This window comes from Arctopsyche grandis, chromosome 5 (assembly GCF_051622035.1).
Source record: "Arctopsyche grandis isolate Sample6627 chromosome 5, ASM5162203v2, whole genome shotgun sequence".
In the NCBI taxonomy this organism is placed as follows: Eukaryota; Metazoa; Arthropoda; class Insecta; order Trichoptera; family Hydropsychidae; genus Arctopsyche; species Arctopsyche grandis.
In genome coordinates, this window is record NC_135359.1 from 25848371 (window position 1) to 25992549 (window position 144179).

The following is a 144179-nucleotide window of genomic DNA, read 5'->3' on the forward strand; positions in this document are numbered from 1 at the left end:
GTTTTAATTTGCATCTACTTGTACGTATTTTTTATTGCTTTAACTATTATATGTAAATATGCATAAATTTAAATCTCACTGAAAGCGTAAGACAGCAGTAATAAACTTTTTCGTATTCGCGTGTCAAAATATGTAAATTTCGAATTTAAAAAGGTGTCGCATGTTCATTCATAGATTCCAAATTCAATGGAATTTGATATTTACTAATCTTGATTGATGGCTTGATTAATGATTGATGGCTAGACACATTTGTTTTACTAATCCTATATTTAATAGCCATCCATAAATTTTCAATTGAACTCAAATCGTAGACAACAATCATATGTAAAAGACCCGATTGTTAAAAACCACACACCTAAAAGGACAATATTTTTATTGCCCAAAAATCGTAAAATCACAAGTGCTCTGGTTTCCGAGACCGCAACGGTATATATGTATCACAGTGAAATTATATTTATGTAAGTGAAAATTTATTTTCACTGTCTTTTCATTGTTATCATAACTAGTTACATTTTCAGGGTTGGTTTTATTCATTTAAGATTAGATTGTTAGGGTTGGTATTATTTAAGGGTTAGGATAGGTTAGGTTAAGTAAGGGTTGGCCCTATTCATTTAAGATTGGGTTGTTAGGGTTAAATTTATAGAGTTAAACGTTGTAAATTCATTGATTGATACATTTTCACTGCTTGAATTGGTGAATATATTTTCACTAGTGCAAATATATTTTCACTTGAAATATGCTTTCACTGTAACATATATATCATGTACAGTGTTCATATGTGATAGTAAGAAATATTATCAAACATTGGAAATTTAAAGCAAGAAAATCAACAAAAAGGATCAATATGAAGGGGAATATTGTTAAAAGAATAACAAGATCTATTTACATATATACATATTAAATAAAGGAATTACAGGAAAAGTTGTAAGAACAGGGATTAATGTGTAATAAATCATGGAGGGATCTGATTGGACATTGGAATGGTATCTTACTTAATAAATAAGGACTATCAATTATAATATATAATTCAAAATCTTAAACAAAAAACAGAATTCATAATTATTTCCCTAGATTGTAGGAACAAAACAATCATTGTGAAGAAATCTGGAATTGCGTAAGAATAGATTTTATTTATTTATGCGGTCTAAATTTTTTATATATAACACACTCGTATATAACGCATAAACCCGATAGAAATGACTCCAAACAGTACTAGCAAGGCACCAGGATTCAAAGCGCTTGGATAGTTAAAAAATGAGACCAAAATTCCTATATACCTGTTTATAATTAAATCAATATGAATACGAGAAGATAATTTATTATCAAGTAAAACGCCAAAGTCCTTCATAGGATCAACCCTGATTAATTGATTTGTAATCAATATAAGAATTTTTCAAGGGCTGTAGAAACTTTCCAACAAATGAATACTTTTCCATGCTCTCCTTATTCACTCAATGTATAAACGCTTATGACTTGAAAAATATTTTGAATCGATTTTTTTTAAAGACAAACAATTGCTTTGATAGTGATATCAAAGTTTGCGCGAAACTTAAGTGTCATCCTCACTCCCACCTCTCCCATATTTTCTAACCCCTTGAGAACTATTTTACAAACCTAATCTCTTTCTTATCTAGTGTGTCTTGAAAATTTGCATATGAAAGACTTTCTATCCCTATGTAAAACACACTATAAAATTTATTCATTTAAAATACTTCTAAAGTATTTTTTTTGTGCTTTTCAATTTTAAAAATTATTTTGAAATAGTATAGATCGATATTTCTATTTAACTTGAAATAGGCACTTTCCATATTATAAAAAAATAATAATAATAAAATGAACCAATTATTCAGCTCTGGGAAAACGTTTGTTTTCATGCTCAACTAAAAAAAACGTAATTTTGGTTTAATGAGATTTATTATTATATTATATATGGGTAAATGCAACGAAACATATTCAATACACAAATTTGTATGTTAAATAAAAATGGTATATATTATTAATAATTCCAAATGTGAGTGAAATTGTAATAGCCAAATAATTATTTTGTCATTAGCTAACATTTGGATACTAAATACATAGGTAAACCGTTTTCCCATTAAGTGCTTAAGAATGATTTAACATAATTTTACATGTTAAATAACCTAATTTTACTATTTGTATAGCGAAGTTCATTACGCGTGAATTAATTATTTCGCATACGTATGTACATACATACTGTGTAAATTTTCTATCACATATTGCGCTTATATACAATCAGTAAATTATTTTTAATATTTTATCTAGTCATTAAATTTATTCACTATGAATCAATTAGATCTATTGTATAATATTATAATATAATGACAACACAACGTAAATGGTCCGCATGCCAAAACTTCCGCCGCACAACTCTATTGGACTTGTCGATAAAGCTACGAAAGACTACGACAAAATTTATTACACGCGAGATAAATTTGATTTATTGAACAAAAGATAAATTTAATTCTAGATTAGCAATAAATAGTCTGTAATTCGATGAAAACGTATCATCTTTCCAACTCTACTATACATATAGGACGTGACCGAACAGGAAATTTACGATAAGACCAGAAACACTTCGACCAAATTTATCCTTCATCTCTCGTTCGACCCAATGCGTTAAAAGGGCCGAGGTTTTGACAATCGATTTCACAATAATAGATAAAAAAAAATCTCGCCCTCTATTTTCTCACGCACACACACACTTACAAGACACGCGCGCTCTCACTGAAATTAAGGTTGTATAGAGGTGACGAATTGTGTGAAAAGTTAAATAAAACCGAGCTGAAGGTCGCCTTTGACATTTTTAAAATTGCTCTCTAACCGGTATTAATTTGAGCTCGTATCAAAGTTTGGATACATTCGCTGTATCCTAACGAGCGTTTGCTAAATCGGAATGTTTCATTCGTCGGACATTAGGGGTGGTGTGTAGGGGCTGTTTTGTCGGGTGAGTTAAACGCGTGTGCCCGGTTCACGCATCATCAGTCGCCGTAACGACTGTGGCATTTAAAACGGTGGCTCGCGTTGCAAATAAATTCTGAATGGCTCCCCTAATGGTGGCACATCAATTTGAAAACAACGCTTTTGTCCACGGTCGAGTGAGCGCTTTTCTTAAGCCGACTGCACACCAAACACGCAGACTACACTTGACAACACGTGAATCCAAAAATCAGTGGAAAATTTATTGATTGCAACTTAATATAAATATAATAATGAAATTTATTTAATTTCGCAATCAACATACATACAATTGTTAAAACCATAAAAATGTAAATAAAATAATATCACAGTCGAATTTTCACAGTATCACAACACTTCGTATAGAGATAAACTAAAAAAGATTATTTATTTATTTATTTAACATACTTGGGGGAGGCAACAAAGCCAATAGAACCAAGAGAACAAAGCCAATAGAACCAAGAAGACTTATATGTACATACATTTTATATAAATCAAATGAGAAAAAATAAATAAAACTAAAATAAGAGGAAAAATAAATAACAAAATACAGAATACTCTCAGTTATCCGGACGCGGATTATCCGTGCTTGAAAAATATTAGTTATTTTTTTTTTTCTTATACGATTATGAGGGGTCTACGTGACGAGCCGGAATGTTAAATTACAGAAAACACAAATATCGGAAGGCAAAGATCGAAAATCGAAAGATCTTAAGTCGAAAGATAAAAAAAAAGGTGCATGGTAAACGGTACATACTCACTTAATTTGCGTGAGCAGGATACAACAGGAACAAGAGGAACAAGCTTTTCCTCCCGTATTAATGTGCGCGCGAAAAAATCGATTTTTTTTTTGTTTCATATTTTCAAATTTTAAACCTTTAAGAAAATGTCCTTAAGAGGATTTTTCAAAATTAAAATTATTTTCGGAGACATAGCTGTTTTAGATACGTGGCATCCAACCGGCGCGTAACGTTACCCGAAACTTTAAACGCGTTTTTCTCGAAACTACATACCTTTTCCAACGAGTTTGACATGATATCTCAAGTTCTAATGTACCAGTTAACTTAAAATTTGGTGTGCTTCTTTTTTATATATCCTTCTATGGCTCGTACCAGAATTATGTAAAAATTTTGTTGTTTAATATTTAAAAAAAATTCAAAACTTTGAAAAAAAAAGGCCAGATAATGACTTTTTTTTTCAAACAGTTGCCATTTCGCGAAAAATTTTTTTTAGTTTTTTCCGTGGCTCGGACCACAGCGACACTCTTATTAATTAAGAATCTATTTTTTTTTTTCGAATGACTAGAAGGGTTGGAATCATGTCAAGATGGAGGCACCCTTTTTTTTACCTCCCCCACTTTACCAGCCTGTAATTTTTTCAATTTTTAATGTTTTTTTTTTTCATATTTGTGATACATTATTGAAATATTAATAAACATATAATTAAAAAATGCGTACCAAAATTGTTTTATTGAATTTTAAAAAACGCCCAAAATTTGTCTCTCTAGACTAGAATACCCCCTTAAAGCACCCTAACCTGTATATCATTCGTATATGAATGCTCTCCAATAATACAATAAAAAATAATATAACATTGATAGGAATTTGAAAGAGTAGACACTTCATCTCATCATAAATTAATTCTTAAACCAATCGTTAATAAGAAGAAGCGCTCGCAATCGAATAAGGAAATTTTATACAACCTAAGACTTTTTGAAGAGTATTAAGATGAAGAATCAAGACACTCGACAATACATATATGATACTCGACAATACATATAATCCATATTTAATTTTGTTTCAAAGAACATGAACACTCGCCCTTACATGTCGCTCCAAAGCGACGAGTGCACTTAAACATATACAATTAAATCAATATACATACATAAGCATTTTTTATACACTGTGAATTCATACAAACATCCTCAGTGAGATATGGAGAAATTTTTGTAAAATTTTATAATCAAATTGGCGAACCTCAAGACGTTGAATAACTTGAAATTAGCAGGAGAGATAGGAAACGAGATGCAAATTTTACATACAACCGTTTCAATGAAAATCAATTATATATATATATATATATATATATATATATATATATATATATATATATATATATATATATATATATATATATATATATATATATATATACATATATATATATATATATGAGTTCGGTCTTTCGTGTCATGCGGGGAAGACGTGCTTCTGCGTTCTTCCCGCTATTACTCGCTTAAACCCGGCTATTGCACGAAATTTAATCTAAAAATTTAACCATCTAATCACTTATTTTACTAATTGCATCCTAGTATAATTTAAGTGTAAAAATAAACAGACGATCGGCCGTTAATAGCGTTTTTAATATCAGTGATTGCGAAAAATATTGTGTTAATTTTGTGTCAGTTACAAAAGCGTATACGAACGAGATACATCTCCCTACCTGAATACAAAAAAAATAAGGGTCCCTGCTCGCCAGTCAAAATTCGGTCCCACAGAAGCAATAAATCTTCCACATAATTGCTTTCAGACAAAAATTTTTAACGAACTTTACTTAATAGAATAATAGCAAACAGAAACGGTGTTTCCAACTGTCTAATAGTTCTTTTTCATATTTAATTTATATTAAAGTAATTCGTGTAATTTTATATTCTTTACTAAATTTATTATTAAAATATTAAATTGCAAACCGCACTCACATATATAAATCCGTTGTCTCCAAAGAGGCGTCTCACGATAAAGATCTGTAAAAAAGTAGTATAACAATTGCTAATCTATTATTATCATAACTAACTACTTTCACTTACAAAGTAACCCTGTTAAATGGCATGTAATAACTCATAAGTGATCCAAGTGATACCTAGGATGACTATCTGTCAAAGCTGACCACAGAGAAGAGTCTATGGCGGTAAGAACTCACTCCTTGAATGGAAATCTCTCTCAAGTACCGCCTTTTTCTCAACACATCTTGGATAAATGCGAGAAAAATAATATCCAAACCTCCAACAAGGTAAGAGTGACGATGGATGATAGCTTAGCTAATAGAAACCTGTATTTAGCCACGTACAATGTAAGAACGTTATCGAGTGAAGGAAGTGTGCTTGCATTAGAGAATGAATTAGAAAATATCAAATGGGATATAATAGGACTTAGTGAAGTAAGACGAAAACAGCAAAACCAAATAATCCTAAAAAGTGGTAACTGTCTCTACTGGAGAGGGCTACCAAATGGTAGAATAGGAGGAGTAGGGTTTCTTATCAATAAGAGAATAGAAAGAAATATTATAGAAATAAGCGACATATCGGAACGTATATGCTATATAGTATTAAGAATCTCGAGCAGGTACACTTGTCAAATCTTCCAAGTGTACGCCCCCACATCTAGCCACCCAGACGAGGAAATAGAAGACTTCTACGAAAAAATACAGGACGCATACGATAATAGCCGTCACCACTTTAAAATAATCATGGGCGACTTCAACGCAAAAATAGGACAAAAGGCAAATACTGAAAGAGCAGTAGGCAATTTTGGTACCGGCCAAAGAAACGACAGAGGCGATCGCCTCATAGAATTCGCAGAACACAACAGGCTCTTTATCACTAATTCATTTTTCAGGAAAAACACCAACAATAAGTGGACTTGGGAGAGTCCTAAAGGAGACAGAAACGAGATCGATTTCATCCTAACAAATGCCCTGCACTCCGTTAAAGACGTTAGTGTTTTAAGTAAAGTAGATATAGGTAGCGATCACAGATTAGTCCGTGCCAAGATGGCCATTAATATAAATTGCGAACGTAGGAAATTAATAAAAGGATGCAGTAACTCTCCAGATTTCGCTCAACTAAGGTCTAGGAAAAAGGAATTCGAACTCGAACTTGGAAATCGATACGGGAAATTAAACCCAGAAGCAGACATCGAGGAATTGAACACTGTAATTAGTTCGGTTCTAACCTCAACAGGTAAGAAATTAGGTGGATTCAGGAAACAGATTAAATTAAGCAAAATTTCAGCGGAAACAAAAAACCTAATTAAGCATAAAAGGAATTTAGATAGGGATAATAATAAGCAAGAATACAATCTAGTAAATAAGGAAATTAAAAAGAGAATAGTCAGGGATGTCAGGGATTTTAACAGCAAGCTAATAGAAAATACCATTAAGAATAACCGTAGCCTGAAAAAGTGCAAACAGGATCTTTTCTTAGGCAAAAACCAAATGATCGCAATCAGATCAGAGAGCGGAGTAATAATTAGGAATAGAGAAGAAATCATAGACAGAGTTTACACGTTCTATGCAAAACTATACGAGAACGACAACGGCCAATTCCCCGCTCTGGAATCGACACACGGCCAAAGGGTTCCTGCAGTATTGCCTAGCGAAGTAGAGGCCGCGCTAAAAACTGCAAAGAACGGTAAATCCCCAGGGGAAGATAATATTCCCATTGACTTACTAAAATGTGGCGGCCCCCCCCTAATTAATATCTTAGCTAGGCTTTTCAGCAAATGCATCCAGAACCAAGCTATACCAGAAGGATGGAATAACGCAACTATCATTTTAATACACAAAAAAGGCGACAAAAGCGATATCAAGAACTACCGACCCATTAGTCTACTTTCAGCGGTCTACAAGCTCTTCACGAAGGTTATTACAGAAAGGCTGAAGAATATCCTCGACGAGAACCAACCTATAGAGCAGGCAGGGTTTAGGGCAAATTTCAGCACAATGGACCACCTCCAAGTAGTTGGCGAACTAATCGAGCGCGCCAACGAATATCAACGGCCATTGTGCCTAGGTTTCGTCGATTATGAGAAAGCCTTCGATACAGTTAGTCATAATGCAGTACTTAACGCTCTAAAAACACAGGGAGTGCCGGAACCCTATGTGGGACTGTTAGCTGCAATATATAAGAATGCCACAGCTTCGGTTAAAATTTTTTCAGGTACAGATAGATTTAGCAAAGGAAAAGGAGTAAGACAAGGAGATACAATCTCGCCCAAGTTATTCAATGCGGTGCTTGAGGGAGTTTTCAGGAAATTGGATTGGGATACAGCCGGAGTAAGCATCAATGGTCGCTTTTTGAGTCACCTTCGGTTCGCAGACGATATAGTTTTAGTAGCTCGTGATTCAGCTGACCTACTTATCAGACTAACACAGCTGGACAGGGAAAGTAGAAAAGTAGGATTAAAAATTAACGTAGATAAGACTAAACTAATGTTCAATAGTTATTGCATGCCTGATAGCATCCCCTTAGATGATAAACCAGTAGAAGTAGTAAATAATTATTTATATTTAGGTCAAATAATTGACATGTCTGGTAGTAAAAATGAAGAGATAAAGAGACGTATGAAATTAGGGTGGAGTGCATTTGGACGGATGAATGCTGTTTTTAAATCAAAAATGCCACTCTGCCTGAAGAAAAGGATCTTTGATCAATGCGTTTTGCCAGTGATGACGTATGGATGTGAAACTTGGACACTGAACGCCAAGATGCAAAATAAAATCCAATGCACTCAAAGAAGTATGGAACGCTGTATGCTTGGCATAACGAGGAAAGACAGGAAGCGGAACACGTGGGTGAGAAATATGACAAGGGTAGTGGACATAGTGGATAGAGTGAAGAGATTGAAATGGCAATGGGCGGGTCACGTAGCTAGGAGGATGGACGAAAGGTGGACAAAAGAAGTGCTTGAATGGTACCCGAGAGAAGGCAAAAGAGTAAAAGGAAGACCGCAAGGAAGATGGGTGAACGAAATTAGGAAAATGTGCGGAATGAGATGGATGAGTGTTGCGCAAAACAGAGACGAGTGGAAGCGTGTTGGAGAGGCCTTCATCCAGCAGTGGATGGCGAATGGCTGTAAATGATGATGATGATGATATATATATATATATATATATATATATATATATATATATATATATATATATATATATATATATATATATATAATTGATTTTCATTATATATATAAATATATATATATATATATATATATATATATATATATATATATATATATATATATATATATATATATATATATATATAAATATATATATATATATATATATATATATATAAATATAAATATATATATATATATATATATATATATATATATATATATATATATATATATATATTTATATATATACATATATATATATATATATATATATATGTATATATATATATATATATACAAACTTATGTTTGAAGATCTTATAAAGATTTTGAATTTATAGCGTTTATCAGAATAATTCCGATTGACAGGATTGTATAGAATTTAATAACAATGTACATTTTTAATACAAACAAATAAATATAGAGCCCAAATTCGACAGGTGTTCAATTCATCAATTGTCATCGTAATATTTAAAGTCTTATAAAAAAGAAGTCTGTATTTTTTCAATTTTAAATTGAATTTTAAACATCCGCTCTCTTGCAATATCCGATTTTGTGATAATATTGATATTATCTTTTTTTTTGCTTTTTTTCAATATGTACGCAATGTGAAAATATTATAAATGTAAAATGTCAAAGTCTGAAATAAAATAAAAAAGTCTGAAATTTTCATATAAACGTATGCAAATAAAAATACTCGATTAAAATTACAAACATATAATTTTATAACGTATACGAAAATAACCATTTTTTGTATCAAGAACTGTATATATAAAGTGTTTCGTTCAATTTTTTGCAGAAAACTCGTGTCTTTCGAAGCGTATATCAAAGAGGATCGAAATGTAAAGAGACGTCTAATGCAAAACGTCTGAATATGACCCCATTTCGTGTTTCAAATTACTAGTTTTTTTTTGTTTGACGTGACTCATATGTATATATCTTAAATGAAAATATTCGGAAAAACGTTCTGTTTTTCCACTCCGCGTTATTTTATTCATAACATTCTGCAACTGCAATAAAGATATTCGAGTTTTGTACATATGCTCCGCGTGGACTATCTTTATTAGCCAACGCTCATAGATTTTATTGTATTCTGATCATGGACGAGATTCTCGTACGAGCATTTCCGATCGGATTGGGCGTATCTCGTTGGTTTCGGCATAATAAACCCAAAACGTATCGTCTAGATTCGCTCGAATATCCGTCCAAAGTTGCTTTTATGATTTGGGCTTGCCTTTTCAAATTACATTGTATAAAAATATCCGAGCAAATTAAACCATGAGCGTATATGTGTACAATATATTTACAATTAATTCATTTTCGGTGTATTTTATTTTGACTGTTGAGTTTTATGAACGATATCGAAATACGCGAGCCGTCTTTTGCGTGTGTATATAAATTTAATTTAATGTACCGGCATAAGCGTGGAAGTTATATCGCCGTATGAATTATGTTTTCGCGTCAAAGAATTGCGCTAAAAACGAAATTTCCCTAAAATTATTATTAAAAAAAACCGGGTGCAGGAGAATATTCAAGTTTCAAGGCTGGCCTGCGTAAGATTTATGCGTGTTTGAAAGAAAACGTTTTTGAAGATCCGGCTGCCGGTGGAAAACTGCGGAAAGCAATGTGGCTTGGAGCGGAAGAGATTTGTGGTCGATGAAATAACGCAGACCAAATGTGGGCCAACGGCGCACTAACGCCCTCTAGGTCACAACAACTCACCAATAAATGGAATTGACGGAATGTCTTCAGAAGAGAAGAAAAACTCAACTTCTCCGCACTGTCTCATTCAATAAAGACTCGAAGTGGATACGTCACGAAATTGAACTCTCGATAAAAGAGTTTGCTTCAAATAGAACGAAATCAAAGTATCGATTTTCATTACGGATTTTATGTAAATACAAATATTAAATTGAAAATTAAAAAAAATGGTGATTTGATAACGTTTACATGTCGTTATATGTTTGTACGTTAGATAACAATATCGACTTATCCTCGTTTATGCTTTCCCGTAGAGCTTTCGTCGTCGTATTACATTTAATTTATCGGTCTCCGTGACGAGCCAGAATGTTAAATTACAGAAAACACAAATATCGGAAGGCAAAGATTGAAAATCGAAAGATTTTAAGTCGAAAGATCAAAATAAAAGGGTGCATGGTAAACGGTACATACTCACTTAATTTGCGCGAGCAGTCTACAACAGGAACAATAGGAACAGGCTTTTCCTCCCACATGTGCGCGCGCAGAATACGGGAGGAAAAACCTGTTCCTCTTGTTCCTGTTGTACCCTGCTCGCGCAAATTAAGTGAGTATGTACGTGAGTATGTACCGTTTACCATGCTCCCTTTTTTTGATCTTTCGACTTAAGATCTTTCGATTTTCGATCTTTGCCTTCCGATATTTGTGTTTTCTGTAATTTAACATTCTGGCTCGTCACGTAGACCCTTAATTTATATTTAGTCGTTTGTTATAGGGTGCGATTCAACTCTATGTATTAAGATACAAAGTATTGCGAAAAATACTTTGTATCTTAAAAAAAATGTTTGTGCATTAAACAATCTCGTATTTTGCATTGGATGCAATATTTTGGCATTATAAAGTGACCGTTAAAAAATATGAAACGATCGTTCGAAAAAATAGATTTTAGCATTAGAATAGATACAAAAAGTGGCAACGTTGCAGTCTTCCGCTGTTAACAACTGTCATCTGTCAAAAGTTTTTTTCTAGCTGAACCCGGCATGCAATGCCACAATAACGCATGCAATTCCCGTTTCCGTTCCCGTTTTTGGGCGATTTTAAATAAATTTTAAACAGATTTTGATAAAACCATTCAACGTCTCTTTAAAACCCTGTCATCATAAACCAACTGGTAACGTGGTTACCAACGAACACATTTCCTTGACTACACAATGGTGCTTCAAACTTTCGCGTTGGTAAAATCGTAATTACGAATATTATTATTATGAGGTTTTTTCCCGTTTTTTTTTCACAGTAAGTTTCTCAGACATGCATACAACAAATCCTGAAAGTTCCATCGTAATCGGTTGAGTGGTTTAGGAGCCTTTACGATACAGACAGACAAACAGACATTCATTTTTATTATATATTATATATAGTTAACGTATGAATATGATGATGATGTCAGGTAGTAGAGTAAAATCCAAGTTCGTAGGTGTCAAAGGTCGCAAGCCGAAGAGTAAAAAAGAAGGAATCCAATAGAAAGAAGCGTTGGTCGTTGTCAGTTCGTATTCAAAGTATTCGCGACGTTGCCGATACAGTTCATCTATCATTTGAACACACATTTCATCCGCTTTTTAAGTAGTAGATATTTTTTTCAATGATGAAAGCAAAGTTTCTTATGCAATCTGTAACCGTTATTTAGAAATGCACACAATTTTTTGTAATGTAAAGAAACTTTTTTTAATGTACATTTTTACTTTATCTATGTACTTAGTAACAATAGATGAAATTTTGTGATCATGCGAAAATTCTAACTCGAGATTTTGACTGATTCGAACTCAGAATCGATCACTGATCACGTTTTCATGATCTAGAAAAAATGTGTGTGTGTGTGTGTGTGTCTGTGTGTGTGTCTGCATGTGTGTCTGTGTGTCTGTGTGTGTGTGTGTATTTTGGGGATATTTTTAACACCGTTAGTCCTATCGAAATGAAACTTAGTATCGGTTAATGAAATTCTTATCGACACGTCGTAATTTTTTTTCAAATTTTTAAGTTGACCGGAAATGGTACCTCCCCTTATAGGTGTTCTCTTTTTTTTAAGTTATTGAATTCAATTATCTCCCAAACCATTAACTGAATTTTTTTTAAATATGATAGAAATAATAATTTTTATAACCTTATATTTTTTAAATATTTTTTTTTTAAATGCACATTTATTTTATAAAATGGATGTTTAAATTATCCCCTTTGTTATATGTATGTACATAACAGCAGTATGGTTCAGTGATTGCGTTTATGTTTAGCACCAAGAGATTATTGGGTGCGATCCCGGCCTAATCTTTAATACTGCTGGTAAGACTTGGGTATTTGTGATTCTAAGTCGATCGTTTCTTAGCAGAGTTTGCCAATTTTATCTGATCATTTTTGAAACGGTTCCCCAACATTGGCAAAAAAATCATTCTACCTGCTGTTACAAATCTTCTGTATTTAATGTACATACATATGTTTGTACAATTTGAAGATCCGGCTGCCGGTGGAAAACTGCGGAAAGCAATGTGGCTTGGAGCGGAAGAGATTTGTGGTCGATGAAATAACGCAGACCAAATGTGGGCCAACGGCGCACTAACGCCCTCTAGGTCACAACAACTCACCAATAAATGGAATTGACGGAATGTCTTCAGAAGAGAAGAAAAACTCAACTTCTCCGCACTGTCTCATTCAATAAAGACTCGAAGTGGATACGTCACGAAATTGAACTCTCGATAAAAGAGTTTGCTTCAAATAGAACGAAATCAAAGTATCGATTTTCATTACGGATTTTATGTAAATACAAATATTAAATTGAAAATTAAAAAAAATGGTGATTTGATAACGTTTACATGTCGTTATATGTTTGTACGTTAGATAACAATATCGACTTATCCTCGTTTATGCTTTCCCGTAGAGCTTTCGTCGTCGTATTACATTTAATTTATCGGTCTCCGTGACGAGCCAGAATGTTAAATTACAGAAAACACAAATATCGGAAGGCAAAGATTGAAAATCGAAAGATTTTAAGTCGAAAGATCAAAATAAAAGGGTGCATGGTAAACGGTACATACTCACTTAATTTGCGCGAGCAGTCTACAACAGGAACAATAGGAACAGGCTTTTCCTCCCACATGTGCGCGCGCAGAATACGGGAGGAAAAACCTGTTCCTCTTGTTCCTGTTGTACCCTGCTCGCGCAAATTAAGTGAGTATGTACGTGAGTATGTACCGTTTACCATGCTCCCTTTTTTTGATCTTTCGACTTAAGATCTTTCGATTTTCGATCTTTGCCTTCCGATATTTGTGTTTTCTGTAATTTAACATTCTGGCTCGTCACGTAGACCCTTAATTTATATTTAGTCGTTTGTTATAGGGTGCGATTCAACTCTATGTATTAAGATACAAAGTATTGCGAAAAATACTTTGTATCTTAAAAAAAATGTTTGTGCATTAAACAATCTCGTATTTTGCATTGGATGCAATATTTTGGCATTATAAAGTGACCGTTAAAAAATATGAAACGATCGTTCGAAAAAATAGATTTTAGCATTAGAATAGATACAAAAAGTGGCAACGTTGCAGTCTTCCGCTGTTAACAACTGTCATCTGTCAAAAGTTTTTTTCTAGCTGAACCCGGCATGCAATGCCACAATAACGCATGCAATTCCCGTTTCCGTTCCCGTTTTTGGGCGATTTTAAATAAATTTTAAACAGATTTTGATAAAACCATTCAACGTCTCTTTAAAACCCTGTCATCATAAACCAACTGGTAACGTGGTTACCAACGAACACATTTCCTTGACTACACAATGGTGCTTCAAACTTTCGCGTTGGTAAAATCGTAATTACGAATATTATTATTATGAGGTTTTTTCCCGTTTTTTTTTCACAGTAAGTTTCTCAGACATGCATACAACAAATCCTGAAAGTTCCATCGTAATCGGTTGAGTGGTTTAGGAGCCTTTACGATACAGACAGACAAACAGACATTCATTTTTATTATATATTATATATAGTTAACGTATGAATATGATGATGATGTCAGGTAGTAGAGTAAAATCCAAGTTCGTAGGTGTCAAAGGTCGCAAGCCGAAGAGTAAAAAAGAAGGAATCCAATAGAAAGAAGCGTTGGTCGTTGTCAGTTCGTATTCAAAGTATTCGCGACGTTGCCGATACAGTTCATCTATCATTTGAACACACATTTCATCCGCTTTTTAAGTAGTAGATATTTTTTTCAATGATGAAAGCAAAGTTTCTTATGCAATCTGTAACCGTTATTTAGAAATGCACACAATTTTTTGTAATGTAAAGAAACTTTTTTTAATGTACATTTTTACTTTATCTATGTACTTAGTAACAATAGATGAAATTTTGTGATCATGCGAAAATTCTAACTCGAGATTTTGACTGATTCGAACTCAGAATCGATCACTGATCACGTTTTCATGATCTAGAAAAAATGTGTGTGTGTGTGTGTGTGTCTGTGTGTGTGTCTGCATGTGTGTCTGTGTGTCTGTGTGTGTGTGTGTATTTTGGGGATATTTTTAACACCGTTAGTCCTATCGAAATGAAACTTAGTATCGGTTAATGAAATTCTTATCGACACGTCGTAATTTTTTTTCAAATTTTTAAGTTGACCGGAAATGGTACCTCCCCTTATAGGTGTTCTCTTTTTTTTAAGTTATTGAATTCAATTATCTCCCAAACCATTAACTGAATTTTTTTTAAATATGATAGAAATAATAATTTTTATAACCTTATATTTTTTAAATATTTTTTTTTTAAATGCACATTTATTTTATAAAATGGATGTTTAAATTATCCCCTTTGTTATATGTATGTACATAACAGCAGTATGGTTCAGTGATTGCGTTTATGTTTAGCACCAAGAGATTATTGGGTGCGATCCCGGCCTAATCTTTAATACTGCTGGTAAGACTTGGGTATTTGTGATTCTAAGTCGATCGTTTCTTAGCAGAGTTTGCCAATTTTATCTGATCATTTTTGAAACGGTTCCCCAACATTGGCAAAAAAATCATTCTACCTGCTGTTACAAATCTTCTGTATTTAATGTACATACATATGTTTGTACAATTTGTAAAAAAATATGTAGAAGTCTTAATCCATAGACGTCTCAATGGACTAAATAATTAATTAATTAGTTAATTGTTAATTTGGTGTTCTTCAGCTTCTGGAAATACAGTGATTTAAGTAATAAAAATGCTGCATTGTTTATAATTAATTGTCTAGGAAGGCCCAATGGGGTCTTCCTGTCAAGCCTTCCTGGTATATATGTATGTATATACGTAAAATAAAATAAAATATACATACATATGTATGTAATGCTAGCTTTACAATACCATGCCTATTCGCAAATGAAATAAACCGCACTTAAAACGACCACCGCATTCGCAAGAAACTGGTTTCGCGGTTGAACTCCTTTTAAATTTAGTAGTTTGTGGTCAAACGAACAATGGCAATATGTGAAAACAATATAAATAAATTTATATTTATTTCCCAACACTGGTTTCATACTGTTGTGCTTATTATTGACCCTTTTTAAATTCTGTTTAGATACATTCTCTTACTTTATATTTTTATATGTATACATATATTAGATATCTCACAAAATACGAAACGTAAATTTACATATATAAAAGAAGATAGCTTTTTAATATAAATTCTAAGACAAGAAGACGTATTTACACCGCTTTTTGATTAAACCATTCAAACGAATTAAACCTCACTAGTTTAAATACGTGTTACTGTGAATTCCATTTTCAATATACTTGAACTTGAAATTATAGTCGTAGTACGCTGTGAAAAACATCAAATTCAATTTCATTTAAGATACTCTTTTACGTCTGACCTTGAAGGTCGAATGTAAAAATACATATGTACATACAAATAGAAAGTTCTCGCAGGAAATTTAAAATAAAATAAAAAAAATATCCATGTATATTTTTTAGGGAACTTCGTAGTCAAAATATCAACCCGCTCGTAAAAAATAAAAGAAGGCGTGTTAAATGTGTTGAATGCAATAAAACCACTTTTGGCCAATGGTAACCACAGTCTGGCCCACTTTTTGATATCACAGATAAAAAATACATATAATAAATATATCCTATTAATATTTTGATTCATAACAAAATCCGTGCATTAAAATTGAAACAAGTATGAACTCCACAATGGTAATCTCATTTCATAGTATTTTATTTATTTATCGTCACGCATTTTCAATAAGTAATTCGAATTATTTGCAATCGTCATTATGTATAACTAGTGAATAGCCCGATGAAATATCATCGCATGGGTATAAAATTATTATAGACCCGTATAAAACTAAAAAAAAAATCTGGAACCGGAACCGTTATTTTCGTAGACTCTCATAGATAGTTTTCAATTCTTTATTTGTAATAATTTTCAATTCTTAAAGTTAACGTTAACAAAATGTAATATTTTCCGATTATACACAAACGGTCATTGACCTCGTAACGTTGAATATTATTATTACACATAACAAATAACGTGCATATACATATGATGTGTATGAGGATATGGCATGCGACGCGAGGTCGTGAGCACCAATGCGTTTGGATCGGATGGTCCGAGGTTCGATTCCCGGCGCCCGCGGTGAATGAAATCAATTTTTTTCTCGAATATCGTCAAAATATAAATAATTTAAATTAAATTATAATTATAATTTAATTGAAAATAAATACATAAAAAAATGGTTCAAAACCTCGCAAATTTTTTTTTTTTTTTGGTGCCATCTTATCGATTCCCGATAAATCATCACCAGCGATATCGTTGCTCTTCAGATCATGTACGGGCACTACGGAATCATCACTCCGTCCCCAAAATTGTGAATTGGGCTTCTGAATCTCTCACAGTCAGAACCCCAATTCGTAAGGCTTTTATCGCTTTAAACGCCTCTGCTGGTGAGTTGTGTCCAATCGCTGCAACGCTTCTATGTTAGGGTGACGGTGCAGTCTCAACTCGTGCCTCCCGGCACATTCTCGGATGACTTCTTTTACTTTTTTGAATTTAAGGTCCTTGTGAATCTCTTCATTTGTGACGAAGCGATATGCAACGGTGATAATCCTCAAAAACTGGTTTTGACATCTTTGCATTTTTTCGATATTGGATGGCTTACTGCATCCCCACAGTTGTACATATGCCATATGTCCATATTGGCTTCACGATTGCCTGGTATATCAGTTTTTTGCATTGTAGGTCTAATTTGGAGTGTCTTGCTATTAGCCAATGCATTTCTCTTTGTTTCATTCGAATCTGTTCTATTTTTTTTTTAATGTGATGCCTCCACGTAAGCTTTGAGTCAAGATGCAGTCCTAAATATTTGGCTGACAAAGCTTGTGGAACTTGGATTCCGTTTATGAAAGTCTGAGTGCTGACACTATTTCGTCGCAGTGCAAATGTTACCAGCATTGATTTTAGCTCGTTGAGTTTAATTTTCCAGTCCTTGGTCCATTTGCTGATCTTGTCCAGTGCACGCTGCAGGCGTTCAAATGCTTCCTCCTGCGACTCGCTCGATGACATAATGACTGTGTCATGTGCAAATGTTCCAATGAATGTCTCTTCGCTTGTCGGGATGACAGCAGTGTATATCAGGTACAGTATAGGCCCTATTACGCTTCCCTGTGATACTCCTGAAGAGGCTGTGAAAAAGTGAGAGAATGCCTCCTCATGAGCAACTCTGAGTTTGCGTCCGGAAGTATGATTCCAGTAATTTGACATAATTTCCAGGTAATGACTTGCTGATTTTGTGGATAAGTCCTTCGTGCCATACCCTGTCGAAGGCCTGTGAGACATACGTATTTTTATATGGCGAGAAGGAATATTTCAATTAATGTTTAAAAAAAAAGGCGAAATGGAAAATTAGATTTGGCGTGATGTCCGAGACCATTAGCTCAATAAGACCCATATTATCAGGCTTTTTGGGGTGATCGGTTCGAGTCACGACAAAGTCGTCTCGTCGAAAAATGAATTAATCGATTTTTATCGATTCGTTCATTATGTTCGGCGAGAGTTAGGACACAAACACACACACACACAGACACACACACAGATTACCGTCTTTATATATATACTAGTGTTAGACCCGTTGATTTCAACGAGTGGTTTCGAAAAGGAATTGAAACTCGAATAAAAATAAAGATAAAGATATTGAATCGACTGGTTTCGGAAAGAAATTGATGCACGAATTACGAATGACAAATTACGAAGTGATTACGAATTACGAATTCATTTTGTGTATCGCCGACGCCTCCGGCAACCCGTGGCCTTCGCCCCCGGCGCTTCCGTCGCTGCGGGGCCTTCGGCCCCAGCGCCGCCGACGCCTCCGGCGCCCCCAATGCTTTTGGCACCCCGGGGGCTTCGCCCCCAGCGCCCCCGATGCCTCCGGCACCCCGGGGGCTTCGCCCCCAGCGCCGCCAAAGCCTTCGGCACCCCGGGGCCTTCGCCCCCAGCGCCGCCGACGCCTCCGGCGCCCCCAGCGCCCCCAATGCCTTCGGCAACCCGGGGGCTTCGCCCCCAGCGCCCCCGATGCCTTCTGCACCCCGGGGACTGAAAAAACTGGGAAACTGAAAAACTGAAAAAATGAAAAAAATGAAAAAACTGAAAAAATGAAAAAACTGAAAAAATGAAAAAAATGAAAAAACTGAAAAAATGAAAAAAAAGAAAAAACTGAAAAAATGAAAAAACTGAAAAAACTGAAAAAATGAAAAAAATGAAAAAAACTGAAAATCTGAAAAAAATGAAAAAAACTGAAAATCTGAAAAAAATGAAAAGACTGAAAAAATGAAAAAAATGAAAAAAATGAAAAAACTGAAAAAATGAAAAATGTGAAAAAAAAAAAAATTTGTTCCCCATAATGGTTGATTCATCATGTTCGGCGAGAGTTAGGACACACCCACACACACACACACAGATTACCGTCTTTATATATATGATGATGTCGAATTCCTTGATTTCAATGATAGTATTTACTTTAATTCTTAGGTTGGGTTGGGTTTGGTGAGGTTAGCACGTTTTGTGTATATTTTTGCAATGTCGAAATCTTTGATTTCGGTGATCGGTAGGTTAGGTAAATCTAACAATCTCGAATACTTTGATTTAAGTGATGGTTGGGTTAGGTTGGGTTTCGTTTGATGAGGTTACCGAGTATTCTGAAAAACGAACAATCTCGAATTCTTTGATTTCGGTGATGGTTAGGTTAGGTTGGGTTAGGTTTGGTGAGCTTAGCACGTTTTGTGTATATTTTTGCAATGTCGAATTCTTTAAATTCAAAGATAGTTCGGTTAGGTTGGGTTGGGTTTGGTGGGGTAACCGAGTTTTGCGCAAATCTTACAATCTCGAATTTTTTGATTTCAGTGATGGTTAGGTTAGGTTGGGTTAGGTTTGGTAAGGTTATCGAGTTTTGTGAATAACTAACAATCTCGAATTCTTTGATTTCGGTCATGGTTAGGTTAAGTTGGGGTTCGTTTGTTGAGGTTAGCGAGTTTTGTGAATAACGGACAATCTCGAATTCTTTCATTTCGGTGATGGTAAGGTTAGGTTGGGTTAGGTTTGGTGAAGTTACCGAGTTTTGGGTAAATCTTACAATGTCGAATTCTTTGATTTCAGTGATGGTTGGGTTAGACTGGGTTAGGTTGCTAACGATATCAAGTTTTGTGAATAACGTACAAACTCGAATTCTATGATTTCGGTGATGGTTAGGTTAGGTTGGGTTAAGTTTGGTGAGGTGACCGAGTTTTGTGTAAATCTTACAATCTCGAATTCTTTGATTTCGGTGATGGTTAGGTTAGGTTGGGTTAGGTTAGGTGGGGTTAGGTTTGGTGAGGTTATCGAGTTTTGTTAATTACTAACAATCTCGAATTCTTTGATTTCGGTCATGGTAAGGTTAGGTTGGATTAGGTTTTGTGAGGTTAGCGAGTTTTTTGTATATATTTGCTATGTCGAATTCTTTGATTTCGGTGATAGTAAGGTTAGGTTGGGTTAGGTTTGGTGAGGTTAGCACGTTTTGTGAATAATTTTGCAATGTCGAATTCTTGGATTTCGGTGATGGTAAGGTTAGGTTGGGTTAGCTTTGGTGAGGTAAGCGAGTTTTTTAAATATATTTGCAATGTTGAAATCTTTGATTTCGGTGATCGGTAGGTTAGGTTGGGTGAGGTTTGGTGAGGTTACCGAGTTTTGTGCAAATCTAACAATCTCGAATTCTTTGCTTTCAGTGATGGTTGGGTTAGGTTGGGTTAGGTTTGATAAAGTTATCGAGTTTTGTGAATAACTTACAATCTCGAATTCTTTGTTTTCGGTCATAGTAAGGTTAAGTTGGGTTTCGTTTATTGCGGTTAGCGAGTTTTGTAAAATAACGTACAATTTCTAATTCTTTGATTTCGGTGATGTTAGGTTAGGTTGGGTTAGGTTTGGTGAGGTTACGGAGTTTTGGGTTAATCTAACAATCTCGAATTCTTTGATTTCAGTGATGGTTGGGTTAGGTTGGGTTTCGTTTGGTGAAGTTAGCAAGATTTTCTATATTTTTGCTATGTCGAATTCTTTGATTTCAATGATAGTTCGTTAAGGTTAAGTTAGGTTTGGGTATGTAAGCGAGTTTTTTGTATATTTTTGCAATGTCGAATTCTCTAATTTTGGTGATAGTTAGGTAAGGTTGGGTTAGGTTTGGTGAGATAAGCACGTTTTGTGTATATTTTTGCAATGTCGAATTCTTGTATTTCGGTGATGGTTAGGTTAGGTTGGGTAAAGTTAGGTGGGGTAAGGTTTGGTGAGGTTATCGAGTTTTGTGAATAACTTACAATCTCGATTTCTTTGATTTCGGTCATGGTTAGGTTAAGTTGGGTTTCGTTTGTTGAGGTTACCGAGTATTGTGAAAAACGTACTATCCTGAATTCTTTGATTTCGGTGATGGTAAGGTTAGGTTGGGTTAGGTTTGGTGAGTTTAGCACGTTTTTTGTATATTTTTGCAATGTCGAATTCTTGGATTTTGGTGATGGTTAGGTTAGGTGGTGTTAAGTTTGGTGAGGTTATCGAGTTTTGTGAATAACTTACAATCTCGAATTTTTTGATTTCGGTCATGGTAAGGTTAAGTTGGGTTTCGTTTTTAGAGTTTAGCGAGATTTGTGAAAAACGTACAATCTCGAATTCTTTGATTTCGGTGATGGTAAGGTTAGGTTGGGTTAGGTTTCGTGAGGTAAGCGAATTTTTTGAATAACTAACATTGTCGAATTCTTTGATTTTGGTAATGGTAAGGTAAGGTTGGATTAGGTTTTGTGAGGTAAGCGAGTTTTTTGTATACATTTGCTATGTCGAATTCTTTGATTTCGGTGATAGTTAGGTTAGGTTGGGTTAGGTTTGGTGAGGTTAGCACGTTTTGTGAATATTTTTGCAATGTCGAATTCTTGGATATCGGTGATGGTCAGGTTAGGTTGGGTTAGCTTTGGTGAGGTAAGCGAGTTTTTTGTATATTTTTGCAATTTCGAAATCTTTGATTTCGATGATAGTTAGGTTAGGTTGGGTTAGGTTTGGTGAGGTAAGCACGTTTTGTGAATATTTTTGCAATGTCGAATTCTTGGATTTCGGTGATGGTTAGGTTAGGTTGGGTTAGCTTTGGTGAGGTAAGCGAGTTTTTTGTATATTTTTGCAATGTCGAAATCTTTGATTTCGGTGATGGTTAGGTTAGGTTGTGTTAGGTTTGGTGAGGTTGTCGAGTTTTGTGTAAATCTTACAATCTCGAATTCTTTGATTTCGGTGTTGGTTAGGTTAGGTTGGTTTAGGTTTCGTGAGATAAGCGAGTTTTGTGATTAACTTACAATGTCGAATTCTTTGATTTCGGTGATGGTAAGGTTAGGTTGGGTTAGCTTTAGTGAGGTAAGCGAGTTTTTTGTATATATTTGCTATGTCGAACTCTTTGATTTCGGTGATCGGTAGGTTTAGTTGGGTGAGGTTTGGTGAGGTTACCGAGTTTTGTGCAAATCTAACAATCTCGAATTCTTTGTTTTCAGTGATGGTTGGGTTAGGTTTGGTAAAGTTATCGAGTTTTGTGAATAACTTAATATCTCGAATTCTTTGTTTTCGGTCATAGTTAGGTTAAGTTGGGTTTCGTTTATTGCGGTTAGCGAGTTTTGTAAAATACCGTACAATCTCAAATTCTTTGATTTCGGTGATGTTAGGTTAGGTTGGGTTAGGTTTGGTGATGTAACGGAGTTTTGGGTTATTCTAACAATCTCGAATTCTTTGATTTCAGTGATGGTTGGGTTAGGTTTGGTAAGGTTAGCCCGTTTTGTGTATTTTTTTGCAATGTCGAATTTTAGGATTTCGGTGATGGTTAGGTTAGGTTGGGTTAGGTTTGGTGAGGTTGCCGAGTTTTGTGTAAATCTTACAATGTCGAATTCTTTGATTTCGGTGATGGTAAGGTTAGGTTGGGTTAGCTTTAGTGAGGTAAGCGAGTTTTTTGTATATATTTGCTATGTCGAACTCTTTGATTTCGGTGATCGGTAGGTTTAGTTGGGTGAGGTTTGGTGAGGTTACCGAGTTTTGTGCAAATCTAACAATCTCGAATTCTTTGTTTTCAGTGATGGTTGGGTTAGGTTTGGTAAAGTTATCGAGTTTTGTGAATAACTTAATATCTCGAATTCTTTGTTTTCGGTCATAGTTAGGTTAAGTTGGGTTTCGTTTATTGCGGTTAGCGAGTTTTGTAAAATACCGTACAATCTCAAATTCTTTGATTTCGGTGATGTTAGGTTAGGTTGGGTTAGGTTTGGTGATGTAACGGAGTTTTGGGTTATTCTAACAATCTCGAATTCTTTGATTTCAGTGATGGTTGGGTTAGGTTTGGTAAGGTTAGCCCGTTTTGTGTATTTTTTTGCAATGTCGAATTTTAGGATTTAGGTGATGGTTAGGTTAGGTTGGGTTAGGTTTGGTGAGGTTGCCGAGTTTTTTGTAAATCTTACAATCTCGAATTCTTTGATTTCGGTGTTGGTTAGGTTAGGTTGGTTTAGGTTTCGTGAGATAAGCGAGTTTTGTGATTAACTAACAATGTCGAATTCTTTGATTTTGGTGATAGTTCGGTTAGGTTGGGTTAGGTTTGGTGGGGTTACCGAGTTTTGCGCAAGTCTTACAATCTCGAATTTTTTGATTTCAGTGAGGGTTATGTAAGGTTTGGTAAGGTTATCGATTTTAGTGAATAACTTACAATCTCGAATTCTTTGATTTCGGTCATGGTTAGGTTAAGTTGGTTTTCGTTTGTTGAGGTTAGCGAGTTTTGTGAATAACGGACAATCTCGAATTCTTTGATTTCGGTGATGTTTGGGTTAGGTTGGATTATTAAGTTTAAGTAGTTTAGCGAGTTTTTTGTATATTTTTGCTATGTCGAAATCTTTGATTTCAATGATAGTTAGGTTAGGTTGGGTTAGGTTTGGTGAGGTGAGCACGTTTTGTGTATATTTTTGCAATGTCGAATTCTTGGATTTCGGTGATGGTTGGGTTAGGTTGGGTTAGGTTTGGTGAGGTAAGCGAGTTTTTTGTATATTTTTGCAATGTTGAAATCTTTGATTTCGGTGATCGGTAGGTTAGGTTGGGTGAGGTTTGGTGAGGTTATCGAGTTTTGTTAATATTTAACAATGTCGAATTTTTTTATTTCGGTGATGGGAAGGTTAGGTTGGGTTAGGTTTGGTGAGGAAAGCGTGTTTTTTGTATATTTTTGCAATGTCGAATTCTTTGATTTCAATGATAGTTAGGTTAGGTTGGGTTTGTTTTGATGAGGTTAGCGATTTTTTTTGTATATTTTTGCAATGTCGAAATCTTTGTTTTCGGAGATGGGAAGGTTAGGTTGGGTTAGGTTTGGTGAGGTAAGCGAGCTTTTTGTATATTTTTGCAACGTCGAATTCTTTGATTTTGGTGATAGTTAGGTTTGGTTGGGTTGGGTTTGGTGAGTTGAGCACGTTTTGTGTATATTTTGGCAATGTCGAATTCTTAGATTTCGGTGATGGTTAGGTTAGGTTGGGTTAGGTTTGGTGAGGTAAGCACGTTTTGTGAATATTTTTGCAATGTCGAATTCTTGGATTTCGGTGATGGTTAGGTTAGGTTGGGTTAGCTTTGGTGAGGTAAGCGAGTTTTTTGTATATTTTTGCAATGTCGAAATCTTTGATTTCGGTGATGGTTAGGTTAGGTTGTGTTAGGTTTGGTGAGGTTGTCGAGTTTTGTGTAAATCTTACAATCTCGAATTCTTTGATTTCGGTGTTGGTTAGGTTAGGTTGGTTTAGGTTTCGTGAGATAAGCGAGTTTTGTGATTAACTTACAATGTCGAATTCTTTGATTTCGGTGATGGTAAGGTTAGGTTGGGTTAGCTTTAGTGAGGTAAGCGAGTTTTTTGTATATATTTGCTATGTCGAACTCTTTGATTTCGGTGATCGGTAGGTTTAGTTGGGTGAGGTTTGGTGAGGTTACCGAGTTTTGTGCAAATCTAACAATCTCGAATTCTTTGTTTTCAGTGATGGTTGGGTTAGGTTTGGTAAAGTTATCGAGTTTTGTGAATAACTTAATATCTCGAATTCTTTGTTTTCGGTCATAGTTAGGTTAAGTTGGGTTTCGTTTATTGCGGTTAGCGAGTTTTGTAAAATACCGTACAATCTCAAATTCTTTGATTTCGGTGATGTTAGGTTAGGTTGGGTTAGGTTTGGTGATGTAACGGAGTTTTGGGTTATTCTAACAATCTCGAATTCTTTGATTTCAGTGATGGTTGGGTTAGGTTTGGTAAGGTTAGCCCGTTTTGTGTATTTTTTTGCAATGTCGAATTTTAGGATTTCGGTGATGGTTAGGTTAGGTTGGGTTAGGTTTGGTGAGGTTGCCGAGTTTTGTGTAAATCTTACAATGTCGAATTCTTTGATTTCGGTGATGGTAAGGTTAGGTTGGGTTAGCTTTAGTGAGGTAAGCGAGTTTTTTGTATATATTTGCTATGTCGAACTCTTTGATTTCGGTGATCGGTAGGTTTAGTTGGGTGAGGTTTGGTGAGGTTACCGAGTTTTGTGCAAATCTAACAATCTCGAATTCTTTGTTTTCAGTGATGGTTGGGTTAGGTTTGGTAAAGTTATCGAGTTTTGTGAATAACTTAATATCTCGAATTCTTTGTTTTCGGTCATAGTTAGGTTAAGTTGGGTTTCGTTTATTGCGGTTAGCGAGTTTTGTAAAATACCGTACAATCTCAAATTCTTTGATTTCGGTGATGTTAGGTTAGGTTGGGTTAGGTTTGGTGATGTAACGGAGTTTTGGGTTATTCTAACAATCTCGAATTCTTTGATTTCAGTGATGGTTGGGTTAGGTTTGGTAAGGTTAGCCCGTTTTGTGTATTTTTTTGCAATGTCGAATTTTAGGATTTCGGTGATGGTTAGGTTAGGTTGGGTTAGGTTTGGTGAGGTTGCCGAGTTTTGTGTAAATCTTACAATGTCGAATTCTTTGATTTCGGTGATGGTAAGGTTAGGTTGGGTTAGCTTTAGTGAGGTAAGCGAGTTTTTTGTATATATTTGCTATGTCGAACTCTTTGATTTCGGTGATCGGTAGGTTTAGTTGGGTGAGGTTTGGTGAGGTTACCGAGTTTTGTGCAAATCTAACAATCTCGAATTCTTTGTTTTCAGTGATGGTTGGGTTAGGTTTGGTAAAGTTATCGAGTTTTGTGAATAACTTAATATCTCGAATTCTTTGTTTTCGGTCATAGTTAGGTTAAGTTGGGTTTCGTTTATTGCGGTTAGCGAGTTTTGTAAAATACCGTACAATCTCAAATTCTTTGATTTCGGTGATGTTAGGTTAGGTTGGGTTAGGTTTGGTGATGTAACGGAGTTTTGGGTTATTCTAACAATCTCGAATTCTTTGATTTCAGTGATGGTTGGGTTAGGTTTGGTAAGGTTAGCCCGTTTTGTGTATTTTTTTGCAATGTCGAATTTTAGGATTTAGGTGATGGTTAGGTTAGGTTGGGTTAGGTTTGGTGAGGTTGCCGAGTTTTTTGTAAATCTTACAATCTCGAATTCTTTGATTTCGGTGTTGGTTAGGTTAGGTTGGTTTAGGTTTCGTGAGATAAGCGAGTTTTGTGATTAACTAACAATGTCGAATTCTTTGATTTTGGTGATAGTTCGGTTAGGTTGGGTTAGGTTTGGTGGGGTTACCGAGTTTTGCGCAAGTCTTACAATCTCGAATTTTTTGATTTCAGTGAGGGTTATGTAAGGTTTGGTAAGGTTATCGATTTTAGTGAATAACTTACAATCTCGAATTCTTTGATTTCGGTCATGGTTAGGTTAAGTTGGTTTTCGTTTGTTGAGGTTAGCGAGTTTTGTGAATAACGGACAATCTCGAATTCTTTGATTTCGGTGATGGTTAGGTTAGCTTGGGTTAGTTTTGGTGAGATTACCGAGTTTTGGGTAAACCTTTCATCTCGAATTCTTTGATTTCAGTGATGGTTGGGTAAGGTTGGGTTAGGTTTGCTTAGGCTATCGAGTTTTGTGAATAACGTACAATCTCGAATTCTTTGATTTCGGTGATGTTTGGGTTAGGTTGGATTATTAAGTTTAAGTAGTTTAGCGAGTTTTTTGTATATTTTTGCTATGTCGAAATCTTTGATTTCAATGATAGTTAGGTTAGGTTGGGTTAGGTTTGGTGAGGTGAGCACGTTTTGTGTATATTTTTGCAATGTCGAATTCTTGGATTTCGGTGATGGTTGGGTTAGGTTGGGTTAGGTTTGGTGAGGTAAGCGAGTTTTTTGTATATTTTTGCAATGTTGAAATCTTTGATTTCGGTGATCGGTAGGTTAGGTTGGGTGAGGTTTGGTGAGGTTATCGAGTTTTGTTAATATTTAACAATGTCGAATTTTTTTATTTCGGTGATGGGAAGGTTAGGTTGGGTTAGGTTTGGTGAGGAAAGCGTGTTTTTTGTATATTTTTGCAATGTCGAATTCTTTGATTTCAATGATAGTTAGGTTAGGTTGGGTTTGTTTTGATGAGGTTAGCGATTTTTTTTGTATATTTTTGCAATGTCGAAATCTTTGTTTTCGGAGATGGGAAGGTTAGGTTGGGTTAGGTTTGGTGAGGTAAGCGAGCTTTTTGTATATTTTTGCAATGTCGAATTCTTAGATTTCGGTGATGGTTAGGTTAGGTTGGGTTAGGTTTGGTGAGGTAAGCACGTTTTGTGAATATTTTTGCAATGTCGAATTCTTGGATTTCGGTGATGGTTAGGTTAGGTTGGGTTAGCTTTGGTGAGGTAAGCGAGTTTTTTGTATATTTTTGCAATGTCGAAATCTTTGATTTCGGTGATGGTTAGGTTAGGTTGTGTTAGGTTTGGTGAGGTTGTCGAGTTTTGTGTAAATCTTACAATCTCGAATTCTTTGATTTCGGTGTTGGTTAGGTTAGGTTGGTTTAGGTTTCGTGAGATAAGCGAGTTTTGTGATTAACTTACAATGTCGAATTCTTTGATTTCGGTGATGGTAAGGTTAGGTTGGGTTAGCTTTAGTGAGGTAAGCGAGTTTTTTGTATATATTTGCTATGTCGAACTCTTTGATTTCGGTGATCGGTAGGTTTAGTTGGGTGAGGTTTGGTGAGGTTACCGAGTTTTGTGCAAATCTAACAATCTCGAATTCTTTGTTTTCAGTGATGGTTGGGTTAGGTTTGGTAAAGTTATCGAGTTTTGTGAATAACTTAATATCTCGAATTCTTTGTTTTCGGTCATAGTTAGGTTAAGTTGGGTTTCGTTTATTGCGGTTAGCGAGTTTTGTAAAATACCGTACAATCTCAAATTCTTTGATTTCGGTGATGTTAGGTTAGGTTGGGTTAGGTTTGGTGATGTAACGGAGTTTTGGGTTATTCTAACAATCTCGAATTCTTTGATTTCAGTGATGGTTGGGTTAGGTTTGGTAAGGTTAGCCCGTTTTGTGTATTTTTTTGCAATGTCGAATTTTAGGATTTAGGTGATGGTTAGGTTAGGTTGGGTTAGGTTTGGTGAGGTTGCCGAGTTTTTTGTAAATCTTACAATCTCGAATTCTTTGATTTCGGTGTTGGTTAGGTTAGGTTGGTTTAGGTTTCGTGAGATAAGCGAGTTTTGTGATTAACTAACAATGTCGAATTCTTTGATTTTGGTGATAGTTCGGTTAGGTTGGGTTAGGTTTGGTGGGGTTACCGAGTTTTGCGCAAGTCTTACAATCTCGAATTTTTTGATTTCAGTGAGGGTTATGTAAGGTTTGGTAAGGTTATCGATTTTAGTGAATAACTTACAATCTCGAATTCTTTGATTTCGGTCATGGTTAGGTTAAGTTGGTTTTCGTTTGTTGAGGTTAGCGAGTTTTGTGAATAACGGACAATCTCGAATTCTTTGATTTCGGTGATGGTAAGGTTAGGTTGGGTTAGGTTTGGTGAGGTTACCGAGTTTTGTGTAAATCTTACAATCTCGAATTCTTTGATTTCGGTGATGGTTAGGTTAGCTTGGGTTAGTTTTGGTGAGATTACCGAGTTTTGGGTAAACCTTTCATCTCGAATTCTTTGATTTCAGTGATGGTTGGGTAAGGTTGGGTTAGGTTTGCTAAGGCTATCGAGTTTTGTGAATAACGTACAATCTCGAATTCTTTGATTTCGGTGATGTTTGGGTTAGGTTGGATTATTAAGTTTAAGTAGTTTAGCGAGTTTTTTGTATATTTTTGCTATGTCGAAATCTTTGATTTCAATGATAGTTAGGTTAGGTTGGGTTAGGTTTGGTGAGGTGAGCACGTTTTGTGTATATTTTTGCAATGTCGAATTCTTGGATTTCGGTGATGGTTGGGTAAGGTTGGGTTAGGTTTGGTGAGGTAAGCGAGTTTTTTGTATATTTTTGCAATGTTGAAATCTTTGATTTCGGTGATCGGTAGGTTAGGTTGGGTGAGGTTATCGAGTTTTGTTAATATTTAACAATGTCGAATTTTTTTATTTCGGTGATGGGAAGGTTAGGTTGGGTTAGGTTTGGTGAGGAAAGCGTGTTTTTTGTATATTTTTGCAATGTCGAATTCTTTGATTTCAATGATAGTTAGGTTAGGTTGGGTTTGTTTTGATGAGGTTAGCGATTTTTTTTGTATATTTTTGCAATGTCGAAATCTTTGTTTTCGGAGATGGGAAGGTTAGGTTGGGTTAGGTTTGGTGAGGTAAGCGAGCTTTTTGTATATTTTTGCAACGTCGAATTCTTTGATTTTGGTGATAGTTAGGTTTGGTTGGGTTGGGTTTGGTGAGTTGAGCACGTTTTGTGTATATTTTGGCAATGTCGAATTCTTAGATTTCGGTGATGGTTAGGTTAGGTTGGGTTTGGTTTGGTGAGGTAAGCACGTTTTGTGTATATTTTTTCAATGTCGAATTCTTGGATTTCGGTGATGGTTGGGTTAGGTTGAATAAGGTTTGGTGAGATAAGCGAGTTTTTTGTATATTTTTGCAATGTCGAAATCATTGATTTCGGTGATCGGAAGATAAGGTTGGGTGAGGTTTGGAGAGGTTACCGAGTATTGTGTAATCTAAGAATCTCGAATTCTTTGATTTCAGTGATGGTAAGGTTAGGTTGGGTTAGTTTTGGTGAGGTGAGCACGTTTTGTGTATATTTTTACAATGTCGAATTCTTGGATTTCGGTGATGGTTGGGTAAGGTTGGGTTAGGTTTGGTGAGGTTAGCGAGTTTTATGAATAACCGAAAATCTCGAATTCTTTGATTTCGGTGATGTTTGGGTTAGGTTGGATTATTAGGTTTGGGTAGTTTAGCGAGTTTTTTGTATATTTTTGCTTTGTCGAATTCTTTGATTTCAATGAGAGTAAGGTTAGGTTGGGTTAGGTTTGGTGAGGTAAGGGAGTTTTTTGTATATTTTTGCAATGTCGAATTCTTTGATTTCAATGATAGTTAGGTTAGGTTGAGTTTGTTTTGATGAGGTTAGCGATTTTTTTTGTATATTTTTGCAATGTCGAAATCTTTGATTTCGGAGATAGGAAGGTTAGGTTTGGTGTGGTAAGCGAGTTTTTTGTATATTTTTGCAACGTCGAATTCTTTGATTTTGGTGATGGTTAGGTTAGGTTGGGTTGGGTTTGGTGAGGTGAGCACGTTTTGTGTATATTTTTGCAATGTCGAATTCTTGGATTTCGGTGATGGTTAGGTTAGGTTGGGTTAGAATTGTCGAGGTAAGCACGTTTTGTGTATATTTTTGCAATGTCGAATTCTTGGATTTCGGTAATGGTTGGGTTAGGTTGGGTAAGGTTTGGTGAGATAAGCGAATTTTTTGTATATTTTTGCAATGTCGAAATCATTGATTTCGGTGATCGGAAGATAAGGTTGGGTGAGGTTTGGTGAGGTTACCGAGTATTGTGTAATATTACAATCACGAATTCTTTGATTTCAGTGATGGTTTGGTTAGGTTGGGTAAGGTTTGGTAAGGTTATCGAGTTTGGTGAATAATTTACAATCTCCAATTCTTTAATTTCGGTGATGGTAAGGTTAGGTTGGGTTTGTTTTGATGAGGTTAGCGATTTTTTTTGTATATTTTTGCAATGTCGAAATCTTTGTTTTCTGAGATGGGAAGGTTAGGTTGGGTTAGGTTTGGTGAGGTAAGCGAGCTTTTTGTATATTTTTGCAACGTCGAATTCTTTGATTTTGGTGATAGTTAGGTTTGGTTGGGTTGGGTTTGGTGAGTTGAGCATGTTTTGTGTATATTTTTGCAATGTCGAATTCTAAGATTTCGGTGATGGTTAGGTTAGGTTGGGTTTGGTTTGGTGAGGTAAGCACGTTTTGTGTATATTTTTTCAATGTCGAATTCTTGGATTTCGGTGATAGTTAGGTTAGGTTGGGTTAGGATTGGTGAGGTTAGCGAATTTTTTGTATATTTTTGCAATGTCGAAATCATTGATTTCGGTGATCGGAAGATAAGGTTGGGTGAGGTTTGGTGAGGTTACCGAGTATTGTGTAATATTACAATCACGAATTCTTTGATTTCAGTGATGGTTTGATTAGGTTGGGTAAGGTTTGGTAAGGTTATCGAGTTTGGTGAATAATTTACAATCTCCAATTATTTAATTTCGGTGATGGTTAGGTAAGGTTGGGTTAGGTTTGGTAAGGTAAGCGAGCTTTATGTATATTTTTGCAATGTCGAAATCTTTGATTTCGGTGATCGGTAGGATAGGTTGGGTGAGGTTTGGTGAGGTTATCGAGTTTTGTGATTATAATACAATGTCGAATTCTTTTATTTCGGTGATGGGAAGGTTAGGTTGGGTTAGGTTTGATGAGGTAAGCGAGTTTTTTGTATATTTTTGCAACGTCGAATTCTTTGATTTTGGTGATAGTTAGGTTAGGTTGGGTTAGGGTTGGTGAGGTGAGCCCGTTTTCTGTATATTTTCGCAATGTCGTTTTCTTGGATTTCGGTGATGGTTAGGTTAGGTTGGGTTAGGTTTGGTGAGGTTATCGAGTTTTATGAATAACTGAAAATCTCGAATTCTTTGATTTCTGTGATGTTTGGGTTAGGTTGGATTATTAGGTTTGGGTAGTTTAGCGAGTTTTTTGTATATTATTGCTTTGTCGAATTCTTTGATTTCAATGAGAGTTAAGTTAGGTTGGGTAAGCTTTGGTGAGGTAAGCGAGTTTTTTGTATATTTTTGCAATGTCGAAATCTTTGATTTCGGTGATGGTTAGGTTAGGTTGGATTAGCTTTGGTGAGGTAAGCGAGTTTTTTGTATATTTTTGCAACGTCGAATTCTTTGATTTTGGTGATAGTTTGGTTAGGTAGGGTTAGATTTGGTGAGGTGAGCACGTTTTCTGTATATTTTTGCAATGTCGAATTCTTGGATTTCGGTGATGGTTGGGTAAGGTTGGGTAAGGTTTGGTGAGGTAAGCGAGTTTTTTGTATATTTTTGCAATGTCGAAATCATTGATTTCAGTGATGGTATGGTAAGGTTGGATTAGGTTTGGTAAGGTTATCGAGTTTTGTGAATAACTTACAATCTCGAAATCTTTGATTTCGGTGATCGGTAGGTTAGGTTGGGTGAGGTTTGGTGAGGTTACCGAGTTTTGTTAATAACTTAGAATCTCGAATTTTTTGATTTCGGTGACGGTTGGATTATAAGGTTTGGATTATTAGGTTCTGGTTGTTTAGCGAGTTTTTTTTATATTTTTGCTTTTTCTTTCTTTGATTCAATGATAATTCTTTGATTTCAATGATAGTTAGGTTAGGTTGGATTAGGTTTGGTGAGGTTAGCGAGTTTTTTGTATAGTTTTGCAATGTCGAATTCTTTGATTTTGTTGATATTTAGGTTAGATTGGGTTAGGTTTGGTGAGGTTAGCACGTTTTGTGTAAGTTTTTGCAATGTCGAATTCTTTGATTTTGGTAATATTTAGGTTAGGTTGGGCTTGGTTTGGTGAGGTTAGCGAGTTTTGTGCAAATCTTACAATCTCGAATTCTTTGATTTCAGTGATGGTTGGGTTAGGTTGGGTTAGGTTTCGTAAGGTTATAGAGTTTTGTGAATAACTTACAATCTCGAATTCTTTGATTTCGGTCAAGGTTAGGTTAGGTTGGGTTAGGTTTGGTGAGTTGAGCACGTTTTTTGTATATTTTTGCAATGTCGAATTCTTGGATTTCGGTGATGGTTAGGTTAGGTTGTGTTAGGTTTGGTATGGTTATTGAGTTTTGTGAATAACTTTCAATCTCGAATTCTTTGATTTCGGTGATGGTTTGGTTAGGTTGGATTAGGTTTGGTGAGGTAAGCGAGTTTTTTGTATATTTTTGCTATGTCGAATCCTTTTATTTCAATGATAGTTAGGTAAGGTTGGGTTAGGTTTGATGAGGATAGCAATTTTTTTGTATATTTTTGCAATGTCGAAATCTTTGATTTCGGTGATGGGAAGGTTAGGTTGGGTGAGGTTTGGTGTGGTTACCGAGTTTTGTGCAAATCTTGAATTCTTTGTTTTCAGTGATGATAAGGTTAGGTTGGATTAGGTTTGGTAATGTTATCGAGTTTTGTGAATTACTTTAAATCTCGAATTCTTTGATTTCGGTGATGGTAAGGTTAGGTAGGATTAGGTTTGGTGAGGTTAGCGAGTTTTTTGTATATTTTAGCTATGTCAAATCCTTTGACTTCATTGATAGTTAGGTTAGGTTGGGTTAGGTTTTGTAAGGTTATCGAGTTTTGTGAATATTTTACAACGTCGAATTCTTTTATTTCGGTGATGGTTAGGTTGGGTTGGGTTAGATTTGGTGAGGTTAGCACGTTTTGTGTATTTTTGTCGAATTCTTGGATTTTGGTGATGGTTAGGTGAGGTGGGGTTAGGTTTGGTGAGGTTATCGAGTTTTGTGAATAACTTTCAATCTCGAATTTTTTGATTTCGGTCATGGTAAGGTTAAGTTGGGTTTCGTTTTTTGAGTTGAGCGAGATTTGTGAAAAACGTACAATCTCGAATTCTTTGATTTCGGTGATGGTTAGGTAAGGTTGGGTTAGGTTAGGTGGGGTAAGGTTTGGTGAGGTTATCGAGTTTTGTGAATAACTTACAACCTCGAATTCTTTGATTTCGGTCATGGTTAGGTTAAGTTGGGTTTGGTTTGTTGGAGTACCAAGTATTGTTAAAAACGTACAATCTCAAATTCTTTGATTTCGGTTATGGTTAGGTTAGGTTGGATTATTAGGTTTGGGTAGTTTAGCGAGTTTTTTGTATATTTTTGCTATGTCGAATTCTTTGATTTCAATGGTAGTTAGGTTAGGTTGGGTTAGGTTTGGTGAGTAAGCGAGTTTTTTGTATATTTTTGCATTGTCGAATTCTTTAATTTCAATGATAGTTAGGTTAGGTTGCTTTGTTTTGATGAGGTTAGCGATTTTTTTGTATATTTTTGAAATATCGAAATCTTTGATTTCGGTGATGGGAAGGTGAGGTTGGGTTAGGTTTGGTGAGGTAAGCGAGTTTTATGTATATTTTTGCAATGTCGAATTCTTTGATTTCGGTGATAGTTAGCTTAGGTTGGGTTAGCTTTGGTGAGGTGAGCACGTTTTGTGTATATTTTTGCAATGTCGAATTCTTGGATTTAAGTGATGGTTAGGTTAGGTTGAGTTAGGTTTGATGAGGTTAGCGAGTTTTTTGTATATTTTTGCAATGTCGAAATCTTTGATTTCGGTGATCGGTAGGTTAGGTTGGGTGAGGTTTGGTGAGGTTACCGAGTTTTGTGAAATCTTACAATCTCGAATTCTTTGATTTCAGTGATGGTTAGGTTAGGTTGGGTTAGGTTTGGTAAGGTTATCGAGTTTTGTTAATAACTTACAATCTCGAATTCTTTGATTTCGGTGACGGTTGGATTATAAGGTTTGGATTATTAGGTTCTGGTTGTTTAGCGAGTTTTTTTATATTTTTGCTTTTTCTTTCTTTGATTCAATGATAATTCTTTGATTTCAATGATAGTTAGGTTAGGTTGGATTAGGTTTGGTGAGGTTAGCGAATTTTTTGTATAGTTTTGCAATGTCGAATTCTTTGATTTTGTTGATAGTTAGGTTAGATTGGGTTAGGTTTGGTGAGGTAAGCACGTTTTGTGTAAGTTTTTGCAATGTCGAATTCTTTGATTTTGGTAATATTTAGGTTAGGTTCGGCTTGGTTTGGTGAGGTTAGCGAGTTTTGTGCAAATCTTACAATCTCGAATTCTTTGATTTCGGTCATGGTTAGGTTAGGTTGGGTTAGGTTTGGTGAGGTTACCGAGTTTTGTGTAAATCTTACAATCTAGAATTCTTTGATTTCGGTGATGGTTAGGTTAGGTTGGGTTATGTTTGGTAAGGTTATCGAGTTTTGTGAATATTTTACAATGTCGAATTCTTTTATTTCGGTGATGGATAGGTTCGGTTGGTTTAGGTTTGGTGAGGTTATCGAGTTTTGTGAATAACGTACAATCTCGAATTCTTTGATTTCGGTGATGGTTAGGTTAGGTTGGGTTAGATTAGGTGGGGTTAGGTTTGGTGAGGTTATCGAGTTTGGTTAATTACTAACAATCTCGAATTCTTTGATTTCGGTCATGGTAAGGTTAGGTTGGATTAGGTTTTGTGAGGTTAGCGAGTTTTTTGTATATATTTGCTATGTCGAATTCTTTGATTTCGGTGATAGTAAGGTTAGGTTGGGTTAGGTTTGGTGAGGTTAGCACGTTTTGTGAATATTTTTGCAATTTCGAATTCTTGGATTTCGGTGATGGTTAAGTTAGGTTGGGTTAGCTTTGGTAAGGTAAGCGAGTTTTTTGTATATTTTCGCAATGTTGAAATCTTTGATTTCGGTGATCGGTAGGTTAGGTTGGGTGAGGTTTGGTGAGGTTACCGAGTTTTGTGCAAATCTAACAATCTCGATTCTTTAATTAAGAAGATGGTTGGGTTAGGTTGGGTTAGGTTTGGTAAGGTTATCGAGTTTTGTGAATATTTTACAATGTCGAATTCTTTTATTTCGGTGATGGATAGGTTAGGTTGGTTATGGTTTGGTGAGGTTAGCGAGTTTTGTGAATAACGAACATTCTCGAATTCTTTGATTTCGGTGATGGTGAAGTTAGGTTGGGTTAGGTTTGGTGAGGTTACAGAGTTTTGTGTTAATCTTATAATCTCGAATTCTTTGATTTCGGTGATGGTTAGGTTAGGTTGGGTTAGGTTTGGTAAGGTTAGCGAGATTTGTGAATAACGTACAATCTCGAATTCTTAGATTTCGGTGATGGTTAGGTTAGGTTGGGTAAGGTTAGGTGGGGTTAGGTTTGGTGAGGTTATCGAGTTTTGTTAATTACTAACAATCTCGAATTCTTTGATTTCAGTGATGGTTGGGTTTGGTTGGGTTAGGTTAGGTGGGGTTAGGTTTAGTGAGGTTATCGAGTTTTGTTAATAACTAACAATCTCGAATTCTTTGATTTCGGTGATGGTAAGGTTAGGTTGGGTTAGGTTAGGTGGGGTAAGGTTTGGTGAGGTTATCGAGTTTTGTGAATAACTTTCAATCCCGAATTTTTTGATTTCGGTCATGGTAAGGTTAAGTTGGGTTTCGTTTTTTGAGTTTAGCAAGATTTGTGAAAAACTTACAATCTCGAATTCTTTGATTTCGGTGATGGTGAGGTTAGGTTGGGTTAGGTTTGGTGAGGTTACCAAGTTTTGTGTAAACCTTACAATCTCGAATTCTTTGATTTCGGTGATGGTTAGGTTAGGTTGGGTTAGGTTTGGTAAGGTGTCGGGGATTCGGACACATTGCGGTAGAATGCGCCAGCAAACAAGACAGAAGCAAAGAATGCAACAAGTGCGGTCAGGAAGGCCATAAAGCTGTGATTTGTAAGAACGACCCACACTGCAGCATTTGTGAAGGAGAAAAAATAAGCAGCGGTCATCAGACTGGTAGTCGAAGCTGTGCAGCCCTCCGGACTGCTCTGAAAGGACGAACACAACAATGATCCGCATACTCCAGATCAATCTGAATGGATGCCAGGCGGCGCAGGATGTGATGATACAGACAGCAGAGGAGCGGCGAGCGGACCTCGTGATTGTGTCTGAACAGTACCGCAACATTCCTCATCGATGGTATTCGGATGCAAGCTCAAGATCTGCAATCTACACACCAACTGCCCACCTGCGAATCACGAATGCTGTTTCAATTGGCGTCCAAGGCTGGACGTGGGTGGAGATGAGGGGAGTGAGGTTCTATAGCTGCTATTTTTCTCCTAGTGCAACAATAGAGGAGTTCAAGAGAGATCTCGTCTGCCTTGAAGATGACGTGAGAACATCGACCTTACCTGTTGTCGTTGCCGGAGATTTTAACTCAAAAGCTCCAGAGTGGGGCTCTCAAAAAACGGATCGCAGAGGTATTTTACTCTCTGAAATGGCATCGCATTTACATCTGCATGCGGCCAACGTAGGAAGTGCTTACACGTTCGTTCGGGGCAGCACCGGATCGGTCATCGATGTCACATTTGCAGGTGAAACAATAATTGGCAGGATCCGAAAATGGCAAGTGCTTGACAGCTACTCTCACAGCGACCATCGCTACATTGGCTTCGAGTTGGAAGATCGCCTCGCCGGGCCACAAATGTTACCTTCTAGTTCTGGCTGGGGAGCTCGTAAGCTGGACATCGTAGCTTTGGACGAAGCCGTTGCAGAACTAAGATCAAAAGTGACTGACGTCGCAAGCAGCGGGGTTGGAGCCGAAGACATTGCCAACTCATTAAATGACCTATTGAGTGAGAGCTGCGACGCATCGATGCCGAGACGCGGAGGTAAAAAGAGGCGCCCGGTCTTCTGGTGGACCGAAAACATCGCCATACTTCGCCGCGAGTGCTTAACCTGCAGACGCCGAGCACAACGACGGTCAAGCAATGAACAGCACAGAGTGAAATATCAAGAAGCCAGGATAGCTTTACGAAAAGCTATAAAAGAAAGTAAAGAGAGATGCTGGAAAGAGCTCTGCAAATCGATTGATGTGAATCCGTGGGGGAGCCCATATAAGATCATAAGGAAAAAGCTCCGAATTGGAACTGTCGATCCATATCTTGAAAATAAGGCGAGTCTTGAATTGGTCATAGATGGCCTCTTTCCGCAACACCCAGTGATGGAAAGACGATCGGCGAGCAGTACTGGTGATGAGATGCCGATTTTCACGGAGGAAGAAGTCGTAGCAGCCGCCAAACGAATAAATATTGAAAAGGCGCCGGGACCGGACTGCATTCCAAACGCAGTTATTAAAAGAATTGCCTTGAGCGATCCTGCGTTGCTGTTGACGACCTTCAATGCTTGTCTGTCGGAAGGAACCTTTCCAAAACCATGGAAAAGACAAAAACTCGTGCTGATTTCAAAAGGAAAGGGAGGCCCACCAGGACCTTCATCATACAGGCCACTCTGCCTACTTGACGGGGTAGGAAAGTTACTAGAGAGACTTCTCCTACAGCGACTACAACAACAGCTAGAAAACAGCGACACAGGACTGTCATCGCAGCAATTTGGATTTCGACCCGGTCGCTCAACTATTGACGCGATCAGTGAAGTCGTAAACACCGTAAGACTTGCATGGCGTGGGAGCGTCAAGGCGAGCAAACATGTTGTGATGATCGCGCTCGACATAAAAAATGCATTCAACACTGCCAACTGGGGAAGGACTCTCGATGCATTAGTCACTATCAATGCTCCGGAAAAACTTATCAAGATGATCGAGAGCTATTTTTCGGACAGAATCCTTCTGTATGAATGCATGGGCAAAAAATACGAACGATCAGTCACTGCGGGCGTACCACAGGGATCGGTCCTGGGCCCGGCGCTTTGGAATGTAATGTACGACGGCTTGTTGAAGATCCCAATGCCAGATGAAACGAGCCTGGTCGCCTTTGCTGACGATGTCGCGTTGCTTGTCACCGCAAAGAACACAACATCTTTACGCCTAAGAAGCGAAGAAGCCATAAGAAGGGTTAAAAAATGGCTCGTGGATGCGGGCTTGGAGCTCGCCGTCCAGAAAACCGAAGCTGTATTCTTCACAAGACGTAGAAAGCTGCTGCCTTCTCAAATAACAGTCAACGGTTTTGAGGTGACGTTCAGCAGATCACTGCGGTATTTGGGAGTGCAGTTAGATGACAAACTACGCTTTGCAAAACATGCGGAAAAAGCGGGAGCTAGGGCGGCCCAAATAGCAGAAGACCTCGCCAGACTGATGCCCAACATCGGTGGACCGAAACAGAGGAGAAGAAAACTATACTGTGAAGTAGTACACTCAGTCCTCCTGTACGGTGCTCCGATTTGGGCGGAAAAAACAAAGGTTGAGAGGACGAGGCTCAGCCTCGCTAGAGTACAAAGAAGAGCTGCATTAAGAGTCGCAGCGGCATACCGTACAGTATCTGAAGATGCCATCCTGGTGTTGTGCGCCATTCCACCGATCGACTTACTCGCTCTAGAACGACAAGCGATCTACAGAGGTGAAAAGAAGAGTGCAGCCAGAGAGACAACGATGATCAAATGGCAAGACAGATGGAACAACTCAGAAAAAGGTCGATGGACACACCATCTCATCGGAGACCTAAAAGCGTGGTGCCAAAGAAAGCACGGCGAACTGAATCACCACACGACCCAAATACTCACAGGTCACGGGTGCTTCGGGACCTACCTACACAAAATAGGAAAGGAAACAACTCCGAAGTGCCACCACTGTGAAAACGAGAAAGACGACGCGGCCCACACAACCTTTGATTGTCCAGCATGGGAAGACGACAGAAGAACATTCAGAACTGTAATCGGCGTAGAACACCTGACGCCGATAAACATAATCTTCGTCATACTGGATAGCGCAACTGCCTGGTCAGCGTGGGAAGCATTTGCTTCGATGATAATGAAAAATAAAGAAGAAGCAGAAAGAACCCGAGAACTCGAAGGAAGAGCCATAAATGGCTAAGACAAAACTGCTTTCCCGAAGCAAAACATGAAAATGTGTCCGGGGAGCAGGGGAGTCAAGGGGGTGGGGTTTAGTCGGTAAAAATCCGACACTATCCTCCAGTTCGGGCTGGAGGATGTCTTTGGAAGATTCCCCACCTCCGACGATAAAAAAAAAAAAAAAAAGGTTTCCACGTTTTGTGTATATTTCTGAAATCGAATTCTTTGATTTCGGTCATGGTTAGGTTAGGTTGGGTTTCGTTTGGTGAGGTGAGCGGGTTTTCTTGTATATTTTTGCCTTGTCGAATTCTTTGATTTCAATTAAAGTAAGGTTGGGTTACGTTAGGTTTGGTGGGGTTAGCGAGATTTTTGTATATTTTTGCAATGTCTAAATCTTTGATTTCGGTGATGTGTAGGTTAGGTTGGGTGAGGTTTGGTGAGGTTCCCGAGTTTTGTGCAAATCTTACAATCTCGAATCTTTAATTTAATTGATGGTTGGGTTAGGTTGGGTTAGGTTTCGTAAGGTTATCGAGTTTTGTGAATAACTTACAATCTCGAATTCTTTGATTTCGGTCATGGTTAGGTTAAGTTGGGTTTCGTTTTTTGAGGTAAGCGAGTTTTGTGAAAAACGAACAATCTCGAATTCTTTGATTTCGGGGATGGTGAGGTAAGGTTGGGTTAGGTTTGGTGAGGTTACCGAGTTTTGTGTAAATCTTATAATCTCGAATTCTTTGATTTCAGTGATGGTTGGGTTTGGTTGGGTTAGGTTGAGTGGGGTTAGGTTTGGTGAGGTTATCGAATTTTGTTAATAACTAACAATCTCGAATTCTTTGATTTCAGTGATGGTTGGGTTTGGTTGGGTTGGGTTTGATAAAGTTATCGAGTTTTGTGAATAACTTACAATTTCGAATTCATTGTTTTCGGTCATAGTTAGGTAAAGTTGGGTTTCGTTTAATGCGGTTAGCGAGTTTTGTAAAATAACGTACAATCTCGAATTCTTTGATTTCGGTGATGTAAGGTTAGGTTGGGTTAGGTTTAGTGAGGTTACCGAGTTTTGGGTAAATCTAACAATCTCGAATTCTTTGATTTCAGTGATGGTTGGGTTTGGTTGGGTTGGGTTTGATAAAGTTATCGAGTTTTGTGAATAACTTACAATTTCGAATTCATTGTTTTCGGTCATAGTTAGGTAAAGTTGGGTTTCGTTTAATGCGGTTAGCGAGTTTTGTAAAATAACGTACAATCTCGAATTCTTTGATTTCGGTGATGTAAGGTTAGGTTGGGTTAGGTTTAGTGAGGTTACCGAGTTTTGGGTAAATCTAACAATCTCGAATTCTTTGATTTCAGTGATGGTTGGGTTAGGTTGGGTTAGGTTTGCTTAGGTTATCGAGTTTTGTGAATAACGTACAATCTCGAATTCTTTGATTTCGGTGAGGGTTAGGTTAGGTTGGGTTAGGTTAGGTAGGGTTAGGTTTGGTGAGGTTATCGAGTTTTGTGAATATTTTTGCAATCGAATTCTTTGATTTCGGTCATGGTTAGGTTAGGTTGGATTAGGTTTTGTGAGGTAAGCGAGTTTTTTGTATATTTTTGCAATGTCGAATTCTTTGATTTCGGTGATAGTAAGGTTAGGTTGGGTTAGGTTAGGTTAGGTTAGGTTAGGTTAGGTTAGGTTAGGTTAGGTTTCTTGTCGAATGTCGAATTCTTGGATTTCGGTGATGGTTAGGTTAGGTTGGGTTAGGTTTGGTGAGTTGAGCACGTTTTTTGTATATTTTTGCAATGTCGAATTCTTGGATTTTGGTGATGGTTAGGTAAGGTGGGGTTAGGTTTGGTGAGGTTATTGAGTTTTTTGAATAACTTACAATCTCGAATTCTTTGATTTCGGTCATGGTTAGGTTAAGTTGGGTTTCGTTTATTGCGGTTAGCGAGTTTTGTAAAATAAATGTACAATCTCGAATTCTTTGATTTCGGTGATGGTTAGGTTAAGTTGGTTTTCGTTATTCTAGTTTAGCGAGTTTTGTGAAAAACGTTTTATCTCGAATTCTTTGATTTCGGTGATGGTGAGGTTAGGTTGGGTTAGGTTTGGTGAGGCTAGCGAGTTTTATGTATATTTTTGCAATGTCGAATTCTTTGATTTTGGTGATAGTTAGGTTAGGTTGGGTGAGGTTTGGTGGGGTAACCGAGTTTTGGGAACTCTTACAATCTCGAATTTTTTGATTTCAGTGATGGTTCGGTAAGGTTGGGTTAGGTTTGGTGAGGTTACCGAGTTTTGTGAATAACTTACAATCTCGAATTCTTTGATTTCAATGATAGTTCGGTTAGGTTAGGTTAGGTTTGGTGGGGTTAGCCAGTTTTTTGTGTATTTTTGCAATGTCAAAATCTTTGATTTCGGTGATAGGTAGGTTAGGTTGGGTGAGGTTTGGTGAGTAACCGAGTTTTGTGAAATCTTACAATCTCGAATTCTTTGATTTCAGTGATGGTTAGGTTAGGTTGGGTTAGGTTTGGTAAGGTTATCGAGTTTTGTTAATAACTTACAATTCGAATTCTTTGATTTCGGTGACGGTTGGATTATAAGGTTTGGATTATTAGGTTCTGGTTGTTTAGCGAGTTTTTTTATATTTTTTCTATGTCGAATTCTTTGATTTCAATGATAGTTAGGTTAGGTTGGGTTAGGTTTGATGAGGTAAGAGAGTTTTTTGAATATTTTTGCGAAATCAAAGAATTCTTTGATTTAGTTGCTTTGTTTTGATGAGGTTAGCGATTTTTTTGTATATTTTTGCAATGTCGAAATCTTTGATTTTGGTGATGGGAAGGTTAGGTTGGGATAGGTTTGGTGAGTTAAGCGAGTTTTTTGTATATTTTTGCAATGTCGAATTCTTTGATTTTGGTGATAGTTAAGTTAGGTTGGGTAAGGTTTGGGGAGGTTAGCGATTTTTTTTGTATATTTTTGCAATGTCGAAATCTTTGATTTCGGTGATGGGAAGGTTAGGTTGGGATAGGTTTGGTGAGTCTAGCGAGTTTTTTGTATATTTTTGCAATGTCGAATTCTTTGATTTTGGTGATAGTTAAGTTAGGTTGGGTAAGGTTTGGGGAGGTTAGCGATTTTTTTTGTATATTTTTGCAATGTCGAAATCTTTGATTTTGGTGATGGGAAGTTTAGGTTGGGTTAGGTTTGGTGAGGTTAGCGAGTTTTGTGCAAATCTTACAATCTCGAATTCTTTGATTTCAGTGATGGTTGGGTTAGGTTGGGTTAGGTTTCGTAAGGTTATAGAGTTTTGTGAATAGCTTACAATCTCGAATTCTTTGATTTCGGTCATGGTAAGGTTAGGTTGAGTTAGGTTGGGTTAGGTTTGGTGAGGTAAGCGAGTTTTTTGTATATTTTTGCAATGTCGAAATCTTTGATTTCGGTGATCGGTAGGTTAGGTTGGGTGAGGTTTGGTGTGGATATCGAGTTTTGTGAATATTTTACAATGTCGAATTCTTTTATTTCGGTGATGGGAAGGTTAGGTTGGGTTAGGTTTGGTGAGGTTAGCGAGGTTTTGTATATTTTTGCAATGTCGAATTCTTTGATTTCAATGATAGTTAGGTTAGGTTGGGTTTGTTTTGATGAGGTTAGCGATTTTTTTGTATATTTTTGCAATGTCGAATTCTTTGATTTCAATGATAGTTAGGTTAGGTTGGGTTAGTTTTGGTGAGGTTAGCGAGTTTTATGAATAACTTACAATCTCGAATTCTTTGATTTCGGTGATGTTTGGGTTAGGTTGGATTATTAGGTTTGGGTAGTTTAGCGAATTTTTGTATATTTTTGCTATGTCGAATTCTTTGATTTCAGAGATAATTAGGTTAGGTTGGGTGAGGTTTGGTGAGGTTATCGAGTTTTTTGTATATTTTTGCAATGTCGAATTCTTTGATTTCAATGATAGTTAGGTAAGGTTGGATTTGTTTTGATGAGGTTAGCGATTTTTTTAGTATATTTTTGCAATGTCGAAATCTTTGATTTCGGAGATGGGAAGATTAGGTTAGGATAGATTAGGTTAGGTAAGGTAAGGTAAGGTTAGGTTACCGAGTATTGTGTAATCTTAGAATCTCGAATTCTTTGATTTCAGTGATGGTTGGGTTTGGTTGGGTTAGGTTAGGTGGGGTTAGGTTTGGTTAGGTTATCGAGTTTTGTTAATAACTAACAATCTCGAATTCTTTGATTTCGGTGATGGTAAGGTTAGGTTGGGTTAGGTTAGGTGGGGTAAGGTTTGGTGAGGTTATCGAGTTTTGTGAATAACTTTCAATCTCGAATTTTTTGATTTCGGTCATGGTAAGGTTAAGTTGGGTTTCGTTTTTTGAGTTTAGCAAGATTTGTGAAAAACTTACAATCTCGAATTCTTTGATTTCGGTGATGGTGAGGTTAGGTTGGGTTAGGTTTGGTGAGGTTACCAAGTTTTGTGTAAACCTTACAATCTTGAATTCTTTGATTTCGGTGATGGTTAGGTTAGGTTGGGTTAGGTTTGGTAAGGTTTCCACGTTTTGTGTATATTTCTGAAATCGAATTCTTTGATTTCGGTCATGGTTAGGTTAGGTTGGGTTTCGTTTGGTGAGGTTAGCTGGTTTTCTTGTATATTTTTGCCTTGTCGAATTCTTTGATTTCAATTAAAGTAAGGTTGGGTTACGTTAGGTTTGGTGGGGTTAGCGAGATTTTTGTATATTTTTGCAATGTCTAAATCTTTGATTTCGGTGATGTGTAGGTTAGGTTGGGTGAGGTTTGGTGAGGTTCCCGAGTTTTGTGCAAATCTTACAATCTCGAATCTTTAATTTAATTGATGGTTGGGTTAGGTTGGGTTAGGTTTCGTAAGGTTATCGAGTTTTGTGAATAACTAACAATCTCGAATTCATTGTTTTCGGTCATAGTTAGGTAAAGTTGGGTTTCGTTTAATGCGGTTAGCGAGTTTTGTAAAATAACGTACAATCTCGAATTCTTTGATTTCGGTGATGTGAGGTTAGGTTGGGTTAGGTTTGGTGAGGTTACCGAGTTTTGGGTAAATCTAATAATCTCGAATTCTTTGATTTCAGTGATGGTTGGGTTAGGTTGGGTTAGGTTTGCTTAGGTTATCGAGTTTTGTGAATAACGTACAATCTCGAATTCTTTGATTTCGGTGAGGGTTAGGTTAGGTTGGGTTAGGTTAGGTAGGGTTAGGTTTGGTGAGGTTATCGAGTTTTGTGAATATTTTTGCAATCGAATTCTTTGATTTCGGTCATGGTTAGGTTAGGTTGGATTAGGTTTTGTGAGGTAAGCGAGTTTTTTGTATATTTTTGCAATGTCGAATTCTTTGATTTCGGTGATAGTAAGGTTAGGTTGGGTTAGGTTAGGTTAGGTTAGGTTAGGTTAGGTTAGGTTAGGTTAGGTTAGGTTGTCGGGTATGAGCAGCCGTGGTGAGCGGACGGGATAGCGGCGGTCTTTCCTGCTATTGCTGAAGCTGACTGCAACTGCTCTCCAACGTCGCATTGCGGTGTCCAGAGGACTTCATTGACTCCAAAGTAATGTATTAGCATTCTAATAGCATCTGCATCAGCTCCAGACGAGGTAAGGAATCGAGGTAAGTTTTCATTAAAAATCCGTTACGTTGCATAGATACGCTAACCTTGTTTACAGCTGGCTATGCTTGCGGTTGATCGTAATACCACTAACTCTGAACAAGTGAAGCATTGCGCATGCGCGTGTTCAAAAAAAAAGTAAATTAAAACCAACGGCTACGAAGAACTTGCAATCTGCAATCACATCGAATACATAGAAGACGTTGCATGGAAGCAATCAAGTTTATTTCATCATCGTCGCGGTGAATTTTGGGACTGATAACTGGTGCTAAAAGGCATAGTTGGCGTTCACATCTCAATTACAACACAAACGCCCAACGAAAAGGCATCGATAACAATTGTGTTGCTAACAGCTGTTTTTTAACAGTGCAATCAAGTGCCGATTGAAAAATCAACGACCACGGTGAACGTTGTATCGGAAGGATTGGATTCGTTTTACATATTGCACAAAAGCACTTCAACTATTGTAATTTATAGCTGGAATTGGAGGCAAGAGACAGATTTGGGTTTCATTTCCTCAGCACAATACAGGTGGCTAAGGAAAACTTATCGATACCAACAACAACTACGTTGCTAACGGCTTTATGCGCTTGCAGCAAAACGAAATAACATTAAATATGACCAATGCGCATGTGTGTGCTGAATAAATAATAAACGGCAACGGTGAATTTTTTCATTGGTTAGATTGAATTCGGCAAACGAATTAGACACATTGCTTTGAAAAACTCGAATTACTATCATTTACACACACCCACGGTGAATCGTAACACTGTTGACTGGAGACAAGAGACAAAGTTAGTGTTAAAGTGTCCATCACAACATAAACGTCTTACAACAGCTCATTAATAACAATAACAACTACGTTGCTAACGACTTGTTGCGATTACGGCAGATCAAAGTACCACTAACAACGACCAAAATAAATAGTGTGCGAGCGCGTACCGATTGAAAAATTAACGATCACGGTGAACTTTTTAGTCGGAGAAATTGGAATAATGACAACAATGGCTAGCATATCTTTGGAAATGTGTGAGATTACTGCTAAAGAAGCTCTCGAGCAGAAGGTATTCCACAAATTAGAATTAATTCTAATTGATCTCAATAGTAAAATACGTAAAAATACCTACGTTCCAATCAAGGATGGAATTGAAGAGGCAATGATAGCCTTTAATACATATAAAGACATAAAACTAGACCTGTTAAAGCATAGATTACAAACTAAAACACTAATAGAACTCAATCCCACCTCGAGCGATGTTTTAAAGAATCCTCCAAATGCTTTAATACCGGAAAATCCCGCAATCATGGACTCGGCATCCTCACTAGATCAACCAAAAGAGGATTCCTGGAAAGAAGTAAGGTCAAAAAGAAGGCGGAATAAAAAGAATAAAAGAACAAATAATACAAAGAACACCAACAACAACAACGATCGGCGTCAGCCAAACATTGAAAATATCTTTCAAGATCGATATGCGCGATTTCCACCAGGCCCCAGAAATGAGGCTATAACAATAAAGTCAGACGGCACGGTGACATATGCAGACACCTTAAAGAAAATCAGAAAAGAAATTCCAATGGAGAATGTAGATGTTGCCGCTATTCGTCAAACAAAGGGTGGAGAAGTTCTTATAAAAATGCAAAAAGGAACAACAAAAACGGAAGAGCTAATGGGTGCGATTTCCGCGATTCTGGGCAATGGTGCGACTGTGAAGAGGCTCGTCCCTGGAGTCGTCATTGAAATACGGGACATCGATGGGGCCACGGATGAGACAGAATTGATGGAGGCATTAGCAAGCGCTTCACCACATGTGGTGAGAAATGCGCGATTGATCACGTTCAAACCGGCTTATGGAGGCACTCAGATGGCGATGGTCAAACTCCCGAGAGACGATGCCACTGAATTGATTAAGGCTGGAAGAATTCGAATCGGATGGGTCAATTGTCGTTTGAGGCTCCGAGTCCATATAATAAGATGCTTCAGGTGTCGGGGATTCGGACACATTGCGGTAGAATGCGCCAGCAAACAAGACAGAAGCAAAGAATGCAACAAGTGCGGCCAGGAAGGCCATAAAGCTGTGATTTGTAAGAACGACCCACACTGCAGCATTTGTGAAGGAGAAAAAATAAGCAGCGGTCATCAGACCGGTAGTCGAAGCTGTGCAGCCCTCCGGACTGCTCTGAAAGGACGAACACAACAATGATCCGCATACTCCAGATCAATCTGAATGGATGCCAGGCGGCGCAGGATGTGATGATACAGACAGCAGAGGAGCGGCGAGCGGACCTCGTGATTGTGTCTGAACAGTACCGCAACATTCCTCATCGATGGTATTCGGATGCAAGCTCAAGATCTGCAATCTACACACCAACTGCCCACCTGCGAATCACGAATGCTGTTTCAATTGGCGTCCAAGGCTGGACGTGGGTGGAGATGAGGGGAGTGAGGTTCTATAGCTGCTATTTTTCTCCTAGTGCAACAGTAGAGGAGTTCAAGAGAGATCTCGTCTGCCTTGAAGATGACGTGAGAACATCGACCTTACCTGTTGTCGTTGCCGGAGATTTTAACTCAAAAGCTCCAGAGTGGGGCTCTCAAAAAACGGATCGCAGAGGTATTTTACTCTCTGAAATGGCATCGCATTTACATCTGCATGCGGCTAACGTAGGAAGTGCTTACACGTTCGTTCGGGGCAGCACCGGATCGGTCATCGATGTCACATTTGCAGGTGAAACAATAATTGGCAGGATCCGAAAATGGCAAGTGCTTGACAGCTACTCTCACAGCGACCATCGCTACATTGGCTTCGAGTTGGAAGATCGCCTCGCCGGGCCACAAATGTTACCTTCTAGTTCTGGCTGGGGAGCTCGTAAGCTGGACATCGTAGCTTTGGACGAAGCCGTTGCAGAACTAAGATCAAAAGTGACTGACGTCGCAAGCAGCGGGGTTGGAGCCGAAGACATTGCCAACTCATTAAATGACCTATTGAGTGAGAGCTGCGACGCATCGATGCCGAGACGCGGAGGTAAAAAGAGGCACCCGGTCTTCTGGTGGACCGAAAACATCGCCATACTTCGCCGCGAGTGCTTAACCTGCAGACGCCGAGCACAACGACGGTCAAGCAATGAACAGCACAGAGTGAAATATCAAGAAGCCAGGATAGCTTTACGAAAAGCTATAAAAGAAAGTAAAGAGAGATGCTGGAAAGAGCTCTGCAAATCGATTGATGTGAATCCGTGGGGGAGCCCATATAAGATCATAAGGAAAAAGCTCCGAATTGGAACTGTCGATCCATATCTTGAAAATAAGGCGAGTCTTGAATTGGTCATAGATGGCCTCTTTCCGCAACACCCAGTGATGGAAAGACGATCGGCGAGCAGTACTGGTGATGAGATGCCGATTTTCACGGAGGAAGAAGTCGTAGCAGCCGCCAAACGAATAAATATTGAAAAGGCGCCGGGACCGGACTGCATTCCAAACGCAGTTATTAAAAGAATTGCCTTGAGCGATCCTGCGTTGCTGTTGACGACCTTCAATGCTTGTCTGTCGGAAGGAACCTTTCCAAAACCATGGAAAAGACAAAAACTCGTGCTGATTTCAAAAGGAAAGGGAGGCCCACCAGGACCTTCATCATACAGGCCACTCTGCCTACTTGACGGGGTAGGAAAGTTACTAGAGAGACTTCTCCTACAGCGACTACAACAACAGCTAGAAAACAGCGACACAGGACTGTCATCGCAGCAATTTGGATTTCGACCCGGTCGCTCAACTATTGACGCGATCAGTGAAGTCGTAAACACCGTAAGACTTGCATGGCGTGGGAGCGTCAAGGCGAGCAAACATGTTGTGATGATCGCGCTCGACATAAAAAATGCATTCAACACTGCCAACTGGGGAAGGACTCTCGATGCATTAGTCACTATCAATGCTCCGGAAAAACTTATCAAGATGATCGAGAGCTATTTTTCGGACAGAATCCTTCTGTATGAATGCATGGGCAAAAAATACGAACGATCAGTCACTGCGGGCGTACCACAGGGATCGGTCCTGGGCCCGGCGCTTTGGAATGTAATGTACGACGGCTTGTTGAAGATCCCAATGCCAGATGAAACGAGCCTGGTCGCCTTTGCTGACGATGTCGCGTTGCTTGTCACCGCAAAGAACACAACATCTTTACGCCTAAGAAGCGAAGAAGCCATAAGAAGGGTTAAAAAATGGCTCGTGGATGCGGGCTTGGAGCTCGCCGTCCAGAAAACCGAAGCTGTATTCTTCACAAGACGTAGAAAGCTGCTGCCTTCTCAAATAACAGTCAACGGTTTTGAGGTGACGTTCAGCAGATCACTGCGGTATTTGGGAGTGCAGTTAGATGACAAACTACGCTTTGCAAAACATGCGGAAAAAGCGGGAGCTAGGGCGGCCCAAATAGCAGAAGACCTCGCCAGACTGATGCCCAACATCGGTGGACCGAAACAGAGGAGAAGAAAACTATACTGTGAAGTAGTACACTCAGTCCTCCTGTACGGTGCTCCGATTTGGGCGGAAAAAACAAAGGTTGAGAGGACGAGGCTCAGCCTCGCAAGAGTACAAAGAAGAGCTGCATTAAGAGTCGCAGCGGCATACCGTACAGTATCTGAAGATGCCATCCTGGTGTTGTGCGCCATTCCACCGATCGACTTACTCGCTCTAGAACGACAAGCGATCTACAGAGGTGAAAAGAAGAGTGCAGCCAGAGAGACAACGATGATCAAATGGCAAGACAGATGGAACAACTCAGAAAAAGGTCGATGGACACACCATCTCATCGGAGACCTAAAAGCGTGGTGCCAAAGAAAGCACGGCGAACTGAATCACCACACGACCCAAATACTCACAGGTCACGGGTGCTTCGGGACCTACCTACACAAAATAGGAAAGGAAACAACTCCGAAGTGCCACCACTGTGAAAACGAGAAAGACGACGCGGCCCACACAACCTTTGATTGTCCAGCATGGGAAGACGACAGAAGAACATTCAGAACTGTAATCGGCGTAGAACACCTGACGCCGATAAACATAATCTTCGTCATACTGGATAGCGCAACTGCCTGGTCAGCGTGGGAAGCATTTGCTTCGATGATAATGAAAAATAAAGAAGAAGCAGAAAGAACCCGAGAACTCGAAGGAAGAGCCATAAATGGCTAAGACAAAACTGCTTTCCCGAAGCAAAACATGAAAATGTGTCCGGGGAGCAGGGGAGTCAAGGGGGTGGGGTTTAGTCGGTAAAAATCCGACACTATCCTCCAGTTCGGGCTGGAGGATGTCTTTGGAAGATTCCCCACCTCCGACGATAAAAAAAAAAAAAAAAAAAAAAAAAAAAAAAAAAAAAAGGTTAGGTTAGGTTAGGTTTCTTGTCGAATGTCGAATTCTTGGATTTCGGTGATGGTTAGGTTAGGTTGGGTTAGGTTTGGTGAGTTTAGCACGTTTTTTGTATATTTTTGCAATGTCGAATTCTTGGATTTTGGTGATGGTTAGGTAAGGTGGGGTTAGGTTTGGTGAGGTTATCGAGTTTTTTGAATAACTTACAATCTCGAATTCTTTGATTTCGGTCATGGTTAGGTTAAGTTGGGTTTCGTTTATTGCGGTTAGCGAGTTTTGTAAAATAATGTACAATCTCGAATTCTTTGATTTCGGTGATGGTTAGGTTAAGTTGGGTTTCGTTATTCTAGTTTAGCGAGTTTTGTGAAAAACGTATTATCTCGAATTCTTTGATTTCGGTGATGGTGAGGTTAGGTTGGGTTAGGTTTGGTGAGGCTAGCGAGTTTTATGTATATTTTTGCAATGTCGAATTCTTTGATTTTGGTGATAGTTAGGTTAGGTTGGGTGAGGTTTGGTGGGGTAACCGAGTTTTGGGAACTCTTACAATCTCGAATTTTTTGATTTCAGTGATGGTTCGGTAAGGTTGGGTTAGGTTTGGTGAGGTTACCGAGTTTTGTGAATAACTTACAATCTCGAATTCTTTGATTTCAATGATAGTTCGGTTAGTTTAGGTTAGGTTTGGTGGGGTTAGCCAGTTTTTTGTGTATTTTTGCAATGTCAAAATCTTTGATTTCGGTTATAGGTAGGTTAGGTTGGGTGAGGTTTGGTGAGTAACCGAGTTTTGTGAAATCTTACAATCTCGAATTCTTTGATTTCAGTGATGGTTAGGTTAGGTTGGGTTAGGTTTGGTAAGGTTTTTGAGTTTTGTTAATAACTTACAATCTCGAATTCTTTGATTTCGGTGACAGTTGGATTATAAGGTTTGGATTATTAGGTTCTGGTTGTTTAGCGAGTTTTTTTATATTTTTTCTATGTCGAATTCTTTGATTTCAATGATAGTTAGGTTAGGTTGGGTTAGGTTTGATGAGGTAAGAGAGTTTTTTGAATATTTTTGCGAAATCAAAGAATTCTTTGATTTAGTTGCTTTGTTTTGATGAGGTTAGCGATTTTTTTGTATATTTTTGCAATGTCGAAATCTTTGATTTTGGTGATGGGAAGGTTAGGTTGGGATAGGTTTGGTGAGTTAAGCGAGTTTTTTGTATATTTTTGCAATGTCAAATTCTTTGATTTTGGTGATAGTTAAGTGAGGTTGGGTAAGGTTTGGGGAGGTTAGCGATTTTTTTTGTATATTTTTGCAATGTCGAAATCTTTGATTTCGGTGATGGGAAGGTTAGGTTGGGATAGGTTTGTGAGTCTAGCGAGTTTTTTGTACATTTTTGCAATGTCGAATTCTTTGATTTTGGTGATAGTTAAGTTAGGTTGGGTAAGGTTTGGGGAGGTTAGCGATTTTTTTGTATATTTTTGCAATGTCGAAATCTTTGATTTTGGTGATGGGAAGTTTAGGTTGGGTTAGGTTTGGTGAGGTTAGCGTGTTTTGTGCAAATCTTACAATCTCGAATTCTTTGATTTCAGTGATGGTTGGGTTAGGTTGGGTTAGGTTTCGTAAGGTTATAGAGTTTTGTGAATAGCTTACAATCTCGAATTCTTTGATTTCGGTCATGGTAAGGTTAGGTTGGGTTAGGTTGGGTTAGGTTTGGTGAGGTAAGCGAGTTTTTTGTATATTTTTGCAATGTCGAAATCTTTGATTTCGGTGATCGGTAGGTTAGGTTGGATAAGGTTTGGTGTGGATATCAAGTTTTGTGAATATTTTACAATGTCGAATTCTTTTATTTCGGTGATGGGAAGGTTAGGTTGGGTTAGGTTTGGTGAGGTTAGCGAGGTTTTGTATATTTTTGCAATGTCGAATTCTTTGATTTCAATGACAGACAGGTTAGGTTGGGTAAGGTTTGGTGAGGTTAGCGAGTTTTTTTTATGTTTTTGCATGCTCCAATTCTTTGATTTCGGTCATGGTTAGGTAAGGTTGGGTTAGGTTTGGTGAGGTTGCCGAGATTTGTGTAAATCTTACAATCTCGAATTCTTTGATTTCGGTGATGGTTAGGTTAGGTTGGATTAGGTTTGGTAAGGTTATCGAGTTTTGTGAATAACTAACAATCTCGAATTCTTTGATTTCGGTGATGGTTAGGTTAGGTCTGGTTAGGTTTGGTGAGGGTAGCAAGTTTTTGTATATTTTTGCAATGTCGAAGTCTTTGATTTCAATGATAATAAAGTTAGGTTTGGTGAGGTGAGCGAGTTTTTTGTATGTTTTCGCATGTTTTCGCAAGTCAAAATCTTTGATTTCGGTGTTCAGTAGGTTAGGTTGGGTGAAGTTATCGAGTTTTGCGCTAAACTTACAATGTCAAATTTATGATTTCAGTGATGGTTAGGTTAGGTTTAGTAAGGTTTGTTGAGGTTAGCGATTTTTTTGTATATTATTGCAATGTCGAAATCTTTGATTTCGGTGATGGGTAGGTTAGGTTGGGTTAGGTTTGGTGAGGTTACCGAGTTTTGTGTAAATCTTACAATTTCGAAATCTTTGATTTCGGTGATGGTTAGCTTAGGTTGGTTTTGGTTTCGTGAGTCAAGCGAGTTTTGTGAGAAACTAATATTGTCGAATTCTTTGATTTCGGTGATGGTTAGGTTAGGTTGGATTAGGTTTGGTGAGGTAAGCGAGATTTTTGTATATTTTTTCAATGTCAAATTCTTTGATTTTGGTGATAGTTAGGTTAGGTTGGGTAAGGTTTTGTGAGGTTAGCGAGTTTTTTGTATGTTTTCGCAATGTCGAAATTTTTGATTTCGGTGTTCGGTAGGTTAGGTTGGGATAGGTTTGGTGAGGTTACCAAGTTTTGTGTAAACCTTACAATCTTGAATTCTTTGTTTTCAGTGATGGTTAGGTTAGGTTGAGTTAGGTTTGGTAAGGTTTCCACGTTTTGTGTATATTTCTGAAATCGAATTCTTTGATTTCGGTCATGGCTAGGTTAGGTTGGGTTTCGTTTGGTGAGGTTAGCGGGTTTTCTTGTATATTTTTGCCTTGTCGAATTCTTTGATTTCAATAAAAGTAAGGTTAGGTTACGTTAGGTTTGGTGGGGTTAGCGAGATTTTTGTATATTCTTGCAATGTCTAAATCTTTGATTTCGGTGATGTGTAGGTTAGGTTGGGTGAGGTTTGGTGAGGTTACCGAGTTTTGTGCAAATCTTACAATCTCGAATCTTTAATTTAATTGATGGTTGGGTTAGGTTGGGTTAGGTTTCGTAAGGTTATCGGGTTTTGTGAATAACTATTAATCTCGAATTCTTTGATTTCGGTCATCGTTAGGTTAAGTTGGGTTTCGTTTTTTGAGGTTAGCGAGTTTTGTGAAAAACGAACAATCTCGAATTCTTTGATTTCGGTGATGGTGAGGTAAGGTTGGGTTAGGTTTGGTGAGGTTACCGAGTTTTGTGTAAATCTTATAATCTCGAATTCTTTGATTTCGGTGATGGTTAGGTTAGGTTGGGTTAGGTTTGGTAAGGTTATCGAGTTTTGTGAATATTTTACAATGTCGAATTCTTTTATTTCGGTGATGGATAGGTTAGGTTGGTTTAGGTTTGGTGAGGTTAGCGAGATTTGTGAATAACGTACAATCTCGAATTCTTTGATTTCGGTGATGGTTAGGTTAGGTTGGGTTAGGTTAGGTGGGGTTAGGTTTGGTGAGGTTATCGAGTTTTGTTAATAACTAACAATCTCGAATTCTTTGATTTCAGTGATGGTTGGGTTTGGTTGGGTTAGGTTGAGTGGGGTTATGTTTGGTGAGGTTATCGAGTTTTGTTAATAACTAACAATCTCGAATTCTTTGATTTCAGTGATGGTTGGGTTTGGTTGGGTTGGGTTTGATAAAGTTATCGAGTTTTGTGAATAACTTACAATCTTAAATTCATTGTTTTCGGTCATTGTTAGGTAAAGTTGGGTTTCGTTTAATGCGGTTAGCGAGTTTTGTAAAATAACGTACAATCTAGAATTCTTTGATTTCGGTGATGTTAGGTTAGGTTGGGTTAGGTTTGGGGAGGTTACCGAGTTTTGTGCAAATCTAACAATCTCGAATTCTTTAATTTCAGTGATGGTTGGGTTAGGTTGGGTTAGGTTTGGTTTTTGGTTATCGAGTTTTGTGAATAACTTACAATCTCGAATTCTTTGATTTTAGTCATGGTTAGGTTAGGTGTGTTTCGTTTGTTGAAGTAAGCGAGTTTTGTGAATAACGAACAATCTCGAATTCTTTAATTTCGGTGATGGTAAGGTTAGGTTGGGTTAGGTTAGGGTTAGGTTTGGTGAGGTTATCGAGTTTTATGAATATTTTTGCAATCGAATTCTTTGATTTCGGTCATGGTTAGGTAAGGTTGGATTAGGTTTCTTGAGGTAAGCGAGTTTTTTGTATATTTTTGCAATGTCAAATTCTTTGATTTCGGTGATAGTTAGGTTAGGTTGGGTTAGGTTTCGTGAGGTTAGCACGTTTTGTGAATATTTTTGCAATGTCGAATACTTGGATTTCGGTGATGGTTAGGTTAGGTTGGGTTAGCTTTGGTGAGGTAAGCGAGTTTTTTGTATATTTTTGCAATGTCGAAATCTTTCATTTCGGTGATCGGTAGGTTAAGTTGGGTGAGGTTTGGTGAAGTTACCGGGTTTTGTGCAAATCTTACAATCTCGAATTCTTTGATTTCAGTGATAGTTAGGTTAGGTTGGGTTGGGTTAGGTTTGGTGAGGTAAGCGAGTTTTTTGTATATTTTTGCAATGTCGAATTCTTGGATTTTGGTGATGGTTAGGTTAGGTTGGGTTAGGTTTGGTGAGTTTAGCACGTTTTTTGTATATTTTTGCAATGTCGAATTCTTGGATTTCGGTGATGGTTAGGTAAGGTTGGGTTAGCTTTGGTGAGGTAAGCGAGTTTTTTGTATATTTTTGCAATGTCGAAATCTTTGATTTCGGTGATCGGTAGGTTAAGTAGGGTGAGGTGCGTTGAGGTTACCGAGTTTTGTGCAAATCTTACAATCTCGAATTCTTTGATTTCAGTGATGGTTAGGTTAGGTTGGGTTAGGTTTGGTAAGGTAACTACGTTTTGTGTATATTTTTGAAATCGAATTCTTTGATTTTGGTCATGGTTAGGTTAGGTTGGGTTTCGTTTGGTGAAGTTTGCGAGTTTTTTGTATATTTTTGCTATGTAGAATTCTTTGATTTCAATGATTGTTAGGTAAGGTTAAGTTAGGTTTGGGTATGTTAGCGAGTTTTGTGTATATTTTTGCAATGTCGAATTCTTGGATTTCGGTGATAGTTAGGTTAGGTTAGGTTAGGTTGGGTTAGGTTTCGTAAGGTTATCGAGTTTTGTGAATAACTAACAATCTCGAATTCTTTGATTTCGGTGATGGTTAAGTTAGGTTGGGCTAGGTTAGGTGGGGTTAGGTTTGGTGAGGTTATCGAGGTTTGTTAATAACTAACAATCTCGAATTCTTTGATTTCAGTGATGGTTGGGTTTGGTTGGGTTAGGTTTAGTGGGGTTAGGTTTGGTGAGGTTATCGAGTTTTGTGAATAACTAACAATCTCGAATTTTTTGATTTCAGTGATGGTCGGGTTTGGTTGGGTTGGGTTTGATAAAGTTATCGAGTTTTGTGAATAACTTACAATCTCGAATTCATTCTTTTCGGTCATAGTTAGGTAAAGTTGGGTTTCGTTTGAAGTGGGTAGCGAGTTTTGTAAAATAACGTACAATCTCGAATTCTTTGATTTCGGTGATGTTAGGTTTGGTTGGGTTAGGTTTGGTGGGGTTACCGAGTTTTGGGTAAATCTAACAATCTCGAATTCTTTGATTTCAGTGATGGTTGGGTTAGGTTGGGTTAGGTTTGGTTTATGGTTATCGAGTTTTGTGAATAACTAACAATCTCGAATTCTTTGATTTTGGTCATGGTTAGGTTAAGTGTGTTTCGTTTGTTGAGGTAAGCGAGTTTTGTGAATAACGAACAATCTCGAATTCTTTGATTTCGGTGATGGTTAGGTTAGGTTGTGTTAGGTTAGGTAGGGTTAGGTTTGGTGAGGTTATCGAGTTTTGTGAATATTTTTGCAATCGAATTCTTTGATTTCGGTCATGGTAAGGTTAGGTTGGATTAGGTTTTGTGAGGTAAGCAAGTTATTTGTATATTTTTGCAATGTCGAATTCTTTGATTTCGGTGATAGTTAGGTTAGGTTGGGTAAGGTTTCCTGAGGTTAGCACGTTTTGTGAATATTTTTGAAATGTCGAATTCTTGGATTTCGGTGATGGTTAGGTTAGGTTGGGTTTGCTTTGGTGAGGAAAGCGAGTTTTTTGTATATTTTTGCAATGTCGAAATCTTTGATTTCGGTGATCGGTAGGTTTAGTTGGGTGAGGTTTGGTGAGTAACCGAGCTTTGTGCAAATCTAACAATCTCGAATTCTTTGATTTCGGTGATGGTTAGGTTAAGTTGGGTTTCGTTATTCTAGTTTAGCGAGTTTTGTGAAAAACGTATTATCTCGAATTCTTTGATTTCGGTGATGGTGAGGTTAGGTTGGGTTAGGTTTGGTGAGGTTAGCGAGTTTTTTGTATATTTTTGCAATGTCGAATTCTTCGATTTCAATGATAGTAAGTTTAGGCTGGGTTTGGTTTAATGAGGTTAGCGATTTTTTTGTATATTTTTGCAATGTCGAAATCTTTGATTTCGATGATGGTTAGGTTCAGTTTTGTTAGGTTTGGTGGGGAAGGAACATTTTGTGGATATTTTGGCAATGTCGAATTCTTTGGTTTTGGTGATAGTTAAGTTAGGTTAGGTTAGGTTTGGTGAGGTTAGCGAGTATTTGTATATTTTTGCAATGTCGAAATCTTTGATTTCGGTGATCGGTAGGTTAAGTTGGGTGAGGTTTGGTGAGGTTGGCGAGTTATTTGTTTATTTTTTCCATGTCGAATTCTTTGATTATGGTGATAGTTAGGTTAAGTTGGGTTAGGTTTGGTGAGGTGAGCACGTTTTGTGTATATTTTTGCAATGTCGAATTCTTGGATTTTGGTGATGGTTAGGTTAGGTTGGGTTAGGTTTGGTGAGGTTAGCACGTTTTGTAAATATTTTTGCAATGTCGAATTCTTTGATTTCAATGATAGTTCGGTTAGGTTGGTTTAGGTTTGGTGGGGTTAGCGAGTTTTTTGTATATTTTTGCAATGTCGAAATCTTTGATTTCGGTGATCGGTAGGTTAGGTTGGGTGAGGTTTGGTGAGGTGACCGAGTTTTGTGAAATCTTACAATCTCGAATTCTTCTATTTCAGTGATGGTTAGGTAAGGTTGGGTTAGGTTTTGTAAGGTTATCGAGTTTTTTTAATAACTTACAATCTCGAATTTTTTGATTTCGGTGATGGTTAGGTTAGGCTGGGTTTGGTTTAATGAGGTAAGCGATTTTTTTGTATATTTTTGCAATGTCGATATCTTTGATTTCGATGATGGTTAGGTTCAGTTGGGTTAGGTTTGGTGGGGTAAGCGAGTTTTTTTGTATATTTTTGCAATGTCGAATTCTTTGATTTCAATGAAAGTTAGGTTAGGTTGGGTTTGTTTTGATGAGGTTAGCGATTTTTTTGTATATTTTTGCAATGTCGAATTCTTTGATTTCAATGATAGTTAGGTTAGGTTGGGTTAGGTTTGGTGAGGTTAGCGAGTTTTTGTATATTTTTGCAATGTCGAATTCTTCGATTTCAATAATAGTTAGGTTAGGCTGGGTTTGGTTTAATGAGGTTAGCGATTTTTTTGTATATTTTTGCAATGTCGAAATCTTTGATTTCGGTGATCGTTAGGTTAAGTTGGGTGAGGTTTGGTGAGGTTGGCGAGTTATTTGTATATTTTTTCCATGTCGAATTATTTGATTATGGTGATAGTTAGGTTAGGTTGGGTTAGGTTTGGTGAGGTTAGCACGTTTTGTAAATATTTTTGCAATGTCGAATTCTTTGATTTCAATGATAGTTCGGTTAGGTTGGGTTAGGTTTGGTGGGGTTAGCGAGTTTTTTGTATATTTTTGCAATGTCGAAATCTTTGATTTCGGTGATGGGAAGGTGAGGTTGGGTAAGGTTTGGTGAGGTTAGCGAGTTTTATGTATAATTTGGCAATGTCGAATTCTTTGATTTTGGTGATAGTTAGGTTAGGTTGGGTTAGCTTTGGGGAGGTGAGCACGTTTTGTGTATATTTTTGAAATGTCGAATTCTTGGATTTCGGTGATGGTAAGGTTAGGTTGGGTTAGGTTAAGTGAGGTTAGCGAGTTTTTTGTATCTTTTTGCAATGTCGAAATCTTTGATTTCGGTGATCGGTAGGTTAGGTTGGGTGAGGTTTGGTGAGATTACCGAGTTTCGTGAAATCTTACAATCTCGAATTCTTTGGTTTTAGTGATGGTAAGGTTAGGTTGGGTTAGGTTGGGTTAGGTTTGGTAAGGTTATCGAGATTTGTGAATAACTTACAATCTCGAATTCTTTGATTTCGGTGATGGTTGGATTATTATGTTTGGATTATTAGTTTTGGGTAGTTTAGCGAGTTTTTTTTATATTTTTGCTATGTCGAATTCTTTGATTTCAATGATAGATAGGTAAGGTTGGGTTAGGTTTGGTGAGGTAAGCGAGTTTTTTGTATATTTTTGCAATGTCGAAATCTTTGATTTCGGTGATCGGTAGGTTAAGTTGGGTGAGGTTTGGTGAGGTTGGCGAGTTATTTGTATATTTTTTCCATGTCGAATTCTTTGATTATGGTGATAGTTAGGTTAAGTTGGGTTAGGTTTGGTGAGGTGAGCACGTTTTGTGTATATTTTTGCAATGTCGAATTCTTGGATTTTGGTGATGGTTAGGTTAGGTTGGGTTAGGTTTGGTGAGGTTAGCACGTTTTGTAAATATTTTTGCAATGTCGAATTCTTTGATTTCAATGATAGTTCGGTTAGGTTGGTTTAGGTTTGGTGGGGTAAGCGAGTTTTTTGTATATTTTTGCAATGTCGAAATCTTTGATTTCGGTGATCGGTAGGTTAGGTTGGGTGAGGTTTGGTGAGGTTACCGAGTTTTGTGAAATCTTACAATCTCGAATTCTTCTATTTCAGTGATGGTTAGGTAAGGTTGGGTTAGGTTTTGTAAGGTTATCGAGTTTTTTTAATAACTTACAATCTCGAATTTTTTGATTTCGGTGATGGTTAGGTTAGGCTGGGTTTGGTTTAATGAGGTAAGCGATTTTTTTGTATATTTTTGCAATGTCGATATCTTTGATTTCGATGATGGTTAGGTTCAGTTGGGTTAGGTTTGGTGGGGTAAGCGAGTTTTTTTGTATATTTTTGCAATGTCGAATTCTTTGATTTCAATGATAGTTAGGTAAGGTTGGGTTTGTTTTGATGAGGTTAGCGATTTTTTTGTATATTTTTGCAATGTCGAATTCTTTGATTTCAATGATAGTTAGGTTAGGTTGGGTTAGGTTTGGTGAGGTTAGCGAGTTTTTGTATATTTTTGCAATGTCGAATTCTTCGATTTCAATAATAGTTAGGTTAGGCTGGGTTTGGTTTAATGAGGTTAGCGATTTTTTTGTATATTTTTGCAATGTCGAAATCTTTGATTTCGGTGATCGGTAGGTTAAGTTGGGTGAGGTTTGGTGAGGTTGGCGAGTTATTTGTATATTTTTTCCATGTCGAATTATTTGATTATGGTGATAGTTAGGTTTGGTTGGGTTAGGTTTGGTTTGGTTAGCACGTTTTGTAAATATTTTTGCAATGTCGAATTCTTTGATTTCAATGATAGTTCGGTTAGGTTGGGTTAGGTTTGGTGGGGTTAGCGAGTTTTTTGTATATTTTTGCAATGTCGAAATCTTTGATTTCGGTGATGGGAAGGTGAGGTTGGGTAAGGTTTGGTGAGGTTAGCGAGTTTTATGTATAATTTGGCAATGTCGAATTCTTTGATTTTGGTGATAGTTAGGTTAGGTTGGGTTAGCTTTGGGGAGGTGAGCACGTTTTGTGTATATTTTTGAAATGTCGAATTCTTGGATTTCGGTGATGGTAAGGTTAGGTTGGGTTAGGTAAAGTGAGGTTAGCGAGTTTTTTGTATCTTTTTGCAATGTCGAAATCTTTGATTTCGGTGATCGGTAGGTTAGGTTGGGTGAGGTTTGGTGAGGTTACCGAGTTTCGTGAAATCTTACAATCTCGAATTCTTTGGTTTTAGTGATGGTAAGGTTAGGTTGGGTTAGGTTGGGTTAGGTTTGGTAAGGTTATCGAGATTTGTGAATAACTTACAATCTCGAATTCTTTGATTTCGGTGATGGTTGGATTATTATGTTTGGATTATTAGGTTTGGGTAGTTTAGCGAGTTTTTTTTATATTTTTGCTATGTCGAATTCTTTGATTTCAATGATAGATAGGTAAGGTTGGGTTAGGTTTGGTGAGGTAAGCGAGTTTTTTGTATATTTTTGCAATGTCGAAATCTTTGATTTCGGTGATCGGTAGGTTAAGTTGGGTGAGGTTTGGTGAGGTTGGCGAGTTATTTGTATATTTTTTCCATGTCGAATTCTTTGATTGTGGTGATAGTTAGGTTAAGTTGGGTTAGGTTTGGTGAGGTGAGCACGTTTTGTGTATATTTTTGCAATGTCGAATTCTTGGATTTTGGTGATGGTTAGGTTAGGTTGGGTTAGGTTTGGTGAGGTTAGCACGTTTTGTAAATATTTTTGCAATGTCGAATTCTTTGATTTCAATGATAGTTCGGTTAGGTTGGTTTAGGTTTGGTGGGGTTAGCGAGTTTTTTGTATATTTTTGCAATGTCGAAATCTTTGATTTCGGTGATCGGTAGGTTAGGTTGGGTGAGGTTTGGTGAGGTTACCGAGTTTTGTGAAATCTTACAATCTCGAATTCTTCTATTTCAGTGATGGTTAGGTAAGGTTGGGTTAGGTTTTGTAAGGTTATCGAGTTTTTTTAATAACTTACAATCTCGAATTTTTTGATTTCGGTGATGGTTAGGTTAGGCTGGGTTTGGTTTAATGAGGTAAGCGATTTTTTTGTATATTTTTGCAATGTCGATATCTTTGATTTCGATGATGGTTAGGTTCAGTTGGGTTAGGTTTGGTGGGGTAAGCGAGTTTTTTTGTATATTTTTGCAATGTCGAATTCTTTGATTTTAATGATAGTTAGGTTAGGTTGGGTTTGTTTTGATGAGGTTAGCGATTTTTTTGTATATTTTTGCAATGTCGAATTCTTTGATTTCAATGATAGTTAGGTTAGGTTGGGTTAGGTTTGGTAAGGTTATCGAGTTTTGTGAATAACTTACAATCTCGAATTCTTTGATTTCGGTGATGGTTGGATTATTATGTTTGGATTATTAGGTTTGGGTAGTTTTACGAGTTTTTTTTATATTTTTGCTATGTCGAATTCTTTGATTTCAATGATAGATAGGTAAGGTTGGGTTAGGTTTGGTGAGGTAAGCGAGTTTTTTGTATATTTTTGCAATGTCGAAATCTTTGATTTCGGTGATCGGTAGGTTAAGTTGGGTGAGGTTAGGTGAGGTTGGCGAGTTATTTGTATATTTTTTCCATGTCGAATTCTTTGATTGTGGTGATAGTTAGGTTAAGTTGGGTTAGGTTTGGTGAGGTGAGCACGTTTTGTGTATATTTTTGCAATGTCGAATTCTTGGATTTTGGTGATGGTTAGGTTAGGTTGGGTTAGGTTTGGTGAGGTTAGCACGTTTTGTAAATATTTTTGCAATGTCGAATTCTTTGATTTCAATGATAGTTCGGTTAGGTTGGTTTAGGTTTGGTGGGGTTAGCGAGTTTTTTGTATATTTTTGCAATGTCGAAATCTTTGATTTCGGTGATCGGTAGGTTAGGTTGGGTGAGGTTTGGTGAGGTTACCGAGTTTTGTGAAATCTTACAATCTCGAATTCTTCTATTTCAGTGATGGTTAGGTAAGGTTGGGTTAGGTTTTGTAAGGTTATCGAGTTTTTTTAATAACTTACAATCTCGAATTTTTTGATTTCGGTGATGGTTAGGTTAGGCTGGGTTTGGTTTAATGAGGTAAGCGATTTTTTTGTATATTTTTGCAATGTCGATATCTTTGATTTCGATGATGGTTAGGTTCAGTTGGGTTAGGTTTGGTGGGGTAAGCGAGTTTTTTTGTATATTTTTGCAATGTCGAATTCTTTGATTTCAATGATAGTTAGGTTAGGTTGGGTTTGTATTGATGAGGTTAGCGATTTTTTTGTATATTTTTGCAATGTCGAATTCTTTGATTTCAATGATAGTTAGGTTAGGTTGGGTTAGGTTTGGTGAGGTTAGCGAGTTTTTGTATATTTTTGCAATGTCGAATTCTTCGATTTCAATAATAGTTAGGTTAGGCTGGGTTTGGTTTAATGAGGTTAGCGATTTTTTTGTATATTTTTGCAATGTCGAAATCTTTGATTTCGGTGATCGGTAGGTTAAGTTGGGTGAGGTTTGGTGAGGTTGGCGAGTTATTTGTATATTTTTTCCATGTCGAATTATTTGATTATGGTGATAGTTAGGTTAGGTTGGGTTAGGTTTGGTGAGGTTAGCACGTTTTGTAAATATTTTTGCAATGTCGAATTCTTTGATTTCAATGATAGTTCGGTTTGGTTGAGTTAGGTTTGGTGGGGTTAGCGAGTTTTTTGTATATTTTTGCAATGTCGAAATCTTTGATTTCGGTGATGGGAAGGTGAGGTTGGGTAAGGTTTGGTGAGGTTAGCGAGTTTTATGTATAATTTGGCAATGTCGAATTCTTCGATTTCAATAATAGTTAGGTTAGGCTGGGTTTGGTTTAATGAGGTTAGCGATTTTTTTGTATATTTTTGCAATGTCGAAATCTTTGATTTCGGTGATCGGTAGGTTAGGTTGGGTGAGGTTTGGTGAGGTTACCGAGTTTTGTGAAATCTTACAATCTCGAATTCTTCTATTTCAGTGATGGTTAGGTAAGGTTGGGTTAGGTTTTGTAAGGTTATCGAGTTTTTTTAATAACTTACAATCTCGAATTTTTTGATTTCGGTGATGGTTAGGTTAGGCTGGGTTTGGTTTAATGAGGTAAGCGATTTTTTTGTATATTTTTGCAATGTCGATATCTTTGATTTCGATGATGGTTAGGTTCAGTTGGGTTAGGTTTGGTGGGGAAAGCGAGTTTTTTTGTATATTTTTGCAATGTCGAATTCTTTGATTTCAATGATAGTTAGGTTAGGTTGGGTTTGTTTTGATGAGGTTAGCGATTTTTTTGTATATTTTTGCAATGTCGAATTCTTTGATTTCAATGATAGTTAGGTTAGGTTGGGTTAGGTTTGGTGAGGTTAGCGAGTTTTTGTATATTTTTGCAATGTCGAATTCTTCGATTTCAATAATAGTTAGGTTAGGCTGGGTTTGGTTTAATGAGGTTAGCGATTTTTTTGTATATTTTTGCAATGTCGAAATCTTTGATTTCGGTGATCGGTAGGTTAAGTTGGGTGAGGTTTGGTGAGGTTGGCGAGTTATTTGTATATTTTTTCCATGTCGAATTATTTGATTATGGTGATAGTTAGGTTAGGTTGGGTTAGGTTTGGTGAGGTTAGCACGTTTTGTAAATATTTTTGCAATGTCGAATTCTTTGATTTCAATGATAGTTCGGTTAGGTTGGGTTAGGTTTGGTGGGGTTAGCGAGTTTTTTGTATATTTTTGCAATGTCGAAATCTTTGATTTCGGTGATGGGAAGGTGAGGTTGGGTAAGGTTTGGTGAGGTAAGCGAGTTTTATGTATAATTTGGCAATGTCGAATTCTTTGATTTTGGTGATAGTTAGGTTAGGTTGGGTTAGCTTTGGGGAGGTGAGCACGTTTTGTGTATATTTTTGAAATGTCGAATTCTTGGATTTCGGTGATGGTAAGGTTAGGTTGGGTTAGGTTAAGTGAGGTTAGCGAGTTTTTTGTATCTTTTTGCAATGTCGAAATCTTTGATTTCGGTGATCGGTAGGTTAGGTTGGGTGAGGTTTGGTGAGGTTACCGAGTTTCGTGAAATCTTACAATCTCGAATTCTTTGGTTTTAGTGATGGTAAGGTTAGGTTGGGTTAGGTTGGGTTAGGTTTGGTAAGGTTATCGAGATTTGTGAATAACTTACAATCTCGAATTCTTTGATTTCGGTGATGGTTGGATTATTATGTTTGGATTATTAGGTTTGGGTAGTTTAGCGAGTTTTTTTTATATTTTTGCTATGTCGAATTCTTTGATTTCAATGATAGATAGGTAAGGTTGGGTTAGGTTTGGTGAGGTAAGCGAGTTTTTTGTATATTTTTGCAATGTCGAAATCTTTGATTTCGGTGATCGGTAGGTTAAGTTGGGTGAGGTTTGGTGAGGTTGGCGAGTTATTTGTATATTTTTTCCATGTCGAATTCTTTGATTATGGTGATAGTTAGGTTAAGTTGGGTTAGGTTTGGTGAGGTGAGCACGTTTTGTGTATATTTTTGCAATGTCGAATTCTTGGATTTTGGTGATGGTTAGGTTAGGTTGGGTTAGGTTTGGTGAGGTTAGCACGTTTTGTAAATATTTTTGCAATGTCGAATTCTTTGATTTCAATGATAGTTCGGTTAGGTTGGTTTAGGTTTGGTGGGGTTAGCGAGTTTTTTGTATATTTTTGCAATGTCGAAATCTTTGATTTCGGTGATCGGTAGGTTAGGTTGGGTGAGGTTTGGTGAGGTTACCGAGTTTTGTGAAATCTTACAATCTCGAATTCTCCTATTTCAGTGATGGTTAGGTAAGGTTGGGTTAGGTTTTGTAAGGTTATCGAGTTTTTTTAATAACTTACAATCTCAAATTTTTTGATTTCGGTGATGGTTAGGTTAGGCTGGGTTTGGTTTAATGAGGTAAGCGATTTTTTTGTATATTTTTGCAATGTCGATATCTTTGATTTCGATGCTGGTTAGGTTCAGTTGGGTTAGGTTTGGTGGGGTAAGCGAGTTTTTTTGTATATTTTTGCAATGTCGAATTCTTTGATTTCAATGATAGTTAGGTTAGGTTGGGTTTGTTTTGATGAGGTTAGCGATTTTTTTGTATATTTTTGCAATGTCGAATTCTTTGATTTCAATGATAGTTAGGTTAGGTTGGGTTAGGTTTGGTAAGGTTATCGAGTTTTGTGAATAACTTACAATCTCGAATTCTTTGATTTCGGTGATGGTTGGATTATTATGTTTGGATTATTAGGTTTAGGTAGTTAAGCGAGTTTTTTAATATTTTTGCTATGTCGAATTCTTTGATTTCAATGATAGATAGGTAAGGTTGGGTTAGGTTTGGTGAGGTAAGCGAGTTTTTTGTATATTTTTGCAATGTCGAAATCTTTGATTTCGGTGATCGGTATGTTAGGTTGGGTGAGGTTTGGTGAGGTTACCGAGTTTTGTGAAATCTTACAATCTCGAATTCTTCTATTTCATTGATGGTTAGGTAAGGTTGGGTTAGGTTTTGTAAGGTTATCGAGTTTTTTTAATAACTTACAATCTCGAATTCTTTGATTTCGGTGATGGTTTGGTTAGGCTGGGTTTGGTTTAATGAGGTAAGCGATTTTTTCGTATATTTTTGCAATGTCGATATCTTTGATTTCGATGATGGTAAGGTTCAGTTGGGTTAGGTTTGGCGGGGTAAGCGAGTTTTTTTGTATATTTTTGCAATGTCGAATTCTTTGATTTCAATGATAGTTAGGTTAGGTTGGGTTTGTTTTGATGAGGTTAGCGATTTTTTTGTATATTTTTGCAATGTCGAATTCTGTGATTTCAATGATAGTTAGGTTAGGTTGGGTTAGGTTTGGTGAGGTTAGCGAGTTTTTTGTATATTTTTGCAATGTCGAATTCTTCGATTTCAATGATAGTTCGGTTAGGTTGGGTTAGGTTTGGTGGGGTTAGCGAGTTTTTTGTATATTTTTGCAATGTCGAAATCTTTGATTTCGGTGATGGGATGGTGAGGTTGGGTAAGGTTTGGTGAGGTTAGCGAGTTTTATGTATAATTTGGCAATGTCGAATTCTTTGATTTTGGTGATAGTTAGGTTAGGTTGGGTTAGCTTTGGGGAGGTGAGCACGTTTTGTGTATATTTTTGAAATGTCGAATTCTTGGATTTCGGTGATGGTAAGGTTAGGTTGGGTTAGGTTAAGTGAGGTTAGCGAGTTTTTTGTATCTTTTTGCAATGTCGAAATCTTTGATTTCGGTGATCGGTAGGTTAGGTTGGGTGAGGTTTGGTGAGGTTACCGAGTTTTGTGAAATCTTACAATCTCGAATTCTTTGGTTTTAGTGATGGTAAGGTTAGGTTGGGTTAGGTTGGGTTAGGTTTCGTAAGGTTATCGAGTTTTGTGAATAACTTACAATCTCGAATTCTTTGATTTCGGTGATGGTTGGATTATTATGTTTGGATTATTAGGTTTGGGTAGTTAAGCGAGTTTTTTTTATATTTTTGCTATGTCGAATTCTTTGATTTCAATGATAGATAGGTAAGGTTGGGTTAGGTTTGGTGAGGTTAGCGAGTTTTTTGTATATTTTTGCAATGTCGAAATCTTTGATTTCGGTGATCGGTATGTTAGGTTGGGTGAGGTTTGGTGAGGTTACCGAGTTTTGTGAAATCTTACAATCTCGAATTCTTCTATTTCAGTGATGGTTAGGTAAGGTTGGGTTAGGTTTTGTAAGGTTATCGAGTTTTTTTAATAACTTACAATCTCGAATTCTTTGATTTCGGTGATGGTTTGGTTAGGCTGGTTTTGGTTTAATGAGGTAAGGTAATTTTTCGTATATTTTTGCAATGTCGATATCTTTGATTTCGATGATGGTAAGGTTCAGTTGGGTTAGGTTTGGCGGGGTAAGCGAGTTTTTTTGTATATTTTTGCAATGTCGAATTCTTTGATTTCAATGATAGTTAGGTTAGGTTGGGTTTGTTTTGATGAGGTTAGCGATTTTTTTGTATATTTTTGCAATGTCGAATTCTGTGATTTCAATGATAGTTAGGTTAGGTTGGGTTAGGTTTGGTGAGGTTAGCGAGTTTTTTGTATATTTTTGCAATGTCGAATTCTTCGATTTCAATGATAGTTCGGTTAGGTTGGGTTAGGTTTGGTGGGGTTAGCGAGTTTTTTGTATATTTTTGCAATGTCGAAATCTTTGATTTCGGTGATGGGAAGGTGAGGTTGGGTAAGGTTTGGTGAGGTTAGCGAGTTTTATGTATAATTTGGCAATGTCGAATTCTTTGATTTTGGTGATAGTTAGGTTAGGTTGGGTTAGCTTTGGGGAGGTGAGCACGTTTTGTGTATATTTTTGAAATGTCGAATTCTTGGATTTCGGTGATGGTAAGGTTAGGTTGGGTTAGGTTAAGTGAGGTTAGCGAGTTTTTTGTATCTTTTTGCAATGTCGAAATCTTTGATTTCGGTGATCGGTAGGTTAGGTTGGGTGAGGTTTGGTGAGGTTACCGAGTTTTGTGAAATCTTACAATCTCGAATTCTTTGGTTTTAGTGATGGTAAGGTTAGGTTGGGTTAGGTTGGGTTAGGTTTGGTAAGGTTATCGAGTTTTGTGAATAACTTACAATCTCGAATTCTTTGATTTCGGTGATGGTTGGATTATTATGTTTGGATTATTAGGTTTGGGTAGTTTAGCGAGTTTTTTTTATATTTTTGCTATGTCGAATTCTTTGATTTCAATGATAGATAGGTAAGGTTGGGTTAGGTTTGGTGAGGTTAGCGAGTTTTTTGTATATTTTTGCAATGTCGAAATCTTTGATTTCGGTGATCGGTATGTTAGGTTGGGTGAGGTTTGGTGAGGTTACCGAGTTTTGTGAAATCTTACAATCTCGAATTCTTCTATTTCAGTGATGGTTAGGTAAGGTTGGGTTAGGTTTTGTAAGGTTATCGAGTTTTTTTAATAACTTACAATCTCGAATTCTTTGATTTCGGTGATGGTTTGGTTAGGCTGGGTTTGGTTTAATGAGGTAAGCGATTTTTTCGTATATTTTTGCAATGTCGATATCTTTGATTTCGATGATGGTAAGGTTCAGTTGGATTAGGTTTGGCGGGGTAAGCGAGTTTTTTTGTATATTTTTGCAATGTCGAATTCTTTGATTTCAATGATAGTTAGGTTAGGTTGGGTTTGTTTTGATGAGGTTAGCGATTTTTTTGTATATTTTTGCAATGTCGAATTCTGTGATTTCAATGATAGTTAGGTTAGGTTGGGTTAGGTTTGGTGAGGTAAGCGAGTTTTTTGTATATTTTTGCAATGTCGAATTCTTCGATTTCAATAATAGTTAGGTTAGGCTGGGTTTGGTTTAATGAGGTAAGCGATTTTTTTGTATATTTTTGCAATGTCGAAATCTTTGATTTCGGTGATGGGAAGGTTAGGTTGGGATAGGTTTGGTGAGTCTAGCGAGTTTTTTGTATATTTTTGCAATGTCGAATTCTTTGATTTTGGTGATAGTTAAGTTAGGTTGGGTAAGGTTTGGGGAGGATAGCGATTTTTTTGTATATTTTTGCAATGTCGAAATCTTTGATTTTGGTGATGGGAAGTTTAGGTTGGGTTAGGTTTGGTAAGGTTAGCGAGTTTTGTGCAAATCTTACAATCTCGAATTCTTTGATTTCAGTGATGGTTGGGTTAGGTTGGGTTAGGTTTCGTAAGGTTATAGAGTTTTGTGAATAGCTTACAATCTCGAATTCTTTGATTTCGATCATGGTTAGGTAAGGTTGGGTTAGGTTGGGTTAGGTTTGGTGAGGTAAGCGAGTTTTTTGTATATTTTTGCAATGTCGAAATCTTTGATTTCGGTGATCGGTAGGTTAGGTTGGGTGTGGTTTGGTGAGGATATCGAGTTTTGTGAATATTTTACAATGTCGAATTCTTTTATTTCGGTGATGGGAAGGTTAGGTTGGGTTAGGTTTGGTGAGGTTAGCGAGTTTTTTGTATATTTTTGCAATGTCGAATTCTTTGATTTCAATGATAGTTAGGTTAGGTTGGGTTTGTTTTGATGAGGTGAGCGATTTTTTTGTATATTTTTGCAATGTCGAATTCTTTGATTTCAATGATAGTTAGGTTAGGTTGGGTTAGGTTTGGTGAGGTTCGCGAGTTTTATGAATAACTTACAATCTCGAATTCTTTGATTTCGGTGATGTTTGAGTTAGGTTGGATTATTAGGTTTGGGTAGTTTAGCGAATTTTTGTATATTTTCGCTATGTCGAATTCTTTGATTTCAGAGATAGTTAGGTGAGGTTGGGTGAGGTTTGGTGAGGTTATCGAGTTTTTTGTATATTTTTGCAATGTCGAATTCTTTGATTTCAATGATAGTTAGGTAAGGTTGGATTTGTTTTGATGAGGTTAGCGATTTTTTTAGTATATTTTTGCAATGTCGAAATCTTTGATTTCGGAGATGGGAACGTTAGGTCAGGTTAGATTAGGTTAGGTAAGGTAAGGTTAGGTTAGGTTACCAAATATTGTGTAATCTTAGAATCTCGAATTCTTTGATTTCAGTGATGGTTAGGTGAGGTTGGGTTAGGTTTGGTAAGGTTATCGAGTTTTGTGAATAACTTACAATCTCGAATTCTTTGATTTCGGTGATGGTAAGGTTAGGTTGGGTAAGGTTTGGTGAGGTAAGCGAGTTTTTTGTATATTTTTGCAATATCGAAATCTTTGATTTCGGTGATCGGTAGGTTAGGTTGGGTGATGTTTGGTGAGGTTATCGAGTTTTGTGAATATTTTACAATGTCAAATTCTTTTATTTCGGTGATGGGAAGGTAAGGTTAGGTTAGGTTTGGTGAGGTAAGCGAGTTTTTTGTATATTTTTGCAATGTCGAATTCTTTGATTTTGGTGATAGTTAGGTTAGGTTGGGTTAGGTTTGGTGAGGTTATCGAGTTTTTTGAATAACTAACAATCTCGAATTCTTTGATTTCGGTGATGTTTGGGTTAAGTTGGTTTTCGTTTGTTGAGGTTACCGAGTATTGTGAAAAACGTACAATGTCGAATTCTTGGATATCGGTGATGGTTAGGTAAGGTTGGATTAGCTTTGGTGAGGTAAGCGAGTTTTTTGTATATTTTTGCAATGTCGAAATCTTTGATTTCGGTAATAGTTAGGTTTGGTTGGGTTAGGTTTGGTGACGTAAGCTCGTTTTGTGAATATTTTTGCAATGTCGAATTCTTGGATATCGGTGATGGTAAGGTTAGGTTGGGTTAGCTTTGGTGAGGTAAGCGAGTTTTTTGTATATTTTTGCAATGTCGAAATCTTTGATTGCGGTGATAGTTTGGTTAGGTTGGGTTAGGTTTGGTGGGGTTACCAATTTTTGCGCAAATCTTACAATCTCGAATTTTTTGATTTCAGTGATGGTTATGTTAGGTTGGGTAAGGTTTGGTAAGGTTATCGAGCTTAGTGAATAACTTACAATCTCGAATTCTTTGATTTCGGTCATGGTTAGGTTTAGTTGGGTTTCGTTTGTTGAGGTTAGCGAGTTTTGTGAATAACGGACAATCTCGAATTCTTTGATTTCGGTGATGGTAAGGTTAGGTTGGGTTAGGTTTGGTGAGGTAACCGAGTTTTGGGTAAATCTTACAATCTCGAATTCTTTGATTTCAGTGATGGTTGGGTTAGGTTGGGTAAGGTTTGCTTAGGTAATGGAGTTTTGTGAATAACGTACAATCTCGAATTCTTTGATTTCGGTGATGGTCAGGTTAGGTTGGGTTAGGTTTGGTGAGGTAAGCGAGTTTTTTGTATATTTTTGCAATGTCGGATTCTTTGATTTCAATGATAGTTAGGGTAGGTTGGGTTTGTTTTGATGAGCTTAGCGATTTTTTTGTATATTTTTGCAACGTCGAAATCTTTGATTTCGGTAATAGGAAGGTAAGGTTGGGTTAGGTTTGATGAGGTAAGCGAGTTTTATGTATATTTTTGCAATGTCGAATTCTTTGATTTCGGTGATAGTTAGGTTAGGTTGGGTTAGCTTTGGTGAGGTGAGCACGTTTTGTGTATATTTTTGCAATGTCGAATTCTTGGATTTAAGTCATGGTTAGGTTAGGTTGAGTTAGGTTTAGTGAGGTTAGCGAGTTTTTTGTATATTTTTGCAATGTCGAAATCTTTGATTTCGGTGATCGGTAGGTAAGGTTGGGTGAGGTTTGGTGAGGTTACCGAGTTTTGTGAAATCTAACAATCTCGAATTCTTTGATTTCAGTGATGGTTAGGTTAGGTTGGGTAAGGTTTGGTAAGGTTATCGAGTTTTGTTAATAACTTTCAATCTCGAATTCTTTGATTTCGGTGATGGTTGGATTATAAGGTTTGGATTATTAGGTTCTGGTTGATTAGTTTTTTTATATTTTTGCTATGTCGAATTCTTTGATTTCAATGATAGTTAGGTTAGGTTGGGTTAGGTTTGGTGAGGTAAGAGAGTTTTTTGAATATTTTTGCAATGTCGAATTCTTTCATTTGGTTGCTTTGTTTTGATGAGGTTAGCGATTTTTTTGTATATTTTTGCAATGTCGAAATCTTTGATTTCGGTGATGGGACGGTTAGGTTGGGATAGGTTTGGTGAGTTTAGCGAGTTTTTTGTATATTTTTGCAATGTCGAATTCTTTGATTTCGGTGATAGTTAGGTTAGGTTGGGTTAGGTTTTGTGAGGTTAGCAAGTTTTTTGTATGTTTTCGCTATGTCGAAATTTTTGATTTCGGTGTTCGTTAGGTTAGGTTGGGTGAAAATTGGTGAGGTTATCGAGTTTTGCGCAAAACTTACAATGTCGAATTTATGATTTCAGTGATGGTTAGGTTAGGTTAAGTTAGGTTTGGTGAGTCTACCACGTTGTGTGTATTTTTTTGCAATCGAATTCTTTGATTTCGGTCATGGTTAGGTTAGGTTGGGTTTCGTTTGATGAGGTTAGCGAGTTTTTTGTATATTTTTGTTATGTCAAATTCTTTGATTTCAATGACAGACAGGTTAGGTTGGGTAAGGTTTGGTGAGGTTAGCGAGTTTTTTTTATGTTTTTGCATGCTCCAATTCTTTGATTTCGGTCATGGTTAGGTAAGGTTGGGTTAGGTTTGGTGAGGTTGCCGAGATTTGTGTAAATCTTACAATCTCGAATTCTTTGATTTCGGTGATGGTTAGGTTAGGTTGGATTAGGTTTGGTAAGGTTATCGAGTTTTGTGAATAACTAACAATCTCGAATTCTTTGATTTCGGTGATGGTTAGGTTAGGTCTGGTTAGGTTTGGTGAGGGTAGCGAGTTTTTGTATATTTTTGCAATGTCGAAATCTTTGATTTCGGTGATCGGTAGGTTAGGTTGGGTGAGGTTTGGTGAGGATATCGAGTTTTGTGAATATTTTACAATGTCGAATTCTTTTATTTCGGTGATGGGAAGGTTAGGTTGGGTAAGGTTTTGTGAGGTTAGCGAGTTTTTTGTATGTTTTCGCAATGTCGAAATTTTTGATTTCGGTATTCGGTAGGTTAGGTTGGGTGAAGTTTGGTGAGGTTATCGAGTTTTGCGCAAAACTTACAATGTCGAATTTATGATTTCAGTGATGGTTAGGTTAGGTTAAGTTAGGTTTGGTAAGGTTATCGAGTTTTGTGAATAACTTACAATCTCGAATTCTTTGATTTCGGTGATGGTTAGGTTAGGTTGGATTAGGTTTGGTGAGGTTGGCGATTTTTCTGTATATTTTTGCAATGTCGAAATCTTTGATTTCGGTGATGGGAAGGTTAGGTTGGGTTAGAGTTGGTGAGGTTAGCTTTTTTTTTGTATATTTTTGCTATGTCGAATTATTTGATTTCAATGATAGTTAGGTTAGGTTTGGGGAGGTTAGCGAGTATTTTGTAAGTTTTTGCAATGTCGAAATCTTTGCTTTCGGTGATGGGTAGGTTAGGTTGGGTGAGGTTTTTTGAGGTTACCGAGTTTTGTGCAAATCTAAATATCTGGAATTCTTTGATTTCAGTGATGGCTGGGTTAGGTTGGGTTAGGTTTGGTAAGGTTATCGAGTTTTGTGAATAACTTACAATCTCGAATTCTTTGATTTCGGTGATGGTAAGGTTAGGTTGGATTAGGTTTCGTTAGGTAAGCGAGTTTTGTGAATAACAAACAATGTCGAATTCTGTTATTTCGGTTATGGTTATGTTAGGTTGGGTTAGGTTTGGTGAGGTTAGCGAGTTTTTTGTATATTTTTGCAATGTCTAATTCTTTGATTTTAGTGATAGTTAGGTTTTGGTTGGGTTAGTTTTGGTGAGGTTAGCACGTTTTATGTATATTTTTGCTATGTCAAATTCTTTGATTTTAATGATAGTTAGGTTAGGTTGGGTTAGGTTTGGTGGGGTTAGCGATTTTTTTTTATATTTTTGCAAAGTCAAAATCTTTGATTTCGGTGATGGGTAGGTTAGGTTGGGTGAGGTTTGGTGAGGTTACAGAATTTTGTGCATATCTTACAATCTCGAATTCTTTGATTTCGGTGATGGTAAGGTTAGGTTAGATTAGGTGTGTCGAGGTTAGCACGTTTTGTGTATATTTTTGCATTGTCGATTTCTTGTATTTCGGTGATGGTAAGGTTAGGTTGGATTAGGTTTTGTGAGGTAAGCGAGCTTTTTGTATATTTTTGCAATGTCGAATTCTTTGATTTTGGTGATAGTTAAGTTAGGTTGGGTAAGGTTTGGGGAGGTTAGCGATTTTTTTGTATATTTTTGCAATGTCGAAATCTTTGATTTCGGTGATGGGTAGGTTAGGTTGGGTTAGGTTTGGTGACGTTACCGAGTTTTGTGCAAATCTTACAATCTCGAATTCTTTGATTTCAGTGATGGTTAGGTAAGGTTGGGCTAGGTTTGGTAAGGTTATCGAGTTTTGTGAATAACTTAGAATCTCGAATTCTTTGATTTCGGTGATGGTAAGGTTAGGTTGGATTAGGTTTCGTTAGGTAAGCGAGTTTTGTGAATAAAAAACAATGTCGAATTCTGTTATTACGGTTATGGTTATGTTAGGTTGGGTTAGGTTTGGTGAGGTTAGCGAATTTTTTGTATATTTTTGCAATGTCGAATTCTTTGATTTTGGTGATATCTAGGTTAGGTTGGGTTTGGTTTGGTGAGGTTAGCACGTTGTGGGTATATTTTTGCGATGTCGAATACTTGGATTTCGGTGATGGTTAGGTTATGTTGGGTTTGGTTTAGTGAGGTTAGCACGTTTTGTGTATATTTTTGCAATCGAATTCTTTGATTTCGGTCATGGTTAGGTTAGGTAGGGTTTCGTTTGGTGAGGTAAGCGAGTTTTTTGTATAGTTATGCAATGTCGAATTCTTTGATTTCAATGATAGTTAGGTTATGTTGGGTTAGGTTTGGTGAGGTTAGCGATTTTTTTTGTATATTTTTGCAATTTCAAAATCTTTGATTTCGGTGATGGGAAGTTAATGTTGGGTTATGTTTGGTGAGGTTAGCGAGTTTTTTGTATATTTTTGCAATGTCGAATTCTTTGATTTTGGTGATAGTTAGGTTAGGTTGGGTTAGGTTTGATGATGTTAGCACGTTTTGTGTATATTTTTGCAATGTCAAATTCTTGGATTTCGGTGATGGTTGGGTTAGGTTGGGTTAGGTTTCGTAAGGTTATAGAGTTTTGTGAATAACTTACAATCTCGAATTCTTTGATTTCGGTCATGGTTAGGTTAGGTTGGGTTAGGTTTGGTGAGTTTAGCACGTTTTTTGTATATTTTTGCAATGTCGAATTCTTGGATTTCGGTGATGGTTAGGTTAGGTTGTGTTAGGTTTGGTATGGTTATTGAGTTTTGTGAATAACTTTCAATCTCGAATTCTTTGATTTCGGTGATGGTTTGGTTAGGTTGGATTAGATTTGGTGAGGTAAGCGAGTTTTTTGTATATTTTTGCTATGTCGAATCCTTTTATTTCAATGATAGTTAGGTAAGGTTGGGTTAGGTTTGATGAGGATAGCAATTTTTTTGTATATTTTTGCAATGTCGAAATCTTTGATTTCGGTGATGGGTAGGTTAGGTTTGGTGAGGTTTGGTGTGGTTACCGAGTTTTGTGCAAATCTTGAATTCTTTGTTTTCAGTGATGATTAGGTTAGGTTGGGTTAGGTTTGGTAATGTTATCGAGTTTTGTGAATTACTTTAAATCTCGAATTCTTTGATTTCGGTGATGGTTAGGCTAGGTTGGATTAGGTTTGGTGAGGTTAGCGAGTTTTTTGTATATTTTAGCTATGTCGAATCCTTTGATTTCATTGATAGTTAGGTTAGGTTGGGTATGGTTTGGTGAGGTAAGCGATTTTTTTGTATATTTTTCAATGTCGAAATCTTTGATTTGGGTGATGGGTAGGTTCGGTTGGGTGAGGTTTGGTGAGGTTAGCGAGTTTTTTGTATATATTTGCTATGTCGAATTCTTTGATTTTATTGATAGTAAGGTTAGGTTGGGTTAGGTTTGGTGAGGTTAGCGATTTTTCTGTATATTTTTGCAACGTCGAAATCTTTGATTTCATTGATGGGAAAGTTAGGTTGGGTTTGGGTTGGTGAGGTTAGCGAGTTTTTTGTAAATTTTTGCAATGTCGAATTCTTTGATTTTGGTGATATCTAGGTTAGGTTGGGTTTGGTTTGGTGAGGTTAGCACGTTGTGGGTATATTTTTGCGATGTCGAATACTTGGATTTCGGTGATGGTTAGGTTATGTTGGGTTTGGTTTAGTGAGGTTAGCACGTTTTGTGTATATTTTTGCAATGTCGAAATCTTTGATTTCGGTAATAGTTAGGTTTGGTTGGGTTAGGTTTGGTGACGAAAGCTCGTTTTGTGAATATTTTTGCAATCGAATTTTTTTATTTCGGTCATGGTTAGGTTAGGTTGGATTAGGTTTTGTCAAGTAAGCGAGTTTTTTGTATATTTTTGCAATGTCGAATTCTTTGATTTCGGTGATAGTAAGGTTAGGTTGGGTTAGGTTAGGTTAGGTTAGGTTAGGTTAGGTTAGGTTAGGTTAGGTTAGGTTAGGTTAGGTTAGGTTAGGTTAGGTTAGGTTTCTTGTCGAATTTCGAATTCTTGGATTTCGGTGATGGTTAGGTAAGGTTGGGTTAGCTTTGGTGAGGTAAGCGAGTTTTTTGTATATTTTTGCAATGTCGAAATCTTTGATTTCGGTAATAGTTAGGTTTGGTTGGGTTAGGTTTGGTGACGTAAGCTCGTTTTGTGAATATTTTTGCAATCGAATTCTTTGATTTCGGTCATGGTTAGGTTAGGTTGGATTAGGTTTTGTGAGGTAAGCGAGTTTTTTGTATATTTTTGCAATGTCGAATTCTTTGATTTCGGTGATAGTAAGGTTAGGTTGGGTTAGGTTAGGTTAGGTTAGGATAGGTTAGGTTAGGTTAGGTTAGGTTAGGTTAGGTTAGGTTTCTTGTCGAATGTCGAATTCTTGGATTTCGGTGATGGTTAGGTTAGGTTGGGTTAGGTTTGATGAGGTAAGAGAGTTTTTTGAATATTTTTGCGAAATCAAAGAATTCTTTGATTTGGTTGCTTTGTTTTGATGAGGTTAGCGATTTTTTTGTATATTTTTGCAATGTCGAAATCTTTGATTTCGGTGATGGGAAGGTTAGGTTGGGATAGGTTTGGTGAGTCTAGCGAGTTTTTTGTATATTTTTGCAATGTCGAATTCTTTGATTTTGGTGATAGTTAAGTTAGGTTGGGTAAGGTTTGGGGAGGATAGCGATTTTTTTGTATATTTTTGCAATGTCGAAATCTTTGATTTTGGTGATGGGAAGTTTAGGTTGGGTTAGGTTTGGTAAGGTTAGCGAGTTTTGTGCAAATCTTACAATCTCGAATTCTTTGATTTCAGTGATGGTTGGGTTAGGTTGGGTTAGGTTTCGTAAGGTTATAGAGTTTTGTGAATAGCTTACAATCTCGAATTCTTTGATTTCGATCATGGTTAGGTAAGGTTGGGTTAGGTTGGGTTAGGTTTGGTGAGGTAAGCGAGTTTTTTGTATATTTTTGCAATGTCGAAATCTTTGATTTCGGTGATCGGTAGGTTAGGTTGGGTGTGGTTTGGTGAGGATATCGAGTTTTGTGAATATTTTACAATGTCGAATTCTTTTATTTCGGTGATGGGAAGGTTAGGTTGGGTTAGGTTTGGTGAGGTTAGCGAGTTTTTTGTATATTTTTGCAATGTCGAATTCTTTGATTTCAATGATAGTTAGGTTAGGTTGGGTTTGTTTTGATGAGGTGAGCGATTTTTTTGTATATTTTTGCAATGTCGAATTCTTTGATTTCAATGATAGTTAGGTTAGGTTGGGTTAGGTTTGGTGAGGTTCGCGAGTTTTATGAATAACTTACAATCTCGAATTCTTTGATTTCGGTGATGTTTGAGTTAGGTTGGATTATTAGGTTTGGGTAGTTTAGCGAATTTTTGTATATTTTCGCTATGTCGAATTCTTTGATTTCAGAGATAGTTAGGTGAGGTTGGGTGAGGTTTGGTGAGGTTATCGAGTTTTTTGTATATTTTTGCAATGTCGAATTCTTTGATTTCAATGATAGTTAGGTAAGGTTGGATTTGTTTTGATGAGGTTAGCGATTTTTTTAGTATATTTTTGCAATGTCGAAATCTTTGATTTCGGAGATGGGAACGTTAGGTCAGGTTAGATTAGGTTAGGTAAGGTAAGGTTAGGTTAGGTTACCAAATATTGTGTAATCTTAGAATCTCGAATTCTTTGATTTCAGTGATGGTTAGGTGAGGTTGGGTTAGGTTTGGTAAGGTTATCGAGTTTTGTGAATAACTTACAATCTCGAATTCTTTGATTTCGGTGATGGTAAGGTTAGGTTGGGTAAGGTTTGGTGAGGTAAGCGAGTTTTTTGTATATTTTTGCAATATCGAAATCTTTGATTTCGGTGATCGGTAGGTTAGGTTGGGTGATGTTTGGTGAGGTTATCGAGTTTTGTGAATATTTTACAATGTCAAATTCTTTTATTTCGGTGATGGGAAGGTAAGGTTAGGTTAGGTTTGGTGAGGTAAGCGAGTTTTTTGTATATTTTTGCAATGTCGAATTCTTTGATTTTGGTGATAGTTAGGTTAGGTTGGGTTAGGTTTGGTGAGGTTATCGAGTTTTTTGAATAACTAACAATCTCGAATTCTTTGATTTCGGTGATGTTTGGGTTAAGTTGGTTTTCGTTTGTTGAGGTTACCGAGTATTGTGAAAAACGTACAATGTCGAATTCTTGGATATCGGTGATGGTTAGGTAAGGTTGGATTAGCTTTGGTGAGGTAAGCGAGTTTTTTGTATATTTTTGCAATGTCGAAATCTTTGATTTCGGTAATAGTTAGGTTTGGTTGGGTTAGGTTTGGTGACGTAAGCTCGTTTTGTGAATATTTTTGCAATGTCGAATTCTTGGATATCGGTGATGGTAAGGTTAGGTTGGGTTAGCTTTGGTGAGGTAAGCGAGTTTTTTGTATATTTTTGCAATATCGAAATCTTTGATTGCGGTGATAGTTTGGTTAGGTTGGGTTAGGTTTGGTGGGGTTACCAATTTTTGCGCAAATCTTACAATCTCGAATTTTTTGATTTCAGTGATGGTTATGTTAGGTTGGGTAAGGTTTGGTAAGGTTATCGAGCTTAGTGAATAACTTACAATCTCGAATTCTTTGATTTCGGTCATGGTTAGGTTTAGTTGGGTTTCGTTTGTTGAGGTTAGCGAGTTTTGTGAATAACGGACAATCTCGAATTCTTTGATTTCGGTGATGGTAAGGTTAGGTTGGGTTAGGTTTGGTGAGGTAACCGAGTTTTGGGTAAATCTTACAATCTCGAATTCTTTGATTTCAGTGATGGTTGGGTTAGGTTGGGTAAGGTTTGCTTAGGTAATGGAGTTTTGTGAATAACGTACAATCTCGAATTCTTTGATTTCGGTGATGGTAAGGTTAGGTTGGGTTAGGTTTGGTGAGGTAAGCGAGTTTTTTGTATATTTTTGCAATGTCGGATTCTTTGATTTCAATGATAGTTAGGGTAGGTTGGGTTTGTTTTGATGAGCTTAGCGATTTTTTTGTATATTTTTGCAACGTCGAAATCTTTGATTTCGGTGATAGGAAGGTAAGGTTGGGTTAGGTTTGATGAGGTAAGCGAGTTTTATGTATATTTTTGCAATGTCGAATTCTTTGATTTCGGTGATAGTTAGGTTAGGTTGGGTTAGCTTTGGTGAGGTGAGCACGTTTTGTGTATATTTTTGCAATGTCGAATTCTTGGATTTAAGTCATGGTTAGGTTAGGTTGAGTTAGGTTTAGTGAGGTTAGCGAGTTTTTTGTATATTTTTGCAATGTCGAAATCTTTGATTTCGGTGATCGGTAGGTAAGGTTGGGTGAGGTTTGGTGAGGTTACCGAGTTTTGTGAAATCTAACAATCTCGAATTCTTTGATTTCAGTGATGGTTAGGTTAGGTTGGGTAAGGTTTGGTAAGGTTATCGAGTTTTGTTAATAACTTTCAATCTCGAATTCTTTGATTTCGGTGATGGTTGGATTATAAGGTTTGGATTATTAGGTTCTGGTTGATTAGTTTTTTTATATTTTTGCTATGTCGAATTCTTTGATTTCAATGATAGTTAGGTTAGGTTGGGTTAGGTTTGGTGAGGTAAGAGAGTTTTTTGAATATTTTTGCAATGTCGAATTCTTTCATTTGGTTGCTTTGTTTTGATGAGGTTAGCGATTTTTTTGTATATTTTTGCAATGTCGAAATCTTTGATTTCGGTGATGGGACGGTTAGGTTGGGATAGGTTTGGTGAGTTTAGCGAGTTTTTTGTATATTTTTGCAATGTCGAATTCTTTGATTTCGGTGATAGTTAGGTTAGGTTGGGTTAGGTTTTGTGAGGTTAGCAAGTTTTTTGTATGTTTTCGCTATGTCGAAATTTTTGATTTCGGTGTTCGTTAGGTTAGGTTGGGTGAAAATTGGTGAGGTTATCGAGTTTTGCGCAAAACTTACAATGTCGAATTTATGATTTCAGTGATGGTTAGGTTAGGTTAAGTTAGGTTTGGTGAGTCTACCACGTTGTGTGTATTTTTTTGCAATCGAATTCTTTGATTTCGGTCATGGTTAGGTTAGGTTGGGTTTCGTTTGATGAGGTTAGCGAGTTTTTTGTATATTTTTGTTATGTCAAATTCTTTGATTTCAATGACAGACAGGTTAGGTTGGGTAAGGTTTGGTGAGGTTAGCGAGTTTTTTTTATGTTTTTGCATGCTCCAATTCTTTGATTTCGGTCATGGTTAGGTAAGGTTGGGTTAGGTTTGGTGAGGTTGCCGAGATTTGTGTAAATCTTACAATCTCGAATTCTTTGATTTCGGTGATGGTTAGGTTAGGTTGGATTAGGTTTGGTAAGGTTATCGAGTTTTGTGAATAACTAACAATCTCGAATTCTTTGATTTCGGTGATGGTTAGGTTAGGTCTGGTTAGGTTTGGTGAGGGTAGCGAGTTTTTGTATATTTTTGCAATGTCGAAATCTTTGATTTCGGTGATCGGTAGGTTAGGTTGGGTGAGGTTTGGTGAGGATATCGAGTTTTGTGAATATTTTACAATGTCGAATTCTTTTATTTCGGTGATGGGAAGGTTAGGTTGGGTAAGGTTTTGTGAGGTTAGCGAGTTTTTTGTATGTTTTCGCAATGTCGAAATTTTTGATTTCGGTGTTCGGTAGGTTAGGTTGGGTGAAGTTTGGTGAGGTTATCGAGTTTTGCGCAAAACTTACAATGTCGAATTTATGATTTCAGTGATGGTTAGGTTAGGTTAAGTTAGGTTTGGTAAGGTTATCGAGTTTTGTGAATAACTTACAATCTCGAATTCTTTGATTTCGGTGATGGTTAGGTTAGGTTGGATTAGGTTTGGTGAGGTTGGCGATTTTTCTGTATATTTTTGCAATGTCGAAATCTTTGATTTCGGTGATGGGAAGGTTAGGTTGGGTTAGAGTTGGTGAGGTTAGCTTTTTTTTTGTATATTTTTGCTATGTCGAATTATTTGATTTCAATGATAGTTAGGTTAGGTTTGGGGAGGTTAGCGAGTATTTTGTAAGTTTTTGCAATGTCGAAATCTTTGCTTTCGGTGATGGGTAGGTTAGGTTGGGTGAGGTTTTTTGAGGTTACCGAGTTTTGTGCAAATCTAAATATCTGGAATTCTTTGATTTCAGTGATGGCTGGGTTAGGTTGGGTTAGGTTTGGTAAGGTTATCGAGTTTTGTGAATAACTTACAATCTCGAATTCTTTGATTTCGGTGATGGTAAGGTTAGGTTGGATTAGGTTTCGTTAGGTAAGCGAGTTTTGTGAATAACAAACAATGTCGAATTCTGTTATTTCGGTTATGGTTATGTTAGGTTGGGTTAGGTTTGGTGAGGTTAGCGAGTTTTTTGTATATTTTTGCAATGTCTAATTCTTTGATTTTAGTGATAGTTAGGTTTTGGTTGGGTTAGTTTTGGTGAGGTTAGCACGTTTTATGTATATTTTTGCTATGTCAAATTCTTTGATTTTAATGATAGTTAGGTTAGGTTGGGTTAGGTTTGGTGGGGTTAGCGATTTTTTTTTATATTTTTGCAAAGTCAAAATCTTTGATTTCGGTGATGGGTAGGTTAGGTTGGGTGAGGTTTGGTGAGGTTACAGAATTTTGTGCATATCTTACAATCTCGAATTCTTTGATTTCGGTGATGGTAAGGTTAGGTTAGATTAGGTGTGTCGAGGTTAGCACGTTTTGTGTATATTTTTGCATTGTCGATTTCTTGTATTTCGGTGATGGTAAGGTTAGGTTGGATTAGGTTTTGTGAGGTAAGCGAGCTTTTTGTATATTTTTGCAATGTCGAATTCTTTGATTTTGGTGATAGTTAAGTTAGGTTGGGTAAGGTTTGGGGAGGTTAGCGATTTTTTTGTATATTTTTGCAATGTCGAAATCTTTGATTTCGGTGATGGGTAGGTTAGGTTGGGTTAGGTTTGGTGACGTTACCGAGTTTTGTGCAAATCTTACAATCTCGAATTCTTTGATTTCAGTGATGGTTAGGTAAGGTTGGGCTAGGTTTGGTAAGGTTATCGAGTTTTGTGAATAACTTAGAATCTCGAATTCTTTGATTTCGGTGATGGTAAGGTTAGGTTGGATTAGGTTTCGTTAGGTAAGCGAGTTTTGTGAATAAAAAACAATGTCGAATTCTGTTATTACGGTTATGGTTATGTTAGGTTGGGTTAGGTTTGGTGAGGTTAGCGAATTTTTTGTATATTTTTGCAATGTCGAATTCTTTGATTTTGGTGATATCTAGGTTAGGTTGGGTTTGGTTTGGTGAGGTTAGCACGTTGTGGGTATATTTTTGCGATGTCGAATACTTGGATTTCGGTGATGGTTAGGTTATGTTGGGTTTGGTTTAGTGAGGTTAGCACGTTTTGTGTATATTTTTGCAATCGAATTCTTTGATTTCGGTCATGGTTAGGTTAGGTAGGGTTTCGTTTGGTGAGGTAAGCGAGTTTTTTGTATAGTTATGCTATGTCGAATTCTTTGATTTCAATGATAGTTAGGTTATGTTGGGTTAGGTTTGGTGAGGTTAGCGATTTTTTTTGTATATTTTTGCAATTTCAAAATCTTTGATTTCGGTGATGGGAAGTTAATGTTGGGTTATGTTTGGTGAGGTTAGCGAGTTTTTTGTATATTTTTGCAATGTCGAATTCTTTGATTTTGGTGATAGTTAGGTTAGGTTGGGTTAGGTTTGATGATGTTAGCACGTTTTGTGTATATTTTTGCAATGTCAAATTCTTGGATTTCGGTGATGGTTGGGTTAGGTTGGGTTAGGTTTCGTAAGGTTATAGAGTTTTGTGAATAACTTACAATCTCGAATTCTTTGATTTCGGTCATGGTTAAGTTAGGTTGGGTTAGGTTTGGTGAGTTTAGCACGTTTTTTGTATATTTTTGCAATGTCGAATTCTTGGATTTCGGTGATGGTTAGGTTAGGTTGTGTTAGGTTTGGTATGGTTATTGAGTTTTGTGAATAACTTTCAATCTCGAATTCTTTGATTTCGGTGATGGTTTGGTTAGGTTGGATTAGATTTGGTGAGGTAAGCGAGTTTTTTGTATATTTTTGCTATGTCGAATCCTTTTATTTCAATGATAGTTAGGTAAGGTTGGGTTAGGTTTGATGAGGATAGCAATTTTTTTGTATATTTTTGCAATGTCGAAATCTTTGATTTCGGTGATGGGTAGGTTAGGTTTGGTGAGGTTTGGTGTGGTTACCGAGTTTTGTGCAAATCTTGAATTCTTTGTTTTCAGTGATGATTAGGTTAGGTTGGGTTAGGTTTGGTAATGTTATCGAGTTTTGTGAATTACTTTAAATCTCGAATTCTTTGATTTCGGTGATGGTTAGGCTAGGTTGGATTAGGTTTGGTGAGGTTAGCGAGTTTTTTGTATATTTTAGCTATGTCGAATCCTTTGATTTCATTGATAGTTAGGTTAGGTTGGGTATGGTTTGGTGAGGTAAGCGATTTTTTTGTATATTTTTCAATGTCGAAATCTTTGATTTGGGTGATGGGTAGGTTCGGTTGGGTGAGGTTTGGTGAGGTTAGCGAGTTTTTTGTATATATTTGCTATGTCGAATTCTTTGATTTTATTGATAGTAAGGTTAGGTTGGGTTAGGTTTGGTGAGGTTAGCGATTTTTCTGTATATTTTTGCAACGTCGAAATCTTTGATTTCATTGATGGGAAAGTTAGGTTGGGTTTGGGTTGGTGAGGTTAGCGAGTTTTTTGTAAATTTTTGCAATGTCGAATTCTTTGATTTTGGTGATATCTAGGTTAGGTTGGGTTTGGTTTGGTGAGGTTAGCACGTTGTGGGTATATTTTTGCGATGTCGAATACTTGGATTTCGGTGATGGTTAGGTTATGTTGGGTTTGGTTTAGTGAGGTTAGCACGTTTTGTGTATATTTTTGCAATCGAATTCTTTGATTTTGGTCATGGTTAGGTTAGGTAGGGTTTCGTTTGATGAGGTTAGCGAGTTTTTTGTATATTTATGCTATGTCGAATTCTTTGATTTCAATGATAGTAAGGTTAAGTTGGGTTAGGTTTGGTGAGGTTAGCGATTTTTTTTGTATATTTTTGCAATTTCAAAATCTTTGATTTCGGTGATGGGAAGTTAATGTTGGGTTATGTTTGGTGAGGTTAGCTAGTAATTTGTATATTTTTGCAATGTCGAATTCTTTGATTTTGGTGATAGTTAGGCTAGGTTGGGTTAGGTTTGATGATGTTAGCACGTTTTGTGTATATTTTTGCAATGTCAAATTCTTGGATTTCGGTGATGGTAAGTTTAAGTTCGGTTTGGTTTGGTGAGGCTACCACGTTTTGTGTATATTTTTGCAATCGAATTCTTTGATTTCGGTCACGGTTAGGTTAGGTTGGGTTAGGTTTGGTGATGTTTCCGAGTTTTGTGTAAATCTTACAATCTCGAATTCTTTGATTGCGGTGATGGTTAGGTTAGGTTGTGTTAGGTTTGGTAAGGTTATTGAGTTTTGTGAATAACTTTCAATCTCGAATTCTTTGATTTCAGTTATGGTTAGGTTAGGTTGGGCTAGGTTGGTAAGGTTATTGAGATTTGTGAATAACTTACAATCTCGAACTCTTTGATTTCGGTGATGGTTTGGTTAGGTTGGATTAGGTTTGGTGAGGTTAGCGAGTTTTTTGTATAGTTTTGCAATGTCGAATTCTTTGATTTTGTCAATAGTTAGGTTAGGTTGGGTTAGGTTTGGTGAGTTTAGCACGTTTTGTGTAAATTTTTGCAATGTCGAATTCTTTGATTTTGGTGATATTTAGGTTTGGTTGGGCTTGGTTTGGTGAGGTTAGCGATTTTTTTGTATATTTTTGCAATGTCGAAATCTTTGATTTTGGTGATGGGAAGTTTAGGTTGGGTTAGGTTTGGTGAGGTTAGCGAGTTTTGTGCAAATCTTACAATCTCGAATTCTTTGATTTCAGTGATGGTTGGGTTAGGTTGGGTTAGGTTTCGTAAGGTTATAGAGTTTTGTGAATAACTTTCAATCTCGAATTCTTTGATTTCGGTGATGGTTTGGTTAGGTTGGATTAGGTTTGGTGAGGTAAGCGAGTTTTTTGTATATTTTTGCTATGTCGAATCCTTTTATTTCAATGATAGTTAGGTAAGGTTGGGTTAGGTTTGATGAGGATAGCAATTTTTTTGTTTATTTTTGCAATGTCGAAATCTTTGATTTCGGTGATGGGTAGGTTAGGTTGGGTGAGGTTTGGTGTGGTTACCGAGTTTTGTGCAAATCTTGAATTCTTTGTTTTCATTGATGATTAGGTTAGGTTGTGTTAGGTTTGGTAATGTTATCGAGTTTTGTGAATTACTTTAAATCTCGAATTCTTTGATTTCGGTGATGGTTAGGTTAGGTTGGATTAGGTTTGGTGAGGTTAGCGAGTTTTTTGTATATTTTAGCTATTTCGAATCCTTTGATTTCATTGATAGTTAGGTTAGGTTTGGTAAGGTTTGGTGAGGTAAGCGATTTTTTTGTATATTTTTCAATGTCGAAATCTTTGATTTCGGTGATGGGAAGGTTAGGTTGGGTTAGGTTTGGTGAGGTAAGCGAGTTTTTTGTATATTTTTGCAATGTCGAATTCTTTGATTTCGGTGATGGATAGGTTAGGTTGGGTTAGGTTTGGTGAGGTTAGCGAGTTTTTTGTATATTATTGCTACTAGTGTAGGGCCCGTTTATTTCAACGGGTGGTTTCGAAAAAAATTGAAACTCAAATAAAAATAAAGTTAAATATATGGAATCGACTTTCGGAAAGACAAAGGCACAAAAAAATGAAAATTATGAAAAAAATGAAAAATATGAAAATAATGAAAAATATGAAAAAAATGAAAAATATGAAAATAATGAAAAATATGAAAAAAATGAAAAATATTGTTGCGTGGACGTGAAGGGGGGGTTTCCAGAATCGGAGAAAGACGCAGGAAGATGGGTAGTAGCGGTTTATTCGTGTTCTCTTGGCGGCGGTCCGGGCTGGAATGAATTCCATGCCGAGAACGCCCCATATTTATACTCGCTGGACACAGTACACATACATACATATCTCAACAATCATTGGTCGATGAGTCAGACGATGCCTTTGGCCGTTGCATAGGGCTGATTCATTCGTGGAGGCCTTTTTGGCGGGAACGAGAGATCAGGTGATCCGCGGTCGTGAACCATCAGTCCACGAGCGCCACTCACCTAATCTCTACGTTACAATATGAAAAAAATATTAAAAATGAAAAAAAATGAAAAAACTGAAAATAATGAAAAAAAAATTAAAAAATGGAAATAATGAAAAAGATGAAAAATTAAAAAAAAATTAAAAAAAACGAAAAAACTGAAAATAAGAAAAATATGAAAAAAAATGAAAAATATGAAAAAAAAAAATGTTCCCCATACTGGTTGATGGTTGATCATAAGAAATCGGAAATCGAAAAAGGTTGTCGACGAAAGCTGAAGATACGCGAATGATGGGTTCCCCATACTTCTATAGGTAAATCGAATATTAAGTAATTTTAGAGCGTTTTTTCTTTCGAGGCTGCATTCTAATGGCTTGTGACCTGTTCTGGGTGAAGGGGCCTTAGTTCGATTCCGTGATTTGGAATTAATTTTATTTTTCAAATATCGCTAAAATATAAATTAATTTTAATTATTTCAATTAAAAATATATATTTAATTGTTTTATATGAAAAGAAAACAAAATGGTTCAAAACCTCGCTAAATGAAATTATTAAAATTACGTATTTTTATATGGCGAGAAGGAATATTTCAATTAATGTTTAAAAAAAAAAGGTGAAATGAAAAATTGGATTTGGCGTCATGTCCGAGACCATTAGCTCAATTAGACCTATATTCAGGCTATTTGGGGTGATCGGTTCGAGTCGCGACAAAGTCTTCTCGTCGAAAAATGAATTAATCGATTTTTATCGATTCGTTTATTATGTTCGGCGAGAGTTAGGACACACACACACACACACCCACACACACACACACAGATTACCGTCTTTATATATATATGATATTTGAATTCGTATGTGCGCCGAATATTTTTAAGCAATGAGCGTTTTGTTTCGAATGTGGCCTTACGAAATTACCGATTTATATACGTGTTTGTATTCGTGTCAGAAAATAATTTATAAAAACGACCATCACGATGGGAAAACTTCAATTTCCTCCGTGAGCGTTTTCCCGTTGTGCACGCGTCAAAGGCGAGCTTTATCGCCAACGGGTTCGAAGGTTGTATTTCTTTTGTGAGATGTCGTAATAAATATTTTTTTCAATGCGTTTTAGTTTTTTTACGACCACTGAAACAATCTTCTTCGGCAATCGTAAAAGGTGTTAAAATTTAAAAGGGTTTTATTAGCGACCTAGAGATATTCATTAGGGTAATATTACATTTCACATGTTAATACACAAACTTTACCCAATTCATAAATATTTTTATTTTATGAAAAGTGTCAAGAAAATACAGATAAAATTTATAATTTTCCAACTACACAGATACCCCAAGTAACGTGATAGATATGCAAATCAAAGTTTTCGGCTATTTCATCTTGAATTGATCATCACCTGACTTCTATTCATCATACGGAATAAACGAGACTACATATACTGTCACCATTTTGCCACAATCACAAACGAATGTATATATGTATGTACCCACAGTATAAAGTTGTCAAAAAAGTTTGAACATTGTAAATAGGTTTTTGAGCTCTTTTTCCTATTATCCTGTACATTAACATTAGAATATTATAATACTAGATTTTTTTAATTATTAACAAAATTAAATTAAACTTGTAAAGTAGAAAATGATCAGTAGATCAGTAGCTATTAAAATAGATATAAGATGTATAGTGAACATAATTTTGTAATAAGAAGAAGCATTTAAAAATCAAAAAAAATTGAAACAATAATATGACGACATGCACTATAATCAAACAGATTATTTTCAATTTAAATGCAAACTATATAATAGAATTCTTTAAATGTGCTAATTAAAGCTAGTAGGGTGGCTCGATGGTTGCGTTTATGTTAAGCACCGAGAGGTTACCGGGTTCGATCCCGTTTTAATATTTAATGCTGCTGGTCGGACTTGAATATTTGTGACTCCAAGTCGATCGTTTTCTATCAGAGTTTGCATTAGCAATAAATTATTATCCGATTTCATTGTTGAAGCAGTTCATCCATCAAATTGTCAAAAACCATCCTGCCCACTGTGTCAACAATATCTGAATTCACTATGTCAACAATATGTTCAACCAGTTGCATGAACTAGTGGTTAGCATATCTTGCTATTGTCAGTGTGGTTACAAGTTTGAGTCACACTGGTTGCTGCTGGCCAGACCTTGGTTTGTGACCAGGTCGGTCGTTTCAGATTTTCGCAATTTTTCTGATTTTCATTGAAACGATTCCTGCAAAATTGGCTTTCCCTCCCCGTTTCTCTCGCAAAATCTTGAGTTCTTATGTTATATCTCAAGGTTTTGCCATGTTTCTCTACATAGATGTCTCTGTGTATGATTATAGTATTGAAAAAATCGTATTGTTGTATGCATATTTGTTGATCGTCTTGTATACGATGTTTGCAATGCACTTTGCAATGTTTGACCATATATGTCATGTATAATTTCGAATTATGTATATAATTTGGTGTGATTTGGAGCGATCTGTAATGAAGAGTGTACACAGATTGATTGAATAAAATAAAATGTAAAAATGTATGTACAAGTCTAAATCCATAGATGCCTCTGTTGATTAATTCATAAATTAATTAAAAGCTAATTTCTTATTCTTCAGTATCTCAAAATTCTGCGATTTGTGTAATAAAACATGCTGCAGCGTTTGTAATTTGCTAGGAAGGCGCATTGGGTTTACTTGTCAGGCTTCTTGGTATAAATATATCTATGTAAAAATAAATATGTTGATATATAAAAATGACAATAGCTTTTCAGAAGAATGCTATACGCTGACGAATCCATAAAAAAACAATAGGTTTGCAACGTTCATGGGTTGAGAATTTTTTTGACATTTAATACGGAACTTTATAAACTGGGTGTAACAAACATAATAAAACCGTTATCAAAGTTATATATGTACACATAATGTTTGATTAAACTTCAATGAGTTTACAAGTACCAGCATGTATGTGTAAAAGAAGGGTATTAGTGGGTCGGTCGAATGAATATGCGACAAGTAGTTAGTCGTATTAAATTGCGACGGTGCAAACACAGAAACAGCGACACTTGGCAATTCCGTTCTGGAAAGTTTGACTAACTAAATGTCCAAATGAGCGATTACGGTAGCATCCCATCCATTTGGCTGATGAGGATATAATAAACTTAGACCACAAGCATCGGAGGGGCCTCCTTACATTGTAATCCCGGGGAGCCCGATCTTAATGGTGGCTATTACCACGACGCGTCGACTACACATCCTGGATTTAATCTGGGAGGAAATCGAAACACAAACAAAAAAGGTTTCACTTGGTTGTGTGAAGCAGAAGACGTGTCCTACTATTATATGACGTCATTTCTATATTGATAGAAAAAACCTCATTTATACACCTATGGAATATATGAGAAACCTATCCTTCACCTGTATGGAATAACGCCTCGAATACTAACCTTTCTGAGCTCCAAATAAATCACTAAAAATAATTTATGACACACCCGTATATGTATACTAACTTGAAAAAACTGCATGCCATAAATAATATTCCTTTAGTTATAGGCATTACTAACAAACTAACCAGTAGATTCTATGACAGAATCACTAATAACCATACTAACACACTTGTGAAGTCTCGGTGATTACATCAAAATGTCTATACCTTTCAGGTATAAACACAGATTACCTAAACACAATCTGCTTTAGATCGTCGACTTTAGAGAGACTTTAATTAATATTATGTATTAGGTGTATTATGAGCATTTATAAGAACTGTAAATAGGTTTTTGAGCTATTTTTCCTATTATGCTGTACATTAACATTAGAATAATATAATATTATGATTACTAACAAAATTAAATTAAAATTGTTAAATAGAAAATGATCAGTAGATCAGTAGCCATTAAAATAGACATAAGATGTATAAAAATCATTTAAAAATCAAAATCAAAAAACATTTATACACATACATTTGTATAGGATCCGTAAAAGCTTCAGTAGTTGAACTTAATATATTATAATTAATTTTCAATGATGTATATATGTATTTACTTCAATGCTGTATTTTTTACATTATCTACATTAGTACATATTCACAATGTACATAAAAGATATATTGTTTATCAGAATCGACAGATTCGAGTTTATTAGCATCTTAACCAGCAGAATAGCGGTTAGCATATGATTTTTTGAACAAAGTTAAAAAAATATGTTGTTTTATAAACTTTTAAATTTAATTTTTATTTTTATTTCACGAGGAAGGTTTGACAGGAAGACCCCAATTCCCAATGCAATTAAATAAATCACTATATTTCCAGAAGCTGAAGAACACTAAATAACAATTAATTAATTAAAGAATTAATCCATTTAGACATCAATGGATTTTAGATTTGTACATCCTTTTTACAAATTTTACATACAGAAGATTTGTGACGGCAGGAAAGATGATATTTTGCCAATTTTGAGGAACCGTTTCAACAATGATCAAATAAAATTGGCAAACTCTGATAAGAAACGATCGATTTGGAGTCACAAATACCCCCAAATCTAACCAGCAGTATAGCGGATCGAACCCACTGATCACTTGGTGCTAAACATACATTGAGCCATACTGCTGGCTAAATGTATATTTTAGTATATTTAAAGCTATTTTTTTATTTACTGAAAGTACTACTTTTACTAGTAAGCTTTGAAATTACGCTTTGAAACTATTCAGTTACTCAAACTAAAATTTTATATAAGTTTTTGATTTGATTTGATAACTTAAATAATAAAAGATCTGACAAAGTAAAGTCGCATTTTCTACGTATACATATTTATATAATATTTTAACTTTATATTTGTATGTACATACATACGTATTATATAGAGAATGTCGAAAATTTATTCATTTTTCATTCAATTATTTTCCGTTCAAAGTGCCGCCGTATAAATCCCCAAAGAGTAAGACATCAATCTAAATTCTTATTCCAGAACCAGGCTATTAGATGAGATGTGGACTTTCTAGAGCAGGTTGTCTTCTGCCCGAAAACAAATGACGGTCCCCTACCACATACGGTAATAAATAGTTGTTATTAAGGATCCTCCGTGTGACCTAGACCTCGCAGATAAACGTATAAAGGATAAATTATCGTCTGGCCTGTGCGTGGGATAAAAAGCTATCTTGTAAATGCAAAAGGTGATTTTTTGATTTACCAAAGCAAGCCGTGTTGTTGTTTGATTAATTTTAGTTTGAAATTTTCGAACACATCATACACATCTCCGATGAATCGTCCTGTGGAAATTTATTACCCTATTACAAAAAAAAAAAGTTGGCCGTTTCACTTCTACTTGCTATTTTTCAAACTGACTGACTTTTATACATAGCAAGAAGAATATTTTTTAAATCAATTTCCGTTCCAAATTAACTTTTTGCAATCTCGCAACGTTGAAACTTTAAACTTTTTATTCTTCCTTGCGTATAAAAAATGAGGACCACTTCATTTTTTCAAGTAGCCAACTTTTGAATAAATAATAAGCACTCACATTAAATAAAAATGTGAATCTTAACTTTTTATGTATACAATGTGAATCCATTCCAAAAGGCCTAAAAGATAATTTTATATTTTCAGAACGACGATAATAACATCATATAACTTAAAATTCATATAAACAATCAATTTCTTTATTTAAATTCAAAAACAGTTATATAATTATAATATATGTACATATATAACGACGGACGCGATTTATGTATGTGGGTATGTAGCGGATGCGTCGACCAGTATGGAGATTTCAAAAAAAAGAAACAAATCTTAAAATGCCAGGAGTATATGTTGTGCCAATAAATATTTCATAAAATAAATACACGTGAACGAGGTGCACAACCAATCAGCGTGAAGTGGTCCACGTGGACTAAAACGTTTGACCAATTAGAGCAATGACGATATATTCTGACCAATGGGTGCATTTTAAGCATCCGCTATGGGGATGTGGCGTGACGACCGATCGTGTCGAGGAGACGCAGAGAAGTAGGGACCTGAGCATCTGACATGTGCTCCTGATATTGAGCACCTGACTTGGAACGGGTGATGTCAGCGTCAGATACGCTACACGGGAGCGTACACACATACAAAGGCATACACACACACATTTATTCATCATTTCGAATGGGTAAGCGGGTTGGATCGGCGAGTATGTAATGCGCGCACTCAACATTTTACTATTAATACGTGCGAGTGCCAATAAATTATACCTTACATTATATTTTATTATTTAATTTCGGAACTATCAGTTAACGTGAACTGGCTCAACTGATCTTGGCATACTGTTTACGAGTGACTTCAAATTTTCGATTCATATTTCAGATATGTGCTGTAGGGCTAGTAAAATGCTTGGATTTGTTTTGCGCAATGATCACTACTTCCAAGATAATGGTGTTGCTTTATTGTTCGCTTGTCCGGAGCATATTCGAATTTGAGTCTGTAATTTGGAGTTCCACTGAATTTAGATTCTCTCTCTTGATAAAAAGAGTTCAAAAAAAGTTTCTTAGATGCCTCTATATGAGGAAATATAAATATTACCCCTATTTATTTTCCACTACCTTTTTACAAGGTATGCTAGGCTTTGACTCACTATCTTCAAGAAGAATTATTATATTTTCCAAATATTTCTTTGGAGTATTAAATGGAAGAATTGACAAACCTTCGATTTTATTGGAATTTAAATTTTCGGCGCCTGAATGTGGCAGAGCTTTGCGTCATCATTTACTTTTCCAACCTATTCCTGCAAAAACGTCTGCTTTCAATAGGTCGTCTCTTGTAAAGGCTTTCTGGTTCCTTAATGTGAACATTTGGACCTGTTCAATTGTCATGTTGATGAGCTGGTCAGTTTCATGAGATTCAACTCAAGTCTATTTGAATGAGATGAATGATTGGTAATTTTTATTGTTCTTTTCTTTGTTATTTTATTTTTTTGTAAGACTGGTGTGACACTTTAGGGCAATGTATCAGGTCACATTAGTCATATTATTGTTATTATTATAAAATAATAAATAAATAAATATTTATATATAACATATAACTTTATTTTAATTCGCGTTTCAATTCCTTTCCGAAACCACTTGTTAAAATCAACGGACACAACACTGGTGTATGATAAAAATGAGACGAAAAAAACGAGCACGAAAAAATAGGCAAATTTTTCTTCGTGGATTTTTTGTTCATATTCCTACCGATAGAAAGTTATTATTCTACTTAACACCAAAAATTAATATCACAACTATAAATTGTTAATGGGAAGGTGTTCGCAATTCATCACCCGGCCAGAGGTCGCCCAGACACACCGGGTAACACAATAAAACCGGAGATCTTTTATTAAAGTGGGTCCCCCTGAAGCTGGCGGGGTGTCTCACACCCCATGGCCCGCTTTTACATCCTGGGGAGGATCCTCATATCATATTTATCCCCATAGCATTTAATTAAAAATGCTCATCGCACCGCAGCCGGCTCATATCGCTGCGAAATCTAGGTTTTAACTCGCCTCTCCTCTTTGCGGATTATTGTGCCGCGTTTATATTGTATCTACTTTGCCGAGAGAAAGTAAAAATGCGCGACCGTAATCCGGGAAATGAGCAAAAATCACAGCCGACACCGTTGAAAAATTGCCATCTTACATTTGAAAATAAAAACAAAAGATAAATTTGTTTCAAAGAAACGCTCGGTTTTTTTTCGGTCCCAACAATTATTTTCGTACAAATTCATTGTGTAATTCTCGAAATGTAAATTCGCTCTCAAAAGGGTGTGCAAACTACGGGCTCGCTAAAATAAAATGAATTCACACTCGCTAACGATCGAAAAACACATTTAGATCGCTCTTTTCCCATTTGAACAACATATACTGATTCAATTTGTGTTTCCTACGGTTTGTACATATTGCAGCCAGGAGACTTTATTAACTCTACGTATGTGTGCATTCATTAATAAGTAAAATAAAGCAATTTCAGACTGCTGCCCCATTTATAACGGAAGCTTTAATTTGTAGCGTTATTTAAGTATCAAACAAATAATAAAAAGGCCTTTATTACGGCACGCATACTGAATATTTAGGCGATTTAAAAATCGCAAATTTGTGTGTCAATGACATTTTTGTATTGTTTCTTTTGCATGAGAAAGTGACGATGTTTAAATCACCCACTTTTTTACTAGCATTGAAAAATGAAAACAACTCGTAATTATAATTTTTTCAACTTCATACACATGTTTGAATGTGAGCGTTTTGTTTTTTATTAATGCAAAATGTTAAAAACATACATATTTTCATATATATTTACATAAGTAGGGTGGCCAGATTTATAAAATACGAATACAAGTATTTTCGGTGGGAAGATATTTTCACATTTTTTAATAAAATAGCACACATTTTAAAACAAATATATTTTAATGAACCCTTTCCATCTTTTTTTCTTGTATTAAGTTTTATTAAATTATGCGCAGGCAATGCAAAATTTAAATATATGTACATACATATATATTTTTTTTGTTCTTCTTCCTCGACAATGGAGAAAAAGTGGTTTATTAATGCATGCTGTTTTTATCCACTTTGTTTTGTAATATACTGTGTTAGAAAAGAATATTGATTTAAGATGTCATTTTCATTTATTGATATTCCTAAATCAGATACATGTGTAGGTACTGAGCCGTTTATTGAACTTCTTCATGGTATAAAATCCGATTAAAACTTCGTATTTATTTAAACTTCATATTTATTTAAATATTACTTCATATTTATTTGATTAAAACTTCATATTTATTTATTTTAAAGTTTCTGAAATATTCTAAGAAAGTTTCATAGCAATCTATACCTTCATTAAAACACATTTTCTTCTGCTTTTCCGAAATATGCTTATCCACACTTCAGTGTTGCAAGGTCCAAATAATATTCTCAAATATATTATGAATATATGTAGTTTTTTAATGATAACTACTTGAATAAAGGATATTTAACTGTCCCAACAATGTTTATCGGGAGAGTGGGACAAAATGTGAGAAACGAAACATGTCCCGTAAATACTGGACGTCTGTCTACCCTATATACGTACATACATACATATATGTATAAGAAACCTTTGTCATAAATTCCCTCTACATTTCGATATTGTTATTGGTCTAAGTTTTAAATTATTCATGTGATATATTCATTGTATAAAAAAAAATTATATAATTGAAAATATAATACAATTTATTTTTGTGTACCGCTGAAATTTCTTGAATGTTTCACTATTTGTCTCTTTGCTCTAAAAAGGTTCCCAAACACTGTTTATTTTTACATACATACATATATTGGTTTGTGTGATTTCAAAAATTTATATTATTCATTGTTTTGAATGCTTTCAAGTTTCAATGTATGTTCAAGTTTTCTTTGAATGCATTAGAGTCGGTTAGTTCCCGTTGCGCGACAGTTTCTCATACAAATTCTTTCAACTATGTATGTGCCTTTTAAACTATACATAAGTTACTGTCATCGAGAAGGTCAAACTAAAAAATTCAGACATGTGCTATATAATTGACATTCCTCTCGAGACTTTTCAATTTAACACGTACCCACTCGTAGATGTGAAAGATTGCACGCCGACACGAGCCGACACAAAAACTAGCATTAAACGTCTGAAAATTATTTACAACCACAAGTCGAGTAGAGCAGCAAAGCAGCCCGGGTGAAATTTCATATTTAACATGCAGCGAGATTCTAGCGGCGAGTTAAATAGAACGTGCAACGTAAAGTGAAACCGCATTAGCTGGTCCCCGCTAACGAATGCACGGGCATGCGTTGAAAATTTATAAAGTTTCAGTGTGATGTGACGTAGCGTCAAAGGATTAAATCACTTCAGGGCTAACCCACACCCCCCCCCCTTCGCCACCCACACATTCACCCACCAAACTCTCCCGACGGTGTGCGTCTATCTTCTGATCGGTAGGAAGAGGTTAAGGGTGGTCGGATGTCGGGGAGATGAAAAAAAGCGGAAACCGATGAAAATGGGTGAAGTCGGAAGCAGGAAGCGGCGAGTCGCAAAATATGGCCGCGTGGATTAGGGGAAGTTCGTCGGGGGTGCGAGAGGAGAGGATCTTCCAGCTTAGAGGAAGCTGAGGTCGATCTCCCTCAGCCTCCCCCATCCTGTGGTACATAATTTAAAGCGTTTAGATACCCACGCAGTTGACTTGGTTTTATAGCTAGTTCCTCAAGTGTCCCAAACCTCTATACGATTTTTTTTTCAAAATTCCTATACCACAAGAGACATTATTAAATAACTATTTGAATCTGGCTTCATTCAAACATCCTTTTTATGTTTTCAGTTACGTGTGTGTTTTTAATAATTGTATCGTGTTCATTATTGACGTATTAGTAGAGACACGTATTTTTCATTTTCATTTTGCATTTTAGCGTTTTAAGGCATTAAAAATGTTCAATTTTAGCATCTATTTTTATGAATCGAGTTTTATTTTTCATTTGTAATAATTTTAAATAATAAAAAATTTCGATGAATTTTAATAAAATTTATATACATTTAAAGACAACACAACAATTAAAAAATAAATAAATTAAAATTACAAATGAAAAAAACATGAATTTAAAAATACAAAGACAAAAAATATGAATATAAAAATATAATACCAATTAAAGTTTATTAAAACTCAACATGGAGCATATTTATACAGATTCTTTTTTGAAATTCGTGCGACGATCGGTAACAATTATATTGTATTTACTAAAATACCTTCCAAGCATCCACACTATTGACGGGTCACAAAATAGATTTTAGAGCTGCACAACAAACTCTTCATATTTAATTTTTGTTGCCATCAATAATAGCAATATATCCGGTGTGGATTCACTATTTATATTCTCTATTAATTGTCTAAAAAAGTGCTGATAACCTTCCAAACATTGAGCCTGTGTTAATACATTAAACAATGGCAGGTTTCTAAAAAACAAAACTGTTCCTTTTACATTATAGGTTTTGTACCTACCAAAGATGGATTGAATAGTTTATTCGATGTTTGGAGAAATTGATTTGTCTCATTTAGTCTTGAGTGCGAGTCTAGTTTTAAGACGCTTTTTTGAGCACTCTTTTTGGATACACAGCTCCAACTGCCTTAGTTTGTTTACAATAGTAGACAAAAGCAGTTGCTTGGTTTCGACAGTCCGTCTATGGTAAACTGCAAGCTCTGTTTTATCCCCTCAATTTCTTCACATAATAAATGGGCGAAGGGATAGTAAGGCCCTTCTAAATTGTCTATTAATTTTATAAATTTTATGCAAATTTCACTTTTGTTTGTTATTTTAGCATCTATTCGCATATTTTACGAATTTAGCATCTATTAGCATATATTCCAAATTTTAGCATTAGTAACAAAATGCCCAAAATACGTGTCTCTACGTATTAGTGCCCAATAGTTGCAAAAACTTATTTTATTTTACAATCATATACCATAGTGACTATAATAATTTTCTCAATACACCACAATGACTAATATATACAAACGCATATATGTAAACAACACAATAACAAGGTATATAAATTAAAATTATATCACAAACATATAATATTAGTCAACAATCATTTGTGGGAATAATAAATAGGTAGAAAATTTCATTTAATACCGTCACAACACTTATTTTGGATAACATTGGCAAATTCGGTCTAGATTTTATGAGAACCAGATCTTGCCAGCAGCATAGATGAACTCGTAATCATTCCAGTCGGGATTTCAACCCTATAAATAAGCAACCGTTTAACAAGTGCCTCATATACAACAGCAACATAGTGTGTAATGCATCCAATTGAGAAGCCATGGATTAATTCCCTGGCCTGATGTTGCTGGCCAGGCCTTAAATATATGTATGTCTAGGTCTATCTATCAGAATTTTCCAATTTATCTGATTTCATTGTTGAAACGGTTCCATCAAATACCTATCCTGTTTTTCACCAATTTGAGTTTATAGCATCCAAAATTTGTTGAATACATATGTATGCTACCCACTCTGTAAAATGTATGTATTTCTCATCAAAAAAACCCTGTACCTTTATCAAATTCGCCCATACATTTCTCTTTGATACTGTATAAATCGATGTTTGTGATTAGTCAGGAAGGTGCATTTGGTTTTCCTGTTAGTCCTTTCTGGTGTATGTATGTATGTATGTATATGTATAAAAATGACCACTGACACGAAAGCCATGTGAAACGTAAAGGAGGTATGTAAAAAGAAATAAATATGCCCATCACATTATAAAATACACTAATGAATACTTCCTTTACGTCTTTGCATCCTTTTAATTAGTTTGAATCGTGGGGTAAAATACGTCGTCTATAGATAAAAACGCTGTACCTTTAAGCTGCTACTTATTTTTGATCAAAGAAAATGTTGATATTCATAGCCAACGCGCAGCTGTTTTTAATGTCAAATTAAGTCTACTCGTGTGCATAGTTAAAAAATATATACTAAAGTATGAGCAAATTATTCTTATATATATATATATATATATATATATATATATATATATATATATATATATATATATATATATATATATATATATATATATATATATATATATATATATATATATATATATATATATATATATATATATATATATATATATATATATATATATATATATATATATATATATATATATATATTATATATATATATATATATATATATATATATATATATATATATATATATATATATATCATCATCATCATTTACAGCCACTCGCCATCCACTGCTGGATGAAGGCCTCTCCAACACGCTTCCACCCGTCTCTGTTTTGCGCAACACTCATCCATCTCACCCCGCACATTTTCCTAATTTCGTTCACCCATCTTCCTTGCGGTCTTCCTTTTACCCTTTTGCATTCTCTCGGGTACCATTCAAGCAATTCTTTTGTCCACCTTTCGTCCATCCTCCTAGCTACGTGACCCGCCCATTGCCATTTCAATCTCTTCACTCTATCCACTATGTCCACTACTCTTGTCATACTTCTCACCCACGTGTTCCGCTTTCTGTCTTTTCTCGTTATGCCAAGCATACAGCGCTCCATACTTCTTTGAGTGAATTGGATTTTATGTAGCATCTTGGTGTTCAGTGTCCAAGTTTCACATCCATACGTCATCACTGGCAAAACGCATTGATCAAAGATCTTTTTCTTCAGGCAGAGTGGCATTTTTGATTTAAAAACAGCATTCATCCGTCCAAATGCACTCCATCCTAATTTCATACGTCTCTTTATCTCTTCATCTTTATTACCAGACATGTCAATTATTTGACCTAAATATAAATAATTATTTACTACTTCTACTGGTTTATCATCTAATGGGATGCTATCAGGCATGCAATACCTATTGAACATTAGTTTGGTCTTATCTACGTTAATTTTTAATCCTACTTTTCTACTTTCCCTGTCCAGCTGTGTTAGTCTGTTAAGTAGGTCAGCTGAATCACGAGCTATTAAAACTATATCGTCTGCGAACCGAAGGTGACTCAAGAAGCGACCGTTGATGCTTACTCCGGCTTTGTCCCATTCCAAGTTCCTGAAAACTCCCTCAAGCACCGCATTGAATAACTTGGGCGAGATTGTATCTCCTTGTCTTACTCCTTTTCTTATGCTAAATCTATCTGTACCTGAAAAAATTTTAACCGAAGCTGTGGCATTCTTATATATTGCAGCTAACAGCCCCACATAGGGTTCCGGTACTCCCTGTGTTTGTAGAGCGTTAAGTACTGCATTGTGGCTCACTGTATCGAAGGCTTTCTCATAATCGACGAAACCTAGGCACAATGGCCGTTGATATTCGTTGGCGCGTTCGATTACTTCGCCAACTACTTGGAGGTGGTCCATTGTACTGAAATTTGCCCTAAATCCTGCCTGTTCTATAGGTTGGTTCTCGTCGAGGATATTCTTCAGCCTTTCTGTAATAACCTTCGTGAAGAGCTTGTAGACCGCTGAAAGTAAACTAATGGGTCGGTAGTTCTTGATATCGCTTTTATCACCTGTTTTGTGTATTAAGATGATAGTTGCGTTATTCCATCCTTCTGGTATAGCTTGGTTCTGGATGCATTTGCTGAAAAGCCTAGCTAAGATATTATTTAGGGGGGAGCCGCCACATTTTAGTAAGTCAATGGGAATATTATCTTCCCCTGGGGTTTTACCGTTCTTTGCAGTTTTTAGCGCGGCCTCTACTTCGCTAGGCAATACTGCAGGAACCCTTTGGCCGTTTGTCGATTCCAGAGCGGGGGATTGGCCGTTGTCGTTCTCGTATAGTTTTGCATAGAACGTGTAAACTCTGTCTATGATTTCTTCTCTATTCCTAATTATTACTCCGCTCTCTGATCTGATTGCGATCAATTGGTTTTTGCCTAAGAAAAGATCCTGTTTGCACTTTTTCAGGCTACGGTTATTCTTAATGGTACTTTCTATTAACTTGCTGTTAAAATCCCTGACATCCCTGACTATTCTCTTTTTAATTTCCTTATTTACTAGATTGTATTCTTGCTTATTATTATCCCTATCTAAACTCCTTTTATGCTTAATTAGGTTTTTTGTTTCCGCTGAAATTTTGCTTAATTTAATCTGTTTCCTGAATCCACCTAATTTCTTACCTGTTGAGGTTAGAACCGAACTAATTACAGTGTTCAATTCCTCGATGTCTGCTTCTGGGTTTAATTTCTCGTATATATTTCCAAGTTCGAGTTCGAATTCCTTTTTCCTAGACCTTAGTTGAGCGAAGTCTGGAGAGCTACTGCATCCTTTTATTAGTTTCCTACGTTCGCAATTTATATTAATGGCCATCTTGGCCCGGACTAATCTGTGATCACTACCTATATCTACTTTACTTAAAACACTAACGTCTTTAACGGAGTGCAGGGTATTTGTTAGGATGAAATCTATTTCGTTCCTGTCTCCTTTAGGACTCTCCCAAGTCCACTTATTGTTTGCGTTTTTCCTGAAAAATGAATTAGTGATAAAGAGCCTGTTGTGTTCTGCGAATTCTATGAGGCGATCGCCTCTGTCGTTTCTTTGGCCGGTACCAAAATTGCCTACTGCTCTTTCTGTGTTTGCCTTTTGTCCTATTTTTGCGTTAAAGTCGCTCATGATTATTTTAAAGTGGTGGCGGCTATTATCGTATGCGCCCTGTAGTTTTTTGTTAGAAGTAATATATATATATATATATATATATATATATATATATATATATATATATATATATATATATATATATATATATATATATATATATATATATATATAAATGTGTGGGTACAAAATTTACATTTTCCGACATACCTTTCAATTAAAAATATTTATTCATTTTATTCTCGCGCACTTCATATGTAAATACATACATACAACGTGTACATAAAAACATCGCGCCCGTTTTTATATACATACTAGTTGTTTTACCCGGCTTCGCTCAATGTTTGTAATATAAACAGCATAAACATGGCGAATTTAATAGTAAACATTTTATTAAATTTATTTGAATAGTTTTATTTTATATAAATTTATTTGAATAATAATTTGTTTTTTTTATTAAATTGAAAGTCTCGATCAAACAAACATATGTATATACTGTCTCTTTCAAAATTATATATACATATACATATGTTTTCATGATTGATTGTGATTTATGAGTGAAATTTTGATTAACTCTCTTCCATTTGGGCCTTACAGGGATGTTTTGTATTTGTAGTTGTTTCTTACATATTTATTGAAACTGGCTGTAGGTGCAAGGCATTCCTTATGCTATGTTTTATTTGATATTTTTACTTTATCTGTTATTATAAATGCTATTTTTTATGTATGTATGGATGTATTTATGTTTATGTTAATTGTTATTTTGTTTTTTTTCTTTTTTGTGTTATATTTTTTTGACCATTGTGGCGCTTTAGGAATTCCTGTTATGCCACAATGGTCTGTTTAAAATAAATAAATAAATAAATAAATATGTATACCAGAATCCGGCGCCTGCGCCCACGGAGCCTTCGCTCTCGGCGGCTGCACCCCCGGAGGCTTCATCCCCAGTGGCTGCGCCCCCGAAGTCTTTGCCCCCAGAGGCTTCGCCCTCAGCGGCTGCGCCCCCAGAGACTTCGCCCCCTAGGGCTTTGCCCACGGTGGCTGCGCCCCCCAGAGGCTTCGCCCTCGGTGGCTGCGCCCCCGGAGGCTTTGCCTCTGGCAATGCCCGCGCCCTCGGCGCCTTCGCCCCCGGGAACGTCGAATCCTTTGAATAAAAAAAAATCGAATCGACGCCTATGAATCGAAAACAAAACTACGAACCAACGAACGAAGGTTACATACATATATGCAAAGTCTCTTTCCAAATTATATATTAGATATAACTTTCGTTATATAAAAGCGAATATTCAACGATTTTCTTCTCAATATATTCTATGCGTAGAAATTGATATTAATGTGAAATTTATGTATTTTCAATTTATGTATTTTTAAATGCATTCGAAGACATTAGAGCAGACGGCCGATTTCCTCGATTTTCTCTAGCGGGGGTGCACGAATGAAAAACTGCAGACATTTTTCATTTGGGTCGTGTCCCTATTTGGAAGGGCAGGCAAAGGGTGGGCCACGGGGGTGACAGGAGGGGGGGGAGTGGTTTGGAGAAGAAGGGATGCGGTGGAAGGGAGAAGGGCAGCGAATCTTTTTTAGCAGCCAGCCGCGGGGAGATAAAATTACAGGCAAGAATTTATTCGCAGATACGGCGTAATGTCTGGGGATAAGTTGGTGTTATCTGGAGCAACAGAAGGAGCTCGGGGCACTTGCGGAGCCACGGTTATCTCTGATGAATCACTCCCGTCTTATAACTCGGATGCTGGGCTTATTTATGGGGCCCCGCTACCCTTAACCAGGGGGCGGGGGTGGGGCGAAGATCCCATACCCAATACATTCACCGCGAGAACAACGACGAACAACAACCGCAAAAAAAAGTCATATCGAATGCGTAAGCCTTTTTATTTTTTCCCCGGTATTATGGATCTTGGAATTTTAAATTTTCGTGCATAATTTTGGAATCGATAAGAATCGTGAAATTTAATTAGACAGTAATAATTCACAGTAATTTTAGGGTTCGTAACGAGCTTCGCGCTTTAGATTTGGTTTTGTGATATTTATGTCGTTTGAATGGTTCATAGTGTGGCGATAAAACGTCGTACGTGTTATTATTTTTACGTTTTTTTTTTCTCGCTTTAGTCCCCCGTCGTAACAGACGGTCGTTTGAACTTTTCGCCTCACCTGAACAATGCGAAAATACCCTTGTCAAAACAGTTTGAAGTCTCCGTAACGATGTTGATTAGCTCTTGTTGAAAGTTATGACAACCGCATAGAGATTTTCCTACAAACAAACATATGAGGAAAGGCTCGACAAAAATAAGAACATAAAAAAACATGGCGTTTTGAACTGAAAACTGAAAAGTTTTATATCCTTTGAGTTATTGCAGAGCGTTTGGATATTTTTAAAACCACCTTGTTTTATTTAGCTAAAGGGTTTTATAATTCAGAAAACTCCAGCTTTAAATTTATACGACCGATGTACAGTGTGACAATTCAACTGCATTAAAATATTGAAACGTAAACATAAATTAAACACCACAATAGTCTGCTATAAATTGGTATATTTATTTTGAATTTTATTTTACATAGATATATACCAGGAAGGCATATATCTATGTAAAATAGCAGCTAGACCCCAATGTGCCTTCCTACAAAATTAATTACAAACATTATTATAGGTACATCAATCGCTGTATTTCGAGCACGAAAGTACTGAAGAAGACGAAATTAACAATTAATTAATCCATACATCTATGGATTTAAACTTGATCACAATTTTTTACATATTGTACATAAATCAAAATTCAGATATTTGTAACAAAGCGGGTAGGATGATTTTTGCAAATTTGATGTAGGAACTGTTTCAACAATGAAATCAGATAAATTGGCAAACTCTGATGGGAAACGCGTTTTGAAACATGACAGTATGTATATATGTGCGAGTGCATCTCCAAGCATGGAGATTTCAAACCAGCAGCATGGACTAGTGGTTAGCATATCTTGCTATGTTTAGTTTGGTTACAAGTTCGAGTCAAACTGGTTGCTGTTGAGTTATTATGTTATATCTCAAGGTTGGCCGGGTTTCTCTCCATAGATGTCTCTGTAGATGATTATTGTATTAAAAAAAAACATCTATAATTCCGAATTATGTATATAATTTGGTATACGCATTGTACAAACGAGTGTACATATATTTATTGAAGAAAAAAAAAAAAAACAAATTTTAGAATACCAGGAGTATACGTTACGCATAGGGATGTAGCGTGACGACCAATCATGTCGAGGAGACGCAGGGTAACGGAAAAGTGGGGGGTATGGAGCGTCTGACATGTGCTCCTGATATTAAGCGAGTTGGAACGGGTGGCGTCAACGTCTGATGCGCTACGCGTCAAAGTACACATACATCTACGAAGAAACACACACACACACACAAACACACACATACACACATTCATTCATCATTTCAACGTGGCCAAACGGGCAATGTTTAATTAGCGCTCGACTTTTTATTATTAATACAAGCGCGTGTCTTTAAATTACCTTACACTTTATTTATGTACATATGTATAACGTATAACTTTATTTTAATTCGTGTATCAATTAAACCTTTCCGAAAACAAACGTTGAAATCACGGGCACAACACCATATATTTTATAATATGATAATAACTTAGTAACGATATTATTTTATACTATGTAGTGTTGTACCAGATGAAATATCATCGCATGGGTGTTGGCATATTAAGTTATTAAATTAATAAAAAAAAAAGAAATGTGTCGGTTCGATCCGAATTTGCGGACGAATTTTAAATATACATATGTGTACGGTCTCCGTGACGAGCCAGAATGTTAAATTACAGAAAACGCAAATATCGGAAGGCAAAGATCGAAAATCTAAAGATTTTAAGTCGAAAGATCAAAAAAAAGGGTGCATGGTAAACGGTACATACTCGCTTAATTTGCGCGAGCAGGATACAATAGGAACAAGAGAAACAGGCTTTTCCTCCCGTATTCTGCGCGCGCACATAAATACGGGAGGAAAAGCCTGTTCCTCTTGTTCCTGTTGTATCCTGCTCGCGCAAATTAAGTGAGTATGTACCGCTTACCATGCACCCTTTTATTTTGATCTTTCGACTTAAGATCTTTCGATTTTAGATCTTTGCCTTCCAATATTTGTGTTTTCTGTAATTTAACATTCTGGCTCGTCACGTAGACCCATATGTGTATTTCGAATCGAAACAACTATTATAATCGAAACTATTATAGGGCGAGCGTTATCTCAGATACACATATATGTAGACACACAGACAAAATAGCGATATTATATATATGATTTCAATTTTTACTTTATTTAATTTAAGAATATTTGCACGTACATATTTTTTCAATGTCTTAAAAATATTGATTGTTTTATTTTTATAAAAATCTCTTTGATCGCGCGTTTCATTCTGTGAAATTTCTTTTCTTTCGTAATAGTCAAAGAAATTTCAATCAACTGCTTTATTAACAATAATACAATTTTTTCACTGAAGGTAAATCCAAAGAAATGTAAATGGGTCAAAGGAAAATTTCCCAAACAATGTTTAAATCAACTTAGCAACTCATTCAAAGGTATCGGCTGTTTGATGTTGATTTTTATAATCCAAATTTATTATTGGATTAAATCCGAAATGAACAAAATTTTCGACCGAACAATTCTATATGTACATATACTCGCTGCAGTTTTGTCTGTTAATTATTCTATTTACTACAAGTCGTCGGACGCATTTAGATCTTTGCTCGGATAAATTGGAGATGATCTCAGCGGTAAAGCTTTGTCGTGACAGGACTGCGGGCTTAACCCAGTTTTTAGTTAGGCCACCAAGACCTATTGAGGGCTGATGAAGGGCGCTTTAACATTCCGAGCACGCGTTCTATACCCCAGCACTAGCGTGCGACATCATTCCTCGAGTCCGCCTCTGTTATCTACGTTTTGGATTCCCAAAGCCGCAAAACCACCTATGTACGTATTCAGCCACCAAAAAGCGAAGACCCGACCCTTAGGGCTAAATTTCACGTTAAGCCTGCACCCAAGCACTTTCTAATCCATTTGCGATTTTTACTTTATATTTAATAATACATATATAAAAGAAGATTGTACCCGTATGACGTGTGTGCAAACATATGTACGTTTTATGGGTGAAAGTGGGTGGGTGGGCGGGATTGTGTGTGCGTGTGTGTGTGTGTGTGTGTGTGTGTGTGTGTGTGTGTGTGTGTGTGTGTGTGTGTGTGGACACAAAAGTTAGTCTCGTATGGGGTAAGATCGATTGTGAACGGGGTATTCTCAAACCGTAAGGTCGCAAGAAACGCTTCGCAGCGGATAGATTGAAAAGAAGGTTAAATGAGGCGTAAATTGAACGTAAACGCGAGAAGAGTACAATGAAAAATTGCGTAACTTATACGAAGTTCATATATTTGCGCACTTACTTGCAGACTTCTTCATTTCCCACAGCGCGCTATCAAAATTTGAAATTGTGCAATATATGTACGTAGTGCGGCAAATGTTCCTTTACAACTTCTGTTGTGTACAAATTGTAAAAAATTTAATATCACAATAAAATGAGTTATTATTATTTGGTAGTTTCATAGATTATGTGCAAAAGATTATATCTGGTGAAATCATTTTCACTACTTCTTGTAGTGCTTCTTTTGATATCGTAAGAGGTTTTTTTATTAAACTGATAAACGATACGATTTCAGTATGCATCAAATTCATAATTTTTTTTCTGAGAAATTATCAATGTATCGTCAATACGCACACAAAATTTGAGAGGTTTTATATATATATATATATATATATATATATATATATATATATATATATATATATATATATATATATATATATATATATATATATATATATATATATATATATATATATATATATATATATATATATATATATATATATATATATATATATATATATATATATATATATATATATATATATATATATATATATATATATATATATATATATATATATATATATATATATATATATATATATATATATATATATATATATATATATATATATATATATATATATATATATATATATATATATATATATATATATATATATATATATATATATATATATATATATATATATATATATATATATATATATATATATATATATATATATATATATATATATATATATATATATATATATATATATATATATATATATATATATATATATATATATATATATATATATATATATATATATATATATATATATATATATATATATATATATATATATATATATATATATATATATATATATATATATATATATATATATATATATATATATATATATATATATATATATATATATAAATATATATATATATATATATATATATATATATATATATATATATATATAATATATATATATATATATATATATATATATATATATATATATATATATATATATATATATATATATATATAAATATATATATATATATATATATATATATATATATATATATATATATATATATATATATATATATATATATATATAGGTATAATATCGCTATTCTGTCTGTGTGTCTGTCTGAGATAACGCTCAATAAACATTTTTATACAAAACTACGAATTTTATACAATAAATATCTACAGAGTAGGGATCCCAAATATTCGTTGACTTCAAATATTCGAATATCGAATAGTAAATCAAGAGCTATTCGAATATTCGAATATATTTGAAAATTTAAAAAAAGGTAATTACATATGTACCAAGCATAAATTTGAATTAATCGTCTTATCATAGATGCCATTGAATTCCACCTCGTTTTTACAGCCAATAATAATTTACCAATTTTTTATTTTCTTTATTCATTATGATTTCTTGTAAAAATTTATATTTCGCCGGTGACTTCTTAAATATTCGTATTATTTTTCTGATGTTTTCTAAAATTTTGTAGAGATTATTATCGATCGGAAAGTTATTTTCTTCAAATATTTCCGTATTTAATGAATACAAATCTGTTTCTTCACATGTAGACATTTCGTCTTCTTCGATATCTTCATTTTTATCACAATTATCCCCATTATATATTTAATTTTCTTCATAATCGTCAGCTTCTTCGTCATCACTCTTTTCATGTTGATTTTGTGTATTTAGTTTATAAAAAAATATATACACGAATAATATTCGAAAAGTTGATGAAATATTCGAATAACGAATGGCTGAAAAATCAGACGAATAATTCGAATACTCGAATATTCGAATATTCGATTGGGATCCCTACTACAGAGACATCTATGGAGAGAAATCCGGCGAATCCTGATATATATGTACAACACAATAACTCAAGATTTCACTAGAGAAATGGGGAGGGAAAGCCAATTTCTAGAAATCGTTTCAATGGAAATCAGAAAAATTGGCAAACTTTGATAAGAAACGACCGATGTGGTAAAAAACTAAGGCTTAGCCAGCAGTATACATATGAAGGTCACAGCTAAATCACTGCCAAAAAGTATTTATGAAATTAAAATCCAAAATTAAAGTACGTAATTCACGCTAAGTATTTGTATTCAGTACTTATCACTGATCATGATTTCACGTGTATGTGTATTAAATTTTAAATAATGCTACCGATCTAAAAAAAAGAGTCCATCTTCATGATTATCCCTATTTATATTAAGTGCGTAAAATAAATCCAAAAAGTTGCGGATTGCATACTGAAGTTTTTAAGGGAAAGTTCACTATTTATGGTACTCGCATGAATAGGTATGCGCGTCTATCGCATTCGCACGTGTCACCGTAAGACGTATGAGCACGATTTTTCCTTGGTTTTTCCGACTAATCTCTCGAGTTGAACCCAAAGAACTTGTATAAAGGCTTTGGCGCCGGAAAGCGCCTCATTTTATACGTTAGTCAATACGTGGATTTTCGGATTTTCTGTAATGGAGTTTTCTGACATTCGTCAAGGGAGATTTAACGAACTCCATGCCTCGGGTGAAACAAAAACCCTAATAACAGCCTGCGTAACACCGCGGAATGAACAAATTTATCTTCGTGTTATACGTAAATAAACAATTCAATTTATGATCATCACGGGGTACGTGCGTTTGTTTCATCTCCCGGCTTAAAGTGTCCGCAAACGCCTTTATAAAACTTACTGTCGATTTATAAACAATTTTCTAATAAACTATGTGCAAATATATACAAACAAAACCATTTAAAATTTCCAAGACAGAAGAGGATTCACTTGAAATTGAAAATACCATAGTTTCATCAGTATATACAGTAGAACATCGATTATCCGGATTGTTAAAGACAAACATAAAGCTTAAGATTTTGCTGCTTTGAAATGCATAGCATAAAAATTCGAAAATAAGAAGTAGAAACGAGTCAGTTGTCTTCAAAATTCAATGCTTTAGTATGACGTTTGTTTCCTGAAAACTTGATCGAGATTTAAATTTTTATTTTTAATATTACCAATATGGAAAAGAAAACGTGTTGTGTTATCATTAATAGACAAATTAGATAAAATCAAGGCTTTAAAAAGCGGTGTCTTAGGAGGTTTTTTGTCAAATAAATATGGTGTTTGGACGTCAGCGATCTCGTATGTAAAAAAACAAAGTTAAAAAATTATGAAGTTTACTGATTCTTTAATGTCAGAAGATGGAAGCTCGGGAGGTAAGGTTATGAAGAAATCAGGAAATGAAGAAGTCGAAGAGTGTATTTTTATGTGGTTAATTCAAAGACGATCGTCTGGACAGCCAATACCTAGTCCATTATTGTATCAAAAGTATTCGCGATTTGGCAGCTTTAAAAAGAACAGCTAACTTTAAGCAAAAATCCATAATTGAATTTCTTAGTAAAAATAATTTAATATTGATCTTCATGTTATTATACATATATGTAAATGTAGACAAATAAAAATTGTTCATACTATCTTTCATAAAATTAATCTGTACACTTCTTTCCCTCTTAATTTAAATTTTTTCGATTATCCTGATTTTTCATTAGTCCAATTAGTCCGGATAATTGAGGTTCTACTTATAAGATAATTTTTTGGTGCTACTTTAGTATGCCTACCTTCACGTTTTTACTTTAATATGCGGTCTCAGTTAACGTGTGAGACTGTGAGACTGAATAATACCGACCCTAACAACCTAATCTTAAATGAATAGGGCCAACCTTAACTTAACCTAACCTAACCTGACCCTTAAATAAATAGATTTTGGTTGCTAAGATATGTTTTTTTTTTATGAAAATATTGATGAAATAAAACTTAAAAAAAAGATATCTTAGCAGCCAACACCTATTTATTGAAGGGTCAGGTTAGGTTAGGTTAAGTTAGGGTTGGCCCTATTCATTTAAAATTAGGGTGTTAGGGTCGGTATTTTCTTTAATGCTTCGACAACATTATGGGGCGGCAGGAAAAACAAAAATTGTAATAAACAGGTCGTTACAATACAAATTAAAAAAAATAGTCGACTGCGATTTAAAAGTAGATCGCATGCTCGGGTAGACCGCATACTTAAGTAGCACCAATTTTTTCATTGAATCAAAATTGAAGGAAGATTGTAAATTATATCGCGTTAAATGTTTGTTTTACGATTTCACCTCGTTCATATGAGTCATATTTGCTAGCACCAGTTCACGGCACAACGAACACGTAAAATTATAACAAACTCAAACCCAACTGCCGAGCATGTTAAATGGCTTGCACCAGGCCAAATGAGAAATATTGCGAAATTACATTTCCAGAATATTCATAAACTGTATCCCCCCCCCCTCGTCCATGTCCCCCATCCCTATCGCATCCGGTCTTTTAGCACCTTTAAACGCCTTTGTTTTAACTGCGTAAAGCACGGACAAAGATAATTCCGGAATCAAATTTAAAGTAACGCCTCAATTCGGTTCCGTCTCTCGTCTTTATTTACATTGTTCCTTAGTGTCATAAGCACTCGAAACTTTCGAGCATATTTCACGACTTTTCATCCGTAGACCGAATTAATTATAATGCCGTACCGTAAAGAAACGGTTTCAGATTCAACGTTAAAAAGATCCCAGATTTTATTTATAATATGAACTTGAATATTTGAATGAGGCCGTTTTACGTTGATACAATTAAAACAAGTTTCGCTCCAGTCGAGTCGCATCCTCGAGCTGAGAATAATCCGTCGAGACTTTGGAATGAATTCTTCATAATCCTTGTTTTTCACTGTTGTTTAATTAAAACAGGATAATCCTGCGCGACGAGCGTACACTTGAATTCGTTAGCCGAAACACAGTTGAGTGTTTACGAACACATTCATCACTTGCATGAATTTGGAAGCACGTGTGCACACACGAGAATAATTGGGAAAATTACGCACATTAATACGGTTAACGCGCTTTATCGACACTTCCATTTATAAAAATGGTTAAAACTCAATGTAAACTTTGCTTTATGATATAAAAATCCAATTTTATATGTATATATATATATATATATATATATATATATATATATATATATATATACATATATATATATATATATATATAAAATGTAATACATATAAGAGTATTTATTTTCTTTTGAAAATGGTGAATTAACCAAAATCGTATCTAACTACAGTGAAAAATCCATAGTAAAAATAGTAAAGCTCTGAAAACGATTGACTATTTGACATTTATCCATTGCTATTATTATTTATTCATCCGTTATTAAAGACGAATTTTTACATACCTCCTTTACGTTTCACATGGCTTTCGTGTTAGTGGTAATTTTTATCTCTTATCCGATCGTTTTCATACTTTGCCATATTGCTCATTTTGGTCATCAATACACGTTAATGTATCGTCTGCCATTACTTTGGAGATAAAATATCGTATACAACGCGTTTTAAAAACGGGGCCCGTAAACCTTCCTGACGTTTAATAAGCGTTCGTCCCGTGTCTTCCAACCTGTTCGCCTTGATATGGCCATACAAGATTTTAATTGTTTAAACGCCTATAATTCACTCTATATTTTATAAAATTTGCTCTATAGGTTCTCGTTATCTCTAATATTTAAATATTTATAGTTTTAACTCTCATATGTACATATATATATATAAATTTAAAATTTGGCGTCTAGCTTCATGTAATGTAATACACGATATATATTGATTTTTGGCCAAATATGTCAAATCTGACATTTCACTGTATCCTCAGTCGGTTTTATCTGCTAGATAAGTATTCAATAAGAAGTTATGTTGTATCTAATTGTTAATATGATTTACAATTAGCTTACATACATTTAGTTTTTTACAATAAGCTAAATACATACATCACATACACTTATTTTTAGTTATCAGCTGATTTATTAAAATATATATTTTTTGTTTAATATACGCAATTAAACCTTAGATATGATAGATGTAGAGCAGGGGTAGCCAAACTTTTGATCACTACGGGCGACCTGCTTTTTAAATTATTGGTGGTGATCTACTAACATTGTGTGCTAAGTCAGCGGTTCCCAATTTTTTTCGGTTTCCGGCATCCCAAGTCAAATTACTTCTTACATGGTCCGGTGAACAAAAAAAAGTCTTTCGCGACTTTGGGCCTCAGAACTAGAGCCATAGATTTTCGCTGGATAACCGGGCCAAGACCTCTTGGATGTTGTTTGCAATTTTATTTAATTAGTAATCAAAACTGATTTTATTTTGTGAAATGGAAAAAAAGGAATAATAATATTTTTTGAGTAGGGTTAGGATTCCAAAAATACCATTGTTTATCATTATTGTTACTACAGAAAAAAATTCGGGTGTGACCAACCCATGACTTTATCTATATATTTGAGGAATATAAGAAGGTTACAAAACAAAATTCGATATTGAACTGATGACTATGATAGCGATACAAATTGAGCGCAAATGTATGGAAACTTGCAGAAAACAAAAGTTCTACTTCCGATTGTCTGATTGTGTTCAAATTTTTTTTATTACTAAAAATCACTATCAGTATCATACTCATTAAATATCAAGAAAATAAAAATAATTTTAAAGGTCAAAATAAAATATTGAAATATGGTTTTAAAAAAAATACTACTTCCGGTTTACGAATTCTGACCAAAACCCTACCAGCTCTAAGTTAGTACATAAAGGATAGAAATATAAATTTTCAGCTTAATACGTTCAGGGGTGTGGATAGAGTAGTGGGCACAACATTTTTGACCTTTCTACGAGGAAAAAAACCCACTTCCGGTTCAATTAATTAAGTGATTTTTTTATTTTTACTTAAAATTACTATTTTTATTATACACAATAAATATCAAGAAGCTTAAAACAGTTTAAAAGGTCAAAATAAAATAATGAAATATTGTTTTAAAAAAAAATACTACTTCCGGTTTACAAATTCTGACCAAAACCCTACCAGCTCTAAGTTAGTACATAAAGGGTAGAAATATAAATTTTAAGCTTAATAAGTTCAGGGATGTGGACAGAGTAGTGGGCACAACATTTTTAACCTTTCTAAGAGAAAAAAATCCCACTTCCGGTTTATAAAATTTAATAATTTTTTTTTCTTTTCATTATATTGCTACAAGAATTATACTTGAATTTTTTCGTGACGAACACACATGTTTAAAGGGTCGAAAAAAATAGTGGAAAAAAAATCGAACAAGAGTAAACTGCCACTTCCGGTTGACAGATGCCTACTAAATTTTATAAATAACTTGGTATTAAGCTGAAACTTCTAGATATGAAATTTTAGTTCAATAAACCAAAAAATTTTTGAGAAAAACATAAAAAACCTCGATTCTCTAGACTAAAAGTACTACTTTCGGTTCAGATAGAAATATTTAAAAAATTTAAGGTTATAAAAATTATTATTTCTATCATATTTAAAAAAAATTCAGTCTGATTTAGTTAGTGGTTTGGGAGATAATTGAATTCAAAAACTTAAAAAAAAGAGGACACCTATAAGGGGAGGTACCGTTTCCGGTCAACTTAAAAATTTGAAAAAAATTTACGTCGTGTTGATAAAAATTTCAGTAACGGATACTAAGTTTCAGTTTGATAGGACTAACGGTGTTAAAAATATCCCCAAAATACACACACACACACATTTTTTCTAGATCATGAAAACGTGATCAGTGATCGATTCTGAGTTCGAATCAGTCAAAATCTCGAGTTCGAATTTTCGCATGATCACAAAACTTCATCTATTGTTACTACGTACATAGATAAAGTAAAAATCTTAATACCAATAGTGCCGATATCTACCTGTATTGATTTATTTAAACAATTTGTGTACAAAAAAAATGTTTTCAATTAATTACAAAATAATGTGTCGAGTCCAAATCAGTACTACCAGTACTATGTTTTTAGTTCCACGACATAAGATCCGTAGGTATAAGATCCAATGACAAAAGATCCACAAAAGAAGAACCGTGCATGTAGAATGTTCGGCCGATAATAGATGCAGAGGGCAAAACGTCCAGCTACTTAAAATTCCTGTCACAAAAAGATCCGAAAACAAAATATACAAATTAATAATGTCTGATTAAATATTCCGTAATTAAATTGGAATATAATTTAAACAATTCTAATTCGGTTGAAAACACCTGACCGATCAATATCCGATTCAATTACGGAGCATTGAATGAAACATTATTAATTTTGTTCTCAGACCTTTAACTGAGTGGACGATTTATTGTCTGGATCTGGATCTTTATTTAACGGGTATATTAAATTTTGACCAACAATCGCTAAAACCGGTTTCGGTAGTAAAGGTATTGTTACCTTATGTAGAATTAGCTACAGTTCAATAACAATAATTTTTTTTAATTTAATTGAAAAATATCTTTAAAACAACACCTGATTAAGGTTTTGGCCACAGAATTTAAATTTCGTAAAAATCTGTTGTTATTTAAAAATGCTCCAGTACAATACATACAGTACAATGTACATACATAGTAAAATGTTAAGATATAATTGAGCCTTGTTCTGATTTCTTACATTTCGAGTTTGTTGTTGGGACTTCCTAAATTTTTCAAAATTACCCGTTCAAGGAAATGAAGCACTCGAAAGAAAGTTTGGTCGTTCGAAGCAAACGCACGCAATCTATAATAGTTAACGTCGAACGCATAAGCACTCAACATTGTTTCGGCGAAATTAGCGAGCGGCATTTAATTCCAAGCGTTCTTTTTATTTCTTTCCTTCTATTCATGAAATAGAAGTTAATTTGGCCTGAGGCACAATTCGCTGATGCATTGCATCACGCGAAACTCGTTATCCCCCGGTTCGCATTGTCTGGAGTGTATTTGCGCGGGCCGTTCATTAAAAGGTCGGGCTGGCTGCGTGCAGAATGGCAATGAGCCCTGTCTCTCGTTATAACGGTACGACCAAACACTTCTGCAAAGGTCTCTATCCATCTTCCGGCCAAGACCAAACTTTGTAATTTCACTTAAGCCACGTATCTAAGCCGTAAACTATAATACGAGCGCGTGGACATTACTCGTGTACTGGCAGGCGCGTACGCTTACGTGCATCCGCGTGTGTGCTTTCCCATTGATTCATTCCACTCGGATATTACACCAAGGCTAATTCTGTATTATCAATCTTAGCTCTGAATTATTACCATCCATAATCACCAAAATTGCAGAACGTTAGTGAAAGTTTAATATTATATAAGGCCATATACACATCCAAGACAGTAGTATGATAATTGATTACGGTTTCGTGGAAAATTTCGATTTTTCCATACAATGACCTACAAAATCAAATTTTTTAAATATTAAAGTACAATAATAGACTCTAGAAAATATAATCGGATTATTGCTAATTCGATTTTCTGACATTTTAAACGGAAATATTGACGTTTTCCTCGAGATTTTCTTCCCAGATAAATGAACGGTGACGTTATACGTAGGTAGATTTTTTGATTCGAAAAATAAAAATCCTTTTATATATACGATAACCTTACGAGACATCGCTTAACAGACTCTATGGATGCGTTTATATGTAAGGTCTATATATATTTATGTATATATGTACATACATATTCGTATAATGACGCTATGACCCAATATTATATGAAAAGTAAAATAAAAATATGCAGGTATATGAACATGTATGTTTTATCGTCGCGTATATGTACATACATATGTATATACAAATATATGTTTATACGAAGATAAAAAATCATCCTAAATCGTAATTTTTATTAGATCACAAAACAAAATTGTTTTTTTTTTTTATAACAAATACCTTAAAGATTTTTTTCAAATTTCCATAGAATTGATTACGAACAAAGAAAAATATCTTGTTATTCCCGTCATAATATTAACCAAACTTTTTCGAATGAATTAATTTACATACAACCTCGAATATTTCGGTATGGGTTTAATATGCCACAGGCAATATGGTGAAGTAAGCGTTGTTTTAAGAAAATGTACAATACAATCTTGTCGATTCTTTAAATTAAGATATTTATAATTGCCTAAAGAAACCAAAAAGATTCATCATTATTAATTATCCATTGTTTCTATTAGATTTATCAGATTTCTTTATAATTTTTGTATATCTTTAGGGATCAAAAATTATAAATTAATATATTATTGTTTGAATAGAACTGTTTTATTTATTTAAGACTTTTCTACGCTGTGATGTACCAGTACTATGTATTTGATTTTTAAATGCTTTTTATTATCACTAAATTATGTTCACAATACATCTTTTGTATTTCACAATACAATATTTGTATTTTATTTTTTTGTTAGTAATTAATATGTAATATTATGTTGTTTTAATGTTAATGTACAGTATAATAAGAAAAATAGCTCAAAACCTATTTACAATTCTTATAAATGCTCAGTATAATGTATAATTGGTATCATTTTCAAAAGCTTGAAGTTATTCTTATTTATTATTTTCATTTTGATTCTCTCGGCTTCGTATTTTCTCCTGGTGAAAAACATCCCGAAGGGAAAGCGTCTTGACACTTTTCCCTCTGCGCTTGCATATTTTCCTTATTTTCAATTTGATAATAGCCTGAAAATGTACGACGATATACATATTTCTTACGTGTTGCCGTGCTATGAGAATGAATGTTATCGAACAACGTCATCGCACAAAATTAAACGAAAATGTAACACTGAGATACAAAATTACGTACATAAATTTACTTAACGTCACAGTTCCAATTACGATCAAAGCGCAGAATAGTTTCGAGCGACAATCTTGTGAAAAATTGATATTACTTTGTTTCATTTTGCACGCGTCAATACATTCTGTTCTTTCAAATTGAATTTATACGCGCTCTTGTACAATACGTAGTAGCATGAGCTATCGAACTTTATTCTAGATTTATTCTAGTCACGGAAGAAATACGCAAAAAATGTTGAGCACTCGGAAAATATCAAAGAAACCAACATGACAAATTTTCGACGTAAACAAAAACTTTTTTTTATAAATAAAATACATACATATTTTAGTAAATAAAATCTAAATCACGTAGTAATTCCTGCTGTCGTTCTATTGAATAACATCATCGTAATAGCCATCTTGTACACTTATGTCAAATTAGATTTGATATAAAAAAAATATAAGCAGATGTTTAACATTATCATATTTAAATAGCATCGGTCAAATTTTCCACACGCAGATCTCTCTGTTATGCTTTTAAAACGTTTCTTTTATTTACAAACGAATACGCATAATTCCATCGTACAAAAATACATTTGGCCGAATAAGACAATGCCACCGATACTTTCGTTTGTAAAAAACAAATACAAACGAAACGTAGTCAAATCATATGCTTGATTTTTCCGTTGCGATTACATTTCGTGTACCCTAATTGACCCAAATATAGATATTCTTCTGCTACATTGAGAGCTTCCATTTAGTTAGAATGACTCTCTCCTACAGATGGAATTGGAACATAAGTTCCGTTTTATTAACATTCAGCTTCAAATCTCCGCAATAATCCCTGCTCGACGTATCTTTCCAGGGCTTCCTAGCAGACTTTCAATAGTTACACGACAATACCAAAAATAAGGCTCCGTTTAATAATTTACTTTGTACAGTACATTTTCTTATAAAATAAAATAGATATGGGTCTAATAAATTAAATATTCTTACTTCGTATATGTGTGTAGAACTTACCTTAACAAACGGCACAAACTTCTTATCATATTCTACACAAATAAATAATATTGCATGCTGAAAACTTTTGAAACTATCTCTCATGCATTTTGACTAACCTCATTTTAAAGAAAAACAAATCTAAGAATTTCTTCCATAGCCTTATACATAGATACATCTTGATTTTTGAGGCAGTGACCTCCATTTGGATGCACCGACCGTTCTCGTATTTTTAATGGTACAATTCAACTTCCTGATCTAAGGTCTCCCTTGTCGACTTGTAACTATCTATTCTGTTGTAGAGGCCACTCGTTAGTGACTGTGCACTGTCCATATTTGAAGTATTCTTCTTGTAAGAGGCCAAATAGCTCCTGGTTGTTTCTTTTACGCCAATTACTGGAATCCTCTCATATATCCACCGAAGTATTTTTCCCTCGAAAATGTCAATAACACACTTATTTTCGCCGATTAGAGACCGACCTAAAGATAACACGACCGAATTAGTGTTATTTTTGCGGCGGAAATATTCTCAATTTCACTTGTCCTTGTAAGCAAAAATAGGATTTTTGTGGAGTGAAATTTTGATACTTTTTGTATCTTTTAACCAGCATTTGTAGATAGGTGAAGTTTTGATGGGTTCTAAATTCGACCAGTTAAAACTGGCGTGTACTTTTTTCTGCCTTTGTTAATTTCCAGATGCATGCTGTCGCTTCCAGGGCAGTAAAAGTTTTTTATATTACGTCATGTTATATCACGTGGCTTTCCTTTCATAAAGAATACGAGACTCATTTCAAATAATAACGCCTGCATTCCACATTGCAGCATAGCACAATATTTTATTTTTGTATGTTTTTTTACTTTTTTTAATATGGATCTCCGACATATCACATTCACATAAAAAAACCGTAAAATAAATTTATAACATATGTGTACTTTATAAAAATGAATGTATGTATTAACCTCAATTCACATATTGTGTTTAATGAATTTTGTAGATTAAGTACTAGCAGCTAAAATTCAATTTGCATGCAAAGTGCCGTGATGCAATTACTTATCATGCATAACTTCGAGAACCAACAGTTTTCAAAAGGGAAATGTAGATTTTGTATGAAATTTCCTTTGAATGATAATAATTATTTATATTATTTTTAATTTTTATCCGGACTAAGGTCTTACGATCGATACTCACTGTTATATTAGATTATATTGAAGCACAAATATAAACAGATAGAGGGGTAATTATCCTAAATTAAACTTTTACGGTCGCTTTGCGAAAGCTGATTAAAGTCTGTAAACTCTTAAATTTGTATAAATAGAAAATTAAGCGGTCAAACACTTAACGCGCTTCCAGTCTGGAAACTAAATATAATAAAAGAGGCTCCATCATTTTAACATTAAAAGAAGATTTTTACATCATCTATAATTAATTTAGAACTAGCACGCTCAGATATATTTTTTATTAGAATATCAAATTTCAAATTACTTATTTTAATGTGTCTATGACAGTAATGAACATCTGTGTGTGGGATATATCGGTGTGACAATGCTTTTGAAAAAAAAATAACAACATTACGATATTCTGGCAGTCTTATATTACACGCCATATTTGGAACATTATTGGATTAGCGCAAGTTCCATTAACATCAATTTTATCTTGGACCTAACTTCTGAGAAGAAAGAAAATTGACATATTTTTTTTTTCGTGTCTAGTCTAGCCTAAGATGTTTTTGTTTTCATAAATATAATTCAATATTTTCAAAACTGTTAATGGTTATTAATATCTATAACCTCTACGTCTGGACCGGGTCACTTTGAGGGTTGTCGTAATTCTTTGCGAATGATTACAATGAAATGCAATAAAACGCTCATTTATTTTTCGACCTATATTATTCTGTGTAGGATTCGTGCCTTTTACCAAAATAAAATTTTCTGGTGATAATCTATACGCAGAGTTGTAAAAACCCCCATAAAACGAAACGAGGCGTGAAGTTGTTATGTGAATGTACGTTAGAGGGGCTGGAAATCGCATCGGGAAGGGTGAAAAAATGTAAATTTCAAAGACGTCACTCACGACCGGAAGCCGGGAAGCTTTGAAAGCTCGTGTTGTGAAAATGCTCAGGTAGTCGAGGAAGGGGTGAATATGCTTGGGAAATAATTACCGAGGCGCCGCTCCGACCGGCCGTTACACGCCGCTAACGACTTAACGAGATCGCGTAACGGTCGACCAGCCGTTATGAAAATTCATCGAAGACCTGTCAACCACGCGTGATGGACCTTCACATTCTGATGTCTTTTTTCCACGCCTTTTCACAAAACCTTAATTGGAAGCAGCCATCGCTTCAGCGTGACTACATAAGAAACTAAAAAATATTTTCAAATTACAGACTCTCTATACTCGGATTTTTAAATAAAATTTCACATAAAATGAGAAAAAATGAATTTCACTGTCATAAAAGTAGACACAGAAAAGTATCCAAAATTATTTGACGCGTCCACTTTACGGCGTGCAAAATTTATATTATAGGTAGATAGTCGATCTTACATATGTAGCGTGATATTACGAGAACCGAGTATACTGTCACATTAGTGCAATGTATTGTAACATTGTAAAGACGTAAAAAATTTTTAATTATTTCTTATTTGATTATATTTTGATTTTTAAATGCTTTTTATTATTACGAAATTATGTTCACAATACAACTTATATCCATTTTAATAGCTACTGATCTACTGATCATTTTCTATTTTACAATTTTAATTTAATTTACTTAGTAATCATACTATTATATTATTTTAATGTTAATGTACAGCATAATAGGAAAAAGAGCTCAAAAACCTATTTATTTGATTATATAATACTATTATAATGCTACTGTTATGGCATATTAAGCTATTAATTAAAAAAAAATTAAATTGAATGTGTCGGTCCTGTGTTCGATCCGCAGGTGGTCGTATTTTTTTTCAAATACCTTTTAAATATATTTAATGTAATAATTATATATGAAAAAAATGGTAAAAACTACGTACCAAATACCTACATATAAAAAATATAAAACGCCAATAGAAAAATTAATTAATTTAATCAATTTTCAATAAATGACGCTAAATGCTCACAAACTTGCCTAGAGAAAAAATTGGTAGCAACTGATATATATAGAAGTTTTTTCTTTTGTTATTATATTCGTACATTTTATTGGGAGTGGTATGTCGTAATCTCAGTTGGTATGTCTAATCAAAACGACTATTGTAGTACGGCGAGCGTTATCTTACACAGACACACAGAATAGCGCCATTATATAATTTAATGCAAAGTCTTTCATAAGTTTTTCTGTCCATAACATGACGTTGACAATTACTTTTATCGACTTAAAAATATAAACTTCCATTAATTTAAGAAATATACGTATTCCACAAATAAATTAATAATATCAACAACTTTTTTTTAATTTTATTAATGTAAATATTTAAAAAAAAATACGAAACATAAACACAAAACAAACAAAAAATAAATGTCAAATTCTACCGACCGTTATACGCACGAACAATGTTGTATTTCTTGACCAAAATGCAATGCGAAACTGAAACGAAATATAATTGGCTATCGCGGGTCGAGTGGGGCGTGAATGCGATAGCATGTACATATGTATGTATGTACATTTTACGTAAGTTTCATGCTACATATGTAGATTGGTTTGACTATAATACTTGAAATCTCAACTGTATTCTTAACTATTTACTCAAGATTCAAAGTTCAAATTTATTAATAAGGTTCTAAGAAATAATTACATATATAAATAAAGATATAAGGAGTTCAAAAAAAAATTCTTAGATGTTTTTATATGAAGAAATATAAATATTACACCTATTTATTTCCCACTGCCTTTTTACAAGGTATGCTAGGCTTTGACTCACTATCTTCGAGAAGAATTATTGCCATTTCTAAATATTTCTTTGGAGTATTAAAAGAAAGAATCGAAAACGCTTCGATTTTATTGGAATTTAAATTTTCGGCGCCTGAATGCGGTAGAGCTTTGCGTAATTGTTTACTTTTCCAACATAGTCCTGCGAAAACGTCTGCTTTCAATAACTCGTCTCTTTTAAAGGCTATCCGGTTCCTTAATGTGATTGATGGGCATTTGGACTTGCTCAATTGTCATGTTGATGAGCTGGTTAGTTTCTAGAGACTCAACAAGACACTATTTGAATGAGATGACTGATTGAAATTTTTTATTGTTTTTATTTTGTTATTTTCTTTCTTTTGTTTTGTAAAACTGGTGTGACGCTTTGGGGCAACCTGGTAGGTCAGACTTTTATTGCTCATTTTATTGTTATTATTATTATAAATAAATAAATTAAATAAATATTGAATATTAAATATATATACATATATACATACGTATTTATATAATTATTTCCGTTCAATTTCAACAGGAAAAACAAATTTAGATTAAGAAAAGAGATTTTATATCGTTGTCGAGACAATACTAGTGATATTTGCTGATAAATTTAACCAAGAACTACTACATGTCATATTTGTACAACGCTTGAAATTAGGAACAATATGCATATTCACAATTATTCGGTTTTGTACATGTACCTTTTATACATATTAGTACTATGAACATATGCATATATAATATGAGTGGGTAACTCCAGAATCTCGGCGCTCCTTGTAGCCTCTACTATGCTAATTGCTTTCCAGAACCAGTCAAAGGGTTTTCGCAGTGCTTCCCAACACACACCCGCTAATTGTATGTTTATGAAACAGGTGTTCACCACTTTGGGCACGCGTGTTAACGCTGTGCCAAAATTTCATTACAGTTTACAACCTTTATTCAATCGACTGAATCGAACTCACTATAATACTGAATTTAGTGTTTTTAATGTATATATATATATATATATATATATATATATATATATATATATATATATATATATATATATATATATATATATATATATATATATATATATTTGCAAAAAACCCCAATCAATTTTCCGCTACCTGTGCTGACCAACGCAGCCAGAAACAACCAATCAAAGTTGACCCAACCCTCTTGACTTTACTCACTATTGACACAAAGTCACGCCAAGGCTTCCCCGACCCCGTCAAAGAAAATAAACATCCTTCGGAAGGTCTTTTCTCTTCCCTTCCGGGGTCCAATTCTGAGAAATTCTATGTGTGTTTAGATTTTATTTCTATGACTTCAAGCGAGTACTTATATAAATCTAAAACTTCATGGCAGCCCCTCGTAAATATCGAGACGGACGATCAAAGGTTATTTAAGCGGGGAGGGGGGGGGGGGTCGTTTGAATTGTTTATTTATTCGAACGTTATAAAAGCAAAGTTCAATTTCAATTCTGACAATCTTCTATTCGCCGTAGTTTATTAAAGAATCAATTTTCTCCTCGCTTATTTTCTTTATACATTTCTGTGTAATTGGGTGCAAAAGTCAATTACTTGAAAGTCACATTTACAGTAGAAACCGACGAAATTAAATCGATGCAAGTCCGATGTATTGCTTTTGCTTTAAAACTTTTTAGTTTTTGTTTTGCGATTTCGAGGAAACAATCAATTAATATTTTTAGCGAAATTCTTTTGTGCAGGTGAAATATTTAGCTGTATTTTTCGTTTTTAATTGAAATAAATCGCAATTTATTTTGACTCTACACAACAGATTTATTATTTTTATTTTTTTTTATTATTTTATTAATTGAAAAATCAACAGACAGGATGTACAGAGATAGGTATAAAAAAAAACAAAAAGTAAATAAATAATATATGTAACATCCGAGTCCAATAATAGATTTTTACAAAAATGAAAAAGATAAATATAAGGAAAACAAAATTAAAAAGTAAAGAATAAAGGCATGACAAAATATGTAGTACATTGCATAATTAAACTATAGTATTAAAATATTTGGAAAAGGTTATAAGATAGAATATAAGAAGAAATTGAAATTTACAAATATAAAAAACAAATGAAAAAGGTAAATACAAAATAAACAAATGAAAAGGAAAAGAATGAAAGCTATAATATGATTAAATTTGATTTGTTATACATTAAAATTGATTTGTTATACATAGTGCTTCCAACCCCGGAAGGTTACTTCAGTACCGGAATTGCGGTGCTGGGAATTTTCGATCCCGGGATTACGGTGCTAGCAACGGGATTTCAAATGTATAAAAAAAAAGTTCGATTGCATGTTTTCATATTTCAAAAATGTTCAATTGCATTTTGCAAACTCTCCCGATGTTTCACGCAAAAATACTCCCATATTGATAATATTACGTACTAATTTTTAAATTTTCAGTTCGCATCCATAAATTTCTAAGATTAAATAAAACACATCCAAAAATGTAATTAAACAAAGTAAAAAACATCGCCTTGATTCATTCCTTCGTTTTTTACAAATAGTTTGTACCGTCTAGTAATTATTTATCGAAACAATCCACGTAATATAAACAAAAAAACTTCAATTGCATTTAACCTACGACTTTATCTATGTATTTGAGGAATATAAGAAGGATAAAAAATAAAATTCGATAATCTAACATATGTACATACACGTTCACACATACCGACTATGAGCATTTTCAATAAAAAATTGAACACAAATATCAAGTGCTCGATGTCAGGTGTTGCAATGATTTAATCTAACATTATTATTATATTCGGAAATTAGTTAAAAAAATTTAAACCCGGTTGACCACACCTGACTCCTAATTCGATTCATTCGCCGAGTGTGTAATCGAATATTATTGTTTGTTGTATTGAGATAATAATTTGAACCATTTGAATCCGATTGGCAGCACCTGACTCGATGTCAGTTGCTGCAATTATTTAATCTAACATTATTATTATATTCGGAAATTAATTTTAAAAAATTAAACCCGCCGAGTATTCCATCGAGTATCGAGTCAAATTGACTCGATATCCGATGTATGTAAATATGGAGCGTTTTATTAAACATTATTACTTTATCTATGTTTTATATTTTGTTTTCGGACTTTTTGTGGCTGGACCTTTAACAGGTTGGACGATTGTTGGTTGGACGTTTTATCAACTGTGCTTTTTATTGTCTGGATCACTTATCAGGTGGGCATTCTATCGGGTGGATCTTCTTTCGTGGTGCCCTTGTCGTTGGATCTTATATCATTGGATCTTATGTCGTGATATGATGTTAAAGGGGTCGAAAAAAATAGTGGAAGCAAAAATTGAACAAGAGTACAGTGCCACTTCTGGTTGACGAATGCTTACCAACTTTTATACATAACTTGGTAAAATTTTAGTTCAATAAATTAAAGGATTTCTTAGAAAAATATAAAAACCCTTGATTCTCTAAATTAAAAGTACTACTTTCGGTTTAGGAAAAAATATTGGGGTATAATATTAATAATTTCTATTACAAGTAAGAAATTTCAGTCCGATTTGATGAATGGTTTGGGAGATAATTCAATTCAAAAACTTAAAAAGAAAGAGGACACCTATAAGGGGAGTTACCATTTCCGGTCAACTTAAAAATTAAGGTGTATCGATGCAAATTTCGGTAACCAATACTAAGTTTCAGTTCGATGGGACGAATCGTGTTCAAAAAATCCCCAAAATACACTGACACACAATAAACATACAGATACTCACACAGAAACACAGCCACACCCACATTTTTTCAAGATCACGAAAACGTAATCAGTGGTCGATTCTGAGTTCGAATCAGTTAAAATATGCTTCAAATATCATTGTGGCTGAGCACCATATCTGCGACACAATACAGGCCGTTCATACCATTTCGTGGAAACGGCAAGCTGGCGTCAAAACGGGTGGCAAATAAATGGACTATGACTGTCATTGCCCATCCCACCATTGTTGATTATTTAATGTTGTTTTATTTTTTTTTCTATATTATTTTTGTAAAAATAATATTTTTAAATAAATTTCTGCCAGCACGGTAATCCCGGTATTCAGACTAGTTTCAGCACGGGAATTCACGGTAACAGAAAACACCGGGATCCAGGTGCCCGGGATCCTGGGATTGGAAGCCTTAGTTATACACGTACAGTTATAATATTAAAAAGCTTTAACTAAAAAACTTAAAACTTTATAAGTAAATATTTTATTAAAAACACAGAAAAAATGATTGATCCTTAACTTTTGAATTTAATTATTTATTTATTTATTTATTCTAATTATGAAAATATATATTTTTTTTTTAGTCTACAATATTTTATAATGTACAAATGAATAGTAATTCAATAAGTTTCATGATGATAGTGGCCTTTTATATGTATACACTGTGTATGCTTTGTATCAGGTGTTTAAATTTTTAGTAGCTAAACGGTTCACATACATATAATATGTATGTATGCGAAATGAGAATTGGTGAAAATATCGAATTCCATAATTCGTATTTCCACCGACGTGACGTACGTGTTGTGTACGGGAAATCTGGCTTTCAATCTGACTGTTTTACATTCAAATAGCTTCCTTAGGATTGAAAAGATTTCCCTCTATTCAAATTCGAGAAAATATCCGTAAAAGTCGGATAAAGATCTCACGTTCGCAGGTGCTGAATGGTATCTGATTCCGGCCAAAGGTGAAATATTAACATTTAGGTGGTACTATCGTAAAAACTTGATGAGGAAAATTCACATTCATCCGATAGTGCAATCTTGCACTTCTTTAGAAACTTTCGCGTGCATTTCCTTCGCTTTTCAGCCGCGAAATTGCATCCAAACGTCGATACAACTTTTTACAATATACGTAGGAAACGTTTTACATTACTTCATTTCATTGCTAATGCTGAAATGGAGTGTGAGTTGTCGGAAACATTTTCTCGAAATAAATTTAAAACATCCATATGTACATCCAACCATACGGATGTTCGACAAAAATAAGATATTTTTAATACCACAAGTTTACGACTGAATAATCGATAACACGCCGTATGAATGATTGATGGAACGGTGTGAACAAAAATATTATCAATCCTTGTCAGACCAGTGGCAGATAAAATACTAAAATTTATTCGCGTCACTTGTATTTATAGAAAGTACTCTAAATTGCAATTTTAAATATTTTTTCACTTATACATATGTACATATATACGTAGAGCTCTATATCAATTGTGACACGACATCAGTTATATCAATGATAATAATCGTAAGGCGAATTAAGAAGAGGAATGTAAGAAAATAAAAATGAAGTGACACGGTTTTTTTATATTTTAATTTTTAAAAGCTTTTTATTGTTTATTAATTATGTAACATATGTTCTCAATACATATATTATCCAACCAAAATTCTTGTAATTAATATTTATAATTATCTCTTATTTTAATAAATAGGAAATACAGTTCCAATTCCTATTTACAATTATGTAAAGCGACATCGTTTGATTATTATATGAACAAGCAATATAATAATTCAAATAAATTCTAACTGTCGTTTTAAAAATTAATGTATTTTTTCATCATTTTCCATTAAATTGTACCTTCATCTTAATCATTACACAATGTAGTATATTTGATAAATAGGTGTAACTTTTGAAAAATATTACGACTTATGATGATGATCCAATTTTTAAAATTTGGATGTGACAAACCCACGACTTGTATTCGAGTATGTGTGTGTGTATCTATGTATTTGAGAAATATAAGAAGGTCACAAAACAAAATTCGATAATTAAACATACATACACGTTCACACATGTCGGTTATGGGAGCGGTTTCGATACAAATTGAGCGCAAATGTAGGGAAATTTACACAAGACAAAAGTTCTACTTCCGGCTGTCGGATTTTGTTCCAAACTTTTTTACTACTTAATCACTATATATATTATACAACTTAAATATCAAGAATAAAAAAATAATTTAAAACGTCAAAATAAAATAATTAAGTATGTAGTTATATTAAAAAAAATACTACTTCCTTTTACGAATTCTGACGAAAACCTTATCAACTCGAATTTAGTATATAAATAATACAAATATAAATTTTCAGCTCGATACATATTTGACTTTTCCAAAAGGAAAAACATTCCACTTCCGGTTTAGCAAATGTAATGATTTTTTTTTTCATTTTCATCACATTGATACAATAATTATACTTCAGCTATTGTTACTACATACATAGACAAATTAAAAATATTTTGATTTGTGATCATGATCCAATTCATAAAGATTTTCATATTCAATATATGAAATTTGATTTACTTAATTTATGAATTTCATTTTTATGGTTTGAAAGATGGGAAATGCAGACGTAACGCGAATACATTTACAATTATCCTCCTTCCATATTATTACGTAAACATTCATAAATTTTCCTGTCGTTTAATCCATTGTCATTTGGTTAGAAAAGCAATCTCGCTAATGGGAATCACCGCAACACTGCGGCTGAAATTAGTACCAGTACGTTAATTAAGCAAATTCCAGTTTTAATTAATACGTTGTCATTAATAAAATTAACAATCGTGCAGAATCCAACGCGCAGATTTAAAGTCAAACACTCGACATTGTCATCGTGACAATTCCACTTCGCGTTTCTTGCTTCTTCGAATTTGTTCTCGTACATTTTATCACAGGAAAATACATAGATTATAAGAAGTGTCATTATTTATTACGTTCTGTATTATTTTGTTGCGCTTCGATTAGAGAGTGTATGTATGTATGTATGTATGAATGTACATTGTTGTGTACCGATTCAGTCATATTAATAGTAAAATTGTTAAATTTTTACAGTACATATGCTCCGATGTATGGCGATGTCTTTTTTATTCGTCTATATGTGTTTCATATATTTATAGTAATAACACAAGATCTATTTCAAAAACATCTTTTGATATATCATTTTCGGTAACTCAATAGCCGAACAATGAAGTTTTACCGCAGATAAGGAAAATTGTGTGTTGTGTATTGGCTGGGAATTATTGATTTATGTTTGTGCCTGTTAGACATTGATAGATGATCGTGATTGATGTAGTTCTTAAGGTAAAAGTTAACCATCGAGGAACTCTTTCCTGTAACGACTTTGTAATTGTTAATTTTTTGACCTTCAATTAAAGTGTTCGGTCCATGTTGAAAATAATTTTAGGTGCGAGTCAGAGTACAATATTATACCAAGTGAAATTCCGTTTTTGATTTATTATGTTGTAACCATGCTCAGTCGTTAAAGTGGCTATGTGTTTGCTTTCGTTGAAGCTTTTCCTGTTCCAAATTACCTTTTTTATATATGTGTGTGTGTTCTTCGCTGAATTTGCGATATGCTTTTCTCTTGCAGATTTAAAATCTCATATTATTTGCAATTCGCCGAGATACCGACATCCTTCTTCTCAATTTCATATGATAAAAAGTTTCTTCGCATAACTTTTCATTTAATGGAAGAGCAGCGATTTCGCCCGCAGCTTTTGTAGATCCCAATATCGCGTGGGTGGTTTTACCGCAGCCTTTTACGTCGTTTATTCTCTTCTCAAGTTCATAATAAATATATTCTTTTATTTCCGTTTACGTCACTTGAACTTGATTTAACACTCCGTATCGTGTTTATAATCATCCGTACAAAAACTACGTTTATTGTTACGCTTATTAACATTGGCGTTCGCCGTATTACAAACTCGATGTGACCTTCACTATTTAGAAACTCTCGTCACAGGTTAATTATAATCCTAAGTCGAGATATGTTATCTCCGAGCAAACATGGACACGTGTCATGTAATAAACCTATTTGAAACACATGCCCGTCTGTCTTGTACATATTATGTGTGTATGTTCAACAACACAAATCCCTTTTGTAATCGAAACATGACTTTACGCTCCAATTAATTTGATTATCGATTTTTAATTACTCTGTGGAAGATTTTTCTATTATTTACATTATTATTACTACAACATGTGTGTCTAAACACGTACTTAATGTATCGTATGAAAAGATTCACCACACAAAGAATATTGTATTGATTAATGACTCACTACTATAGAAGATTGAGTAGGTTACAATAAGTATAATACATTGACTGGATTTCGACAGTCATTATATGTAACATTTCTTTTATATGTAATTATTTTTATATATTACTAAATGCGTACAATAGATTTACTCTTGTAAACTAAACGCGACAAGCACTTTTTACCTCAATTACTCGGATGATCGAGCTTTGGTCGGCAATAGGATCATTAAGAAAAGCGTACATGATGGCTGTATTTCGTAATCATAAAAACCGTAGCAAGGACTTTAATGTCAAAAATAAATGAAATAAAAAGTTTCTGAAAAATCGTAAATAAGAAAAATTATACGTAAATACATACTTACATATGTAGCGTACATTTATATATAAATATTTTGTGACTTTGTTATAAATAACTATGAGGGACATAATTTCACGCGGACGCTCTGCAAAATAAGACTTTTAATTTTCATTCTCGTCCCTCCTTAAAGTCTTGACAATTTATCCGAAGACAAAAGGTCGTCATTAAAATGCTTAGGGACCGACAAAATAACTAAAAGAAAAAAAATATGACCGAAAAAAAAACAAATCTCGCCGGCCGCTCTTTGAAAGGAGCCCCTAAAAGTCGTCGGGATTTTTCAGCGTCTGCGTTTAATTGTTACAGCTCGGTAATGACTCTCAGATGAAGATAATTCCCGGGAAAAGTTGGCGGCCGTCTTTAATTTGGCCCTTCCGTTTATACATTATATATATAAATATATTTTTTATAATGGAGGACACACTCAAAAGTCGAATGAAAAATTCATACTCTGACGCCTATGAGTAAATTCAAAGTCCGTACCGCAAATTGAAATCATTTTTTCATTATCATAAAGTTACGATTTCATTGAAATATAGTGTGGATATTTAAAATATTATATTTTATATACACCTACCTATATTTACATAATTGAATCTTATCTTAAAAATATTTCAATTTGACTTAATTCACTGAAAATTATTTTACATATCCTTTCAAATTACTTAGATAACACATAAAAATATTTTCTTCGCTTTTATTAAAATTATAATTTTAAATGAAAATCATTTGTTTTTTTATTATGAATTCAAAAAAAGCATTTATTTACATAACATTTTCTCATCCCGAATAAAATGCGACAAAGATTACAAATATCCGTCATTTTCATTCGAGTCTTCGTTCTTCTCAGAGACTTTCAATGTTTTTCATCATTCGTCCAAATCAATCGCTTCGGCAATCAGATGCTTGTTTTGCTGCCTTTCAGTTATTTTCATTGTACTCCAGATTGCGTGTTGAAAAAAACATTAATGAAAAATTCCTCACAGGTTTGTATGTATGTACATACGTATGTACTTTTCTCTTTAAACCAACTTTGTTTAAAGAGAAAAGTACCCTTAAAATATATGATAAGATAAGATTTCAACTCAAACAAAATGCATTAATTATATAATATATCAAAGCAATATTAAATTTCAACTGATTTTCAAACGGTTTTCATTATTCATAAAAAATCACAATACGCCTATGGTCTGTTCTTAAAGTTACTGACCTAGTAACCACTATTTATATTACACATCGTCTTTCTAATAAACATTGAAATACAATCTTACTTAATAAATAAGAACTAGTATTAATATGTATAATTCAAAAGCTTAAACAAAATAAAGTAAAAAACCATAAATTTTCCTCCTAGATTGTAAGGAAACGAAATGATTATTGTAAAGAAATCTGGAATTGCAGTGGTAATGGAATTTTTAAATTTTAATATATGCTGGATAGAAAGGATTCCGAACGAGAATAATATATAGGAATGTACAAGATTTATTTTATATAGTTGATTTCCGAAGCTCTATAAAATAATAATGCAGCTATATGCGTTCATTTTAGCTTATTTCCATCGTCTTTTGACTCAGAAATAAGGGTAATGAATGCTTTTTAACCTTCTTGACAAACATGCAATAATTGGTCGTTTAATAATATAAAATTGTTGTCGAATCAATATGTGCGTAATAGAATCATACTAGAGGTGATATAAAAAAAGATCAGATATAAATCATGTGCGTTAAACGTCTGCTGTCGGACGTGTACTACATCTAATATGCAAATACACATAAGCGTTTTTCACGTGGCCTAAATCCACATATCACGCGTTGGGCACCGCGACGGGACTAAGTTTTCAGGATAAGATCCTTTTTGAAATTCTTTTCGTGCGAAAAAGGCCATCTGAAAAACGGCGCTCTCGCCGAAAAAAGGCCACCGTCGGGCTTTTTTACAGTTTAAGTTAAAACAACGGCCATCCGCCGCACACCGAAACCCCAGAATAAAGAGTGAATGGGCCTTGATACGAAGGCTGGGTGGCGAGCCCGTCGCAGGGGTGGGTCATGAGGATGGGAAAAAAAATAGAAAGGGACTAGACTGACTGTCAAGTGACATAAAAAGGGTCTTGCGGAGGTGTGCCGGGTGGGGACGAGTGGGGTCGGTGGCTTGGGGTGAGCGCAAAGCCTCCACTTATCTGGTGGAAGTGCGCGTCCTAAACAGAACAGAGACCAGCTCTGCGTCAAGAGGGACTTGCCGGACGAAGACGCAAAACCCAAACTTTAAGCTCTTATGTTTGTTTTGCCCTTTTCAGCTTAGGTGGCTTTTGTTAGGAGCGCCTGTTAAATTTATATGCAATCGCTGTGTTTCTTACCTTTTTTTTCATTTCGAACGAATATACGGAAAAAAAATTAACTGTACAAACATAATACATATAACCACTTTAATATCACATTAAAAGCATTTAAAAGCGAAATATTCTACATATTATTTAAAATTAACAAGGATATTATCATCGTTATCAAGGATATTATCCTCAAGTTCAAAAGATAAATTCTACATCCCCTCTTTTCATACGAACTACGCGAAAAATACCTTTTTCAGACGGTCCTGTTTACATTTTAATAAAGTTTTGGATGACCTTGATATATTTTCCGATACATTTGTTTTCAGGAAAAGATTAGGTGATTTGTTGTTGCATTAGTTTCATAGTTTCAAGTATATTGCTATTATTTCATAGTTATTAAGTACATATATTGTATTATTTCATAATTATTAAGTATACTGTTATTATTTCATAGTTATTGAGGATATTGTTATTATTTCATAGTTTTTCAGTGTATTGTTTAATTTCGACTGCCATTTATTTATTAGTTTATTAAAATTTATGCTAATTTAAGTCTGTTTGTTTATACATATGTGTTTTATTAAATAATTTTATATGACTGTTTTTATCTAAATAAATAGTAATAGAATAATATAGCACCTTTACTCTAATAATACCCGTTGAAATTTCAACGGGTGATTTCAGATTGATACATAATTTAAAATAAAGTTTCGATATGAACAGTAATGATTAATCGGAATCGGAACTGAAACAGAAATCAGGAATTGGTTATGCAAATTAAATTATGCAATAAATAATAATTATAAAACCCGAAGTCAACATCGAAGTCGAAATCGGAATTGGGAATCCGATGATATGAAAAGTACGTATTTTTACATCGCAGCCGTATGCAACGGCCAATGGGATCGTCCGGCTCATCGACCAATAGTTGTTGAGCCCAAATATGTATAAATATGGGGCGCTCTCGAATTGGAAACCATTCCGACCTGGAGCGCCGATGAGAGCAGACGAATAAACCACTTCTACAACCCTCCTGCGTCTTTCTCTCCGATCCTGGAAACTCCCACTTCACGTCCACGCAGCAATACTTATAATTAATTGTCCAGCTAGTTTTAAAAGTCAAAAATATATATTTTTTTACGGATTTTTTCTCCGTGCTATTTTGCATTTATTTGACATTTTATATGGCGAGAAGGAAAAAAATTGAAATTAATGTTTAAAAAAAAGGCCAATTGAAAATTAGATGTTGGTTCGTCGCTAACTCTCTGCACTCAGGTATACCTATAAGAGGATATTTGTGTTCGCGCGAGGGTACGCGGGTTCGATTCCGAATGAATGTATACAAAGTTTGGGCTTTTTATCGATTCATTATTATGTTCGGCTAGCGCTAGGACACACACACACATAATAGCGTCTTAATATATATAAATAAGTATATATAAATAATAATCCTCCTAGTATATATAAATATTGTCCATTTTACAAAATAAATGTGCATTTAAAAACGTAATACTTTTTCACTGGGGCCATGGCTGGACAGCCAAAACTTTAATTTTTCGCTTTTGTTTTGATAGAAATCTTTATGAAATTTACTATTTAACCATTTCAAATCTGATTATGTACCATCCTGTGGCACACATGCCTAGATTATTTGACCTCAATTCTATAAAATGGGTTGATTAGTTTTTTGGTCCGTTACGCTCTATGAACTCGAAAGACTCAAACACTAAACAAAAGTTTCGTATTTTCAAAAGGGTAAAGTTTCTAATTCTATTTCCATACATACATATATATGTACCCAAGCTCTCAAATTAATGCCATTAGTTGGTAAAATTTCACTTATGTATAGGCAAATAAGCGTATATTTATTAACTAACAACATAAAAAATACTTTTGAAGATTGCTTTTGAAATAAGCTGATTTTTATTTTACTCATGTTGTTTGTATTATGAAAATAATATTAAAATTAATTGAAATAGCTTACTGAAAATAAATGATCCTAAATATAGAAATAAATCACCAAGAAAGTATAATCCAACAAATATCCTTCGAAAAATAAATGTCAAACATCAAACGTCAACAATATTATAATTATCGAAAATTTATCAATAATCCGGTATATGTATATTCCTCATATTAGCGAAATTTTCAGTAATGATAAAATATTTGAGATTATTAAAAGCGGATTTGATTTTATTTGTATCGAGGGAATAATTTATTTACATTGGGGGTAGGGGAAACAGGGGAGGGCTTAGCGAGGTGACCCACCCTTAGGGCGCCGTTCGGGTCGCACGACGCTGCGACTCTTGACAAATGGAAAACGATGTCACCGAGGAATCCAATATTGTTGTTTTTCGACGCTCAAATGGGACGTAATAAAAGTGTATTGTTAGTTTCCTCGCTAAAATGTTGCTTTATTCGGGATTTGTACGCGGGGTGGCGGGGGACGTCTCTCTAAACCGGATAAAACACCGATGATATATGGCCGAAGGGCGAACATCCCATGAAAGTTGCGTGACACCGTGATCTTATTCGCGTTTGCGATCTGTTTCGATCAATCTTGTCATCAGACCCCTTAATAGTTTTGTATTATTTATTTGCGGATTGTATGTCAATCGTATTCTCCAATATCACTCACATGCTCCTACATAGAATAGTTAGAATGAAATTCCACGCAACTTTCGTATCGTGTTTTACATTGCGATCGGAATATTATTATGCTTTATTCCTTATCAGTAAAAGAATTAAATCGGCTCTCATAATATTATACCTTCTAAAAGGTATTACATGTCCAAACAAAGGACTCACAGATTTATGTGATCGAAAAATAAACAGAATCCATATACGTACATATTATACCTGTCTATAATATCATATCCCATATCCAATTGATTTAAGTTATTGTACAGCCCTTACATCTGTTGCGTTTTCATTTCTCTAGAATTTATATTTATATTTTTTTATTATTTAATCAATCATCGTCTTACAAATACTATACAGATCAAGAATTATACTGTTCGACAAATGACGACTTTTTTTAGTTCTGAGACGACATATGACTTTTCTTATAGATTTATACCCAGTAAATACAAATCTGTAAAATAAATTACTATTTTTAAAAAATTCGGAAAAGTCAAAAAAACTGGTAAAAAAGTTTTTTAAAAACACACCTCTTCTATAATTTGTATATAAAATTATTATTTTGAATAAAAACACCAATAATTTTTTTACTATCGCCATCTATGTTTAAAACTAACAAACAAACGTCAACCGTAAACGTCAAATAGAATTACAAACGCGTCTTACACGATATATTTGCACCATCGTAATGGCGGAGGCTCCATTTACTTATATTGATGACCAAAATGAGCAATATGGCAAAGTATGAAAACGATCGGATAAGAGATAAAAATGACCACTAACACGAAAGCCATGTGAAACGTAAAGGAGGTATGTAAAAATGTTGATTGACTCGAGATTCGGAGATGTATGTATGTGTTTTCTTTAAATCGCGCGATTTTTCTATATATTGGTGTTGTTAGGTCGATGTCTCAAAATACGACAATTTCCTGTTCAAAATGAATATTGGACTCTATAGTCGGGTATTTTATCTTCCATTAGTAGTACTTTTCAGCTTTCAAATCTCTCGGTCGAAAGTAGTCGTCCAGTTCAAATCAAAAGTCAAAAGTACGTATTTTTACTTGGGATTTTTCCCACTGTCAATACTATTTTATATTGAGTTTTTTTCTATTGAAACATGTTTATTGGAATAGTGTTCTGATCACGCTATTTTTTGTTTTCGTTTAAAAGGGTTAATTGGAAGTGTGCTGAACTTTAAATCGGTAAAATTGCGAGCAAAAAGCTCGTACTAAAGCGTACATAAAACTCGTACGTCAAATATTGTAAGCATTATACAAGGCAAATACAAACATCGATCCACAGAGACATCTATGGACAAATTTGAAGCATTTATAAAAAAACAAGCGAAGAATCGAAATGCTGATTAGCTTGAATTTTGCAGGAGAGATAGGACAGTGATCCTAATTTGTTGGAATAGTTTCAATGAAAATCAGATAAATTGGTAAACTCTAATAGGATCTAACTGATCTTGAATCACGTATCCAAGGTGTGGCGAGCAGCAAACCAATGGAATTGAACCTGTGACCACTTTGTTCGTTAGCATTATATGCTAACTACTAGTCTATTTAGTCTATTATAAGCATTATATGCTAACAACTAGTCTATGCTGCTGGTTTTATTAATTTATTTAATGCATTATTTTAAACATGAGAAACAAGCATAATAAACGTTTACAGCTATTTATAAAATTCGGGCACGAACTTATGCAATTATCCAATGTACATGCATACATATGTACATACATACATTAATTAAAAAGTAGTCATTGAATATTCCAATCTTTAAAATTGACATTCCTATAAAGGCATATATTGAAACAGTATATTATATTTAATATTATAATATAATTCTTTGCGTTGGAAAAATTCTTCCCTGTATATAATGTAATCTCTGCATCTTCATTTCACTTCAAGTAATCTTATAAAATAAATATGAAACTTTTATACTTAGGTACATACATTTATATATGTACATATATATACATATATGTATTTATTTTATATTAGTATATTTTTGTCGACGAGCACGATAGGGCAATTTCTTCTTAGAACCAAGGTTTTCAAAACATTTATCGTGTTTTACATGATACTGTTATGTTTCAACGCAATTTAAGCCCGCATGTTAAAACCGTTTTGTAATTTTGTTGAACAGTTTTATGTAATATTGTCGTGTTTCAAAATGCAAAAAATTCAATTCAAAGCAACCTATTTGCTATTTGTTTTATGAAACGACAAACGTAGATCTGGGTTTCAATTGAACGAAACTAACGAAAAACTCCTCATATATGTACATATGTATGTAAGCACATTGTTCAATTGTAAATATGTTGTAGCTTTGAAAATCTATTTTTCATAAAGAACGACTTTTTTTCGAACTATTTATTTGATCACATATGTATTTACATATGTACATTTCATCCAAGTACATTGAATTATACCTACATATATTATAGTTACTTCAAAAGCTTCATTATCGCTATCGTATATTTCTAAATTACATAAATGACCCACAAGAAATGTGGTATTTATCGGAAAATATTAATAAATAATTGGCACTTACAGAATTAAGGAATTTTTTTCAAATAACATTTATCATTGTTCTTTCATAGTACATATCTACATACATAATACATATCACGTTCTTGGAGTGTATATTTGGCCAAGTAAAAATATTAATACAAATTTGTTCATGTTTTTTTGATTAAACACATTGGTTACATTTCAATGATATATCCTTTCTTTTCAATAATGTGACGTACACAAATTGTATGTAAAATGTTTTGATTAAAATCATTTTAGTCTAATTTTGAAAATAAAATAAAGTTAAACACAATGAAATATAAAATATGAGTTGGATTTCATCATAAGTATACGGATACTAATCAAGTGAAAATTAAAAAAAAATACATACATACATTTATATTTGAACTAAAGCACAGCAGTCACGGTTTCATATCCCACTGGTTTCTGCTGGCCACATCTTCGATTTGTCCGAAATGGTTTTATTGAAACCAATTTATCTGATTTTCATTGAAACGGTAAATGTATGTTGTTGGATTTTGTTCAAATTTTTTTTATTACTTAAAATCACTACACATTAAATATCAAGAAACTAAAAATAATTTAAAAGGTCAAAATAAAATGATGGAAATTAAAAAAAAATACTACTTCCGGCTTACGAATTCTGACCAAAAACTTATCAGCTTTAAGTTAGTTAATAAAGAATACATACAGAATTAAATTTTCAGCTTGATACGTTCAGGGGTGTGGACAAAATAGTGGCCACAACATTTTCTACCTTTTTAAGAGGAAAAAATCCCACTTCCAGTTTATTAAATTAAGTGATTTTTTTTTATTTTCATTTCATTAATACAATAATATTTTCGTAAAGATCACACATGTTTAAGGGGTCGAAAAAAATAATGGACGAAAAATCGAAAAAGAGTAAGCTGCCACTTCCGGTTGACAAATGCTTACCAAATTTTTTGTTAAGCATCTCATAATGACCTTGGTATTAAGCTTAAATTTGTAGATAGGTTCATTATATGATAAATTTCAGTTTAATAAACTAAAAGGTTTCTGAGAAAAACATAAAAAACCTCGATTATCTAGACTCTAGAGTCTAGAGTAAAAGTACTACTTCCGGTCCAGATAAAAATATTCGAAAAATATCAAGTTATAAAATTTATAATTTCTATTAAATGTGAAAAAATTTCAGTCCGATTGGTTCAGTGGTTTGGGAGATAATTGAATTCAAAAACTTAAAAAATAGAGGACACCTATAAGGGGAGGTACCATTAAAAATTTCAACTTAAAAATTTAGGTAGTGTTGATAAGAATTTCAGTAACCAATACTAAGTTTCAGTTTGATAGGACTAACGGTGTTCAAAATACGCAGTCACACACACACACACATTTTTTCTAGATCATGAAAACGTGATCAATGATCGATTCGAATAAGTCAAAATATCGAGTTCGAATTTTCGCATGATCACAACTTCATCTATTGCTACTACGTACATAGATAAAGTAATAAATAAATAAAATAGTACCTTGTAACGCGCGCTTAGACTGATCTCGCGGTGGGAGATCCAGAGGGCGGATACGTCGCTCTTCCATGGTCGTGTTATAGGGAAACGTGAACTAACCTTAGGTTACTTTAATTAATCGGGGAGGTTCCTGACTGCAAACTCGTCTCGTTGATAACAGCTTTCCTGCGTGGGCGGAAACAGCTGGCTTTGCGATCCTGGCCGGTCCACTCACGTCTGACGTTTCTCCGGAAACGGCGTGAGCAATACGAGGACGTTGGCTGGAACTCTTGGGAGGGAGTGATGCTGCACTCGACCTCACAGCGGTTTTTCAGCAAGATGGCGGATCTCTGGGCCCCGTCTCCCCGTGGAGACGTGCACAGGAGAGATCCTTCCTCGGCGATGGTTGGCGGGTAAGAGAGTCACTCTCGATGCGCACGCGCATATATCGCGGGCTTTTCTGTGTTGCCACTCGAAATAAAAGGCGAATGTTGCCCTATGGGACTACGGGGAGAACGTCGCGTTACAACCTATATATCTACATATATTATATACCTATGTATGTACATTGTAGAACGTGTTTATATTATATACCGGCTTTGCCATAATAGTCTCTTTGGGGCTTCCTTTTATGGCACCTGCGGTAAAAATGAAATGTATAAGATGAAAATATTCGACATTTCTCCTACACGCTTACGCCGATTTTTTCGCCACTCTATACCTTTTCGCAACGCTGTGCACTGTTTAAAACTTCGATATATTCGCATACCACTACCGGGTGGGTGTGGGGGAGGGCAGGGTGTGTTTCTCACGTCGATGAGCAACATATTCGCTGCAAAATAGGGTCGACATAAATAAAACGGGAGTGGTGGGCGGTGTGACGGGTGAGGCGACGCGCGCGCGCTACAGGATGGCCCGCAAGTCGAACATCCATCACCACTTGTCGTCGCCAGCGAAGATGGCCGCGCGCGCACAACCAGCTTTCTCATTTGCCGGCTGATAGTTTTGCATAATACGTCCAATGAAATATTGCTCACGGATCGGTGAACTTTCCGCAGAAGCCGCTCGGCCACGCGAACAATACGGCCCTGGACGATCGCCCACAATTCCTTTCCCATCCGCGCCCCCCTCAAACCCTCCCACCACCCCCTGACCACCTCATCAAAACCCCTTTCCTATGAACGTGGTCTTCCATCAGGGCTGTGTGGTTAGTGGAAAAGTTTACACTCCCCGGCTTCGACTCTGACTCCAATTACATTCAGCGAACGAAAAAACCACAGCTTAGCTCACTGATTCAGCGGTTGTTTACCAATAGAGAGATCGTAGATCCATTTGAATCCGACTGGAATCGGAAAATTCATTCAATTTTCTAGATAATTAATAGTACGTCTATTGCTGCTGGCAAGGTTCGAATGGTATCCGGATATGGGTCTACCTCACGGGCCCGAATGTGAAAAGCCGGAAAACGCAAATATCGGAAGGCAAAGATCGAAAATAGAAAGATCTTAAGCCGAAAGATCAAAAAAAAGGTGCATGGTAAACGGTACATACTCACTTAATTTGCGCGAGCAGGATACAACAGGAACAAGAGGAACAGGCTTTTCCTCCCGTATTCTGCGCACGCACATTAATACGGGAGGAAAAGCCTCAATAATATAAGAATATATATAATTTCAAAAGAGTATATATGTTTGTTTGTTCTTGACAGTCAATTTAATGAAAAACACAAATTTGTATTCAAATAAATTTATATAAAATAAAACTATTCAAATAAATTTATATAAAATAAAACTATTCAAATAAATTTATTAAATTGTTTACTATTAGATTAGTCATATTTAGGCGGCTTATATTACAAATACCGAGCGAAGCCGGGTAAAATCACTAGTTAATAATAAATAATAAAGGAAAGTATTAAATAAGAATAAATTGAGTGTGGTAGAGCATATTGAATTTCAATTTATATACAATATTTAATTTCAATTTATTGTTGTTAATAGTTTATTGTTGTTAAGAAAAAGAGATTAAAATGCAATTGATTTTGGAGTTTTGTATATTTTAAATTATTATTAATGATTACTGATTTTTTATTAATGATTATTGATTATTTATAAAGAATCTGATATATGTATTATTAATATCTGTTTTTCTGAATCTGTAGTTTTCTGGCTGAAATAAATTAGCATGGATGCTGACTTTTTATTAAAGATACTATCAATTTATTGGCTGATCCAGATCGACGTGTTAAGTTGTGTTTATACTGGCACAGCACTGACCGACAACTTCACGTTAACAATACTACGAATAATTAAAAAAAAAACAATTTAAACATTATTTCAATAACAAATGTGCGACAATATAAACCATAAATATTTAAAATGTGTAGATATTTATACAATATGTATATACATATTTACATATATAAAATAATGTTTCAGATTTCATGTTTCGGATATATGTATGTACAATTTTGTTTCAGATTTCAATCTTAATTATGATCCCGGCTTAAGCAAATGTAATTAAATATATCACTTAAAGGCTTGGGCTGAATGTAATGATATAAAGGCTGCAGCAGTTATAGACGTTTAAACAATTAAAATCTGACAAAGCGCTAAGGTGGCAGAGAGGCATATAAATACGGCAATTTACCATTAGACGTCAAGAAGATCGAAATTGAAGCATTTTTTCAACGTGTCTATTACGATTATTTTTCTCCATCGTACTGGCGGATTTAATTTACACACATTGATGACCAAACCGAGCAAAATGGCAAAGTTTGAAAACAATCGGAAGAGTGGGGATATCAAACCCAAATTTTCTCAGAGAAAAAAGCGAAAGCAACATGATATGAGGCATGTAAAAATATTCTTTAGTACATTATATATTCATATAGGAAAGATTTTTGAACGTGCGAGTGTGTGGTTGGCCAACGTGTATGGTGTGAAGCGTGTGTGGAGACATTTGCCATATTTGGCCTCAAAACCTGGCCAAAAATCAAAAATTTTAACTTTCACAAATTGAGTTTATGTTGGGGTCCCAAAGCAGGTAGATAAATTTGACGTTACACTGTGGAGTCCTTACCTGGGCTAAGCTCACTAGCCAAATGTAGTCGCAGTCGAATCCTGTAATTTGTGTGATACGCTTGTTTTTGTTTACGGCATTTTGTTGTTAAGCAACCTTTCCTTGTGATTATTATGTTAAAAGTGTTTTTGGTGAAAAAACTTAGTATAGGCGTTGAAAAAAAAGATATTTTCACTAGATTAAACTAAGTTTTTTTCCTTTTAAAATTTTATTTTACATGTTTCGACCTGTCAACAAACCCTACTATTTTCACTTTTTTTAACAAATTGATATTTTTTAAAACGTATTGTAAATGTAGCTGAATCAAATTTATGTGATATGAAACTTTAGGATCTCTACTTTTATTCTAGTAAAAAAAATTTCCCCAATTTGCACATTAATAATAATTAAGCGTATTTTGGAACTCCAATTCTTTACTTATTTTCATTATTTATGTTCCTGTTTCTGAGGACTCTGTCATGTCTATGACCCGAAAGCATATACATGATATAATGAGAGGAAGCACCGAAAGGCTTTTATGCAAAAATTCAAAGATTTTGAAGAAA

At 35.1% G+C, this 144179-nt stretch overlaps 2 protein-coding genes across 2 annotated transcripts; both read left to right on the forward strand.

Annotated features, from left to right (window-relative positions):
* Positions 1–37013: 37013 nt before the first annotated feature.
* LOC143912390 (uncharacterized) lies at positions 37014–46124 on the forward strand. The gene is made up of 2 exons (XM_077431668.1): positions 37014–37733; positions 45915–46124. The coding sequence occupies exons 1-2, from the start codon at positions 37014–37016 to the stop codon at positions 46122–46124; spliced, it is 930 nt and encodes a 309-aa protein (XP_077287794.1).
* A 1620-nt stretch (positions 46125–47744) lies between these two features.
* LOC143912391 (uncharacterized) lies at positions 47745–90378 on the forward strand. Its single transcript, XM_077431669.1, has 4 exons — positions 47745–48464; positions 87967–88077; positions 90069–90101; positions 90181–90378. The coding sequence occupies exons 1-4, from the start codon at positions 47745–47747 to the stop codon at positions 90376–90378; spliced, it is 1062 nt and encodes a 353-aa protein (XP_077287795.1).
* Positions 90379–144179: the final 53801 nt, after the last annotated feature.

Bases quoted from the DNA above. Each gene is read 5' to 3' on its own strand.
- LOC143912391 (XM_077431669.1), top strand. From the start codon at position 47,745: ATGATCCGCATACTCCAGATCAATCTGAATGGATGCCAGGCGGCGCAG. The intron at 88,078-90,068 runs GTTGTATTTCTT...GTGCAAACACAG, and splicing joins TATCGCCAACGGGTTCGAAG to AAACAGCGACACTTGGCAAT. The intron at 90,102-90,180 runs GTTTGACTAACT...TAATAAACTTAG, and splicing joins TGGCAATTCCGTTCTGGAAA to ACCACAAGCATCGGAGGGGC.
- LOC143912390 (XM_077431668.1), top strand. From the start codon at position 37,014: ATGATCCGCATACTCCAGATCAATCTGAATGGATGCCAGGCGGCGCAG. The intron at 37,734-45,914 runs GTGACTGACGTC...GTTTTTTAACAG, and splicing joins TTGCAGAACTAAGATCAAAA to TGCAATCAAGTGCCGATTGA.